This window comes from Anoplopoma fimbria, chromosome 8 (assembly GCF_027596085.1).
Source record: "Anoplopoma fimbria isolate UVic2021 breed Golden Eagle Sablefish chromosome 8, Afim_UVic_2022, whole genome shotgun sequence".
Taxonomy (NCBI): domain Eukaryota; kingdom Metazoa; phylum Chordata; class Actinopteri; order Perciformes; family Anoplopomatidae; genus Anoplopoma; species Anoplopoma fimbria.
In genome coordinates, this window is record NC_072456.1 from 20,968,617 (window position 1) to 21,108,844 (window position 140,228).

Here is a 140,228-nt window from a genome sequence, read left to right on the forward strand (position 1 = left end):
CACTCATCTCTTTGTTGTTGTTCTTTTTTCAGACATGACACAGAGCCATAGAACACATTATAAAACTATTTTCATGTGGATTTTTCATATATTTTCCTGACATAATAATTTTGTTTATTTTCTGATTAATGTGAAAGTATTACTGTTATCTATCTTTCATGTTTTTCTATATTTCTTTGTTATAAGCTTTGTAATAATGCTCAATAAATACATTTTACCCACTTACTAAAAAGAGTTATGATGCTGAACATTAATTCTAATTCACACAGGCTTTGTCCTCAAACAGGCTCTATATGGCTTAAAGGGGCTCATAGCCAGATGCTTGTGCTGCCTGTCGTGACACTAAAGTACAATTCCCAGCAGAATTGACGAGTCAGTGGCACGTAAACCCTATGGAAGATCCACCCGTCTAATCCACACCAACTCAAACCACTAATATGGTCGTCACTGTCCTCATACCAATATATCTATTTAGCATGGTCCTGAAAGAACAGTGGATCGCCAAACTATCTTCACCAGGCTGAGTAACATCAGCAATATTACCAAACCAATCAGTGTATTCAACGGAAAAATTTAGCTTTTAAGGAAGGCTAAGTTTGAAATTTATCTCATTTATCTGTCTCAAATCAATGTATTTTAATGAACATTGAGAAACTGCCTCATCAAAACATTGTATGGTTAACAAATTTACAGCATGTTGGAGGAGGTGGAAGTTTTGTGAAGTTTGAATGGCCGGCAGTTGGCTGAGGGAGGTCACACTTTCATTGTATTCAGTTTTCGTGGCTTCTGATCAGGTAGCTTACATCAGAGGTCCTTCAAAGAGACAATATAGAGGAACCACCTCATGTATATCCCCTGGGAAAATTTGATGTTTTTTTTTACACTTCTACAGTGTGAAAGAAAAGCACAAGAGAAATGTATTAGAAATATGTTAGACATGTATTAAACATATTTGCAGATTCTAGATAAAATAGATTTGTTAGATTAGAACATAATCTATATGTACCATTATGGATTTGAAAATGTTAATATTATTCGTTAAAGCATTGAATCTTTATTAAAACATTTTTTTTTACATCATCATAATTTTAATGAATTTATCTGAAAGCCTTTCACAGACCGCCCCGGCCAAGTGCCACAGTGCCCAATAGGTTCCCAGACCCTACTTTGAGAACCACTGGCTTAAATCACTCTATTATTGGTTGAATTTTGGTTGAATTTTGACAAAACAATCCAAGCTCAAGGTCCACTCAATACCTTGGATGCAGCTGTAAAGTGAGCTCAGTTATGATTTTACCCATAGCACTTTCAGGAGTTTTCATAAAACCTAAGCACCAAAGCTCATACTTGATCTTATAAACAGTAGGTTGGCAAATCAATTACAATTTAAGGTTCTAATTTTACTTAGTTTCAAGAATAAAGGGGACTGTTTTCTCTCAGCCCTATCGTATATCACTGGCCCTTGTTCTCACTAGGCTTCAGGTCACAGTAATGTGTGTAAGCCCTTTACTAGACATTACTAAAATTGTTCTTTAACAAGATCAGTTGAATTTAAAGTTTTGATTTAGCCTTGCATCTCTTGGATTAGCAAAATGCTCAAAAGGATTGGACTGTCAATAATTTCAAAATGAAGGGATTATTCAATTTAAGTGACTTAGAATTTCAATAATAAATCACAGAAGCCATCAAGACACATATTATTTAGCAAGATTCAAACACGTCCTCTCTGTTCTGTCATGAACTCAGTGCCTCTTACAAAATAATTTCACCTAAGAGGTCAAGCAACTTTCCCAATAATATGTTGCAAGGCCTGCTGTACTATCCCGCCGCCCTGTGGCCTTGTTATGCAGCACCAGTTTACAGCGCGTTTTGCGTTTTTCGCACGTTAGTCCCTCGGCGGCACCCGTAGATTTACAGTAAAGTCAGACGTGTATCTATCTGGTACCTAAACGTCAACCCGGAAGTAACCAACCAACCAAACAACATGAATGAATCGTATGAGACGTCGCTCTATCGTAACGTGTTTGTGTGAGACGATTTACTGATGAGTTTTAAAGATGTCAACCGACTTATCGTTATATTTAGAGAGTCATCAACAATATCCCGCGATGGATGAGGAGACAGAAACCATGTCTATCGACCACGGAGGAGAGTGGGGTAAGCATCGGCTAAGACAGGGTGAAACAGATGGAGCTAATGATTGGCTAGCTACTAATGGAGGACACAAACACAATTAAGATTTGTGTAATGTTGCCGTTTCAAAAAAACCCTCAGAGGTTGATCATGTTCTTGTATTTACACATGCTTCAAGTCGTAGCTAAGACTGTTAGCATTAGCTGGTTAGCTGATGTGATGATGTAACATGGTGAGCAAAAGTGTAAATAATAACCAGCACTATGGCTTCACACTTGCTGCACTCTTAGGTAGCTATATTCCAATTTTGCTAAGCAGAATGTCTTTATTTTTCACTCTTTAATGCTCATATTTGAAATTATTTTGAAATTAAAAACAACAACAATTGACTATCTAGAATATTAACAGTTTATTATATTAAACATGAAAAACTGAATTATGTACAAACTGCAAACAGATGCACAACTGTCTCGTTGTAAATAATAACATACAGTACCAGTCAAAAGTTTGGACACACCTTCTCATTCAATGGTTTTTCTTTATTTTATTTTTTTCTACATTGTAGATTAATATTGAATACATCCAAACTATGAAGGAACACATATGGAATTATGTGGTAAAAAAACAAATGCTCAACAAACCAGAATATGTTTTATATTTTAGATTCTTCAAAGTAGTTGAATGAGAAGGTGTGTCCAAACTTTAGACTGGTACTGTATATAAGTTTACAGTAGCTTTTCTCATTCACCAGTTCATATGCAAATCATATTTTTTAAAATCAAAATACAATTCAATTCAGTTTATTTTGTATAGCCCAGAATCACAAATTACAAATTTGCCTCTGAGGGCTTTACAGTCTGTACACATGCGACATCCTCTGTCCTTAGACCCTCACATCGGCACAGGATATTAAATCATTTACAAGTACCCCCTATGGATGACAGAGATCTGATATTTAAGAGTCCACATTTAATTGTCCTGTTTTGTTGCACTGTTGCATCGGTTGCCTTAACTTTTATTAGGTTATTTTGTATAACTCCTCTTCTGTTGACTTTAAATAATTGAAGTGGCCGTGGGGCAGACACTCTAAAGGGTTTTGGGTGGGTAACTGGGTGGGTAACTGCTCTAAAGGAAGCGCAGAGAAGTGTGAAAGACTGCGACTCTGCTTCTGCTTCCTGGTCTTAACTCTGGGTCATGGATTAGGTCCACTAATAAACTGACAATTGACTGCATTCACTTTCTGCTAGGCAAATCTGAAATGTAATATTTAAAAGAAGGATTAGTCTCTTATTTAAAATGTTCAATGGACTGAGAGCAGTTTTACTTGATGTTGTGTGCTGTATACTTGTTGCTACACAGACATCAGCCTGTTCGATGAGCTGAACGACCTGGGAGATGCGGATGAGCTGTTTCAGGCCCTGCTGTATGCCGGCTGTGTGAGTAGCTCACCCTCTCAGTATGCAAATTTATATTGTCAACTGAAACTGGAAGGAATGTGCTTGTTAACTGTGTTTCAGAGGCAGATATGCAGTTGCATGCAGCTAACCATGTTAGCTAATGATGCAACATTACAAACAAACACATTTTTACAGAATGGCTTTAATGTTTCATTTTCACTTGGTCTTAGTATTTTATCTTATATTCGTTTACTATATTTTACCTATTTCACTTGATTTTATTTATTTTGTTCGTTTATTTGATTGTCACTTGTTATTTCATTTTGTTTCTTTGTTTAGCTTTATCCTAACGATTGTTCTTAATGTTTCTTCTATTGCACTGTTTTGCTGGCTTGTCTGTCGAAGCACTTTGTAAACCTTGTTTTTAAAAGGTGCTATATAAATAAAGTTATTATTATTATTATGTAGGACAGTATGTTATGCAAGATGCATGAACAGCAACAATTCCCACACACTGTGTAGGTGTTAGGTAAAATGTAGGCAATAACAGGAATTTTTATAGGAGTTTTATTGCTATGCTGTTTTCTGCACGTGGCATAAATGCTTGGCTCAGAACAAAATGATAGAGTGATTATATGCACATTGCTTAGACTGTTGATCAGACATTTCCTTTGTTTCCAATGTGGATTCTTATGAAGTCCATTGTTTAAAAAGTGTTTGTTTGGTTTCTCAGGCCAGTGAGGGTCCAGACCTGGACTTTGATATCAACATACCACCGTGGAGTGGATTGGACACGAGCAGCACCTGCACAGGTACAGCAACCCATGTTGACATCTGTGTAAACATGGCTATCACATTTCAGCTTAGTATATGGTGAATGTGAACTGAACTAAAAATAGTCTGAAATCCATCTGTTTGATATTTAAATTATGTAATGTGATATATTGAGGCAATTTGATAGAATATTCTCAGGTACACCTTTGGTGTATTTGTTGGGCATTTTAAAGTGTAATGTACCATTGATGAAGGAAATATTTTATTTTTTACCAAATATTATCATTTTTTTCTGAAGTCACCTCCTTTTCAGATTGTTTGAAATATTTCTTGAAAAATGAAGTAAATTATGAGTAACTATAAATACTTAAGTTTGTTCATGTAATGATTTCATTGGTACTTTATGATTGATATGAAGAAACATTAATGAGGTGTATGTGTATGGGGGAAAAAAGGTGGTTAATGCTAAATGAATTAAGGATGCAGAAAGGGAGTTTATGTGAGGAAATACACATGGATAAGCAAATCAAATCCTTCTATGCTGATAAGCCTACATTTATCACACATTTCTCTGACGCATTTGTCCTTGTGTATCCAGATGGTGAGGTGAGCGTGGACTCTCTGTCACCTGCCCACACTCTGAGCTCCGTCCCTTCTCCTTCCCCTGTGGAAGCCCTGTCCCCATACTACTTACAAGTAAGTCACTGTCTACAACTCTTTGTCCTTTTCAGCTCTTCGGCATTTGACTTGTATTTCCAATGCAAATCTTTCACGATTGGCACTGGTTGAGAGTATTTACATACGTATCTCTCTCGGTGCACGGTTGGAGCAGGTAAAAGCTTCATCCAGATGGTGTCCAAACATTAACAGCTGCTCTTTACTTTTGGATACACCACACCTACACACTTTAGACACTTTATTAACAAAAGCCTTAAACACCTTGTCAAACTAATAATTTGCCGCCAGCCTGAGCTGTGCTCCGCTTCCTCGTTAAATAGAAGGTGCTGACAACTTCAGCCATATTAGCATAATTTAGCAGGCAGATGTTTTCACAGTGTGTCAAAACAAGGACAAGGGTTACATCTTCTTCTAACCCCAACGCAGTCTGCACACGTTTGTCTGCTAACTGAATCACCCTGACAGAATCCAAGGACACGTTTGTCCACTTGTCTTTGAATATTGACAAGGACACTTTATTCATATTTTAGCTGATGTGATAACAATCATATTCCGTCAGACGGTTTTCTCTACTTTCTCGTGAAGTTTGTTGATGACTGGAAGGCAAGCATCATGATCCTACAGCTGCTCTGACGTAATGTCTGTTTGGATGATAAAAAACAGGCAGCTTGGAGCTGTGCATAGTTAAGTGATGAGCAGCAGAGTTAAAAAATAATGAAACCTTTTGTAGAAGTTACCTTTATTTATAATTCAGGTTTTAGCAGTCACTAAACTCCGGTATCAGTATCTAATAGACCCAAGTCTTCTCTGCTTCCCCATTCAGGACGAGGCCCTGTCTCCACAGTCTCAGCCCTCTCCTGTTTCAGTCTGCTCAGAGTCCAGTGGCGTTTCGGTAATCTCTCCCCCAGCTAAGAATGCTCCAAAGAGGACCAACCAGAACGCCCGAGGTGAGGCAGCCTCTCCCACCGCACATCTGCTCGTTCAGCTGTCATCTATATTTGTACGCTTTGTCCCAAAAAAAAAAAAAAAATAGCTTTGAAAAATATCCTGTAACGATAAATGCTAATTTCATCCCCTTAGCTTTTCCTTGCTTTGACATAAATCCTGTTTTCTTATCAAACACACCAGCCAGACAAGCTCAGCCAATCAAGAGGCCGATTCAGATTGGCCCGAAGGTTTCCATCCAACCGAAACCTCTGATGACAGCTGTGCCCCTGGCTCATGCAGCAGCTCCCCTGCAGGCCAAGACAATCATCATCCAGCCCCTGCAGACCGCTGTGCTGCCTGTGGTCAAACAAGCTCCAATCAACATCCAACCAGCGCCCCCTCCAGGTGAGAACTCACACTGCCACACATTGAGACACGTTGCCTCACGTCACACTGTATTGCATCAGACCAGTGCACTGGATTTATTTGAGAGTAGTGCTGTGTTCCTTACTTTAGAGCTATTATTTTTAAATTGAGATATCACATTGTATTTCTATTGTACAGTTTGACGTTTCTGATGAATTTGGTTCCTGCTTGGACAATAATTGAATTGTTGTGTCTTGTCCAGCAGATGGTGGTATAACCTTAGTTTGTGCCCATCTTTAGTCCTCACTGTCCCATGTTACTCTGCTTGATGGTCAAATAATGATAAGTAATTCAAACATTAAGATGTTTGAATCGTCCTTTTTGTATCCACAATATGCCCAAATTTAGTTACATTTGAGGGGAAAAAAAACAATGCTGGGAATCATCCTTCAGAAAATATACAATCAGGAAAGTTTGTTTATAACCCCACATGTAAACCAAATATTATTTATGGGCTGCTGTGTGATTTTTGTGTGTTTCATGCATTAAAATCATTATTATTTTTGTTTCGTGGTTTAGCCCGCCTGGGTTACCAGTCTGGTTATTTTGGCAGCACATAGGCCAATGTAAATACTTATGTCATTGTCTGGGACCCAAGTGGGTGGAGTAACTGACCTCTCTCCACTTTGAGTTTGAACTTGGCTCTCAGTCGGCTTGGTAAATGGCAATCATTGCAGATGACTAAAGCCAAGACATCCAAGTTTAGGACCCCAGATGGAAGTCAAGTAAAGCCTGCTCAGTGTTACAAGTCTCTCTAGTTTAAGATCTCTACAATATTCACAGCTGAGTTCACATTTTATAGAGTATGACCTGTATTTCCAAAGAACAAACAGGCTGACAGGTGTTCCCAAGGCTTTTTATTCCTTTTTACTTTCATCCTCATGAATTCTTCTTACAGATGGTGAGCCTGGGCACAAGACACAGCGTTGGCACCACACACATTCATTAGTAACACTTCTCCACAATTAGCACTGGCAGGTTGTTCAGTATTAAAGGTGAAGGTTGCTGGGTCAGTTTGAGTAATGGTTCCTGGCACAGTCTTACTTGGAAGGGTGGGCTTCACTCTGGGAGGCTCCTACTTTAACAGGACTTTTTATAAACATGGACAATATCGTGTTTTGCTAGATTCTTTCTTTCTGGCCATAAGACATTATGAATGTGGGCCAACATGCAGGTTTATGTGCGTTCATGCACATAAAACTCGCACACCTCCCAGTTTGGAATGTGGAAGTTTAAGACCACAGGTCGAGATGGTAAACATCTTTTCCACCTGTACTTTAAACTCAGAGAGTCCCGTTAAAGACAAGAGGTTAATGCAGGTCAGCAGCGTTGAGGGGAGTTTAAGGAGCCGGACTGTGCCATCTGCTGCAGGAGGCTGACTTCATCAGCAGACGGATGCATCTTCCAGATTGTATAGAATATCAGGTTGAATTTTACATGCAAGGCAAATGTGGGATAAGAACATAAGCACAAACATAGGAACAAACTGGCAATCAGAGTCAACGTTTATTATTGTTAATCACACAGTGAAAAATATGATTATAGTACAGCTAAGACCCGTAATTTGATGTGTTGTGCACTCTTTCTCAGGACGTCCCATAGTGCTGTCTCAGCCCAGCCAGGTGCTACACATCCAGGCACCACAGGCTGTCACCGCCAATGTGGTCACCATGCCAACGCTCAGCCAGGACAGGCACATCCCAGTCCCTGCTTCTCCAGCGTTCTCCGTCACGCTGCTATCCCCGTCCTCGGATGATGATGTGAGTCCCGTCCGCACTCTTTTATCACTCAAGTCTACATACTTGTTAAATTTTTTGAACTGCGCTGAGATATTAACACAGAGGGGTTTAAATGAGAAGGAGCCCAGATTAGTGCTGCTGCCCTCTTTCAAAAGGTTAATGGTACATTTCCTCTTTTGTATAACTAGTCATGCAAGAGAATTTAACATTACTTTGCCACATTTGCGTCTCAAAACCTTAAATTTGCTGTCATTTATACATAAAAGTAAACATGTTATTTGATCAGGGGTCTGAAAATGTTTTCAGGCCACTCAGTTTGCCTAAATCGGTTACACCCAACATGGTCCCGAGGGGGACTCCACCTGTTTTTTCTCTGGTTGTACAAAAACAGGAGGTTGTTCACTGAGAAATCAAATCGGTGAAGTAGTGTCATGTTCCTGAACCGTATGGGTCTATATTGACATCTGAATGCTCAAACAAAATGGCAAACACAGAATCCTTGTCGACTATTTTGTTTTGTTTTATTTCTTACTCTCATCTAACATGGATTTTTGCTCTTAAGCTCTACTGAAGGTCACCCCCTTTTAATTTTGGCTTCCTATCTGAGAATGTCTCCAAGCAATTTATTCCACCGAAGCCTCTTCATGGGACTTAATAGTACCTTTTAAGAGTTGTTTATGTGTGCATGGACGTGGGAAGACCTGCCTGAGTGCACCTGCATGCAGCTGCATGCTTACAAGCAGCACCCCAGGCGTGCATGCACTTGCCCACCATGTTACTATGATGTTGTGGTTGCCATGTTCACACTGGAACCCTGTCCAACATCTTACCCTATTTTTAGTGTTTATTTCAATTTCACAAACCATTAACTTTAATTTCGGCGTGAAATATGAAAATAAAGCGATGAAGGAAAATGTTAATACCTTTTTTTTGTATGATGAATGCTTTTTTCCACACTGAAGGAAAAGTTGTTATGCTGTATGGACAACGTCAGTCTGCATATATGCAAATGACTCCAAAATCAATCAGATTTTTCTTTTTGAATGGATTTAGTTATAACTCTTCAAATATATTTACTTATTAAATTATGTTGATGGTCATCACAATAACTCATGAGCCTCCAGGGCTTTATGGAGCCATAAACACTTCGCGGACCATCATCGTTGACCTTTGTTTTGTTTGGGCCTGTGGGGTTTCTTTGGAAAGAAGACCTTTCTGTAATTGTAGTTCAGACGGTGTGAATGGTGTCTTAGAGGGATATTGGGCTTCTCTCCATTTGGATGACAGAGGGTGGGATCTTTCCATGTGTTGCATTCAGGGGTGATGTCAGGACAGCTGCAGTGAACAGGAGACGCTCACAAACAAGCAAAGCTAACACACAGCCTCCTGATCGTCAGTATTTCTCCCCAGTGCAGTCATTTCTCTTGGGTCTGTGTAATGACAGCACAGAGCTGTTATGGAATTCTTATAAGGTGCAGCAATTTCTGACCCTGAGCTTTAAAAGTTAAAAAAGAAAACTCAATTATAGTGTGTTTTGTTTGTTGTGCAAAGTTGTGGTCTCTCAATGTGCATGCTTGTCTTATTTTGGGTGGAAGAATGTTGTTCTTTTAAAGATCAGGGGCGAGTTTGTAGGCTTGTGTTCTTTTCTCTTTGTTACTTGAATATACACAAAATGCCTCTTTCTGAATTGTCAGCCTCCAAGTCAGGGAGATGCCGTGACTTCAGTGTTGTTTCAACAATTCCTGATGGCTCGCTGATGTCGGACCTTTTAGTGAGTTGAGAAACATGTTCTCGCTCTCTCTTCTTCTCTTGTTCTTCGTGTCTTCTTCTTTTTTTTCCCTGTGAGAATTTTTTCACACTCAGCGTTTCTATTTTGCCGTCCCGCTCAAACTGACGTGGCAATGAAGTTGCAAAAAATGCATCATTGTTTTAATCAGGAGGAACCATGTGTGTCACATTTGTGTAATGTCTCCAACTTTAAATCATTTGCAGGGATTTCTGAAGTGACACTAATACGACCACAGAAAATGGATCCAATTATCGGCTATTATCTTCTTATAGGAATAATCATTGTGTGGTACTGATGCTTATTACCCATGGACCCGAAAAAACATTAGTCATAACCCAATGTCACATGTCACAACGTTTTATTTTACCAGTCTGCTCAATTTATCTTGACGTTAACTGTGTTTTTTTTTATCAGGCTTTTTTAATGATTAACCTCAACCGAAGTTTCGCAAGTGGTTGTTGTTTTATGAATGGTAACTGCTGACCTCTGGCTGTAAAAACAGTCGGCCCCTAAAAGGACCTGGGAGGAACTTGTCCAATTATCACGGGGATAATCGAGTCTGCAGAAGCACTTTTTCGCACCAGACCTTGAGAACAATGTCGAGGAATTCCCAACCTCAGAGGCCAAAACAAATACGCCTCTCGGCCATTTGTAAAGCAAACCAAGTCAATAAAGTTTACAATAGGTGATTAAAGGGGAGGGACTCCACATTAATCGTGAGGGGGGGATTAAGTGTTTTTTTGGAGCCGAGACCTCCAATAATTTCTCAAGAGGGAGTGGTGAAAGTTTTTATAGATATTTTAGTGAAGGTAGGAAAAATATATTCATATTGCAGAATCTGGGTGTCGAATAATGATTTAAAGGGAGACTGTATGTATGTATGTATGTATGTATGTATGTATGTATGTATGTATGTATGTGTGTGTGTGTGTGTATATATATATATATATATATATATATGTATGTATGTATGTATGTATATATATATGTATGTATGTGTATATATGTATGTATGTATATATATGTATATATGTATGTATGTATATATATGTATGTATGTATGTATATATATATATGTATGTATGTATATATATATATGTATATATGTATATATATATATATATATATATATATATGTGTATGGCCATATATATATATATATATATATATATATATATATATATATATATATACGGCTACACAACGTCTCTAACAGCAGCATCTATCTTAAGTTCTCTAACATTAGCCACCAAAAGCTACTGGTCATACCAGACCAAGTGAGGCAGAATCAGCAAAACCCTTTAGTGTGTTTAAGGTAGTAAGGGTTTGTTTGTGCTTATGAATATACATATAGAAATTTACCTTTTCATTTGAAAAATAATGTATTTTTTCATCTTTTTAAACATGCATCGCTGTAGTCTCGCTGTGAATGGACTTTAGAGTCGTTTCCGGGGCCCACCAAGAAGCTTTTGAGCCGTGTGTGTGTGAGTGTGTGAGTGTGTGAGTGTGTGAGTGTGAGTGTGAGAGTGTGAGTGTGTATGCCCGTGTTCAGACCCGCTGCAGCTGTGTTCACTTTATAACCTCACTGTCATTTGGCCAAAGCACAGCGGTGGACTTGGTGGGTCGGGGGATGTGTAAAATGCCTGTTAAAGATGACATGCTTGTGCCAGGTGTTACTGCATGTTGTATCTACAGTGTGTCCGTATCACTGTTCATGTTGTTTACATTACTGTATTTTGGACTATAGTTGGCTTATATAAGCCCCGGTGTGAAACGGCTGCTAACGATTACATGCGTCAGACAGGTGTTGTGCAGGACGAAGCGTTTGCGGCAGCTGTAAACAGCCATCAGGGATTGGGTCACTGTAATGTAATGAGCTCCTATGCAGCATACAGGGATTTAGCAACGTGAGTAGAGGTCTCAGCTGTGTGAGTGTGTGTGTGTGTGTGTGTGTGTGTGTGTGTGTGTGTGTGTGAGAAACAGACTAGCCTGTAATTGCAGGCTTCATCAAATCCTTCCATAAGCAGGACGGAACGTAGTCCCCTTCCTCCAACACAGAAGATAACGCTATGAGTCTTTCATTTTCTTTAGTTTAGTGTCTAGTTTCACTTTGGCAAAATTCCGGATGGTGCTACAATGGAGCTTGATTATTATTCATTACATTACATTACAGTCATTCAGCAGAGTACAGAGTATTCAACACTCATACAGTGAGAATACATAGCATAGATGTTAAATGCCCTCTGTTGCATCTGTTTAACATTCTAGCTCCCTGTCCCTGGACTTTGAGCTCATGCTTTTGTTTTCATATGTGATTTTTTATTTTTTTTTGACACAATGTGTACTCAGACTGTAAAGAAATCACACAAAACAACATTTGTTCGTTACAAAGTGAGAAATTATATACTTTTATTGAAGTCCCAGTGAAACAGAAGTTAGAGTGTCTTTAGCTTCTGTACTGGGTGTATTCCCCAGTGAAACAGAATTATTGTCTAGTGTACAGTTACAAGAGGGATTTAAATCAAAATTTGATTGGACCACTAAGAAGTGGGCGACCTTAGAATGTAGAGCGATCGGAGCTACAGAGGACTGTGGCTCAACAAACCTCCCTTGTCCTAAAAAGTTTCAGATGGATGGATGGATGCCGTGAAATTATTGGTTTAAATAGTTTGGTACTAGTTTAGTTAAGCGCACATCATATTTTGTTTTACACGCAGAAAATGTGATGCGATTTTGTTATGAAATACTAAGAAATTGTTTAGTTTTTTTGCATATATTGTTAATTAGGTGCACAATATGACCAGCTAAAAGGGTTATCAGTACATTTTTCATTTCATCCTGACGTTAAGTTGCATTTCTTTAGATAGGATATGCAGGCAGGGAAGTGAGAATTTTATGCTTCGGCACACACCTTAAAAAATACCAGTTTCTCCACTAACGGCCGCCTAAAGACATTCAACTGGAACAACATACTTTTTTCACTTTTGCTCTGCACCTACATGTTTAACCCAAAGCACAGTAAGTTAAGTACCGTGTGGGTGTTAAAGTGGATATTAACGGAAATGGGGCACCTAAACAGTGATTTGCAACACAAACTAGCTCTTAGGAAGAATTTACCTTCACAGGTTGACAGTTATGTTACACTTCCTCCTGGAGTAACCCTTTGGATGCTGAATGAAAAGAGTCGCACCTCAACAGCAGCGTGACAGTTCAGCATGCTGAGATCTGTCGGATTGTCAACTCTTGTTTTCTTTCTCTTCACCTGCAATCATCCATTGATGATTGCAGGTGATCAATGGATGAGCCCTGAGCCATTCAGCCGGCCACTGTGCAGTTCTGCAGGAGCAGCTGGAAGAAAAGTGCCCTGCTCATGAGCACCTTGGCATTTTATTTATTTTTTTCCCCTTGTTGACTTTTCCCACAGATGCTTTACTTTGAGTTTAAACCAGTGTCTACGCTCTCAGTCATTCCAGAGAGGTTCAATGAGAAATGCCGTCTGCCCCACATTTTCCTCTTCAGCGTCATTCTGGTGGCGCTGAGAAGTTCCCCCTTTTCTCTGCACTCCCTGGTAACTGCTTACTTGCAGCGTTCCCAGGCTCGGGCTAGTGGCACGGCTCCCAGATATGGGCTGGGAGAGAGAGAGAGGGGTTTCTCAGGAGACAGAACACAAATACAGGGATCCAAATAACTTAATCACCAGCGGGGCTTCTAGGCCCAGGGTCTTTAGAGGCTTACCCTAGGGAGGGTGTTTGTGTTTGGAGAGGGGTAGCTGGGGACTGGATGGTCAATGAAGGTGTTTGGGTAACACCACAGCCATGGGTCATGTTCATTTGAGCTAGGTCATGTTACGTTTCCAGCTATTTGGGTTACATTCAGTCCTTACATTACTTTCCTTGATTGGAAGGAATCCCGTTGGTTATCCTTACTGGAAACATGTTGTAAAACTATTCATACATTGTAATTTATTTATTCATTCATTTATTTATTTGTATCACATTTTTTGTTATGCTCGACTTTTCGGAGGTTTAGGCAACCTAAACTGTAATAAAGCATTAAATAAACAAAAAAAACCTAATAGAAAGATGCTGATTGCTGTCGATTTTATTACAAAAGGACTTGAGTGTGTAAGATGCTAATTAAGGCAATTTTTTATACATCCAGACCTGTAAAATATATATATATATATATATATATAGCCTCTGTGTTTATGTGTCTCGGATGTGAACCCATTTCTCAAAGAGTGACACACTCCCTAAACACATTTTCCTTCACATATAGAACAGAGGCATTGCATGTGACCTCTCAGAGGATTTTGGTGTAAATATTTTCCCAGCGGAAGCTTGATCGTGTGCACTTAAGGGCTCTTTTGGGCCATGTTAAAGCCATGATTTGTTGCAGAGGTGCCATTAAGCTCAAGACACATCTTGAACATGTCTGTATGATTCTGTCACCGTAGTAAACCGGACCATCAGCTCTCTCAGTAAGAATAACAAAGTTGCCCCAGGCTTTCAAGTCGTCTTCCACTACCCCTCTTCCAGTTAGTTTCTCACGATATGTTCTGTCTTTGTCTTGGTGGTTTCTCTCTCATGCCAGGGTCGGCCCTTTTCAAAACTTTTCCTACTTTCTCACACTTGTTCTTGAAAGGAGGTTGTCGGTGTTGTTCAATTTACCATATACATCATCCTCTTCAGTATTAACAAATGGGTGAAAAGCATATGGAAAATAAGGCTAATCATCTCTACCACTGACTGTACTATTGTATTAATAAATGTGTATGATTCCAATTTTATGCCTTCACACTATGGCAGGCATTATGTTTTTGAATTGTCCGTCCGTCCGTCCGTATGTCAGTTAATTTGGAAGTCTGCCTGTCTGTACCTACGTCCCATTCTCTTAACCGCAATATCGGGAACCATTGGTTGAGGCATACAAGAACGAGGCAGTCATTTTAGTTTCCAATTATCCCCTAGACACTTGTATGGGTGGTTTCACTGAAAGATATGGCTCATATGAATAAAAAGTCATTTTTAACCAATTGCCCTCGAGAGCATTGACAAACATACTGTGCGTTCCAATGCCCATACGAGCATACTATTTAGTGAGCCAGAAAAAGATTTACTAAGCCCTAACGCATAGTATGTCAAATACACTATGTCATATCTGGTCGCATTATGATCTACAACCTAACAGGTGGCTCAGGCAGGCATTTCATCGTGTTCTAACAATAACCATCCCTCTTTCCTGTTTGGATAGATGTGGAGTGGATAAATCCACAATGGGATGAAATTCTCCACTTGACATGAATAATAACCTATTTCAAATGTGTGTTGCTGTTTCTGTCTTTGTCGCCCATCTCCCTCCAGTCGAAGTTGTCCCAAAGGCAGCAGCGCATGATTAAGAACCGCGAGTCGGCATCCCTGTCCAGGAAAAAGAAGAAAGACTACCTGCTCTCGCTGGAGGCCCGTCTGAATGTGGCGCTGTCTGAGAACGAGTTGCTCAAGAGTGAGAATGGCAACCTCAAGAGGCAGCTGGAGGGCCTGCTGAGTGAGGTGAGAGGCACAGCTCTGCCAATACTTCCACTCAGCCTGCACTCATAAAGATGCCTGTGCACAATAACAAAAGCTCAGAAAATCCACAACGAGTCTTGTGAGAAACAAACATCTATACAATCTCTGATTTGAAGTTTGTAATTCAACACGATGTGTTAATTTTCCTGCAGAACACAGGGCTAAAGGTTAGCGCCCCGAAGAGGAGAGCTGTGTGTCTCATGGTGGTAGTGATGTTCGTCATGCTCAACGTTGGACCAATGAGGTGAGCCTACGATGCATACAGTGCAATTTCTGTCTGTATGTCTTCTCAGCAATCTGATTTAGTTTCTAAAAGCTTGAATTCAGTTCGAAACAAAAGGATGCCAATGGTTGCATGCTGTTGCTCAGGATACGTGAAGATTAACAGTTAACTGCAACTAACTGCACATGAGTTTGATTACCGGAGGAAAACAAATGGGAAGCCCCATGAGTCATTGTCGGAATCACGCCTTCCAAGACATTACGCAAAATGTTTTTTATTGAAAACAGAGCAGAACATTTCCCGATGGAGTAACATGTTGACACAAACCCATTTCTCCCGTTTTTCAGTTGACAAAGTTAATCAACACTTTCTAATAACAATAAAAGTTGACCAATTATAAATCAATCATCTCAGTATATTTTGCTAACCGTTTAGATAATACTTGTTTATGTGATTATTAATAAAAAAATGAATTGTCTCCCTTGTACGCACGCATTTGGGTATCTGAAGTACCTACCAACTCACAAACTGAAACAAGACAACCCAGTCAGTTTTTTGTCGGCTGCCTTGAGCAGAAAACATGTGATTAAACAAGCCATTCAGATTTTGCTCCCTTTTCTATGTCACATGGAGGCTCATTAGACTAAAAGCTCCTCATTGAGAACTACCTTTGCAAAGGTGCACCCCCCTTTTTTGCTCACAAGCCAATCAAATCATATTAAAAAGAGAGGCGCTAAAACAGAGCGTTTCAGACAGAGCGTGAATATAGTTATTTGTAGTATGAACCTGAAAATGAGCATGATGTGTTCCCTTTAATATTAACATTGTGGTACAATCCACAGTTACGTAATGAACATACTTTAACAGTCTTATCTTGAATGAAACCGATGTACTGGTAATTTGTAAAGAAACCGACGACTAATAGTTTATTCTTTCCTAATGGTTTCTTGTGTGTGCAATAACTTTCCTTCCTCTTTTGTTGTTGCCAGACTTTGAGGTCTTTGTGACTAACATGTGAATCAGCATCAAAACACCATGCTGGGTTGTGAGGAAAGTAAACACACAAGAAAATCATTTCAGGCTACAAAAGAAGTGTAAAACATTTGTTTATTGAGGCATTTATCTTTGCTCGTAATGTAAACAGTCGTGACAAATTAAGATGAGTTATGTAAAACTACACTGGGGAAAAGCGTTTATTCCACCCAGCTAGCAGATGGAGAGATTGCGTAATCCCACAAACTCAACTCAAGTCCACCTCCAACTATAACGATGATTCCTCTGTTCTCATGTTATAAAAATGTTTGTTTTCTCCTGGGAATAACTTGCTCCACAACGATGCGAGGATGACCTTGTTGGACTGGCTTGCTTTGATAATCTGCCTGCTCTCTCTGTTCTGGGAATCTGTCCTTTCAGTTGTTCTCTAGAGCTTCAACACGAAAAAGTTTCTTTGGGCTACTGAATGAGTTTGCTTTTGCGACTTGAGAGGTATTCACGGTAGCTGAAGAATGTGTGTGTGTGTGTGTGTGTGTGCGTGTGTGTGTGTGTGTGTGTGTGTGTGTGTGTGTGTGTGTGTGTGTGTGTGTGTGTGTGTGTGTGTGTGTGTGTGTGTGCCTGTACCTGTGCTCTGATAAAGTGGGTTTCGATAAAGTGGGTTTTGTGTTTGGGCTCTCCTTTGGAATGTAAAATATGCCCGCTTTTGAGGTCGGATCCCTTTGAAATGAAAATGCCACCCAGTGCAGTAATACTGTTGAAAGACACTGTGTGTATTTTTGCTTGTGTGCGCTCCAAGCATGCTTTGGGTTATACAGTCTAGATCAGAGTTCAGATTCTGCTTGTGGCTAAAAACAAAAAAAACCCCTCCTGTGCAGAGGATGTGAGCCGCATGGAACTTGGCGGTTATTTCAGTCCCGTATCAACTTTGTCTCAGTTTGTTTCCTCCATCCCAACTGTCCTGATTTTGCCTCACCTGTCTCCTTTCCTCACCTCGCCTGTCCTCTGTCCCTTCAGTCTGTTTCAGGGCGGCCCCGGCTCCAAGCTCGGAGTCATCTCCACGCAGCCCAGCGGCAGACACCTGTTGGGTTTCTCCTCCGAGGCAGAAACTGAGGTTGTGATGGGCCCCGATCCCCTCCGCAGTGGCCCCTCTGAGATGGCCGACAGGTAATGAGCTCAACCCGCCCCGCCAACACCTTTCACAACTCAGCGGCATGTCAGCAGACCCGGATGCACCTGTGCCTGGGCCCAGTCTGAATCGGTACAGCTCATTACAGCATGTGTAAACACGCGCGCCAGCCGATTACCAACTCTGCAAAAACGTCTGCTTTTCAAAGGCCCCTGGCTAGTTGGCCCGCAGTTGTGCTTTGAGTAACAAGGTGGGAAATTGGGGTCCTGCCTTGTTTGACATCCAGCTTTATATTGCCAGTAACAGTTTATTTTTCTAAAGGGGTTATATATTTTTCTTTCTTTTTGCAAAATGCGATAGAGGCCCAGCAGACTCATTTGTGAATTGCATAAATAACATTCTTGTTTGGTTCATTACCTGCACCCCCATGTCCTGAAATGTTGGTGCAAGGTGGTCAGAGCGCCTAACGTCTGCATGGCATCGCCAGCCTGTGTTTTGTCAGATCTCTGCATCGGGGTATGTTACATGTTAATGCGAACCATTCAGCTGTAGTATCGGCTTTCCCGGCAGCATTAAACCAGTGCTGGCAGGAAGGAACACATTAGCCTTTACAAAAGGGGGTGACAGCACCAAACGCACCAGGGAGGAGGATGACGGGGGAGACATGCAACCTAATCTCGGGGTCCCACTGAACAGGAAGGTGTGTGTGCGTGCGGGAAGGTTAATGCGGGCCCCTCGGTTAGAGTTATGATCAAGCCTCCGTTGGCTGACATGTTGTCTTGCGTAGCCATTTCCAGAGCGTTTAGAGTCGGGGACGCGAGTCGTAGTCGACGGGTTGGCTCGGATCAAGGAGGCCTGGGGGAGGTATTACGTCGGTGGCAGGAGTTTGGGTAACAAGCCCCCTGCAGGTGGGAATTGACTGTGGACGGTATACATCATCACCTCAAGCAAGATAATCATTCATTCACAGAGTTATAACAGTTGTAATTAAAGTCACAGTAACGTCTGAGGAGGAACGTTATGTCACGCAATGCAGTTTGCTGTTAATCCATAATATATTTAAACCCACTGTAATAACCCGGATTGTTAAACGGTTGTTTTTGTCATTGTCCGTGTTCAGATCTGATGTGACCTGTAGGCTGGTGGCTCGTGTTAGTGATCATCCTCTTAACAGCACGTGCACGCAGCGTTTCAGAATCTACCATTCATCTCTCCACATTAGCCACTGAAGCTGTGCCACCTCTGCACATGTCAAGTATTAAGAATCTGAATGAATCTCATTTCAAACCAATGAAATTCAATAAGAGTATAATTGTCCCCATATTGAAGCCAAGCTACTCGATCCACTCTGGGTGTTTCATCTCCGTCAGAGGGGCAAGCAGCCATGTTGGCTCTCAGTTTGCACTCAAAGCATATTCTCAACATGTGGGAAATATTTTCCTACAGATTCTTATTTGGAAAAGCATAGGAATGTGTCTTGTTATCACTTTTCTCTTCATTTAAACAGCCTTTATCTGCTTTTTTCTTCTGCGTTGCAGCTCTGAGGATAAGGCCCTGATGGTGGTGAAGGATCCGATCTTCCTCAGACCACCTCCCCCCTGCCAGCCTCCCGTAAACAGGACAAAGTGCTTAGAGTAAGTTATGAGCTATTTGCATGGCCTCCTTTTGTCCTTTCACATACGTCACAAAAATGCTCAAATTTGGCCTAAAATGTAAAAAAAACTAATCTAATACACTTTGATGGGCAGGTTGGCCCATGAGTTGAGGGGTTGGGTCCACCGCCATGAAGTGCACCAGACCAAATCCAGGCGCATGAGTAACAGCAATCACAAACCCACCAGGACCATTCTGGTAAGTCGTGTTTTGGAAAACAAGAAAACGCATCTAATGGGCCCTGCAAGAACTTCCAGGATGTTCAGTGTTTGCAATAAAGCTTACAAACTAAACTCCACTTGTAATTTAGGCCATATAAAGGTTGATTTTTTTTTTTTGCTTTTGGCAAACTAAAACATCTCTTTCACCACTGTTTCACCTCCCCTCACACCTTCCCCTTTTTCCGCCTCTCAATTCTCTTTATTGGGCAGAGTTTAATCCGGCAGCCCTGAGAAAGTAAACACAACACTTAGAGCCGAGCTGTGGGATTAGTGCCCCCTGCTCCTTTTTTCCATAATTTTTTTGAGAATCATGAAAGTAGGACTTATCCATTAGCAGCTGCCTTGTTCGTATAAACCCATTCTTCATTTTACTTTAAAAAGAAATGTAGACGTATTTATTTCTCACCTGCATTAAGCTGTTCTACCCTGACACACACACACACACACGCTGTAAGTTTTCACAGCATTTCAACCTATGCATCTTTTATATTAATAAAATAAAACTCTTTAATTGTATTTCTGATCATTTGAATAGTTTTTCATACAAGTTTAAATCTTAAGATTCCCTAACGAGAAGTGATTTTTCAGGATAAACCTTGGGACTAGAATGTGTGTGTTAATCTGTTTTGAAATGATGGTCAGTTATGACAGAGTCTGTATTTATGTGTTTGACAGTGTTGCCAACAGTTTATCCTGCTTTCTCTCTCTAAAGGTTAGCTGATATGAATACAAAGAGATTGTATCTCATTTTATGTTTTTCTTTTCTAACAGAAAACCGAGAATAAGGAGAGTGCCCAGATTTTGACGGTCCAATACACAGAAACTACTGAGGAAAAGTGAGTAAAGGCCTGTTGCAATTTAATTGCGTCAGATTCATACAATCATTTTTCAGGCTTTCTCTTACAAGCAATTCCTATTTGATTTTAAAGCAGCGTTAAGGTGGTAGAATATACTGTAGATATACAGTAACTACTGCTTGTGTGGTAAACCAACAGTGTGGTAAAGTAAAACAATGCCGTATTGTTTACTGTCGGCGGGATACTCATAAACAGATCATGGAAAGCAACTGTAGACAAAACGAAGTGGTTTGTTTAATTGTTTTGCAGTTGTATTTGCCCATAGTGGCTCTTTTCAATGGAACTGTAATGACACGTTATCTCTGCCTCTATTTCCACATTTCTGGCTTTTGTACGCTTTTCAGTTTTTTACAATATGTCAGATTTATGATACAGTGATTTGGAAGTATGACTCCCTGAGGAGCAAAAACCTTTTGTGCCTGACCGCACTGTGTAGTTAAGATCAGGCAGATGGAGACAATCGTTTTTTGGCCACCCACAGGTTTTTTTCCCCAGTTGTAAGTTGGCTATGAAACATCCAAATCAGTTTCAGCAGTTAACCTCTGCAGGGACACTGGTTAGCCAAGGCGATAATAGAAAAAATGCAGAAGAAAGATTCCCATTTTGAACATGACATGTTGTACCCAGGTCCCAGAAGAATTTGATTCACTGTCCTGCTGTTTAGATAGTATGCATAAACAGGCCACAGCAGTAGAGTCTGCAGAAGCTTTTATTCACCTGGTGGGTTGAGAAACAATTGAAGCATAATACTGTAGAGGTGAAACTAATGATTACGATTTCTGTTGATTTTCTGCTGTTTATTTTCTTGATAAACCTGATTAATTGCTTGGTTACAAAACTGAATATTGTGTAAAATAACCATCACATGTTCTCAAGGTGATGTCATTGAATGTTTTGTTTTGTCTGACCAACAGTCTAAAACACAGAGAGAATGAGTGCACTTAAATGTTAAACAAGAAAAAGCAGCAAATTCTCATATTTGAGAACCTGGAACTAAATAATTTACGGAATTTGTGCTTGAAAAATTCCATAAACAATGAATCAATTATGAAAACAGTTGCAGATTAATTTCATTTTGAATAACTAACTGTGTCATTGACTTATAGTTGCAGCACTTGATAACTGAGATGCAAACTGACTGTGTGCTCCACTGTAATATGTTGGATTATTTGATGATTGAATGATCTTACACTAAGGTAGAAAGTGTGTCTCTATTGGGATAAACAGACAGAAATATCAAATAATGTTTGATATACGAGGGTTGATAGAAATCTGATGTTAAAATAGTTTAATTTTATCTGCATTCTTGCCAAATATAATATATTTATCTGATTATTAGCATTTAAACTATGGTATATGTGTTTTTCCAGTGTTGCTCATATTTTTCTGTTGTTCTTCATCAACAGGAATCCTGGCAATGAGCTGCAGGTTTACTATGCACCTCATCACACCTACAGTGACTTCTTTGATGAGATCAATCGTCGTGGCGACACTTTCTATGTCGTGTCTTTCCGCAGGGTAAGTTTCAACATGTTTGGTCCATTACGCTGATTTGAGAGGAGAGACGGGAGCTGGCCTCCACTCAAAGTCTGACACAATGGTTTAAGTCAAATTTAAAACAGATTTCAACGGCTGTTTTCATAGATCAACACTAATCAACCTTTGAACTTTTCAAATTTGTGTCCCAAACTGGACCTGAAAAGCGAGAAATGAATTCTAGACGGAGTTACTTATGAATCATAAATAATATGCAATGGATCGGTTCCTCAACAGAGAGGTTTGATTTGAGAGAAAAGTGGAGGGTGGGGGAGAGGGGTGAAATACACACGCCCAAGGGTGTAATTACCCCTTTCAAGTCCAGTTTCCTCGATCCATTTACAATCATCAAGACCATGTTGTAGATTTTAAGGCATGGCCATATGTCACAGTTAATCTTCTTGGTCTTTATTCATCTGACCCTTTTTCCACATTTGAGACTCTGAACCTGTTTTTCATTTTCCTTGTTGATATGATACATCTTGGACATCATATTCAGAAAGTGATTTGATTTGTATGGGTGTGTTTCTTTTACTTAAAAAAATATAATCATAGAGCGCCAAACTTAAATCCTTTTATTATCAGGAAAAAGAAAACAAATGGGGGGGAAATATTTTTCCTTCGAGTTTTATCCATTCTAGTTTGTGTTTCATTATCTTAACTGTGCCTAAAAAAGCATGTTTACTTACAATTTTGCCCAAAAAGTAACATTAAGAAAATAGTAAAAGAAGTATTTCTTACCCAAAACACATTTGGTCACTGTTCCAAAGAGCTCGTATGACACTCAACACCTCTGGGTGATGTTAAGTCCTTAAATCCTCAGGATTACTCAGTGGGGCGGGAGTTTTGAAGCATGGGGTCAAAGATCACGAGCCCCTTGTCACCAAGAAAGTCACATAGGTTTGGCTCTTAGTTGGCATGGTGACAGCGGGGACAATGGTAACAATGGTGTACCCGAGTTGAGGGGCCTCTACAGGTCAAGTGGCTGTCGGTCACTTTCTAGCAGCTCTGTGTTGCATGAGGAGAGAGGGTGTTATAGCTCAGAAAGTTCAACTTTACAGATCAAAAACCTCTCAGATACTTATACAATTAATCAACAGTTAAATAAAATTAAAAAAAAATATTTTTAATAATGAATCATCCAGATTTATTCACTCTTCCAAATGAAATTCTTGAATGTGGAAACATGAAAAATTGGTTATACTAACACTTGACAGAGTGAGCATAGAAATACCAGAACTTAAAATTAAATAAAGTTTTTGTTTAAAAGACTGATAGATAACCTGTTTTTATCACATCTGAAAACAAGAAAAATAGAGGAAAAATGGCTTTCAATTATTCAAATCTTTGATTATTTTGATACGTGGATGAGGCTGCAGCTAACTATTTTTTTCTTGGGTAATTGATTTACTGTTTGGTCTGAAAATGTGAATGAAAATAGAGAAAAATGACGATCACAGTGCATTAAGCCCGAAGCAATGTCTTTGTATTGTTTTGTCCGACAGTCTAAAACCAAAGATATTCAGTTTACGATCACTAAAGAAAATGAAAGTCAGGCAACCTTCACATTTGAGAAACTGGAACCACAGAAGGTTGTTAATGAATTATAAAAACAGTTGCTGATTCAGTTTTTGCAGTTGATTAATCGATTGATTGTTCCAGTTCTAGGAACCTTTGTTAATTTTTCTGGAATCAAAAATGTTTTATTTGGGTATGACAACAAGCACTGAAATAATAAAAGACAGATCATAGATTACAGGCTGTTCTCCAGCCCGACCTTTTGTAATTCTAACAGACCTTTATTAGCTTTTCTCAGTCAGTGTACTCAGCCTGTATTTTGTTTCCTGGGTTTCAGTGACTGTGTGTGTCGGCAAAAACAGGTGTGCTTTTGTTTTTATGTTCGAGTAGGTATGATGTTATTTCAAAATTGCTTAAGCTCTGGATCACATTTGGAATCTTGTTTGGATTTCAAACCCAAACACTACCAATTTTCATTTTTGTCCCTTGGGGCATCTCGTCAGGTTCATCATGGCCTGTTCTTGCCCTCACCAGAGGTTGATGTCACTCTCTACATTATGTTGCAAGCTCAGAGATGGCTATACTTAGGTCAAGGTTATTTTATCCTCGATAGATAAATTACCACCACCTGTGGCTTTGTTTAAGTGTGAAATGAGGTGAGGTGATGGAAAACATAACTCCCAGCAAGACCAAAACATGGAACTGCCGTTTTGCGGTCTTGTTCCCTTCTGGTGTTGTTTCAGCACCTGTGGCTTTATGTAAGTGAGCGTTGAGGTGAGGTGGTGGAAACTCTGGCTGCTTTCACCGTGGACCGTATCCCATGGGGGTTTAAGGAAAATTCACCTGTTGTCATGGCAGCTGCAAGCTGTTATGTCAGCTTGACAAACTCGCCTGTCACCTGATGATGAGCAGTAATGTGGTTGTTTTTTTTTTTGCTGCCATCCTCCAAGCACAGTCAAGGCACCCTCGCGGTCATTTTTAGAATTTAATACTCATTTTGGTGGCTTACAGTTTATCCTTTATTCTTTGGAGTGCCAAGATCGTGTATCACACCCAATCTTTTATTATGAAGAAACACTACCAATGAAGCTACACAAGATCATTTATTAAGCTGAGTGCAACATCTTTGTGTAACTTGGCATTTTGAAGAACACATTCCTATTTACAACAACGACATACAAAAGCCTCCCACATGTGCTCTTTTTTCTGAACATTCTCTTTATTCCCATATACACACATCTCATATTCTTCCCACACATCGATATGTCTCCTAACATTGTACATATTCTACATTGCTCTTTTCTATTTTCTCACTGTAATCCCTTACCCAACCTCAGACCATTGCTCCCTGTCATCACCTCATCACCCCTCATTTTTCAGTTCACCCAGGCTGAGTTTTGCAAGACAAGTGTGATCAAGTAAACGTGTTCTCAGTTGGTCTGTTGAAAGTCCTCTTAAAGGGGCACTCCACTGACTTCATACATGAAGTAGAGTATTAATACTGTTTGCATTATGGCTCTGGAAGGATTATCTCAAATTGTGATTCAGCAATATATAAGAGGTAGCTTGCGTTACTAACTGGAGGTGTGGAGTTTGAAAGAAGTCAATATTTAGGATGCAGGGGTGTTTTAATGAAAGGTACTATTGAGTTGTGTTATGGTAAAAAGTAGGATCCAGTAATTCTTTGGAGATTGACCCATACGACCTATAAGTCAAGATACTACTGCTTTGATTTTTACCATTATTTTTTTAAGTCTCAGTCACACAACTTTATGGAAGTGAAATACTGAATTAATGGATTAACCCTTTAACTGTGCTCACATCAGCAAGTGTGTGTGTGTGTGTGTGTGTGTGTGTGTGTGTGTGTGTGTGTGTGTGTGTGTGTGTGTGTGTGTGTGTGTGTGTGTGTGTGTGTGTGTGTGTGTGTGTGTGTGTGTGTGTGTGTGTGTGTGTGCTTGTGTGTGTGAGTCACATGTGTGTTCGCACATTAGCATTCCTCTCTCCACCACAACTCCTTCTGAGATTATGTGCTCAGATTAAAATCTTCCCACTCATTGTCTAATGAATTGCTCAAAAGCTATTTTTAATGGCTTTGAAACTGAAGAACTTTTCTGGTTAGGGCCATTTTTATCTCAGACTTCTAGTAGAATAATAAATGCAAGAAGTGCTCTAATGGCCTAAAGTAACTGTATTTTAAATAGACTAATATTAACTGTTTAAATGAAGGGGCCAAGCATTAAAAAGAGTGCTCAATTTGAAGGATTTTGTGATTAGAAAAAGCCTTCATGGAAATTGTTGCCTTCTGCCAGGAGCCTTGGACCTCCCAGATGACTATTGCATCATTGATCACCTCAAGATGTTAATGAGAATCGTCCAGAAGATCTTCTCCTCAAACGCAACTCCAAATCTTGATCAACTGACCGATTTATTCGCTTCCAAATGAGTTCTACTTTGCTCTCCGTGACCTTCTCCTCTTTGTTCTCAGGATCATCTTCTACTTCCTGCCACCAGCCACAACAAAGGAAGTCGACCCAAGATGTCTGTGGTGTTGCCAGCCATGAACATAAACGGTACGTACTGCAGCACAGACACAGCAGTTGGGGAGTTTGGTCAATCCACTCACTGTAACACATGAAAGGCGAGCTGGGAGTCAATTCAGAAACACGTCTACCTACAGGAATGCATTACTTGTGCTGTACGACACTTGACACTCCTATGACCAAAATAGAGCACTTTTGCTTTTTAAGCCTGTTAAGGTGATTCTGATCCCCTTTTTCATCTGTGCTGGTATGTTGTTTTTCTAAAATATGCCTTCTTGGATGTAGAGTTTGTTTTGCCAGTTCAACTTAAATCAAATTTTCTTTAAAGATTTTCTTTGCCAAAAAGTTTCTTTGACATCTGGTGCCTTGTTAGTTGAAGCTCTTTGCTCCCTATCTCCCGCTGCGCCCTTGTGTTTTCTGTTATGTCCTTCAGCATCTGATTATGCTTTCTGTTGCATTTAGCAACGCTGTCAGGTGTATGAACAGCTACTGACAGAGACGTAAAAAAAAAAAAAAAAAAAAAAAGCCATTTTCTTTTTGGTCTGGCTTTGATTTTTTTTTTTTCCTTTTTTGTGATGAAAATAATGAAGTCAAGGCCTGCGATTTGTGAATTTCGTTAGATTTACCAAAGTAATATTACAAATATTTTTTTAAACAATATTATCATATTGTTAAGAATAAAACATTTTATTGCCTTCATGCTGGCAACTAATGTGACCACATCTTTGCAATCACTAAATACATTGCTTAAGCAGTTTGCTTTTTATCCATCACTTATGTAACTGTATTTATTAACAAAGACAAGAAGTTTGTACAAAGCACTAGAAACCCGTGGTTCTCGTCAAAACTGTGCCATCTACAGGAAAAGAAACAAAGAATGCACCACCTGACTTTTCCAGTCCCGGTACCTATACCTTGGCTTCGGGCATCTGCAGATACGGACTACCGATCCGATGCCAGTGTTTAATTCATTAATTCAAGCTGTATGCATTACTATCTGAAATGACTTAGTTCATTCTTTTATGTGTAAGGCAACATCAGGCTTCAGGTTAAAGAGCAAGGACAACGCTCATCTAGACTGCTTCAATTCTTCTTAAATAGAACAGTTGCTGTCTACTTCTTGTTATAGTGGGTGGCAATCAGAGCGAAATTGGTTGCGGTTTGGGGGGAAGGTGGTTTCCAGCAGCTCATCTGAGATGCAATCAGCCGTTTATTTGACCGCCTGCCCTGAGAAACAAAAACCCTTCGTCAACATTTTACCAATGGTATCAATGAGGTACGCCTCAGTATCTGAATACTCAGTCTACTAAAACTTTGGTCTTAGATTGGTGCATTTGTCGCCACATTATTATAATTTTTTTTATGAATCATTAAAGTATACAGAGGTTTTTGATTTCCATGACTTCATCACAGCTTTTTCTCCATGGTCCTTAGATCTGCTGGAATATCAACACGGTATGTCAAAGTCCGGTCATCAGAGATTTCAGTGGGGGAAAAAAAGTCTTCTTTGTCCAAATGCTGCAGTTAATTATCAGGTGGCTTGACTTTCACCAAGCCTGTAGGACTGAAATGAAACCTGCTCAAGAGGGATTGTGTTTATGTAGGGTGTGAGCAATTAGGACGATGGCCTGTTGTTGTTGGGTACTCGCCTGGTATTCTTATCAGAAAAATCCTCTGCTTCCTCTGATATCTCCCCTTCTTGTCTGTGGCAAAGCACTAGCACAAGATTTGATTAGTCAACCAGCTCTGAGAGCAGTGAGTCAGTGGAATATGAGCCTCTAACTCAGTCAGGAAGACACGGCCAATGGGACAAAAAAAAAAAAAAATCATCCTAGGAGGGGGGTGTTTGAGATGAAGATTGATGAAGGTAAACATTGTTCTTGGTTGGTCTTGTCAGAGAGGAATGTTACGGTTCGTGCTGGTCTGAAACAGCAGTAAATAGTGAAATCCAAGACCTCCTTTTCAGCTAATTGTTGAAATGGCCAAACAAAGGTGGCATTCAGGGAGAGATATCAAGTCTGGAAAAGGGCCCTTCGATTTGCATGATTTGTCATGGAGGGCTACAGTTGGCCGCAGATGCAAAACATTGTGTACCAAAAGTCTTCTCCTGAGGGTTTGCATCTAATGTTCTGACTAGATTCATGCGGTATCTTTTAGAGAGAGGACTGACAGCAGGTTTATTTCAGCACAGATGGACGTACGGTAGCTTCACTTTCAGGCGCCACAACTGCATGCAGGACTTCAGTTGAAGAGCAAGCCAACAGATGGCCGACATGGACACGGTGGTGGTTCTCAAACACCCGCGTGGTCCTCGCTCCTTCAACATATGAAGCCACACGTGTCACACAGATGACAGCCTTCAAGGCCCATTTCATATTGACGTTGTCTTTGAAAATTTGAAGTGATTAAGTGTGAATGTACACATTTAGCTGGGCGAGACCCCCTTAGAAAAGCATAAACACTGTCCTCTCTGGAGCGTGATTGCTCCACAGTGGAGGATAATTCTTTCCAGCTCCCTGTTGCTGCTCTCCTCTAGGAATGCCTTCCTTCTCCAGTCACTAAATGGTTTTCATCTGGAGGAGGTGGATAGGCTTCGCTAATCTGGAGTCGAGCGTTTTTTGTTCTGTCGTGGTCAATAACTGAACGTGGAAGATCGAGACTTTGATGTTAGCCGTCGCTCGGTTCTGTCTGGCTGCGTGTCCACGGTTCAAGGGCTTTGTTAGAGTTATTTGACCTCGACCGCCTTTTGGTTTTTCTCTGAAAGCGTGTCTGGCTGAGCAGCGGCTCCTCATAAGGGCCGGAGGGTGTGTTTATTTAACCATCCCGTGAGTTTGAAAGTAGCTCAATCAAGTGGAAGCTACATGTTTTGAGGGGAGGAATGTTTTGGAGGTGACATCATATACAGGTGGATCGGCCGTGGGAGACGCACTGCAGTCTATTTTTTCTTCTCTGAGATTGTGCATGTGCACTGTAGCTAACGGGGCAGCTTTCACTGGGGAGGTTCAAGATGGAGCTCTGCACCACTGAAGAAGATGGGGGTCACATTTTCCTACTCCTCTAATCTAAACAAACATCCAGTGCTTTGAAAAGGAGTGCACTCTTAGCAACCCAAATGTTTAACCCTTGCCACGCTTGCAAAATAAAGTTGTGCAAGTGATTCTTTCCCTCAGCAACTAAATTCTCTATCAGTAAAGCTAAATATTAGCCATGCTAGCTATGTGAGATTAATTATCTTATGGTAAAACATTGCTTTATTGTTATACATTAGCTTGTTCAACCATTGTATAACCTCCCAATCATTTATTAAATAAAAGATGAACATATTTGCAGACATTTCAGACTCAAAAGGATCTGAAAGGTTGCCTTATTACCATCCGATTAGACCCGCATTTATTTTTATTGGCCCTGTAATTTTTTGATTATACTTGGTGATGAATTGCTTCCTTTCCAACATTAAAAGAAGCTTCCCTCATGAACATGTCCTCAGTGTTTGTGCCAGTCTGGCAGCCCTCTTTTCCCCCCCGAGATGCGCTCTTGGGTTTCATCAGATGCGTCGTTGCCAGACATCAGGGTTTTATCAGCTCACTGTGTCGCTATAATCTTTCTGGAACATCTCCAGATGGCACCAGTAAACAGGGGGGGAAGGAGACCACGCAGAGCAGGACGGTCGATTTGGCAGCTTCTTGAAAGAGCTGCTGTTTGAAGTTGGGCTGTTTCCCGTTTCACTGTTCAGGCTTCGCAAGCAGACGGCTGAATAGAAGTTAGACACTTTGGTTAGTTTGGTGAAAGGTGGATACAAACGGTGTGGAGAATTAAATGGGAATCCTCAATTTGGATAATGGCTAAGATTATGGCCCACAAATTACATTGTAATTCTTTTTCAAATTATAGGGGAACTTACATCATCACACATAATGTGTTAGCAAGAATTAGCCTGTGTACACTTAAGCATTTACAGAGCAACATCAACATTCCTTTGAAGTCCAATATTCACTTGGATTCACATTTCTCTCATGCTTGCAGTTATTTTACATCTCATTATTTTATACATCCATCAGAATTTGCAGGATTTTCCATTTTATTCGTCCTCCTCGTGTGTTGTGCATTTGGATAATGAGTGTGACACTTTCCCACTTTGGCTTCCCATCTATTAGACTTCAGTTTAATATTGGCTTTAAATGAGCTAAATGAAACTAATGTCAGAGCAGTTTATTGTAAGCAATGAAAGGACCATGAACCAGTATAGCTATATAGAGATACACAGAGAGTCACTTTTCTAGCTCTGCTTCAGAGGCATAATATGAGCCGGACGTAGCGTGACCAGATCCAGAGGATGGTTTCCAGAGATGTCTGTTGAAACACTGAAGCCATTTGAAAAGTTCCAGTTTCACCGCAGGTGCATAAGAGGAAGCTCGGCAGCAGATGAAGTCATACTTTAGCATTACGTCCACTAACCATTTTAATGATATGAACATCCGTGGAGTCTTCTGGCTCCAGGAGGGGCTATTGTATAGTCACTGTACGATCTGATAAACTCTCTAAAGTATACGTCTGTGGGAATCCAGCCGAGAGGCAGAAGAGGCTGATGTCTTGCACAGGTGTCTGGAAACAGACTGCAGATTTTCAACAACTTGCAGCGCTCTCTGGCATTTTAAGGACGCCTACAGCTCCGGCTCTGAGTCGTATAAGAGTGCACTAAAAGTGACCGAGATGTGTTTGTCTTGTGTGATCCATATGGGCAATGTTACTATCATCTTGTCTCTCTTGCTAACATGCAAAGGACGCCACACGTTTTTTTTGAGTTGCCAATAGCTTTTTATAGCAAAGAATCTTTCAGAAAAAATGTGATGTTCTTCCCCCAAGATTTTGGAGACCACAGAGCATGAACCAAACCGTTGTCTCAAGTCCAGAATCTTTTCCCGAACTTGTATTTCCCAAGATAAAGTCAGAGCAGTAACATTGTTTGCAGGTCACACATCCGGGTGCCCTTTTCTCAAATGTATTTATGTTTAATAACACGTTTTGTGTTCATCATGGACGGCAGTGTGTTGCACTCTCTGGGTTTTTCCAAACACAATAGCCTGACTCATCACCATCGATCTCTTTCTCGCCAGAGTTTCTTCTTTTCTTCTCTGAACACAAAAAGAAGCCTAAAGGATCCTGACTCAACATCAGTGATCGCTCTCTCTCTTTCTCTCTCCCACAATAGTTCAATAGTTTCCTCTCAAATGTGCATGTCCTTGCCTTGTTATGGGCTGTTTTGTTTATCTCCACGATGGAGAAATCCAGAATGTGACTCACCTCTGGAGTCCATGTGCGACCGGGCCTCTACCCATCTCCCGCTGAGGTTCGAGGGCCCTCCCAACTGCCTCAGAATAATACTCCTTTACACTCCCAAAAATATCTTATCATGTCTTTCTGTGTGACAGAAAACCTTCCAGTAATTATGACGACAAATACAGTTAGGCCAGCACGACTCGTGTCTTGAGTTGATTAAATCCTTTGCCGTGATATAAATTCACTGCTGATGGAGCAAATACACAAATTAGCCAACCATAACTAATAACAACCTTCTGCTTCCTCTAATGCCGTTACAGACAGCATAATAAGAGACAAGGACAACGAGGTGATGATGCAGATCGACTGTGAAGTGACGAACACCAGGATCCTCCACATCAGGTCTTCCACCATCCCACCTCTGCTCCGGGTCAACCGCACACAGGCGTTTTACCAGCACTCCCCGACTGACAGCCAGGCCCCGCCTCCTGTCGGTGTGCTAATGGGGTCGGCTTAAGATCCCCTCAACGACACTTGTTATTATTTATAACTCCTCAACAAAATCCGTGAAGAGAAACATCAGATAAGACCTCAGTTGACTTGATTTAGATTCTAGGTAATACAAAGGTAGCTCACATTGTCAGCACTAGTCAGCTGCATTCTTTATTAGCGCTGATATCCGGAGGTAAGTCTGTAATGGGGTCCAAGCAGACGCTTGCTCCTTGTGTGGCAACACTGACTTCTCCCTGTAACCCCAAATGCCCCACATAAGGGTAATTGCTTAACGGCAGGGGGCTGAGCATTGAACCCTGAGTCACCCCGTCATAACAAAAATACTTTCGCCCCATAGCAGCTCTCTTCAAGTCTGCCCTTTTCTTTTTGGGTCCTTAATTTCGGGATCAAGCTGCAAAGCCGGAGGAGAAAAAAAGAAAAAGAATTATACACAGAAGATTGATCTCACTAGGAAGGCATTTGTCTTCTTATTGTGGCTCCAAAATGGAGTGCTGTAATGGTATCTCATTTGTAGTCTGTTGGCCTCTCTAAATAAAAAATAATTGCGAAAACGGTGAAACAGTAGGAGATGCCAGATTAATTAGACGCAGCAATTAGAGGCATTCAGTAAGCTCAGGAAGTCAGGTGATCTGTGAAAGCTAGCAGGCTAACCACTATGTTGATGGCTGGTTTCCATTCATTCAAGGATTCAGGTGCTCTGTTTTTTTTTCCAGTTTTGGGGTCTTTGCACTGTGCTTGTCTTCAGATTCAGATACTATACATATTTATTTCTATTATCATGTAACAGTAAAGCCAACTCCTGCAATGTGATGCAATTCACCCTTTTCGGTCAAAATGTATTTAGTCAAGATTTATTGACTTAAAATTTTCTGATTATGCTTTGTGGGAACTTTTTATTCTAGTCGACTACAGAAAACAAAATGACTATTGTATATAAAATGACAAATAGTGGATTGGAAGGAAATGTACTGTGAAATGGGGTATTTTTTCACAGGCTGGACAAAAAGGATCTGCATCAAATTTTAAACCCAATGGCTTTACAGTTGAGCTAAAAATGGCAATGTTTGACATATAACCACTAGTGAAAAACATAGTTTGAGTCCTGACTTCTCCGTCCATGGGCTAAATTGCACTTTTATTTGGTGCACTTGAGCCTATATTTAAATTGCAACCTACCAGAAACTGTTGCATTATCTGAGTTTAAGTTTTGTTGTAAAGATTTGCACTTTTAATGCAGAACCTGGGAAGATCAACTCTGGCTTTACCTGCCTCTTATTATTGTTTTTGCTAAATTGATATTATATAAGAAATTATACATGATCAGAATTTGTACTTTTTTGTATATAGTATGTTGATAAAGCAACATACTCTACTTGTACCTGGAAGTGTATTTTGTGGTTTGTTTAATAATTTTTCCCTTTTTGGTTTCAAAAACATATTTTGTTCACTGAATTGTTTTTACTGCATTCAAACAGTACTATGTGACAAAACAAAAGTACAATTAAAAATGTGTGTTTTTTTTCACGTATTCTATTATGTGTATAAACCAAAATAAACACTGGATTTTACAATACCTTTGTGTTTGTCCTTTGGGCTATTGGGGGAATTGTTTTCAACAAGTACAATAGAACGACTGTTCTGAAGTATTTTCTTCCACAATACCTCAATTTGCATCCAGTAACTGAAAACTACAGGCTGGAACAATCGTTGTCTGTCTGTTTGTATTTGTTTTTTCTCTCTGCCCTTCTTTCTGCCGGGTTGTCTTTTATTCCCAGTTGAATCAACACACACAAGCTATAATTAAAGCCACTTTGACTTTAATGTAATTATCCAGACAAAGAAGACAATTTCTGTGAGTATTTACCAACTTTATTGCAGTCTCTTCAAAAACTGATATGGAGGGAGGGTAAGTGCTTTCCCAAGACAAAGGTCAACAGCAACACCTGCGACAGTACCACACAGACGACCTGCGGCATATCATGCAAAGAACAATGAAATACAAAATCATGTGTATAAAACAGAAACATGGAATTTCTCCACATAATTTGGGGATTTGTTCAAAGAGTAGCTTTTCTATGAATTGCTTTGTTTATGTGAATTGTTAAAGCGATATTTGACCCAAGACGTGAGCTGGTTCTGACACCTTTCTACATTCATTTATCTCACAGGGCTTTCTTTTTTTTTTTTTTTTTTTTTTACAGTAATACAACGTATACAGTACTACTTGATGTGTTGACTGAGGAATCGGGCTCATCATTTCATATCAAAATTTAAAACAGAACAAAAGAACAAAACAATTTAGTCACAATAAACTTCAGATTATTTGTACATTTGGCTCTCATTTGTCTCCATACTGAAGGCCATGTGGACTGATCTACAATCCATTCAAACCATACAATTAACTTTTAAAAATAACTACTATCAGCCCTTTACTACGGGTCTACGTAGGCAAACTTAATGTTGTATGTGACTTGGTGTCCGTTGTCCCACGCATACAAAACGCCCTCTTTGGGATTGTAGTCAATCTGCGTGGTGTAGGTGTAGTTGTTGGTGAAGGGCATTCTGGGAGTCATCTGAGTGTTCGTGTGCGTGTCGAAGGCGTATTCCAGTTTGGCGTCCCTTTGGTTGTAGCTGTCAACAGCGTACAGGACGCCGCACACGATGAAGCAGTTCCCGTAGTAGTTTCTCCTGAGCCCGGTTCTCCAGGTGGTCTCCCTCTGTATGCTGAGGTCTGAGGGGTCCAGTCGACTCAGAACAATCACTTCCTGTAAGAAGCCCTCATCGTCGAGGGCCGGGTAGATGATCCACAGGCCGCTCTCGTCCACAGCAAAGACGACGTCCGAGTGGCGCCGCCACTCCCACAGCGATGCCGACTCTTCGATCAGAGCGTCGTGCAGCATGGTCCAGGCGGCCACGTTACGCCGACGCAGGTCAAACTTGATGATGTCACGGGAGAAGGCACGGTTATAGAAGAAAGCCCCTTCGTAGACCACGTGCCCGGTGCCAATCCAGTTGTAAGGAAGCTTGTATGCGTTGGTAAAACGGCCTAGAACGGAGAAAGAAGAGTTGAGAAGCATGAGAGTCCTCAGAGTAACAGAAAAACAAAAAGTGATCGAGTGAAAGCTTTGACTTCTGGCTCTCACCTCCTTTGAAAACCTCCAGGTTGCGGAACTCCAGTAGATTATTTCCGTAGTAGAAGTTTGTGACATAAATCTTGTCACTATCAGACATTGGATCCTTCATCCATGCTCCTTCAGTCCTCCCATAAGTGTTGTGAGTTACTGGCTCCGAAATTGTTGCCAACGTGTCCTTGCACTCCCCTGTGAAAGAGTTACAGAGCCATGAGTGAGGATTTAGAGGCTGTTTATCCAGACCTAGCTCTGAAAATAATTAGAAGCTTTTATTTTAACCAGCTTGTATCCCTGGAAAGGATGAGGATGCCACAAAGGACTGAGCACTGATTTACAAAGTTTAGAGATTCACAGAACAATATATTTTAGTAGTTTATTCAGTCTTTCATGAGAATAGGAAAAGTGTTAATGATGTCAGTCCTTTCTATTTGGTATTTCAAACAAAATACAGCAACAAGGAAATTCACAAGATATTTTTCATTTTTGGCAATATCTTTTGTGATAAACTCTTATAAGGACTTGCCAAGATGTTTTTGGCAAACTATTAGTTATTTGGTTAGTTGATCCACCCCTTTGGTCCTGACTGAATTTCTCAACAACCAGTGGATGGAAAGCCATGACATTAAGTTCATGAACGACATTCACGGTTCCCATGGAGGGTGAAGCTCACTTTCATAATCCCTTCACTTTTCCTCTGGCGCCATGAGGCCGTCATTTGTGGTTTTGAATGGTTTCCCATGAAATTTGGTACAGATATCCAATGTGCCAGGAATATGAAACCTACTGACTCTTTTTTTTATCTTTTTAACAGCGCCAATAATTAAATTATCCAATACATTCATATATGACCGAATACTGACAAAGGTAACGACATTCCCAAGAGGGTGAACATGGTAAACATTGTACCTGCTTAACAACAGCATGATAGCATTGTCATTGTGAGCATGTTAGCATGCCGACATTAGAATTGAGCGTAAAGAGCCACTGTACATAGCAAGTACAGTCTCACAGCTTGCAGTTTCGACTCATTGGACCTTCCTTCCCTTTTGCCAATCAACATGTCTTGCACTGTAACATGTTTTTTGTAGTGTTTCTGGCGGTTTTCTTTAAACGCATGAATGAAAACAAAACAGACATTTGTTTTATAAAACCTGATTTGACAAACATACGATTGATCGTCCCCTCATTCGACATAAAAATTCAACTTACCAGTTTTTCTCGAGGGAGATTCCTCCTGCCTTTGCATCGGCTCGTCTAATTCTGGTTTTCCCTCCTCCCCCTCTTCCTCCTCCCAGCTGATTTTGTATTTATGTTTGACTTGGGCGGCCTGTCTGGTGGTGGTGGTGGTGGCGGCGGTGGTGGTGGTGGGTGGTGGTGGTGGTGGGTGGTGGTGGTGGTGTGGTGGTGGTGGTGGTGGTGGTGGTGGTGGCAGCGGTGGTGGTGGTGGTGGTGGCAGCTGTCGAAGGGGTAGTCACAGGTGTGGTGAGAGGCAGAGAAGTGTGGGGAGACGTAGTGATCAGTCTCTGTGTGGTAGGAGGCAAAGTGGAGCCTGATAAGACGGTGGATTCAGTTTCTTCATCTGGTGTTGTGGCAGCAGCCGGTGTGGAGGTAGCCGGTGCGAAGGCTGTTGTGGGGTGTATTGGTGCTGAGGTCAGGGGAGCATGGGTTGTGATGGTTGTAGTAGAAGTCGGAATGGTAGTCGAAGCCTCTGTGGCTGTATTTGGCGTATGTGTGCTTGAAAGAGCTGCAGTGGTGCCCAACATGGTTTGCATTTGTTCCTTCACCTCCTGGGTTGAGGTTTCCACCATGATGGATGGTATGTTTGTTGTTGTGAATGCTGGTAGGACTTCTTTTGTGGCCGTGTTTTCGGATGGTTTGGGTGTGTTCATTGTAGTTTTGGTTGTTTCCTTGGCAGTGATGCTTAAATAAGTGCCAGATGGTTCAGTCATCAAAGGCAATGGCCACTTAGTGAATCCAGCAGTGACTCTCTGAGTAGTTTGAGGTCCAGTGTCTGTGATCATGGTTCTCTTTGTGATAGTGGTTGGTCCAAACGTGACGCTTCTCGTTGTGGATGCGTCACTCTGCACAACTGTAGACACATCCATCAATGTGGTTCCAGCGGTACTGACAAACTCGTAATGAGTTTTTGAGGTGGGCTCAGTTTCTTTAGGTTTTGCTGATTGGCTGATCTTTGTGGAACTTTGCGAAGGTCGAAATGATCTTGGTCCCATCCTCGTCTTGGGGCGAGCGACTTTGTGTTGTATTAGATCCTCCTCAATGTAGAGGCTAACTGGTCCTTCACCACTGAATCCATGATACTCAAAAACTAAAAGAAGAGAAAGAAAGGATTTGGTGATATATTCTGGGTGGGATCAGAAAATGTGGAATTATGTATTTTAAATCATCCAATTCCATTTAAATTGTATATAAATTTGTGTATAAAATCATTAGTTAAGTGCATGCAAACAGCAGAAGCTTTACTTTTAAATCATAGCTATGATTTGGATGATCACTTGATTATCACTGTACTCTTAATGTGCAGAAAAAAAAAGAATTGAGAGCATTATTTTACTTATTTGTTTATTTTTCTCCTCTGCTTTAAACTCATAACCTTAAAGCTGACTGAGGGTTCACACTCACAGTTCTCTCCAGGCTCCCCGTCGTCTGCCACCATCGGATCTGGCTCCGATTTATAAAAAGTCATTCCTCTTATGATCATTCCGTTGCTGCCGGTCTTCGTCACCTGAGAAGCCTCCTTGTTAGGCACGTTTCTGGGAGTCATCTGAGGTTTGACCTCAGTGATCTGAGCAGAGCCATCTGTCTTTAGGAAGGACGAATTTCCCCCAGTAAACTTCTCCTCATGCTGTTTCTGTTAGTGGACAGATGGGCACACAGAACTTCTATGAGGAAAGAACATAAACTAGTGCAACCAAATGCAGTAGGATGAGACCAATACATCTGTTTGATTACATACTGGGCCAATGGGACAGATATTTAACAAAGGAGTTGTATGTGAATGTTGTTTCAGATGCACTTTCATCATACCAAGAAAAGAACAAAAGGGAATTATGAAACCACTGCACTGATGGATAACAAGTAAATTTGGCAACACTTAGAGAAACCTACAAAGTACAATGTTTTGTTCCAGGGACACATTACTTTCTCTTTTGTTTAGTGAGCTTCTGATTACATTGTGACATCACTACAACAAACGAGCAGTCAGACAATCAAATAGACTTTAAATAAACCAACAGTTTAGCCAGATTATCTGATAAACTTTATCTGTAAGTAAATTGGCAACACCTAAAATGTAGGTATTAACTCCTCATTGCAGTGTTCAAGACTGCGGCAAGAACAATTAGGTCAAAGCTGAACCAGGAAGTCAGTCTGTAAACTGTGATGTTTGAAATTGACATTTTGGGTAATACTTTAACTGTTAACCTTCATTTCCTTCAAAATAAATTTGGTAAACCTTCGATTTGTTTGAAACAAGTATGACAATCTGAATTTGTCGTACACTGTAGCCACATTCACAGACCTCAGCAATTAAATTTGTGAGTGCAATGTTATTTTTACTGATAAATGATGACCAAAACTACAAGGTGCAACCCAAGTTGCAGTAAATCTGAATTATCTTTTAATGAAGAGGAATGTTTTTTTTGTCATTATTAAGCTTGTTTAATGTTTTTTCAAGTGCTCTAGTGAAGCATATTCAACTTGTGAATCACTTGCATGTGAAGCCCAGGTCCACCCAACACTGCTGGACAGGATCTCCAGCTCATAGCTGTCATGGATCAGGCCCCAGTGGTTCATTCACTGGTCTGAGGTCTGCTATCGTCCACACGGTCTGCCAAACCCTCCAATTACCTCAATAACTTTTACACATTTTTATCATGGAGACGATGATTTTATGAGGGACTTTGTGGAAAGAACACATAATTGCTGCTTTTGTTTTGAAGTATGCAAGGCGTAATAATGTTTTCGCAGTTTGAGCAGCAACATATGAATCCAATCACTTCTTTTATACGTGTTTCTCTCCTGAATTCAGTTAATTAACTCACAGCCTTTAAGACTGATTTGAAGACAGATTACTGTAAATCAGGATCCTATTGATGCATGAAACCCAATATGAGAGTTTTATAGTCTTACCATGGGTAAGTTTATTAACTTTATTAAATTGTTACTAAGTTATTAAAGAATAACATCACAGGGAGTTACACACTGACTGTAATGTGCGAAACGAAAATAGTTGTAGCACTTCAATTTACAGCTCAATATTAATTTAGTAATTAGATGTTCAGGAAGTTCTGGTGGAGTTATTGGTTCACAACATTAGTTACCTGGTACTAAGCAACATTGTAGTAACAGGTACAGTAATTATCTAGTATTTATAAGTTAATAGGCTGTAATAACAGCTGCTTAAAGGAACAGTATGTAGGATTAAGTGACTTCTAGGTATGGTTGCAGATGGCAACCAACTGAACTCAAGCTAAATTATATTATACACTTATGAAAACATAATTTCATTGTTGCTACTAAATCCCCCCAAATGATGCACACTGGCCCTTTACAGGTTTGAAACCTTCTCTGAATTGTATGAATTTATTAATATAATTTTTTTATTGAGCCTTTATTTATTCAGGATATTCTCACTGAGATTTGAATCTCTTTTACCTAGGGGGTCCTGCTAGAAATAGATGTAGTAGGAAATATCATAAGAAATACGTATGTACTAGGTAGGTGTACTATAATAGTTACTAACAACAGGTTATTATTTACAGGTAGGACTCCATGTACTTTGCTGTATAAGTAATTGTGTATAATTATCTGATAATTACTAGAAATGACTGTATCATTTTGTATCTTTTTTAATGGTACTAGAAAAGTTAGGTTCTTAATGTGACAGTAATGTGTAAGGCATAAATAACAAGTGAATACTTAATATTTACAGTATGTTTACATTACTTGGCAATTAAAGACAATCACCGTTTTGCATCAATTATTACCAAAATACAAATGTAGTAATTACTGTGTTGTTATAGTACAGTAAAAATAAACCTTTACCTCTTCATCATCTGTTATATTAAGATCTGTGTCTTGATATGCTGCGGTCCTGCTGACCTCACTTGGTCTCTTCTGGTCCTGATGTCGGTGCGGAGGAGGGGTGGTTGGGCTCTTAGTCGCATCTGCCTGGATTGAAGGGCTCCCCTGGGGCTTCACCTCAACCCTGGTGTGGTTCAAAGCTACTGCCTTCATGCAGTCATAGACAAATCGACATATTAACAGAAATACTCTGCATGTTTTTTGGGGAAAATTGGCTGCAATCATCAGCAGTCATAATCACTAATAGAAGGAAATCTCAAGTCATAAATGAGCTGTTATCCCTGCAGACATTTTGACTTGTCATAGTAAGAAAAGCACATTAGAGATCCCTCCGCTCTATTCAAGTGTCCCAGTAAATCATGAGAGTGTGAAAGTGATCCAGCATGAACAAAACCAGGACCCTGAAGTTGAAGCAGCCATATGGAATTCAGCTATACGTCATTTCATTATTTACACCTGTTCTTTTATTATTGTGACGGGCAAAAAAAGGTATTCTGTCTCCCTTCTACTTCCCAGAATGCATTGTAAAAAATAATTAGAGTGATCCCACAACAAGTCCACTTCTCTTTAACCAACCTTTTCGAATGTCATACCAGGACAGCCACACCTGAAACTAATAAAAGTAATAATGGACACGCTTGATCTATCCATTCATTTTATGACCCGCAGCTGTTTTCCATGCCAAGACAACTCTGTAAAAGATGTTTCATTCAGAAGCAAATGCAGCTATTGCCCTGATAGTTTTATGTACCTTAGCTTTCTTAACATCTGGCAGGAACCATATGTTGCATACGACTCTATGAAATGTTTTGAATTATACCACAGTCTAATTCACTCAGTGATTCAGTACCCATAGAGTGACGCATGCAAAACCTTTCTTGGATTAATTATACATTTGATTTAGAAAAATCTTCATTGTTCAAATCCAGTCAACAAAAGTGTTTCCAATCATAACTAATTTGAACTTTTTTGGTGAATAATATCACTCATGGTAAAAAAATACCAAAGAAGGTATTTTGTTGGTCCATTATAATCAGGTCAGTCAACTATTAAGAAGTGTTCAATACTCAGTGAGATAAACTTCCACGTGTGATGGAAAGTCTGTACACTCCTTCCAGGTCCAGCCCCTAATGAATCTGAAAACTGGCCCAAAGAGTGTGTTTTACTCGACACACTGAAGCCAGAAGCCACCAAAATAAAACACACCAGTTTGCTGTACCAACATATTTGTACTCATATGAGCACAATAAAAAAAGTACACTGTTGCTGTACCTTTTCCATGTTATCCATGCGATCCAGCAGCCTATTGGTAATGGAGTGCAGCTTCAGTAGATCCATCCCATAGAAGGAGCCCTCCAGCAGCTCGAGGATGGTGGAAAGCTGGAATGATCAAGTGGATTCCGTCAAAAGGGTTTACCAACTGAAGACATGCCATTGCGTAAAATATGTAGCTTTTCCCCCTGCTTATCCAAACTCAGCGTCTCAGGTTATGGATCAAATGTGGGACTATCCTTTCCTGAATTTGGTAACTGGTGATATCCATATACCCCAGTGATCCAGGCTTATCTAAAGAGCAATAGGATTAACAGCCTTTATTGGCACTGGAGCATGTTCTTTCCTATGTGTATAGTAGGACACTTCACCTTGACATTCTCCTTTCCAGCTTCTCTAAGTCTTTTCAGCCTGAACTCCCCCTCGCATGGGTTGACTGCTGACGGAGGAGCGATGCAGGCGCACTTGCACTGCGGTCCAGATGTGATCGTCTCCACGCTGTAGAAGTCCTGCGCAGCGGCGCTCCCTTCTTCTATCCGCCGGCAGGCGCTCCTGCTCAGGGGTCTGACAACACATTTACAGCGACAGTCAGAGCCTTCCGAGAGGGCTTTCACTTTGTCATAATCACCCAGCAGCTACAAAGAGAAGAGGACGGAGGTATTTTGCACCAGGCTCAATAAAAAAAAAACGTTTGCATTTTTACGCACGAAATGATTGAAATGTCCATAAAACATGTGAAGAAGGGATGTTTCCTCCTACCTTAGAGAGGATGCTCTCATGACCATCCACCTCCTCCTGCAGCCCGTCATGTCCCTCTGCCTTGCGCTCAGACTCGGACCAGGGATCCGCAGCCCGGGTCTTTGGCGCTGCAGAGCACCATGGAAGAAACGCGCAGCACAGGACGACGGCGGTGCATAACTTATACATGTTGAGGCTCACGGAGCACCGGGGAAGAGGAATAATGTTGCCAGCGTGCAAGCAGGCACAGCCTGTCACAAATCACTTTAGCTGCCAAGAAAATATCATAGCCTGCTTCTGGCTCCAAAATAAGAGAGGTGAATAAAGAGGAGCCATCAGCTGGCGAGATTAAGCAGTCAGTGAGGAGCAGTCAGTCAGTGAGGAGCAGTCATGAGGAGCAGTCAGTCAGTGAGGAGCAGTCAGTGAGGAGAGTCAGTCAGTGTCATGAGGAGCAGTCAGTCAGTGAGGGAGCAGTCAGTGAGGGAGCAGTCCGGCATCTGCTGCTGGAGCCGCACTGACAGGAGGCGGACCTGATCTCAGGCGAGGAGGAGCTGAACTGATTCAAAGGACTTCTGGTGCAGCACAATTATTATTATTATTATTATTATTATTAGTGAGTAAAGAAAATGCATTGAGAGCTTCAGCCTGATCTTGATCTCTCCTTTAGATTAAACTTGGCATTTAATGTTCTAAAGCAGTGGTTCTCAACCTTTTTTCAGACATGTACCCCCTGTGAAATACTTTTTCAGCCAAGTACCCCCTAACCAGCTCAAAGCATTTTTGGTTGAAAAAAAAGATGTAATACTAAGCACCATCAGTGTCTGATTTATTAAACTGTCAACACTGAAGATTGCATTGTTGCATTAAATTCAGTTTATGAACTTACACTTATATTTTATTGAATATTTATTATTTTAAAGGATTTTTGAATGGATGCTAATTTTAAATATATATTTTTTTAAATCTCACGTACCCCCATTTGAGAACCACTGTTCTAAAGGATACAAAGTAGCCTGTTGCATATTGATTTGATGCTTCTCAGGCTCCATACAGCAGCCCAGTGGTTGTGCTGCCCCCTAGCCGCAAAAAGAGTTCACTACAATGACTGGAGGAGCCAAAAGGACAAGTTCAATTCCTTAAAGCAGTGGTTCTCAACCTTTTTTCAGACATGTACCCCCTGTGAAATATTTTTTCAGCCAAGTACCCCCTAACCAGCGCAAAGCATTTTTGGTTGAAAAAAATATTTAATACACAGTGCTCTGCCATCAGTGTCTGATTTATTAAACTGTCAACACTGAAGATTGCATTGTTGCATTGAATTCAGTTTATGAACTTACACTTATATTTTATTTAATATTTATTAAATAACTATTTTTAAAGGATTTTTGAATGGATGCTAATTTTAAATATATTTTTTAAAAATCTCACGTACCCCCTGGAGTGCCTTCACGTACCCCCATTTGAGAACCACTGCCTTAAAGCATGCTGTTGGACTGTGGTTGGTATTTGCGCCCCCGTGTGGCCAACTGTTGCATTGCATTGTTGATAAATTGGCACCTGTTGATTACGTCAGTCATTAGTACCAGCTGTGCACGTTGCATGCAGCTTCAGGAACCGAAATTGTTTTTTTTATAACGGGTTTTAAAAAGCTTACAAGTTAATTTGACAAAATGAAAGTTGAAGTTTGTCGTCTTTCTTTACTTTGAGTTACTTCGGCATGTCCTATGGTGTTATGACGTAGTTTCACGCACAGACACGTTGCTCTGCGTAACTTCAGTTTGTTGTGCACGTTTCTGGGCTAAAGAAATACGGCTTAAAGGACATTAAGAAGGAAGCCATAACAACAACAACAAAGTACTTTAAATTACCTGTTTATTTGCACTTTAAGGCACATCCAATTCCTGCTCTTATTTTCATCAGACTCCATGTAGTGTGATCATATACATATCTTATCAGTGTGGTACATGTTTATGTGGATATAAAAAGGAACATAGGAAGTTCGGTTAAGGCACTTGGTGCCATATAGGTTTGAGCATCAGAAAATGATATTTGTCATAAAAATAATAAACCCTGTGTTGTGACACCAAAAGAATAGCTCTGTCTTTTGGAGCCTTGTTATGTAAAATCCACAAAGACCCCAGTTGAACCATCTTGCATCTTATCTATAATTACATTTGATCATAGTACTACAAGAAGAAAGCACCACCATGAATGTCCAGAGATTTTTTTTTTTTTTTACAAACATCCCAAAGCATAATCTTTACAATATTAAGTGTCTCATTTATAATTGATGCCTTAATCTGAAGTGAGTTTAATTATAGCAATTGTAAGAAACCTTTGAGTGTTTAAAACCACTGTTGGTAGCCTCAGAATGACTCGAGTCACCCAGTAAGAAAATCTGATAGATAGGCGGTAGTTAAGTGCTTGGACTAAAAGTTGAAGAGTGACTATTTATGTCCCCTAGCACCCTTCATGTTCTATCCTTTCCTCTGCTGCCACAGGCAGGATGAGGTGAGAAATACGACTCCACAGTCCACTGTACTTGTCAAGGTCCATCCTGTCAAAAGATAGAGGATGGCCATCGGAGAGGAACTTCTTCTGAAGATGGTCGTCCACCATCTCTTCCACAGTACTCAGACGTGTCTCAGCAGGAATGTCCTCTTCTTCCCCCAGCAGCACCGTGAAGATCAGACAAGTCTTCTTGTAGGCAGCGTTCTCGTGGTCGCAGTACCGATAAAAAATAAGAGTGGAGCCTGGAGGCAGCTCCTCGAAGCGGTTAATGACAGCCACGGGTTTGTCGCCCTCGAAAGCTCCCTGCAGCTTGCTGTCGATGTCCAGTTTGACCTGGTCGCTGTCCTGGCTGGCCTTGCTGGCTCCGTCGATGTGGAGGACGGAGGCGTTGAGAGAGGTAGAGAAGGCAGAGGCCAGGCTCCGAGCCAGGCAGCGCAGTGTCCTCTCACCTCTGTGGCCTGCAGTCAGGATCAGACTGACAGGCTCGGTGGGCTGGGCTGTCTCGAGGTGCCTCAGCAGGTGGATCTTGCTCCTATTCCAGAGCTCCTTACGCTGATTAGGGAACTGAGTCTTTACTTTTTCCAACTGCCTGAGGAAGATGTCTATTTGCCGCACTTCATATTTCTGAGATGGAGACGTGGGTTGGAAGAGATGCTGTAGCAGGAGGCTAGTTACCAACCCCACTAAACCAACTGCTATTAGCAATGTCATTACTGTGGAGAGAAGGCATATGTGTTGTCTCAACTAGTACTTAGTAAGTCATTTATAAGTTGTTTATTATTGTGTGTCAAGAAATACACAATATACAAAGTTAGAGAATTATTTAAATGACATTAAAGAGAAACGAGAATATAAACATAAGGATATTAACAAGATTACCTCCACGATTTCCAATAACTGCTGGAGCTACAGGTTCAGCATCAGCAGTGTCCGGAGGGGCAGGACCAATGGTTTCAACATCCTCTGTCTGTGGGGACAATATGCTCTCCTGTCTATCCTCTTCTTCCTTCTCCGGGCAGCTCTCATCATCTGACGGATGGTGGGAAAAAAAAACTGGTTAGCACACTTGTGAAGCTAAATGTTCATGCTCCCTCACCGGCTTCCCACCAGTGAACACGTTCTCTAATTACTGAAAATTTCCAGTAATTGGTTCTTCAGAAAAAGTCCCACTCACCCTCTCTAGGGTCAGTGATTGTGGTGTTATAGTCTGGGGTTTCCTCATCAGGTCCATCTACTTCGTCTTCCTTTTTGCCACCCAGGGTTGGTGGTGTGGTTGTTTCTGGTGCATTCATCACTCCAGGGTCGTTTTCTCCTGATTACATTAGAAAAGCTTAACGTCAGAAAGCAGCTAAACAATAGAGTCTCTGCATTTACATTTTAAGAAGGATTTATTTAAAAAAGGGGGGTTCAATGAGAGTTGCCTTTTTATATTCACAGTATTAAAGGATAGGTCATCCATCTTAAATCAATACTCCGATGCCGACATTTATGATGAAACAGTTGTTAGTCACTGTAAATGTTCCTACAGTCTATACTAGTAGCCCACTGCTCCTCCGGGATGGGTTAAATGCAGAGAATTGTAATTTCCCCATTGTGGGACTAATAAAGGCTTAATTATTATTATTATTATTATTATTATTACTAGCCATGGAGAGATCCTTTCAAACATGATTTCAGTAGAAGCAATGGGGGTCAAAATCCAGTCCTGGATCTCTGTAAAAATCATGTCTAGCTACAATGAGGCTTCAGCAGTTTTGAGCTTTTTTATGTTTAAACAGACTGTGATTCTTTGCTGATCTGCCGTGGAGGATTAGCAACACTCAAGAGGGAATTTCACACTAAAAAGGGCACGTCAGTTTCATTTTAAGATGGACGTGAAAAAATGAGCACCAACCTTTTGAGGCTGGAAAATGTAATATAGCAAGGCCATAAACATTGCTAAACCGCTACTGAGTACAGCTTTGCAAGCAAATGCCAATACCTTACTATGACTGAAGGTCAGTTTGTTTAATGACCTCCACCTGCAAGTTGATCTAGGAACACCATAAAAAGACACTAAAAGAGCAGCTGTATCAAAGCTACCAAGTCCATGACATGGGTGGTAAAATGCAGGATACAAATGTGCTTGCCTGTGCACACTGCAGTGATTTGCTTTGGGCATAAAGCTGTAATTTTGCATCGACAAACATCCACACAGAACTTACAACTTCACTAACCAATTAACAATGAATAAATGAATGTGAATGCAAAACATTTGAAAGTTCATAAATGGTGAGCTAGGCAAAAAGGATTTCTGCAACCGACCAATATTTGTGGTCTTCGTTGCAAGATCAATATTTCCATATGGAGAAGATGTTAAATTTGAATGTAATGACATGGTGGAAACCTCACCTGAACACACTACGACAAACGACACAGGTCTGTAGCAGGCTTTTCCAAAGTAAGTAAATATACGTGCCCTGGCTCTTTGACAATGTGAAAACTATGGATAATAATCTCTAAATCACTTGTATAACATTTAGACACAAACACTCACTGGCAATCTCCTCCGCTGTCGCGGTCAGTTGTTCATTTCTTGTTGTCTCTCTCTCGTAATCACCATGACTTCCTTCTTCAGCCGGAAGTCGGGTGCTGTTCTCCTTCACTTTCAGCGTTGTGTCGTCATCTGGAGGCGAAGATCCTTCTGTGAGAGGCACTATCCTCTTTTGAACTGGACCATGCCCCCCGTTAGAGAGAACAGTTAGAAAACTGGGACAAAATGACACAGGTCTGTAGCAAGCTTATCCAAAGTGAGCTAATATACGTGCCCTGGCTCGTGAATACCTTGTAAAATAATGTTAAAATCACTTGTTATAACACTTAAGACACAAACACTCACTTGAAATCTCCTCAGCTGTCCTGGTCTGTTGCTCATTTCTTGGTGTCTCTCTCTTGTCATCACCATAAATTCCTTCTACAGTCCGTGAGGTGCTTTTATCCTTCACTTTCACTGTCTGTAATAAAAAGGGGAAGATCCTTCTGTAAGAGGAACGTTCCTCTCTTCAGCTGAATCAACTGAATGGCTAATGTTTCATTTTAAATTAAGAATCCTATTTTAAGTTGTATTACAGATCTGGTATATGGTCACAACCATTTTCTTCAAGAAAGCTTTAGCCTTAGAAATTAATTTACAATAACTTTATGTGAATAGTTGTATGACACATTACGTACAGATAACAAGGCTTAGGTTGAAAACAGATACAAGAATGAACATGAACACGCTACAAATGTCTTCTTGGCCGTGATTGTTCGTCTATTAAAGACTATTTGATGGAAATGCCACACTGTTGTAATATTATATACTTACTTTCAACGTGAGGCTCACCATTGTCGCCGTTAGTCCCTCTGTTTGTGGATGCAGATGTTGAAGCTGAATCTTGGTTGAGGAGAGACCATATTTGATTAGAACAGTAGATGCAGAAAAAGCATTTGGTAAAGACCAACTGAATGGACTATTATTGACTATTATTAGTTACCTTTCAACAGTTGCTGCTTCACAACATCAGTCTCATCTTGTTTGCACTCATCTGATGCCGAGACATGATCCATATTTGTGGACTGAGCTTCTTTTCCCGTGTCATCTGATTAAAAATAAATAAATGACATTACACATGATGCAAATTTAAACCACTGTCTGCTGTAAATGTTTAGTAAACATACTAGTCCAACATAACCAATATCTGTCCTTTTACCTGCTGTGTGGTGGTGATCTGTTCCTTGCTCTGCCATGTCTTTGGATAGGGACACTTCACTACAGAAATGGTCCAAAGCTGCATGAAACAAATCGTTATAAAGCACTTGTTTTTAATGCCAACACCCGAGCACATCAGCGTTATCCGTGTTGGGACAGATCCTCGTCACATTTCCACAGTCCTGAAGTAAAGCATGCACGGCTTCCTGACCTCACAGCTGGACATATTACACTGTCTGTTTTCAAGGTTAGCTGATCATTTCTGGCTGGCTAGTTTACTGAATTATCCTTAACTAGCACACATTGTTAGCAACCTGAAAACAGTGGTTAAATCTGTTCTGCCTTCGTGCAACTTAAATAAGATACATATGTGTTGAATAGTTACTTATTATTACTAATTCTTACCACACGTACGCTCGATCACATCGCCTTGGAATATGACAGGTATATACGCTTCCTTGTCTTTTTCTTTTTTAGCTTGCGTTACGTCACAGATATTCAAACGGAACGTTCGACAGAGCTCGTGTTTCCACGGGGACGACTAAACGCGGGTACCGCTCTGACTTCCGGACGTCCTGTCACAAAATGGTTCCCCTAACAACCACAAGGAAGTCAGCGGAGCTTGTTTATGCGTGAGCACGATGTTTCTTCTTGTGGATTAGGTTTATGTTTCTGGTGAGTAGTGGTCGTCATGGATGCCAGGGTGTCTGAAGAGGAGGTGACCCGCCCGTTGAGGCGATCCACCAGACAGTCGACGGGTAACGTTAAAGGTGAGCTAGCTAGTTAGCTTAGCCACCGAAGCTAAACAGCACTGGAAGTTTAGAGACAAAACCCCTCTGATTGTACAGTAGCAGTCAGAAGTTTGGACACACCTTCTCATACAATGGTTTGACAATGGCTTCACACTTGCTAAGCAGAATGTCTTTATTTTTCACTCTTTAATGCTCATATTTGAAATTATTTTGAAATTTAAAAAACAACAACAATTGACTATCTAGAATATTAACAGTTTATTATATTAAACATGAAAAACTGAATTATGTACTAACGGATGCACAACTGTCTCGTTGTAAATAATAACATACAGTACCAGTCAAATGTTTGGACACACCTTCTCATTCAATGGTTTTTCTTTATTTTTATTTTTTTTCTACATTGTAGATTAATATTGAAGACATCCAAACTATGAAGGAACACATATGGAATTATGTGGTAAACAAACAAATGCTCAACAAACCAGAATATGTTTTATATTTTACATTCTTCAAAGTAGTTGAATGAGAAGGTGTGTCCAAACTTTTGACTGGTACTGTAGATACAATACTATTAATTAAGTGGTATACTGTTATCCTTCAGTCTGCATCTAATTAAAAGTAGAAATGCAAAAAATATGCAGTATAAAGTTTAGTAAAACGTTTAGTATTTAAAGTAGAAGTCAAAGTATTCAAAAAAGTAAAAGTAGTCATGTTATGCAGCAAAAGAGTTCCTGTCAGTGTTATACAGTACCAGTCAAAAGTTTGAACACACCTTCTCATTCAATGGTTTTTATTTTTTTCTACATTGTAGATTAATATTGAAGACTATGAAGGAACACATATGGAATTATGTGGTAAACAAACAAATGCTCAACAAACCAGAATATGTTTTATATTTTAGATTCTTCAAAGCAGTTGAATGAGAAGGTGTGTCCAAAACTTTTGACTGGTACTGTATGCCTAAACTAAGTTTACCTGACTGTATTTATTCCAGATGATCCCCATACTAGGTAATTGCTACCAGATGAACTTTACGTTAACGTGTAGCAGTCCTTTGAAACTTTAATCTCCAGTGATTTGGGGACACGTCCTTCTGCTCCTTCTTTAGAGTTGACTTTTGGACCGACTCCCAGGGGTCCTCTCAAGAGGACCAGAAAAGAGCTCAAAATCAAAGCTCCTGTTCCAGCTGTCAACGGTTCTGGAAATGGGGAGAATGACTCAGAAGATGAAGGTGGGATACTCGAGTCAAAACTATGTGGAAATGTGTGAAAGTGTGGAAAACTGAGACTTTTATGTCCCTCTCAACAGAGTCCCCCAGCAAGAAGAGCCGGGCAGAGACTGAAAGACCAGAGGATGGCAGGGGGGATGAGAACGAGATGGATGTCCAGGAATCGGTTGAAGATCCGGAGGAAAATGAAGACCAGGAGATGGATGTTATACAGGATTCCTTACACGGCACTCATCAACCCAGAGCATTCCAAGGTTAGGGCTGCAACTAATGAAATATTTTCATTATTGATCTTCATATTGTTTAATTTATGTAACAAATAGTTCACAATTTCTATGTTTATCATGAGCAAGTGTAACCGGTGTTGTCTGCGTTGTGTTGTGTTGGAGAAGGAAGAGACCTGAGACTGGATACCCTTTGGAGGCGGTCTCCGTTTATTGTCTTTATGCCACACTGGCAGATCTGACAGAAATAAAAATGTAAAACCCTCCGGTCAGTAGCTGTAAACGGCACTTGAGCTCCTCTCCAATGCATTATATCAACAAAAGGGGAGAGGTGAGGGCAGGGGACAGCATATATAGGGAGGACCAAAGAAACTGGGGGAATAACACTGGAGTCTCAACCGTTCCACTTATTAAATCTGGAGGTATAACATGTCAGATTGTGACTATTTACATATATTTTGTGTAATTATAATACAACATTTTAACAGTAAAATTGACTCTGTTACACAATTATATAAAACTTAGAAAGGCAGCACAATTATCACACTTGATAAGCTGTATTCAGCAAGTTAGGCATTTTGCTTAGGCAAAATTCATCCTTAATCCAATTTTTTTTAATACTTTTTTTTACAATCAACTAACAAGTTAATTGTTTCAGCACGAGCCAAAGTTGCTTAGTGATATTTGTATATCATTTTATAATGTTATTACAATACAGTTGTCTTCTTTGCCACCAAAGCAGATGTTATTAAATTAATAATTACTTACTTGGATATTAATAAGCTATGCATGCAGGCGCTATCAAATGACAAATGTGGCATCTTGGGGTACTCTGATTGTTTACCTATGGCATTATAAATATCTGATTCATAAGACTTCTTGCCACTTTAAAATCTAATAACAAGCAGTTTATTGGTTTTTTATCTAAATCAATGTTTTCTCTCTATAAATCAGGCGATCCTGGAGATATGAATTTATCCCCATGTGTTATGCTCGGTGAACGCCACAGATCCAGTGTTGCTGTAAATGAAGAATCCGACTGGATAATAACCAAGAGAGGTAAGAGAAGGCTATAGATTGATTCTTCATGGGAATGATTACATCAAGGGAGGATAAAGCAGTCATCCTAATCTATCTTGTTTGTTTTCAGTAAAACCATCATCAAAGGAACCTGAAGCCCCCACAAAGTCTGCAGCACAAACCAGACCACCAGCAAACAGACACAATGTGTCGGTCACCAGCATGGCCGACTACAAGAAGACGATGGAGGCCAAGAGCACCGGTATTGTAGACGTTCTTATTTAGACAGATTTTATGTAAAAAAATTACTTGTCCAATGGATTTACATCTCCAAAAAATTATGATATTTTACATTGATAAACTCTGCCTCACCTTTAGGTATACCAACAGTTAACCATCACATCCCTAGTGTGTATCCAGCCTCAGGAAAATCCTACACAACGCGAAAACGTGTGAATAACATTCCGACACAAAAAGAAACTGCTCAGTTCAAAAAACAAGGTATTGCAGATCAACTGAATATTTCAGTCATTAGCAACATCGAATGTTGTTATTACATGTTTGAAATTAATTTAAGGAGTTTTTCCTTTTTTTCAAGGTATAAAGAAAACTGCTGTTATCAAGAAAAGCTCTGGATATTCCTGTAGAGGTAAGCTATTGTCATTTTAATTGTTTTATCTTCACACCAAAAGATACTTGTTCTACATTAATTGCAATAATACATTTGAATATGGCCTTTTGTCCTTCTAGGATTCATGTGGTGTTTATGGCGTTTGTTTCTCCTGGTGCTGCTCTGTTCGGCCCTCCTGCTGGCATACAAGCTCATCCCTGTACTCAAAAAGACTGCAGACGACGGAACTCATCCATCCAGGGCCGTAAAGCCAGAAATGTTTGCTGATCATTTGTCTCTTCTTGAGACTCAGTTCCCTAGTCAGCGGTCGGAGTTGTGGAGGTTGAGCAAGATCCACCTGGAGAAGCACCTCAAAACAGCCCATCCTACAGAGCCAGTCAGTCTGATCTTTACGGCAGGCCGCAGGGCTGAGAGGACTGTGCACTGCCTGGCTCAGCGGCTGGCCTCCTCCTTCTCATCGGCCATCAACTCCTCCGTCCTTCACATCGATGGCGCCAGTAAAGCCAGCCAGGACAGCGATGTGGTGAAGCTGGACATTGACAGCCAGTTGCGAGCTGCCTTTGGAGGAGACAAGCAAGTGGCTGTCATTCATCGCTTCGAAGAGCTGCCTCCAGGCTCCACCCTCATTTTTTATCGCTACTGCGACCACGAGAACGCTGCATACAAGCGGGTGTTCTTGTTGTTTACTGTGCTTCTTCCTCAAGATGAGGTCAAGGGTGACCAGAGTCTGAAATATTTGGAGGAGCTGGTGCACGACTATGTCAAGGAAAGGCTGGTAGACTCCAGCAACCAAGCCGGCTTCAATGACATGGACAATGACAAGTACGGGGGACTGTGGAGCCGCATCTCCCATCTGATCTTACCTGTGGTGTCTGAGAAGGAAGTAGAGCAGAAAGGGTGCTGAGGAACCAAGCTAGTCATCAATGAGGGTTGTCAGAATACCACTTTGGACCAGCCTGATCCTCCTTGGCACCGTACTGGAGCTATGAACCAGAGAAGTAACCTATAAATATAACGCGTGTGCTTTTACATTTGGGTGTAAGGTTGTATAAATCTCACTTTGTTGGAGATGAAGTTATACTTGTGCTGCAATCCAATGTTGACGCTTCTGTTTACCTGCTCTCAAGATGTCCAGCACTGAATTTTTACCCATGCATACATGTAGAGGCTTTTGCATAAGGATGTCACAGTGGCACCACCATTCCACTTCCAAAGTGTGGTATGAAATGCATATTCTCATGCAGATTTAACATTCAATATACAATGTACATTATATAGTTTGATGATTTATTCTCCTTGTTCTGTATTGACCGCACTATGTTCAACAGCTTTTTCACCCTTCTAAGAAGAGTTTTTGGGGAACGATCAGCACGGATTACACTGGGTCCTTCTTAGGAACTAACGGGAAATAAGCCTGACATCTGTGTTTCTGGAGGAAATGTGTATTTCCTGTTCTGCATCAGTTCTCTCAGACACCAGATGGCTTGCTTCATACTTCTGTTTAATGTCCCCATGGAGATGTGTGTCCCATTGCTCATTTAATTCTCTTGTGTACACAATTGGATTTGCACTAACAATTTTGCTTTACCTTCTCTTCTTATCAAGAGTGCTGGCTTTTATTAAGATAAATATTTTATATTTTTAGTTTTTTTCTGAATGTCTATATTTCTGATATGTTGTCTCTTTCCTAAATTGGAATATTTTTCGATAGCTGTATATATGTATTGAATATGAAAGGCTTTGTTCTTTGCAACTGTTGAAATGTCAACTTTGAAACATACAGGTTCTCACTCAAGTGATTTGAATTTGTTATAATCAAATATTACTTAATATTAGTGAACAAGTCACAAAATGTGCCTTAAACACTCATATGGAGAAGATTGGACTATATTTGAAACACTTATGAATCATTTGATAGTGTATCTTGACAAACTCTTGCAGAAAATCTCTTTTTGTGCAAGAAATTTGCACAAAAGTAAATTCACAAATAAAAAAAGTGTTCCTTCCTGTGATCCCACTCATTCCTCTTATGTTATCATTCTGAGATGAATTTAGTTTTTCTGGCGTGAACATATATATTTTCAATAAAGATTATTTTGAATACTAGGAAAGTTAATAATTGATTGTCACTGTTGTGTTTACTATCTGTGCACTTAGTTTCTGGAACAGAGGTAGTACAAGTGTCAAAGAAAGACAATCCTCCTGAGTTAACATTTAAACCACTGGCAACTTTGATAAACAGTTTTTACTTTTAAAAATAAGGAAAATTATAACAGTTATATATATTATTATATTACTCTCCAGATGATAACGATTTAATTTATGATGAGCAGGATTTCCCCTGTGTATGAAATGTGCAGTATCTATAAAAATTAACTTAACATTATCCGTGTTCTGTTAAGAAACAAAAACATTTACAGCAAGTTTGATCAAAAGCTAAGTGATTGATAGGTGTGCCTCAATATCTTGGCACTTAGGCAGAAGTTTAATAATCAGGTGAGTCATGGAGCTGAATGTGGACACAGCTGGTAGTTTCCCCCTTCAAGAGAACCATAAAAATGAGTAGTCATGTATGAATCACGCTTTGCTGTATGACTATAGATACCAATATTGGGCCAAATGACTTTGAAAATCACAGTACATAAACATTTGTTTACATATTAAACAATTGTGATTTACACATTACAATTAACAATATAGTCCCAACCGATCACATAGGGTTGACTTGTTTATGGATATTTGTGTATTTCTCTTTTTGGACTATGTGTAGATTTGCAAGGATTGCTATTGCAATTATGTTAATTCTTCCCTCCTTGTTGAAAGGTTTTAGATTCTCCTGGCATAAACAACAGGAGTCATGAGGTCAGCAGACTGAATTCATGATCCATATCATGTACTCAAGTTTCCTTGAGTACACAAGGGGAGATTTATGCCATGAGTGAGTGTTCAACATATATTTGTTTTTCTTATGAGAAGCATATTCCACATAGTTTCTAGCTGAGGGCGTGATCCACCTGGTAGAAGGAGATAATTAACTATGAGCAAATATAACTACAGCAAATATTTGCAGTTTGACCTTTATGACAGGTGTAACTCTGATAAGAAATGAGGTGATCTATTTTATTTACCTTCCTTGGAAAATGTTTAGAGATGTTATATGTAACCACTGAAATGTTGTCTAGTATATTTAGTCTAAGTGGTTTATACTGGTAGACAGCGTTTTCAACTTAGGTTGCTCTATTGTTAATTTTCCAACCAGGAAAACACAAATTCACATAAGCAACACACTATTTCATAACCTTTACAAAAGATACTATTTAGATAGAAAGATGTTTTTTTTATGTGCAGGTCACAGCAGCAGTATACAAACAAGGTACAGAGAATAGTGGAAAATAAATATCATACACAAGTACTAACGTACAATAAAAAAGGAATGCCATTTTAAACATTAGCATGCATACAAAGTGTGCAAATGGCAGTAAGGAATATGGGATTTTAAATAAATTTGTATGCATGAATAACTGCAACAAAATACATACAACCAGAAAACAAGTGGGAATTACATTCAAACAAAGTAGCAGCACACCGTCATGCACAGGCTTACGCTTCCTGACATCCAGACATCCCAACAGCGACAACGACAGCTACAGCGAAACACAAGCTCCCAATGATGAAGATGACTGAGACAACAGTCACAATCACTTGGGCTCCACTTAGCTTCATCTGGAATTCAGAGGTTAAAAAAAGAAATGAACTTGCATCTTTACTGTAATGCATCATTTGTTATAGTAGACAGTTGTTAAGACAATACAGCATGTCATCAAAACATATAGTCATTTCAGGCTCTCACCTCTTTTTTGTCCTCACTGTTTTGTTGATTCCCTGTAACAGAAAATAATAAAAAATATAATGTTCTTCATGAGAATCCATATTGTATTAAATGTCTATCATTATTAATATTCAGACAGCACTATAGTACAAGTCATTCACCTATTTTGCTTCTCCCCAGTATTGCTTTTCTCTGAGTACTGCTTACGAAAACCCAAATTACAAACAGGAGAATCCACACTGTGTAGGCCACCATCACTTTCAGGAGCCAAAAGTCTGTCCTGTTCTTTCTGCAGTTGTGAATCTCCAAAACACCGACAAAGATGACAGCCACTGTGGGTAAAACATATTTGGAAATAAAATCAGCGCAATAACAAGGCAGTGGCAAATAAGAGGCCATGATAGCTGTGACATTGGTAAGCAAGAATGCCAAATATTTCCAAAAATGTCAAACTACTAAATTACATACATTAAACATGTTTTCTCACAGAGAGAAATGAATGCAGTTAAGTTTACTACTTCATAGATCAAAATCAGGTGAATCTCCTCACTTGTAAAAATCAGATGGATGACAGAACACACTTTGACAGCATAGTCACAGATCTCCTTTCTTGAACAGAACAAAAGAGAAACAAAAACAGCAGTGAGCAAAGTGTCGATGTGGGGTTTGTGGTCAAACATTCAGGCAGAAGAAGAGGAAGTTGAACTTACAGTTCATGACTTTGGCCGATTGGCAGACAGACGATTACCAGCTCTATGAAATTAATCACCAACGCCACACACACAAGAGCAACGAGAGCGACCTAAACTTTCCCACACAGACACACATACAGACATAAACACACAGTTTATATAACCTCATACAACTAAGACATTTTGATACAGATGTAGATATAGAGAAATGTTGTACACCTCTTATTATGACTTACTTTAATAGCATCACCCATACAAAACAAGACAACAGCCGATATCTCAACTGCCGCACACAGCACACCGCAAGATATGTTCAACACCTACATAAGAAATAAAATGCACTTTCACTTATTTCAATAAACCTGCATAATTAGTATTCATTATATGTTTGTACACACAAGCACAGAGTACGAACTGAGCCTACAAATGCCATATAACATTTATAGGATGTGCAGATTTGCAATACTATAGATTTGAATTTACATTTTCAAAAACACAAAAATGTTTCAGAGAAAAATGCACTTATACAAAATGCAAACAATAAGCAGAACATGCAAATGACTACCACCAAGAACATAACATCTACTATTAAAGTTCCTTAAGACTTAATGAAATCAAACTCTTTTTTTGGTTGGCATTCTGAAAAAGTAATTCAATGCCTTTAAACTCTGTAATTACGTCTCTAAATAGTTTTGACTCTAGAGTATGGGATGACAGTTACTGACACAACACCCCAACTCATGCCTTACCTTATCTAGACGACGAGAAAAGAAGCTGTTGGGGAGGGTGGTAATGACTATATTAGACAGTTCCTGAGGAGAGATAGACATTTTATTTTAATTTTTTTATATAATTTTCTGTAGCAGGACTATTTTGTAAATGGCATTCACTGGGTGTCTTGATTTATAAATACCATACCATTTTGAGTACCACGAAGAAACTGACGACATTCATCACCACAATACCTGCTCTCTGAAGACAAATCAAGAGACGCACAGAGGAGCTGTGTAAATGAAAATGTTGACATTTATATATTATAAGGGCCAGTGTGTCGCATTTCAAGGGATCTATTTGCAGAAAGGGAATATAATATTCATAACTATATTTTATAGTGTATTATCACCTGAAACTAAGAATTGTTGTGTTTTCGTCAGCTTAGAATGAACCCCTCATATCTACATAGGGAGCTGCTCTTCTTCACGGAGTCTACCATGCTGCACCGCCATGCTTCTACAGTAGCCCAGAACGGACAAACCAAACACTGGCTCAAGCAGCATCTTTTCTTATTTTTACATTATGTGAAGGCCACCGTAGTTCTCTGACAGGGTTGTGAAACTTCAAAAACATGGTACCGCCAGCCACCGTCTGAATTTTGTTAATAAGTCATGGTGAGGATGGCCTCAGAGCAAGGTGAATGGTGTTACCACGGTTTCCCACACACTGTCCCTTTAATGTATAGATTTTTGCACAATGTCGACAAAACTCAATCAAATCCACCGCTGTGCCGATTCTTACCTCCAATGGGATTAAATGAACGGGCTCTTGCTGAGTGGTCATGCTTGCCTCTGAAGTATTTGACTTTGTAGTACTTATTGTAGTACTTGGCTCAGTACTTGAAGTAGTACTTGGCTCAGTACTTGAAGTAGTACTTGGTTGAGTACTGGGTGTTGGTGTGGTGCTTGGAGGGAAAATGAGATCCACATCCACTGATTCCCAGAATATATCATATTTCTCAACAATTGTGGCTCTGAAACAGATCAGACAGGCACATGTTGATGACAATCGTTTTGTTTCCCATTGTTATATTTACTTTTGGAGGTCAGTCAAAGTTTACGAATACCTGAAAGTTACGTCTACTTCTGCACCCTGTGCCGTCCAGTTAACTTGAAACAAACTCTTTCTTTGATTATTACGTTGACTAACAGCTGTGTCCTGAGGAGAAAGACAAAAGTAAAGCAAGTGTCACATCAATAAGAAAGCTTAAAAAGGCTTTGACCTTGAATTTCCTCTTTAAAGTATTCAATTAATCAATGTAATGCATTTAATACCTCTAATAATAACAAATTGCGGATGGCTACTTACTGCTGAACCACCGCAAGACAAGAGTCGAGTTGTACCATCCTCAAGCACGATGAATTTTCCAACAGGAGGGCCTCCGTTTATGTCTGTCTGTCGAGCCTCCAACATAAAACCCAGGAACTCTTTGTTATTATTGCCCTGGAGAGAAACTGGAAAGCGGTGTGAAGATTCATTGGGGAGAAGGTGGAGGGACAGAAAATGAAGACAGCGTTAGGAGTGAAAACCACAAAGCGAATGACAACTGTAACACATATTGATATTAATGAACAAGTTTCCAGGCAAATGGATCCGATAGTTCCTGTACCTGTGATAGGTTCTCCTTTCTTTTTGGGTAAGTTGTAAGTAATCTTAAAGGGGGGTTCAGTGTTCTGAGGAGGAAAAGGTATACCACCTTCTCCTTTATGCAAAGGTGACATTGATTCACACGACTCCGGGAAGTTACCACTTGAATGCCCATGCACCTTTGCGATAATGTTAAGTCCAATCAAAATCCACAACCACATCTGTAAAACAAAATGACTTCTCTATAAACATGCAGTCACTGGGGATTAATAATCATGACCTAAAACATTGTCAATGTGACATTTAGCTGATGCATTGGCACCACTATTTTCTCTTACCTTAGAATATTTGCATGAACTGTCCCATGAAACTTTAAGTGAAGATGTCACACTAAAACCTTACACACTTCGACAATAGAACCTGTTCAAGTTTCTGGATGAAATAAAAAATGAAACCTCAGAAATGGATCCTCCTTCCTCAACAGTTATGCTTGCAGTGTGTGCTAGAGCACAACGCAACAACTCTACAGACCGAAGGAGGAAGTTAGAAAGGGCGATTTAAGTGCACGGCTGATCCCACCCACGCACACAGCTAATGATTAAGAAAGTACAGTTTCCCTTTACTGCAGATTACACCTATGTCTGAGATTGTTCTCACAGTTTGTTGGTTTCAAAACTGGTTCCTTAATTTCTAACTATTTCAAACAGAGTTAGCTCCTTCCCTTGGAAAGTGATAAATATGTATCTGTTCTTAGTTTAAATGACCAGACATCTGCTTCCTTAACATACATTTTTGTTTTTTTCAAGATTTTAACATAATTTGGCAGTATGTAAAGAAGGTATAACACATGTGAAAACACCATCAGTCTTTATTTTGCAGTGAAACATGAGGGTAAGTAGAGGGCCCTGGCAAAATGTAATGCTATTCCAATGTATACTTGTTGACAGTATTATATCAGTATGATCCTCTCTGGCTATTTTAAAATGTTTTCAAGGCTAGTGCTGGTAACAATGATTTAGCAAAGCCAAGCCTAAGCCTAATAATGAACACTCCGATCACCGGAGAACTTGTTTTGGAAGGTTGTGTCCGGATTGAGTTGCAATGCCACCTGTAGAGGGCCCATTCACTAAAAAAATCGATGAGCAGGTCTGACTTTTTTTTAGAAAGGCTGGACTGCACATTGAATGACTTTGCATTATTTTTATGACCTGAAGCTCAATTTTTTAATTGTTTTTTAATATGTTTATTATTATCCAGGTTGTACACGTTGGTCTTGAAATAAAATGTATTTTTGTTTCTATTTACAGAGGTTGCCATTAATCAGAAGATAATCGAAAAACCCTTCGGGAGCAGAGACACAAGGACACTTATTCTCAGATTAGAGGAAGACCCAGTCTTCCTCCTGAGCCACAGCCGCCCGGTCCATTAGTGGACCTTTACTTTGGCAGAGATGCACTTTTACCATTAATTGACATCTCAACCGATTTTTAGAGACTCATAATAAAAAACAGCATGTGGTCAGTCGCAAATAGCCAATGTGTTTTTTATTGCACAGAGGGATAAAAAATTGCAAATATCTGTACAAATTTATAATACAAGCGTATTTAGTAGCATTACAACATAAAGGCAGTGAGCAAACCACATCCTTTTAAAATATGAAATACCAACATTTAGCTGTTTTATGAATTGACACATTGTATTAAATTTACACAATAAATCATAATTAAACTGATGAGTGAAATCATCCACACAAAAGCGAGAGTTGGTTTAATTTAAAATTAACATAATAATAATTAATTTGCACAGGAAGAAAATATATTTTCTATGTAATTGCTTCATTTCCACTGTGATTAATTCATAATATTATATTAATATCTTTTTCAAGTGCCAGTAAATATATGTATGTAACAATTCAAGATGCATGGTCCCATACAAACTTTATACTCTGATGTTTAACACAGACACAATGAATAGAAAAAGTCAGATTTAAATATTGAGTGCAGCTTTCTACGAACTGAAATATATGAACCCTGTAATCCTATATTTCGATACAATGGATTATATCATGCACACACTGGACTTAAGCAAATGCAGAAGTAAATGCAAATAAATTATACTTAAAGAGCAACTATAACATTGATGCACGTGAGAAGTTCTGCATTTTAACCTGCTGCCCTTCAGCCGGACTTCGAATGAACAGTCGGAGCAGCAACGACTTCAAATGACTCCTAAACTTCACACCAACAAACGCATAAAAGACGGGGTTCAGGCAGCAGTGGGAGAAAGCAATGAACCGGCACACACAGAATGCATAGTCAAGCTTGATACTTGCGTCACAGTTATCAAATGGTTCGACAACATTGTCAGCCAAAACCCTCAGAAAGATGACCACATTGTACGGCACCCATCCGAGGACGAACACTGCCACGATGCAGAAGACTAACTTTACTGCTCTGTTTTTTGTGTGAGATCTTGTTCTTGTGATTTTCCATAGTAATCGAATGTAGCAGAAAGTCATCACTGCAAAAGCGACCAAGAAGAAAATGTTCTGTTGGAAGACACCAATGCTTTTCCACAGAGGGTCTATGTACTCACAGCCCAGGGAGTGTTCACCTTTGTGGGGGATGGAGACGAGGGAGCTGTAGAGCAGGGAGGGAATGGCTGCTCCAATGCTGATTAACCAAAGTACGAACGACCCATAAACCCCGGTGCTGATTTTCAGTATGCTCATGTTAGACAGAGGGTGGACCACTGCCAGATACCTGTAGATTGTCATGATGGTCAGGAAGAGGATGCTGCTGTAAAACCCAGTGAAGAAGACAAAAGTCACTATTTTGCAAAGGGCATCTGAAAACAACCATCCCCAGATGTGGTAAATTGCCCAAAAAGGCAGACCGGTGGTGAAGACGAGGTCAGAGATAGCCAGGTTCAGGATGAAAATGTTGGTGAGAGACTTGAGGTTTTCGTACATAGCCAGGATTACAAGGACGAGGATGTTTCCTGTGAGGCTCAGTGTGATCACAACGGAGAAGAACACAGGAATGGCAATGGATCCAAACTTGACCACAGCACCTTTTTCACAGACTTCATCACCATAGTCATCGTCATAATTGCTTCCATTGATAGAGTCATTCATTCCTGTTCAACTGGATCCTAGAAAAAAAAAGATAGGATTAGTTTGTGAATTACTCTAGGTTGTTCTAAGTCATGCCATTGTTAAATGAAAATAAGAGTAATAAGAGTAATAATAAGAAAAGGTATTTTTACATTAACTCTGAGAGTTATTTAGGTGGGTGCACTGTAACTCCATGTTACACTGGAACTCCTTGTGTAATTTTACTATCTTTAGTGTGTAAAGAAAACAAAGGACCTACCTCTTGCTTGATGGGACTGATACGTTGTAGGGTATGAAGCCTTCTGTATACTCAGAGAGCTCAAAGCGGGGTAGCTATTATAATCTCGTGACAGGCAGTGTTTTCTGTTCCTAGTTCCTTTCTAGTATCGTGCTCTGTTTTTATCAAAGTGTATGTCCTCAGCTCAGCTGGATTTGTGGTTGTTTATTTGTTTATTTTATCTCAGAGAAAGAAAAAAAGATAATTTTATCATAAAACAACAAACAAACAATCAGTGCAATATATGAAAACTATGAGATGTGTGTGTGATTGAGATATCCCTGTCAAATATTTCCTGTGCAAACACAATGGTGATAGGATGATTTGTTTCATGATGCTCACACCTTAGAACAATTATAAAATTGAATAGCAACATACAATTCCATGAGCACTGTCTTTGTTTCTCTTGATAATCCACAGCACATGCTGTGAACAGTTTTATGGGGACTATTTATATAATACAATATTAGAAATCTCAAATCTAGGCAGGTTAAATTGGGAAAACTAAGTAAACTCAACCAAGTAACAAGCACTTTAAGCCAATACATACTGAGAAATTAAATGAGGTATGAGATTTTAAATGGGTACTCTCATAACGCTTGGGTACTTGTGGGAAACTGATTTTTTTTTTTTTTTAAATAAGGGTAAAAATGTATGGAGCAGAAGCAGAGTTTCCCTGACTTTTAGTCTATAGTTTGGGTCCCCTTAAGCAAAGAGATCTAGGTGTCATATTAAATGTAAGGCTATTTTACTAGTATATGCTACACAAAGGCTTTGCAAGACTTAAAGGCTAATCATTTGTTGTTGTTGTTGTTGTTGTTGTTGCTTGTAAAAAAATGAATGGTGGGGTTCAATTGCGTTAAATATACTAGAGAAGTGGGACACGCATTTATGAATGTCATTGAGATCACATGACAGCTCTGTTTACTCTGTTACGACAACCAAACTATGCAGCTTTGGGGTCCCGCCTACCAACGTCCTGTCATTGGTCCGATGGCTACATGTCGCTCTGTGATTGGACGGCGCGATGTCGCTCACGACCCTTTCAGCAGACTGTCTGCTCACATAGCATATCTGGTTTGTTATGGACTTTTGTCATATCTGTGAAAGTACGTCAAAGTTATTTGTATTTTTCTTATTCTTTCACCTGCAAATATAAGCAATAGTCTGTATGAATCGTTTGTTGTTGATGTCACGTTTGTTTAAAAAATGTCTTGTGAAAGGTTCACTAGTTAAATATGCGTTAACTTAACAACAACCTTCTGTAAATGCTAAGTAGTCAGCTATGTATTCTTGTCCGTCGTTCCTCCATGTTAGATAACAATACTAGAGCTGTAGGAGCTCATAGTTAGGTTTGTAACACTGTTTTCAAACTGTTGAAACCCAACTTAACCTAGTTAGCAACAGTGTGTTAGGGTTATTACTCTGTTCATGCTTGTGTATAAAATGTGGTTTGTGCCTGTAACTTTAAAAACATTGCCACAGTAAAACCACTTTTATAACGTTACAGTCAGATGGCTTACAACATTTTTTCATGCTTTGTTTAATTCAATTCAGTTTATTTTGTATAGCCCAGAATCACAAATTACAAATGTGCCTCAGAGGGCTTTTACAGTCTGTACACATGGGACATCCTCTGTCCCATAACCCTCACATTCACAGGAAAAACTCCCCTAAAAAAAACTCCTTTAACAGGGAGAAAAAAAGAAGAAACCTATGGGAGAGCGACAGAGGAGGGATCCTTCTCCCAGGATGGACAGAATGCAATAGATGTCATGTGTACAGAATGAACAGCATAACAGAGATACAACACTACATTCAATGTATATGACATGAATGATTCATATAATAAGAGTGGTAAGCAGATTAACGAAGGAAAAAATATATAACAGCAGCAATGACTATAGTAATATTATAATTATGAAATAGGGAATAGTAATATTAATGTGACTAGTAATAATAATGGAAGTAGCAGTGGGTGTCAGCCGGGTCACAGCAGGCGGCACGACTACGGTCCAGGTATCGCAACGATTCATGGAAACCTGCAAAGCGAGAAAGCAAAAAGGCCTTCAGGGTGGAAGCAAAGCTAATATGCGTAATGGTACAGGTAATAGTAATAGACATGTGACTAATAATAATAATGGTAGTGGCAGTTTACTCCCTCCTAGCTTACTAACAGGAGTTTACAGGAGGATGACACCATAACAATAGCTACTACAAACTATCCAGTTACCAAAAATTCCTACAATAAGAACTTCCTCTGTGAATGTTAGGTTTTTCAGTAATCTAATAAACCTATAGTGACATTTATTTGAAAGCATTGACACAGTCTGGGTTTAGCTATGTGTGACAAACCCACAGACTTCATGGATCAAACAAAGACAGTGTCCTCACTGTTCCAAAGTTCATCAGGACGCAGGACACTCGACTCTCTCGTTGTTCTTACAGTGATCAAGTTGTTGTGCAAAAACCCTCCTTTGGGATAAGTGTTCTTCAGTAACCCTGGAATTTGCATCCCTGTTCATATTTCCTCCATAAATATTAATGTTCCATGTATATTAGAATGTAATTACGCTTTTAGTTTTTCTGGGGTGTGTCATTGAATGTTATAAAAACAAAAATGCGTACTTTGACAGATGTAAAATAAAACAGAGGACTAGTGTTGGAAGTCAGAAGATCAGTATCTGTAAAGTGACATTTATTATAAAAATCAAACACTATCAGATGCAATGTACCCATCATGAGAGCTCTCATTTCTGTGTATCAAGTGTGCCACGAGAGAGTACAGTATGTTGGAGCATTCAAGTCCATCTTTTGTTCCTGACTGCTTCTGATTCTCTGACTCAGCAGACTGGATGTGACCCTGTGACCCCTGGTTGCCAGGGAGAGAGCGGTGGGGCCATGGCTGCTGGGGCTACAGTCGGGGAGAGCCAACTCCAGAGGATTATCCGAGATCTGCATGGTACGCCAGCTTTATGCGTGTGCGCCTGTTCGTGTGAATGTGTTTGATTAGATTGGCTGCAGGCAGTTTTTGGCTGACATGGTGTTACTGAACAGAGGAGAAAGAAGAGACACGATGTGATGTCATGACCTGAGTCTCAGCTTCAAGTCTAAGTACAATCTTTTCACCTGGACCTATCTGACCTTTCCTGGTTATCAAATAATTTGGGAAAACGTGCACCTGACCTCATGTCCCTGTAGAAAGGGTGTGGTTGAAGCCTCTGTCAGCATGCAGCAAGACAGAGAGTACGTACTGAGGATTCACCCATCACGGGTTTCCTTCCAGTTTTTGCGATGGATACGAGGCAAGTTGTTGATTTACAGACTAGCTGTGCTTTAAGAGGATAGAAATGGAAAAAAAAAAAAAGATTTAAGATTTAGACACCAGGAGTGTATGGGTGTGAGTGTGTAACCAGAATGCAGCAAGAGGTGAAAATATATCGACAATGTCATTTTTAAATATCTTTTTATTTTGTTCTGCCTTTTTTCACTTTGATGCTTCGTCCCCAATATATTTTCTGACTGAAGACTTGCTCTTCCTTTCTTTTTAGCCTGAACAAATATTGTTATATATTATTTAAGTATCTGTAAGAAGCATGTGTCTTTTGTCATTTATGTGTTTAGGTAAGTCGACATGTCGCCTGTTTGTATGAACCCTGTGCCATTATTATAGTCCTTGATCTTTTTTAATTTTTGAACCATGTGAATTTCAGAGGCTGTTGCAGAGCTTGCAAAGGAGTACAAGGAAAGTGGGGAGCCAATCACAGATGACAGTACCAACCTGCACAAGTTCTCCTACAAACTGGAGTACCTGCTGCAGGTGTGATTTATCTTATATTGTCACACCTGACCCAGTGAATCCCAAATACTCAAGGGAGATGTGAATAAATAGATGATTAATGACGTGTCTCAAAAATAATCCATATTCAACAGTTTTCTGTTCCAACTGTATCATAAATCTATCCATCTTTCAGTTTGACCAGAAGGAGAAGACCACATTTCTTGGTACAAAAAAGGATTATTGGGAATACTTCACTGAGTGTCTGGCTAAAATCAAAGGAGCCAATGATGGGATCCGCTTTGTCAAATCCATCACTGAGGTATGAAGATTTGTTTGTTGTTAACAATGACTCTGCTAATATAGCACTGCTTACATACTGATCATTAACTCATTAAACTATTAGGATGTTTTTCCCTCGACTCACAATGTCTCAAAAGGGTTTTTACTCCATTTTCTCTCTCATCTCTTATAGTACATGACACAAGTTAAAAGGATAGTTTGGATTATTTGAAGTTCGGTTGTTTAAGACTCATCCATAGATAGCATAAAACCTATAGTAGGCAGTGGATGGCACGCCCCCAGTATGGAAAAACAGAGTACTAGCATGGGAGCAGATCTTTATACTGCTTTGGTCTGGGGCAGCAGGGAAATGTATTTTAGCCACCTACAAGAAAGGCCCAACTAAAGTAAATGAATACCAGTTAAAGTATGTTATATTTAGAATATTTTCTAAAGAGGAATTGAAGTGAAAGTGAAAGTTATCCATTCTGTTTTTCTCAATGGAGTCTTGTTGCTTTGAAAAGAGCATAGATAAGGTAATAAACAAAATAACCTAACTATCTGTGCTCTTGTACGTCTATTACATTTACAAAAGATGCAATAAAAATTGTTGAATTTAAAATAGCCTGCAAGCGTTACATCTTGAACAGATGCCAATTATCATTCACTTTCTAGTTTTTGATGTCCCTGCAGTTTGAGTATGAAGTAAACACTGACTAAAGGCTCTGAATAAAACAATGTCTTCTTTTGCCTTGATAGCTGAAGACATCTATGGGGAAAGGACGAGCGTTCATCCGATACTCCCTCGTACATCAGCGACTGGCTGACACCCTGCAGCAGTGCCTGATGAACCAGAGAGTCACCAGGTAAAACTTTCAGAGCACAACAAGTCTCTTTTTCAATGTTTTTTTGTCATGTAGATATGAAAAATGATGGGCTTTTGTTGAAGTGCAAGTAAACTGAATAGAAAAATTAAACTGTGTATGTTTTTCAATCACAAGGAAACACTTTCACAGAAATTACAGTCATTTGATTTCCTTATTTACACTGAACTGAATGTTGTTCTGTTTTACTTCACCATTTTCCCTCTTTGTTAAAGTAGCAGTCATTAGCATCAGCTGTAGTTAAATATGAAGTGCAGTCTAACAAAAAACAATTGAGTTTCCGTTTTGATTGATTTCCCCAAGGTCAAAATGGGTGAGTGTAGAGCACTACAGTGGTTTGTAAGAAACAAAGAAATAAAGAATTACAAGGGAAAGTCTTTATTTTAAGGAGGTATACAGTTGTCATGTGGTGACATAGACATTATTGACACCTGGTTTAGATGTCAATTTCTTCTTATGAGTGTCAAAATATGGATAAAACTTTTTTAGCCACCATTATTGTTTGATGTTGTCACGCCATGTTCTAATGTGACCTCTTTACATTACATTACAGTCATTTAGCAGATGCTTTTATCCAAAGCGACTTACAATCAGCAGTATATTACATATCATTCACCCATTCACACACTGATGACAGGCTACCATACAAGGCGCCACCATCAGACTCTAACTAACATTCATGCAACATCCAGTCCACACCTTCGGGAGCAATTTGGGGTTAAGTGTCTTGCCCAAGGACACATCGACTGCCGAAGCCGGGTATTGAACCACTGACCCTCTGATTGGAGAACTACCTTGCTCTCCACTACGCCACAGCTGACCTCTTCCTCATATCTTTTCCCGCAGTGACTGGTACTATGCAAGAAGCCCTTTCTTGAAGCCCCACCTTAGTGTTGACATAATCAATCACCTGTATGAACTCAATGAGATCCAGTTTGATGTGGCCTCCCGGGGTCATGATCTTGATGCTTCCTGGCCCACCTTTGCAAGGTAACCAACAAAGCGAATCATGAAAAATGTAGACTAGATAAATGCTACTAAATTATCACTGAAAGTATTACAGAAAGATTTGTGTCTAAATACAGCTAGTCTTTTGCACCTACTTTGGAGTACAGTATCAGTTTTCTTTTCTGATCAACAGGAGAACACTGGGAAGTGCCAACTCTCCTGGCCACATGTGGAAAGCACCAAGTCGCAGTTCCAGTATTAACAGTCTGGCCAGCACCTACTCCCAGGTAACACACGATAACAAGCAATCATTTTATCATAATAGTAAAATGATTGCATGATATTCATCACTCTTCCTCCCTTCCTTCCCTTCTCCTCTGGTTTTCATTGCAACCATCTAGCAAGCACATGAGTTCCCCTCCAGCCCTGACTTTGGTCAAGGTCTGCTCAATGACCTGAACGAGTCTCTGCCTGTCTGCAACGAGGATGTCAGCACAGTTGAAGATCTTCGCCTTGAGCTAGACCAGTCAGAGCTGAAGCAGCGAGAGCTCCTAGATAAGGTGCGGCAGCTGGGTGAGGAGGCCGATGAGCTCAGGGGTGTAGTCGTGCAACTCCAGAGTCAGCTGGATGTGTCCCTTACCGCCCAAGAGGAGCAACAAGGCTTGCAGGGAGATCTCAAAGCTCTGCAGGGAAGAGAAGAGGCCCTGTCCAGAGAGGTGGATGCACTCAGGATTGGGGAAAAAGCCAAGGAGGCTGAACAACAACTGCTCCAGGAAAAGTTGGCAGCTGCTGAGGGGAAGAACATAGAGCTCATGGCCAAGTTGGATGGGGTTCTGAATGAGAAGGGCCAGCAGGCAACCAGCTACTTTGATTCAGCTCAGAAGATACACGAGTTGCTGGACAGATTAAAAGAGGCAGATAGAGGAAAGATGGAAGCTGTAGCTGAGGTAGAGGAGAAGAAGAGACTGGCAGAAAGGCTAGAGGATGAGCTGAGAATCAAGGATGCAGCTGCAAAGCAAGCTGAAACAAAACTCGGAGCTTTAGTTACATCCGTGTCTGAGGAGAAGACCAAGTTGGAGGCGAAAGTGGAGAAACAGTGCGGAGCCATTGATAAGCTGCAGGGGGACCTGACAGTGAGAGAGAAGGAGGCGAGCAACCTCCAGATGCAACTGCAGGACCTTCAAAGATCTCTAGAGGAGAAGGAGAAAGATGTGCAGGAGGTGAAGATGAAGGCACACAAAGATAAAGATGAAATGCAGAAGAATGCTAGTGGTTTAAAAGAGTCTTTAGAAGCAGACGTCACTGCCCTTAAGGAGCAGCTAAAGAGGAAAGAGGCAGAGTTTACCTCCAGCTGCAAGACACTACAGCAGCTAGAAGCCAAAAACCAAAGCCTGATCAAAGAGAGGGACAAACTGACCACTAACATTGTTGAGCTGGAGGGTAACGTCAAAGAACAAGTCATGAAGACAGAAGAATACAAGACGCAGTGCGGCAATCTAATGGAATTAAATAAGAAACTGATGACCACGGCGAAGAGAAACGAGGAGCTGAAGAAGGAGATGGCGGAAAACCGAACAGCGCTTGAAGCCGAATTAGCTGCTCTAAGAGCTTCTGAGAAACAGCTTCGCGGCCAGCTGGATGACACCAAGATGACAGTGGATGAAAAAGAGAAGTGCTTGCGTGAGGAGAACCGCAAGCTGGATGAGAGTCTGCAGCGAGCCACGATGGCCTTAAAGCTCTCTGAGACCACGTCAAAGCGGCTGGAGCATGAGAACCAGAGTGTGAGAGAGGAGCAGGAAACTGTGAAAGCAGCTCTTAACCGCATGCAAGCCGACCTGAGAAGTGTTAACGGGCAGATTGGAGATTTGGAGAAGAACTTAGGATCGTCACGCAAGAACGAAGCAAGACTTCAAGAACAGCTTCAAGCCAAAGAGGCCCAGCTAGAGGGTAAAGAGAAGAACCTTGTTGAGCTGCTGTCCAGCCTAACATCTCTAGAGGCCAGGGAGAAGGAGCTTGAGATTGCTAAAGCTGATGCAGAGGCAACTTGCGCTAAACAGACAGAGTTGATTGAAAGAGTTACCTCTGACAAGCGGGCGATGGAGAAATCTCAGCTGGAGAGGAGCGCAGTCCAATCCAAAGAGAACCAGGAAGTGACAGGCAAACTTGAAGGCCAATTGGAGGTGTGCATGAAAGAAGTGTCAAGGCTCCAGGCAGAGATCCTGGACCTCAGGGTGCGGGCACAGAGGTCTGAGGAGGAAAGGATAAAATCACAAGCGCAGCTGGAGGTGACGGAGGCCCAAAGAGATGAGCTCAGGACTCTGACGGAGCATCTTAAAGCCCAGACAGAGGCGCTGAATCAAAGGCATGTAGCGGAGCTTATGGAGTGCAAAAAGAAAGAGGAGGCTCTGATTGAACAGCGTGATAGTGAAGTAGCCGCCCATGCCGAGTTGTCCATCTCTTCGGCTGCCATCCGAGAAGAGCTGTCCAACCTCAAGGCAGAAAATCGCAAGCTAGCATCAGAGAACAGCGAGACACGTGACGGTCTACACAGGGCAAACACAGAGATGGCGGAGCTTGGGATGACAATCTGTAAGCTAAGTGCAGAAAAGGAGGAGGTTACAGAGCATTGGGCAGGGGATGCCGCCAGGATTGAAGAACTGAAGACAGAGGTGGAGCGACTGGAAGAGAGCCTGTCAGAACTACAGCTGGAGAACACCAAACTAAAAGAAGAGCTGACAGAGAAGGTGAAACTCCCAGAGACCATCATGGCGCTCCAGGAGCAGCTGAACAAGACCAGGAACCAAATGCAGAGCGTCAAGGACTCTAACCGAGAGGAGGTGGAGGCCACCAAGTTCCAAATGAGCTCGGAGAGCATGAATCATCAGGTCCAGATGAAGGTGAGTCAGTCAGAACCTGTTAATCATCAAATGCATCGTTTATATCTCAATGCAAATTAAGGGTCTTGCTAGCCAATGCTACTCATTGTAGCTTTTCATTAGCTTGTTTAATCCAACAGAAAGAAGTGTCCTTTCAATTTGCTGGGCAAGAACTTGGTAACACTATACGGATTGCATTCAAACCTGGCTAAGATCGGATCTCAATGCCAGCTTGACGAGCTCCATATGTGGTCTGACTGATTTGGATCACATTCTAATACCATGCATGCATTTACACCTGGCCTTAACATGAATTTCCCCTCTCCAGGTAACACATTCAGATACCGATTGCAATTTAACTCTGATCCATAGCAGTTGGCAGTTCTGGTGAAACTATGAAGTTGACATTGTTGGTTCTGATTGAGTTGTCTCAACAACTGTTGGATGCCAGTTTGGCAAAATATATTTTCTCAGGAAAAATTGGAATAACTTCATCATCAGGCCAAAATTTTGATTTGCCCAAGTCTTAACTTATACTTTGGTTTATGACCAGCAAAATCCAATTAATTTCCATTAGCCTCAGCTTTAAGTATAGTGTAAATGATCAAATATAAGCATGCCATCGTATTGTGGAAAAACAGTTTATTTGATTAGCAGCACCATCATTGTAGCATATTAGCATTTAGCTCAAAGCACCGCTTTGCCTTTACAGCCTCACAGAGCCGCTAGCATGGCTGTGGACTCTTCCTGTTGACTCTTCCTGTTTTCCCTGTTTTTTAACTTATATCTCATATTTCAGAGTGTAAATGAGCAGCTGGACAAGATGAAAGCCCAGCTGCAGGAGGAGTCGAAGAATGTGTCCAGCTTGCGGGCCAAAGTGTCTGAACTAGAGGTCTGTTTCTTTCAATTATCAAATACAGTGATCGATGATACATAATAAGTAAATACGTGCTGCTGGAAGAATGTGTTCTATAATCTTTGGAGAGAGAGATAATTGTGTTTTATAAAAAAGAAGTCTTAGGAAAACCATATGTGATTTAGAGAAGACTATAGATAGATTGAAGTCAAAAGTGCAACACCCTATACATAGTCACAACAGCACCTTTATCATTAGTGGAATTGCAGAGAAAAAGAAGCGACACACCACAGGGGACATAATAACAAGAGGGTTGTTTGTTTAGTACTCATTAACAGTGGGTGATTCTCAGGTCTCTGTTTTTTATAATGTGAGACCTTGATTGCTTCAGTTGTTTTCTTTGATTGCAGAAGGTATTACAATCACTGCAATGTAATTGTCCTCATCAAATTGATAGCTCAATTAAATAACTTTTAAATCATAATCCGTACCCTCTGGTTTGATGTGTTTATGGATGGATAGGGATGGTATTGGATTTTACTGAATTACATGTTTCTACATGTCCTCTAATGCTGAGGTTCTAAACCTGGGGAAATGTTTTTTAACATTCAATCACCTATACCAGTGATATAATTTGCCTCAGAATAGATTTTATGAAGTGTATTTGTGAGAGTCAAAGTGATCTTGCACATGAGTTTCGGACGGGGGATTTCCAGCGGGTCAGGGGGAGAGAAAAAAGTCACAGAACGCATCAAAAAGCCACAGTACCTGGAGAACATTTGCAAACGCCTAGGCGTCAACACACCAATTATTTATGGGGGTCACAATTTGAAAAGGTTGAGAACCACTCAAGTTCCCAGTTCATGACGCATCAGCAGAAATAGTAAAATACTTAAAGTGTGTTCAACAGAACTGAGACCAATGTCAGAACAAACATGGAACAATTGTTTAAATTATTGATTTTTTTTTTTCAAAAATGATTTTACTAATGTGTATTTTCATGCATTATTCTTATTCTGTCTAATAAAGGCTGTTAATGAGAAGTACCTGCAGCTAACTGGTGAGAAAGATGCTCTCATCTCAAAGACAGAAACATCCATTTGTGAGAGTGAGAGCGAGATTCAGCAACTGAGAAATGCAGTAACCAGGTGCGTTTTTGACCAGTGATACCTGTAAATATCATCCTGATGAATGAAAAGAGTGACTGACTCATTATTCTTGCACTTACTTCTCTTTAGTGCTGAAGAAGCCCACTCGGCTCTGCAAAAGGTCTGCGAGGATTTGAAGCAGAAACTTGACATAGAAGAAGCTGACAAACAAAGCCAGTGCCTGAAGATGTCTGCAGAGATCGATGACCTCAACAGAACCAAGGTCAACCTCGAAGAGCGGCTCATCGAGCTTATAAGGTATGACCTTTCTTTATTAGAGCTGTCAGCAGCGTCAAGGGTGTAGAGTTTCTTTCTGAAGAAAAGGTTAAAGTGAATGTTCTTGTTAGATGTCTTCCACCTTTTGATGTTATGGTTGGTGCCGGCTCTTTTATTAGACCCGCTGGGGAACGTGTGAGAACAGAGAAGAGAGCAGGTGATGCTAAGAGGCCAACATGACAGGTGAAGTTTAGTAGAGAACTAAATAGAAAGACAGCCCTGGATTCAGGAACTACTATTTCCTCAAAAGGCATGTTTCATAATCTGTAATGATGAAACACATATACAATGATTCAGTCAACTCCTTTGAGGTTGTGCCCACATAATTTCAGTCTTTTCTTCTTTTGTATTATATAAGCCTTCATTGTTCTTCTCAGCTGCATCATTTGGGGTAATGAGTCTACTCCCGGTGTCAAGTATATCCAACATGGCAGTATAAAATTACAGTTAATTACAAGGACATGACATGATCAGTTTGTTCAGTCTTCAAAGATCATAAAGACATCACACGGTTAATGAAGTTTATTTTACAGCTAGCTACCATCTGCCTCTGAGCAGATTTGACATATGAGCATTAAATATTCCAACAGAACACAATTAATTACTGTACTACGAGCAAACTGGTTGTGTAACAGTCTCAAGGTAATACTGATGTGACATACATAAATAAATGAAACCACCAGCGAGAAGAATGGTTGATAAAGTTATTCTTAGTGCTGCCACTGGTGCCCTCAGGTCCGATTGAGGCAAAATGAGACAAAAACATGTAGGTTCACCAGAAACTCCTCCAGCTCAGTCTCCAGCGGGAGGCCCATGGTTTATTTCTGGGCCTGCTGAAGGGAAGAGAGGCACGGGACAACCAGAACCAGGACTGAGCGGGGCAGACTGTCACACTAAAAGGACTCTGGTGCTCTGAAACACAACCACTTGTGTCCACACAGAACACCAAATCGGCACAGAATGGAAGTTCCTCGTAGTAAAGTTAACTTTAATTCATCCATGTGAAAACAACATTATTAAACATATCTTTGATCCCGGGGCCAAGATTTGTTGAGACAGCACTGAATGACTCGAAACTTGAATGCATTTGTCTTTTTCGTGCATTACATCAGGGACAAAGATGCTCTTTGGCAGAAGTCAGACGCTCTGGAGTTTGAGCAGAGACTACGAGCAGAGGAACGCTGGTGGTTGGTCGATAAGGATGCCACGAACTGCCTCGGCTGCCAGGGCCAGTTCACCTGGTGGCTGCGCAGACATCACTGCAGGTGGGCTTTCCATGGATGACGGGGACACTCTGTTTGATTTTCAGACTACATACAGTATAAAAAAGTTTTAGTAACAACATTATCGGCCTAATATGGATGAAACCCCCCTCCTACATTTTATATTTTTAGGCTTTGTGGTCGCATCTTCTGCTACTACTGCAGCAACAACTTTGTGATGACCAAGCACAGTGGGAAGAAGGAGCGCTGCTGCAGGGACTGTTACACTCAGCACAGCGTGGTGGTGGAGAGGTTCACAGAGGCAGAGCTGAGTCCCTCAGACGTTCAGCCTCCTCCACCTGGAGCTGGACCTCAGCCACCACCAGAACCGGCCCCGTATAAACCCATTCCAAGGGTAACAGGTGAGAGGCAAGCTGAGAAGAGAAAAACACATGCTAACTACTAAATGCTAAATGCACACTTGGCACAAATGTTGATTGTTGTACTTCTCCCACCCTGTACTGTAAGGTAACTGGGAGCTTTTAAGCAGAAGTGAAAAGGTTAACTTCACTATATTGAGGAACAAGGACAGAGACCTTTGCTGCAGAATTCTTGTTTAATAGACAAAAGGGGAAGAGGGTGACATTTACCTTCAGAGGAGAAACTACTTTATTTTTATCGTAAAGAAAGTAACTCTGCATAATGTTACAGTAGGTCTCTTTTCTAGAATGTTTTTTCTTCTCTACTGTACATGCAATACGTTTTATGCACACTGTGCAATCAGAAGACTATACCATGAGTATATGTAGTCCAATAGTTTAACTTATAAATTCTTGTTCCTACCAGTTTCAGAACCCAGCAACAGATCTGAAGATGGAGCTTATGACATAATTACAGAGGAGGAAGTGAACGGCGTCTACGACAGTGACACCGTCTCCCAGACCACAGGTGGCTCCCTAGAGGGAGAACAAGACAGACCGCCTCCAGGAGCTCTAGATATGTGAGTGTAATATATATATACAGCGGGTAAAATAAGTATTGAACACGTCACCATTTTTCTCAGTAAATATATTTCTAAAGGTGCTATTGACATGAAATCTTCACCAGATGTCGGTAACAACCAAAGTAATCCATACCTACAAACAAAACAAAACAAATAAGTTCAGAAATTAAGTTATGTGTAATAAAATGGAATGACACAGGGAAAAAGTATTGAACACATGAAGAAAGGGAGGTGCAAAAAGGCATGGAAAGCCAAGACACCAGCTGAAATCTATCAGTAATTAGAAAAGCAATCCTGCCCCTTGTCAGTGCAAATTAATATCAGCTGGTTCAGTCCCAACTGATGGCCTATAAAAAGGTGTCTCATTACCAAGGTGTCACACAAGAAACATCTCATGATGGGTAAAAGCAAAGAGCTCTCTCAAGACCTTCGCAACCTTATTGTTGCAAAACATACTGATGGCATTGGTTACAGAAGGATTTCTAAACTTCTGAATGTTCCGGTGAGCACTGTTGGGGCCATAATCCGGAAGTGGAAAGAACATCATTTCACCATAAACCGGCCACAACCAGGTGCTCCTCGCAAGACTTCTGACAGAGGAGTGAAAAGAATTATCAGAAGAGTTGTCCAAGAGCCAAGGACCACTTGTGGAGAGCTTCAGAAAGACCTGGAATTAGCAGGTACAATTGTTTCAAAGAAAACAATAAGTAATGCACTGAACCGCTGTGGCCTGTATGCACACTCACCACGCAAGACTCCATTGCTGAAGAAAAAGCATGTTGAAGGTCGTTTAAAGTTTGCTGCACAACATTTAGACAAGCCTGTGAAATACTGGGAGAATATAGTCTGGTCAGATGAGACCAAAATTGAACTCTTTGGATGCCATAATACACACCATGTTTGGAGGTCAAATGGCACTGCACATCACCCCAAAAACACCATACCAACAGTGAAGTTTGGAGGTGGGAACATCATGGTGTGGGGCTGTTTTTCAGCATACAGCACTGGCAAACTTCATATAATTGAAGGAAGGATGAATGGAAAAATGTGCCAAGACATTCTTGATAAAAATCTGCTGCCATCTACCAGGATGATGAAGATGAAACGAGGGTGGACATTTCAGCAAGACAATGATCCCAAACACACAGCCAAGGAAACTCTCAATTGGTTTCAGAGAAAGAAAATAAAGCTGCTAGAATGACCCAGCCAATCACCTGACTTGAATCCAATAGAAAATCTATGGAAAGAACTAAAGATCAGAGTTCATAGAAGAGGCCCACGGAACCTTCAAGATTTGAAGACTGTTTGTGTGGAAGAATGGGCCAAAATCACACCTGAGCAATGCATGCGACTAGTTTCTCCATACAGGAGGCGTCTTGAAGCTGTCATTACGGTTAAATAACTTTCAGTAAGCGTGTTCAATACTTTTCCCCTATGTCATTCCATTTTATTACACATAACTTAATTTCTGAACTTATTTGTTTGGTTTTCTTTGTATGTATGGATTACTTGGGTTGTTACCAAAATCTGGTGAAAATTTCATGTCAATAGCACCTTTAGAAATATATTTACTGAGAAAAATGGTGACGTGTTCAATACTTATTTTACCTGCTGTATATATATATATAAATAAATTAAATCAATTATAGCTCTAAGAAGAGTGACAACTACGTACACTATATTTATAAGGGTGCAATCAGAGCTTTCAAGTCAAAAGTAAATTACTGATGAAGGTCTGTATGGTAGGGTGCTGGATGCATTTAAATAAAAACAATTGCCCAACATGACTGCCTCCATCAAATTTCCTGAGATATTGTGTTCATGAGACTGGGACGTACGTATATACCAACAGACGAACAAAACAAAAAACATAATGCAAGGAGGAATAAAACACAACAATTTTATGATAAATGTACAACTGTTTCAAATCTTGTTTTGCCCTAAAAGCAGACAAGCTTGGAGGCTTTTCTTCCGGGTTTTCACAACATGGTGGGAAGCTGGATTAAGGAAGTGAACTAGTTCTGTATTATTAATAATGCGGAAATGAAAAATAGACAATTGTGTCTAAAAGTGTCCATTCTGATACTCATCAAGGCCCATTGTCCTAGCAACCCATTCCATCTCCAACATGTAGCACCATGAGGGAACTCAGCACACATATTTCTGCCCTTTACCAGGTGGCAACCAGTCATTAGGGAAGTATTTCTTCTCAGTTTCATTGATAAGCGAAAAACCAAATTGCAAGAATAAAGAAGTGCCAGTTTCATGCTACTGAAAGCGACAGGGTAGTAGAGAGAGGCTGAAGCGTTCATGTGTAACGTTTATGTTGTAAATTGTATGGAAAAGTTTTCAACACCTTTATGTGCAGAATTACTCTCTTGTTGCTGTCATGCTAGAATTAATCCACCAAAATACACAATGTACAAAGATTTACCTCAATGATTACTGGGGGAAGATGAGTTGAAATAAGTTCTGCTTAGAATGAACTTAATGTCATAAATAATGTTCGTCATAATGTATTGGGGATGAAGAAAATGGGATAAATCCTGCAAAATGCATCGATAAAATCCATTTTCCACCTTAAATCATCATTAGCATTAAAGAGTTTTATGCATTTAAAACACAATATTACTGTTTGTGTCTTGTGTCTTGCAGAGGAACAAGAGATATGACCCCTGATGACCCTGAAGAGCATGTTGCCACTGTTCAGGATTCAGAAATCAACCTTCTCAAATCAGGAGAAGTCACGTAAGTCTTGATATATAACAATATATAATAATAACGTTTTCCATAATGTTGTCAGACACTAATGATAACAGTCTGAGTCTGTCAGTGGCAAAAAACAAGCACTTTTAGTGGATGTAAATGGACTGGGAGTGACGACATTGCAGCCTGTTTAGCGTTTGCCGTCTATAGCATTCCCCCTTAATACTGGACCAGTTTAAAAAATACGTCACTTAGACACAAAAACATGGGAAAATAGCATCCAGGTTGAGAAAATAACAAAGATACCCTTTAATGTGATGAGTCACCTCTTATTTATACCAATCCTAAAATGAATTTGTTCTCATTGCAGAATGGCTGTCCCTCTCACCATTGAAGACATTTCTCAGTTTGGCGACGGTTCCAGGGAAATTTTTATCAAGTCCAGCTGTTACAGTGTGATAACTGTTGCCGTGGGTGACTGCGGGCCAACCATCAGCTGGATGTTTTCCTCAGAACCTAAGAGCATCTCCTTTAGTGTGGTCTACAGGGAATCTACTGACACTCATGTGGAACAGTCAAAGGTAGATGAGCTTGTGGAAGACAAATGTGACAAATGTGAATTGAGACTCAGTCCTCGTACTTCTGCCACAGGAAAAGTCCAAAAGCACATAACCTACTGCAATTTTCATACATAATTTGAAATTAAAGTACATCATGAAGCTGGAGGCATTGCTTTTCATTTGTTAGAAAGGGCAGCCATTTTAAAACTGATGATGACTCAAAAGCAGAAGTTATTACTGGACACAATGGACTGACCTTATGCATGCTTACATGGGCGCCCCCTACAGTGGTAATGATAATAATGTTATACTTGCTTAACCGCAAAAGCAATTGTGTAACCTAACATAAATGTCATAAAAACAAAAGCTTTATAGCTATTTTAGCAACCAAGGAGAGGTTTGTTGGACCACTAGAGGAAGAATCTTTCATCTGTACATTGAGTTTAACTTCATGTTTCTGTTCTCCTCTCAGGTCCTGATTCCTCTGACTCGCTGCAATTCCAGTAAAGAGACAATTCAGGGACAGCTGAAAGTCCGAAACCCCGGCCTCTACACGCTCATCTTTGACAACTCCTTCTCACGGTAAGGAACTCCTGACACCCAGCGTCTTAAACCGGCTCCTCAGCATCTCGTTTCAATTCATCTGATTGCAGTCTTTTGATCAAAAACCCTTTTCCAACAGGTTTATCTCCAAGAAAGTCTTCTACCATCTGACCATGGAGAGGCCCATAATCTATGATGGAAGCGACTTTCCCTGAAGCTGGATAACTCCCACTGAGGCATCATCATGAAGTCGGCGGCTAAAGGGAGACAAATAAGTGATAAGATTGCAAATTCAATGATTGAATGGAATTACTCCAAGTATTTTATGTTTTCTGTACTATTTAAGTGTGAGGTGTTAATGTTTTGAGGCGTGCTAATGTCGCCTAAGTGAGGTGTTGTCAACAGTATGAAAACAGTTTTAGAAGAAACAGAAAGACAAATGTTTATGCAAGTTTTATCGTGTTTTTCAAATATAAACCAAGTAAGGTATGTACTTTTAGTTCAGCTAGGTTTAAATTAGTAAGTTGTTAAGTTTAAGAAATAGTGTGATTTTGTTATCTTTTCCTTTAATTTTTGTTGTTCTTTTGTCATTTTGACCTTTTTTCCCCCCAAAATATGCTGTTACGTTAGGGAATGCAGATCACTGCTAGTAACACCAGGGGTATGAAATATGATAAGAGACTTTTGTCCGACAACAAGTATTTATTTACAGAAGAAGTCTATGAAGACCCAGGAAAGATTTTTAAAATTTTCAAAATCTTGGTCAGTTGTGCAATTTTTTAAGTCAAAGCCTCAAAGCAGAAGAGTGCAGACAAGTGGTTTTGCTCCTAGCTTGTTTATTAATTGAATTGTCTGAACACTAAGTTTGCACTTTGCCATTGCAAAAAGGAAAAAAAGTACCTGAAAAATGGAAAAATACTGTTGCTTTTTTATCACAAAGCATATGAATTGTTTGCAAATCTCAGGAGTTGGACATAAAATTGTCCTGCAGTGGAAGCATGTCCATAATTTATGTTTTTTTGGAAAACAAACCAAAAAAACTGCCTTTTTACTTTCTGTGTAAGGAGACTACAAACAAGCTTTTAGGATCTAATTAAGCCAAGTGCATGTTCTTACACAGACTGACATTTGTCGTTACAATGACCTTCACTATAAGTAAATGAATGACTGTCAGCTAATGAGATACAATACTTTCAAAGTGCCTTTTAACTCTGATTGCCAGAGATTAGTTTTCTTTTATATCTGTATATTTTACTATTTGTTATCTGCACAAAACATGACACCTGGTATGAGTTGATACTATTCTGTAAATACTTAATTCCAGTTACATTTAAATCACAATATGCACAATATCATGTGTTTCAGTTTTATCATTTGGAATGATTTGTTTTTTCAGTTTGGATTTCATTTGAATCGCTGGAATCTTTTTGTGATATGTTTAGATAACCATCCTGCGCTGATCTCTCAGTGATCAGAGGGGCTTCAGTATTGTGTGCTGTTAATTGTTTCTTTTATGGCAAAGCAATAAGGAAAAAACGGGCTTGCTCACTTTTTGACAGAACCATACACTACTTAATGAAGCAAGGGCATATCTACTTGCTGCTTTTATAGAGATTTGTTTGCACTTCACGGACAGATCTCTTATATTTTCTATGGGTGTAAATTGGTTTCTATGCAAAGGCTCATATTTTCTCTGCAGAGCTGCACTTTGTTATAATGATTTTATAAATTGTTACAAACATTATTAAATCTGTTAAGTTTACATTATCTTTGTCAATTGAACACGCAGGGACGGATTTTTCTACTTTCTGATTTTGAAGGATCATTTTAGAGGAATATATAATGTGCATGAATCATCGCTACAAGCACTCAGTGTAACTGGTAATAAACCTGTCAAAGACCAGATCATGAATAAAACGTGAGAGTGAGGATGCCTCCGACATCCACTAATCTGTGTCTTGTTTAGTGTTTGACAGCTTGGAACGACAGAAACAACATGATTAACTAACTGTGTGTGTGCTGCTTCAATCATTCAGAAATCTGACATAAACAAAAGACGGCAACACCCAAACATTCTTTTTTAACAAGACCTCTCATCTAAAGATATCTAGAGATGTGGGTTTTTCTTTAATCCCAAAAAATGGACAGTTCAATACAGACCAAGATGTTATGTAAAAAGTCTTAGTAATAAAATAATCCATAAACAGTTTTCCATGAAATAAACCAAATTAACTAATTGATCAATGAACAATCTGACAAGAATAGAAGTCTCAGAGAGAACAAAACACAATTTCCCATCACAGCATGGTCTGTGACTCATATCTCTTTATTTTCTTTTAGTTCGAGTTTAAAGTGGGAGTCCAGCCTGATGTTTTTCTAAAACATAACACAAGACCAACTGTTGTGTGTGTTTGGCGACACTCTCAGGCTCAGGAAAGCAGAGGGATGAATTTTGAGTATCTCTTCTGTGACAAACACCCGCTCAGCAGCAGCTGTAAAGCTCTCCGGCCAAAGTAGGAGCTTTTGCCTTCAAAATAAAAGACGAACATGTCTCTTCACAATCTAGAAACCTCTATTTAATTCGACTTTAATCCTTCATCGAATAATTGGAGGCAGTTCTATGCAATGCTATGGAAATCAATGGAAAATATTTTTTTCAGAGCTATTTCTGACCAATAGTTTGTGAGTGTGGTTTTTATTCTGAAAATATACACAAGACATGCTGCGTTTTGATTGCTGTGTGCTTGACAGATGTTGTATTTCACACCTGGAAAGAGAGAAAGTCTCAGCATCCTTCCAGCAGGAGTGTTTGTAGCAGTCCCACATTGGACTGAACGTTGGAACCGACGACATGTCCTTTCTCCACATCAGAGGGATTTTACTCACTATGTCTTTGGCTTCAACTGTGAGTGATTTACTATAATTTGACTTTTGTGGATGAAAAAAAAAAAGATAAAATATCATTTTTGCCAAAACTTCAAGCTCTCTTTTGCAGGAGATTAACAGTTGTTTCAAAAACCATAAATATTTATGAAAGAAGATGAATGAAAAAACCTTTAACTATATATTTGAGAAAAAACTAAAATAATCAAATTAATTTAATGAAAACAAGCCTGCGTGTGTGCGTGCGTCTGGATGATTGTGTGCGCGCCCTGCATCAGTCTGCAGGCACCTGATGTTGTTTGGTTCTTTACAGGTCTGCAGGAGTGTATCAGCACACGGATTAGAATTAGATCTATAGGCTTCTGAATGAGTGTGAATAACTATAAAGTGAGTGTGTGTAAAATGTTTAGTGCAGCCCCAAACACCATATAATTGTTCTGTGTGTTAAATTAATCTTGATCTTTTATCATATTAAATTAAAATCTGTTTTTATATCCTAAATGTATATTAATATATTTGGCAAAATGCCCTAGATTAACTGGGTTTAGCTTGCTTTTACAAAATATGATGATTTACTGGTTTTGTTGGTCTCCTAATATAATAAACTGAATATCTTTTAATTTTCAGTTTTTCTGACAAAACAAGAGCTTAGAATTTAGTCACCTTTGGTTCTGGGTAACTGTGATGGACATTTTCAGTATTTTTATAGACATTTTATGACAATGGATTTTTTTAATTAGATATTTTGCAGGGACAAGGCACATTGACTGAGCACTGTAAATGTGTCAGTGTAAGCCAAAATGGTAATTTCCAACTTTTCTCCGTTAGCCATCTGTTAAATTAGCCATTTAAACAACAATAAAATACACCACATGGAAAATTAGAAACAGAGCGAGCTCAACAGCTGAACAGGATCTAAAATCGTAGAGGAGTAGGGCAAGCATCATGCAATGTATGAAATGTAATCAAAATAGTCAACAGAATAATCAGTTATAAATAAAATAATCATTATTTGCAGACCTAATGCACTGCTACTGATAAGTGACCTGGTATTATTTTATCATTACTTTGTACTCAGTAATTTACATTTTGGAGATAGGTGTGTATGTGTGGAATTTGATACAAATAAAAGATAGTCTGCTAGTACAGATTAGATGCAAATATATGAGTATGTTTAGATTAGTTAATTGTATTTTTGCATTCAAATGTAAATTGTCTAACAGGCCTATCAGAAAATGTATGCTCGTGGGATGGGATATTAATAATGGGAATGTTAGGTTTATTTAATTTTCCATTAGACTACCACACAAACACACACACATACACACAAATTGGAATATGTTACCTGAATTCCCTTTATTTAAATCACAAAGTGAAAACTGCTGTATGACTTTCGTTTGCTGATATTACCACTTTGTTTACTATCTGCAGTGTGTTTACAATTCGTCTTGGCAAATCAACCGTGAAGAACCAAGACAGGCAACAAAACCACACACACATAGGCTTTGCACATCCACACACCGACAGCCTTTTTTTTTCTTTTTTTATTTTTTTACCAACAGCTTCATAAGGTTATTATTACACTGCCACCTCGCTAATTTCCATAATAGAATATAAATATGAGAAGCAGGCAAACAGCTGGTATGATGATCAGCGTGACATGGAGAGAATGGGAACAGGGCAGACCCATCACTGTGTTCCACTTCAGTCTATTCACTGTCAATGCTCAGGACTGCAGAGAATTATAATGAACTGTGTCTATAAACACACACACAATCACACACTTCAAAAGAAAATACAGTCACTGCAAGCAAGGCAAATAGTACATTGTCTCTTTTTAATGTTCAGGTATGACTGAATTTTTGCACCTAAAGAAGCAGCAGAGAGAGAAAAAAATAGGAAAGATGAAAGTTGTCTTGTAAATACACATGTTCTTATGAACTAAACCTAAATTTTTAGCACATTTTCATACAGTTGTCAGGTAACATTTTTTTCACATTTTGAAGAGTTAGATCAACACCAGTCTACACTAACACTTGTTTGTACAACTAAATATTTGACTAATTTTACTTTCAGCATGCGGTTAGCTTAGCCTAGCATAAAGACTGAAGGAAACTGCTGCTAATTGACAAGTTATGATTTGGCCAAGAAATAGTTTCTCATGAAACCCCCTCGTTTGTCCTTTTTACACTTCTACTCTAGATTTTGTTAGCTTTGTACAGAGCCATGCTAGATTTTTCCCTGCTTCCAGTCTTTATCTAGGTCAAGCTAACCAGTTGCTAATTCAAGCTTTATATTTAGCATACAGGAATGAATATAAAATCAATGTTTTCATCTAGCAAGTAACCTAATAATCATATTTTCCAAAAGTGATTCTTGTGTCTGTGATCTCTTTCTGATATCTGATTGTTTTCATATTTTTATCCCGTGCCACAGTACCATGGCTGCAGCTTTAAAGTGCACCTCATTTGCTGTTAAAAATAAGGCAACATCTGCAAAGTGAGCCCAGTTTGATGGACACTTTTTGGGTAGTGGATAATGGGCTTCACCCCTCAGAGAACATTTTTACAGCAGACTGCACACAAACCTGCCAGTGTGAAGCGGCCTTTGGGGTTGCATTTAGTTTCATGGCTCATAGTACCCAGACTTAGGCTACCTTATGCAGACCCACACCTCTCACCTTATGTCTGTTTCTGTTTCTTAAACGCATGCTAGTGTCTTCCCTTATCATATCATGCACTTTAAATGCATCAGCATGTCATCAGTCACCCGGTCTCTTGCTTTGTTCTTCATCCCCTGCTACTCAAAGCTTTGCTCTCAAATGCACACCATTCTTAGAATAACATTACATTACAGTCATTTAGCAGACGCTTTTATCCGAAGCGACTTACAGTCAGTAGTATATTACATATCATTCACCCATTCACACACTGATGACAGGCTACCATGCAAGGTGCCACCATCAGACTCTAACTAACATTCATGCAACATCCAGTCCACACCGATGGCAAGCCTTCGGGAGCAACTTGGGGTTAAGTATCTTGCCCAAGGACACATCGACTGCCGAAGCCGGGTATCGAACCACCAACCCTCTGACAATGCCACAGCCTCCCCTTAACATGTCTTCACAGTATCCTCTTACATATAAATAGGGAAGCCATGTGTAGTACATTGCATGAGCCCCGTCCGACACACGGTGTACCTTTTAGCTGATGCTTTGGTGTAGTGCGCTTCATTGTGACAATGCATGCATAAGTGTTTCTGCTTTGAATGTAACTCACTCTGGTGCAGTTCATCTCATGCTTGCTCAAACAATTAATTTTAATTAGACAGCCACAGTTTAGCAGAGAACAATATACAGCACCAGTCAAAAGTTTGGACACACCTTCTCATTCAACTACTTTGAAGAATCTAAAATATAAAACATATTCTGGTTTGTTGAGCATTTGTTTGTTTACCACATAATTATATATGTGTTCCTTCATAGTTTGGATGTCTTCAATATTAATCTACAATGTAGAAAAAAAATAAAAAAATAAAGAAAGAAAAACCATTGAATGAGAAGGTGTGTCCAAACTTTTGACTGGTACTGTACCTTTACATCTGTATAAGTGTCCCACCTTAAAGCACACTTGCTGCAAACTCTGGCTTCTCTGCAGGAGGCAAGGTAAACCATTTTTTTCACGAGTCGCTTGGCTTCTTTTGAAGAGGCGGAGCAGCAATTGCTTCTTAAATTGCGCAATGACACCTCTCATTAAATTATTAGCATTGCATTAAGCATTCGACACCTGTGGTCCTCATTGATGGAGGGAGAGATGGTGCTGAGAGGTTGTATGTTTGTTACTTCTTATTTAAAGTTACTGTGATAATACTTATGCCTCTATATGACTTATATAAGTAAACACCGTCAGTGAGAAGATTGCCTATTTCTATATAGATTTTCTTAATGCATGTTATCATTGGCAGCGGGTCGTATTCTGCGCCAAATCAGAAACAATCATCCAGGGTCACCAGAAACTCGGGCAGCGACCAGCGCAGAACCAAGACTGCTGGGAAAACTGTTCGACCCTGCTGTAGTATGAGTTGACATGACTATTCTAAAGATACTCTGGTGCTCAGAAACTATCACTATCACTTTTGTCCAGAGGGATGGCCAAAGTCAAAGTCAATACACAATGAAAGTTCCTTACAGCAGCTTTAAAGAAAATTTCACCTATGGTTATCTATTTTCACAGCATCGGTCTTGATTGAATATGCAGCATTTTTGGTTTAAATCCTTCAAACGCCTTGACTTTGCCTCTGATGTGAATCTCAAAGACAGACTGTCTGTTTTAAGACGCATCGGTTCAACAATAGCTTGATTTAATTAGAAGATTAGATTGCTTTACCGAGACTTTATGGAGATATTAATCAAAGTGTCAAAGAAATTCGCATGTTTTATCAAAATCTGTATCCCGTTTTGAAACTCGCAAATCTAGTTCTTCTTCTTAATTATTCAAAATGTGTAAACTGCCATTACACGTTTGGCATTTTGTTCTCAACTTCCCAAGCATTTTAGTTTTTTCAGTAACAACAAACCCTCACTCAGTTAAAATGATGTGCACAACATTATGATAATAAAAGCTATATCTATGCAAGGCGTATTCAGTCATGTAATTTCATGAAATGGCTCCAGGTGGGTTTGCAGATGTTGCTGTTTCCCCCTCAGAGAAACTCATAGATCTTTTTAATGGAAATGTGTATAACACACCATGGGCACATCCTATTGAATGACACTCAGATGGCTGTTTAGTGGGGGAAACTCTCCAGAGTGTCTGTGGTCCCAGAGGAATTTAGTGTCTGAAGCTTCTTTCATTATGACTTCCCTCAAGTGTTTCAAAATGGGATGCTGAATCCAACACAAACAGCTGTGGAATATGCCTATCAATAAGAAAGGTGACTTCATTACAGCTTTTTTTGCGGCCTGTTGTGTGGTCCTCTATGTTTTATTCATCTTTATACTGAAGTAGCCGCCTCAAAATTACTCAGCATGGGAAAAACTAAATGCTAAGCATTTTGTAAATCCAAGTAATTTTGGAAATGGTAGGGCATGGTGTTTACTTATCTGCCTTTAAGCACATCCTTTTTCTACTTATGTCTCGCTTTTGTCTGCATTTGCTTTCTTTTAACACACACACACACACACACACACACACACACACACACACACACACACACACACACACACACACACACACACACACACACACACACACACACACACACACACACACACACAGCCCCTAATCCCAAACCTAACCTTAAACCACGTCACCCTGAAATGTATTGGTTTTGAGATATTTTTCTTTTTCATATTAAATTCTAGGGCTGCACGGTGGTGTAGTGATTAGCACTGTCGCCTCACAGCAAGAGGGGCCCGGGTTCAATTCCCGGGCCGGACAACCTTCTGTGTGGAGTTTGCATGTTCTCCCTGTGTCAGCGTGGGTTCTCTCCGGGTTCTCCGGCTTCCTCCCACAGTCCAAAGACATGCAGCTTAGGTGCATTGAAGACTCTAAATTGCCCGTAGGTGTGGATGTGAGTGTGAATGGTTGTTTGTCTCTATGTCTCTTGTCTATCTCCTTCACCCATTGACAGCTGAGATAGGCTCCAGCACCCCTGCGACCCTTAACTGGATAAGCAGGTTACGGAAAATGGAATGGATATTAAATTCTGCACCAGCATGGCTGCGTAACTGAAGTCAAATTGTTATGTTTTTCAATAACTCAAGTCTGCAAAGAGCATTTAACATAAATTAATATTTTCTAAAGTGCAAGCAAATCTCATGTATTTATCTTGCCTAAATATTAAACATCCAAAATCACAGTACAGAATGAAAGCAGATATTTTATGATGCCAAAATGTGGAGGTGAATTAAAAGTAAGCAAAGAGATTCAGTAGCAATACCACGGAAGACTTTTATCAGGAAAAACCCATTGTTAGGATGTATGCTGTCAAAGCTAACTAAAGAGGCACCTGCCTGCTGCTCTGACCTTTACATTGAAGACCACCCACGTTCACCAGCAGCATGAGATAAAATTAAATGATGCTTTAATTTAACCCAGATAAGCAAAGCCCATTTCTACAAGATACTCAACTGACACTATGACAACCAGTTCTCAGTGAGCACAGGGAAATGATCTGTTTTATAGAAGGTTACCATCAATTTTCCATCTTAGATTTGTTATGTAGATTCACTTCTGGCCTTTCTTTTCTTTGGCATTCCTATCATCTGGAAACCTGTCATCACCAATGCTAATTATCAATTCTGACAAACACAAGCGTTCTATATTTATATCCATACTGTGCTTCGTAACCTTAGTAAGTAATGAGTCCCTCTCTTAAAGCATGGCCCTCGTTCTCTCTCTACAGCTCTCATTGTCATCAACAACATCTGAAGTAACAGCAGCAGTGTTCAAAAATACATTACATTCATATCGAACTCAAGTGGAAGGACTGTCGGCCCTTCGATTTTCTTGACAATCGTTCATTCGATCTAGTTCACACTTGATTGGTGTATTGCTAAGGACCCAAGGAAGTGCAGTGCAGAGTGTGAGCTCTTGAGATCTAGGGTTCTGTTTATTAGTAGTGTGTAAACCTTGTAGTGTATTGAGAGGGGATCTCTATTAACCGTTCACCGGCGAAATGGCCTGCTGGGTACAGCTTACTTTCCGTGGCTCCCTACATTATTTACTGTTGCACCGCCGTACAGCATGCTGGGTACAGCTCGCTAAGGAGGCGAAGTGTTGATTGGGAAGTTGTTTTGACTGTCTTGTCAACTTTCGGTGCATACTTCCTCCATCCACCTTGTTCCCTGCGTTACACTACCAACACCCACCTTACATCAGTCTCTATAAAAACAATGTGTTCTTAGTGTCTTCAATGTCAGTCAAATGCAAATGCAGTTATTTTGTTTTTATTTGGCATCAGGAAACGAAGGGATGAGCAGGGGAAATAACAGAAGGACCTCTGAGCGGCACTAAATGGATGGAGCGCACAGTTGTTGGAGGCCAAGACTGTGTCTGTGTCCTTAGGGACAAACTAATTTGATGAATTTTCTGAGCTTCCCCTCTTCGTATGCTATTGTGAAAGACCATTTTGCTTAATGCCACAGACGGAAATAGATTGAAAGGTTACTGATTCAGTCGGAAAGCATTTCCTGCTGAAGGCAAAATTACTCACTACCCTTTAGAGATTGACATACACATGACATGGAATGCCTTTTTCATGGAATTACAGAGTGAGTGGCGACTGTGTCCTCCGCTTGAATGTCTGTTTGTATCTAATCGAGCATCCCTTCCTTCCTTTCTTCCCTCTTTCCAACCTCTAGGCGTTGTCGAGCCTGCACCCTGAATGCGAGTTCATATTTCAGCTGGAGAAGGAGAAGCGTCACTGCCTTCAGTACATCGCAGAGCAGGGCAACAGAAGCACAGAAGGTGTGTTTTCCATTTTCAAAATCACTCTGCAGCAGTAGATCATCTTAATCCGGGCGTGGCTGAATTTGGGATTTAAAATATATTGCAGTACAATATTCGACAGGAGTCTAAGCACGAATAAATGCTTCACAGAGCATCATCAGTTGTTTGGTTGTCCCCAACTGCAGAATGAAAATGCACTGGGTTATCTGTCACTGGGATGCATCGGTAGAGAAGACCATTAAGGATAGTTACACAAGATTATGTGCATGTAATCTATCTCAAGATAAAGGCTTGGGTTGGAGATCTACAGTACTTCCTCATTGTTGTCTTAACACAATTTACACAGAGGCGTTATGATGTTATGGCTTTGAGGTAAGTCGGGGTATTGTGCATGATACACCCCATTTACCTCCACTGTATCTCCATGGCTATATATTTAAACAGAGTGCATTTACTGGGGGCGGTGTATGACATTGCATATAAATGTTCGTTAATGTAATCTCTTTTCTGATTAACGAACCCGACACACACACACACACACGCCAACCCTATTTTAACCTTCTTTTTTCTTCTACAAAAAAAGGTTGTGGGCCATTCTGGGAGGCAGTCGCCTGCTGGCCTCATGCAGCCGTTGGGGAAACAGTCCAAAGAGGTTGTCCTGCCGTCTTTTCCCTCTTCAAAAACAACACAGGTGACTAAAGGATCACATGGTGAAAGAGGGGGTGGGTAGGGTGTTTGGGCTCAGATAATGATGAGAGCAGCGTTTTCACCTGCGAGGCAAAAAGATAAATTTGTTCTGTAATGAAAGCAAAGGGCGTTTTTTTATCTTATTTTTTTTTCTCATAAAGTATGTCTGTTTATTTATTTGTTCATGCATTTATATACTGATACGGTTTCTTAGCCTAATGGCGGCTCTCAGGGATCAGATTGTCATAGGAATCCTAAATCAAAGTAGTTTTTCTTAATAGGTAGCAGAATAGATTGTAAGACACATATAAATGTTTAACTAATAGGCTACAGCCACACTATTGGCCCTGTAAGACTGTATTTAGGCACAGTGGTGCTTTGAGCTAAATGCTGCATTCATGTCGTAACGGATCGATGGTAGAGAAAGATTCTCATGTTAACAACAAGCGAGCGGTCACGAATATCTGAGAATTCAATGAGGTACGATCACAAAGTTGGCTGTGTAAGGGACAGAATTTCCATATCATTTACATTTGGGTGTAATTACAAAACCCTGAATGGCTTAAATCACCAAACATTCTATTTCTCTCTCTTGACAAGTTTGTGAATATATTCTGGCGATAAAGAAAAAATATGAACTTTTGATATCTTTCACCTCAGGTTCAGTGAGCCGTAACTGCACCAGCGGAGGTTGGTCCAGACCTTTCCCAGCATATCACATCGCCTGCAGTGTTGACGATGACATACCCGAGGTGAGAGCGTCCAGCCTCAGACTGTAATGAAAATAAACTACTGCCCGTATACCTTTTTGTTTCTTTTTGGAGTCGTATTATAAAGAAATAGTATGAAGAAAATGTATTCAAGCATAAATGTGCCTCATATGAAAATACTTTTGCAAGGTAGAAAGTGAATTGAATGTCACCCATATCAGGTAATAGCTGAAATTATCTTTTTTCACAAAGAGAGAATGATGCTTAATCGTGCTGAACAGTATTTTTGGAGGATCATTTTCAGAAAATCACTTTTGGCGCTATACAAAACTACTTCTACTGATCTTTTGTCTTGAGTTAAAAAATACTTTCTTCATATAGCAGGGTTGAAAGTCACAAATTACAAGTTTTGATGTAATTAAGAAGCTCTTATGTACTTTTGTGAGTCGATTCAGTCGTCTGCTTAGTCCAGTCATTCTGCTATTTGACTCAGCTTCAAGATATGGAGAAAGCTTTCTTGCTCTAATTCCACCGTCATCTCTTCAGTGCAGCTGAGTCCTGAGCTTGTCTGCAATTTGGTGTCATTTTGAGACATTAAATTCATTGAAGGCCTCACAGCATTTCAAAAAGCCTCGACACTGGAGTACAATGTCCATTTTTTTTTACAAAATCTTCCTTCTCATTTTGCTTTCAGACGGAGCAGTCATACTTTGCCACAGTGAAGCTGATATACACCGTCGGCTACAGCATCTCTCTAGCGGTGCTGGCTGTGGCTGTGTTGATCCTGTTGCTCTTCAGGTAAAAATAGATGGCATTAAAATAAATCTTGGTTGATCAGATGGAAGACAGAAAGACTTTCATTTCATTTTTCATCATGTGGTAAGCAGGTGATCAGCTTAGCTGGAACATCTAGCCTGGCTCTGCCCAAAAAACAAAAACACCTCTAAATTTTTACTAATAAACAATATTTTTGTTTGTTTAATATGTACCCAAACGGAAATGTGAAAACGCTAAGTTGTGTTTGCAGACATAAATTATTCATATAGCGTACACATGGACATAGCTTTTTAGTCTTCTTCTTTAACTCTTGGCAAGAAAGCAAATAAGCATATTTCCAAAAATGTTGTACTTTTCTTTTAAGGAAAAGGACTAATGGCGTTAATGGAGCCACCAAGTTTGAAACCTAAAGTAAAAAAAAAAACATTACTGAAATAAAAGCAGCTGTCATGTGTATGATGCAAGGAAATGACCATTATTTTCCCTCTCATGATCCCTGAAGTGCTTCTCCTTTATCTGTGTAGTCCTCCTCAGTTCCAATTAGTTCTGTCATGGATTTGGATCCTCATTGACTGGCTCAACAGCTGCTATAAGTCCACTGGTAACTGGTTGTAACAACGTCAATGATCTCGTCACCTGCCCGCATCACTCATCTCTATGGTTCACTGGATTAAAAGATGTAGGAGCGTGTAGAACATAAAACCTATCAATAATGGTTTCTTTTTTTATCTCTGTGCAGCTTGTGTGCAGTTCTTATACATCTGTTTCTCCCGAAATCTCTATGAAATTCCTTTCGTAACTTCCATCTCTTTTCACATTTTTATTTTATTTTTTCATCCTCATACTATACTTTTTTATTGTTTTATTTTGTTGCTAACAAGTAGGGTTTTTCATTTTTCTGTCTCACTCTGTGGCCCTAAACTGACATCATACTGTGACAGCTGCCTATCAAAGACCTTGTACACCAAGGCAATATAGGTATCATTTAGGGTGTAACAATGTAGTTACACAGTGTGTTGTAATGCAGAGTATTTAGACCATCAGGCTGACTTGTAATAATTTTGCTATGATAGGCCATTATGTGCATTAACCAACACTACAGTACATTTATAACCTGCCTGACCTTTCAACAGGAGGCTGCGTTGTGCCAGGAACTTTATCCACATCCAGCTTTTCATCACATTCATCCTGAAAGCTGGGGCTGTGTTCATAAAGGATGCAACTCTGTTCTCAAGTGATGACATCAACCACTGCACCCTTTCCACAGTAAGAACAAAACACTCTTGGTTGTGTGAAGGAATTTCCCTGGGCAGAATTCCTCATGGCTCTTATCGCATAACAACTGTGCACCTCTCTCTTACTAATCCACCCTTACAATTCACCCTATGTCCTTCTTTTCCTTCTTGTTTTTTTCTTTCCAGTTTGCCTGTAAGGCCTCTGTGGTCTTCTGTCACTACTGTGTAATGTCCAATTTTTTCTGGCTGCTGGTGGAGGCGCTTTACCTCAATTCCCTGCTGCTTTCGTCCTTTTATCACAGCCTACGATGCCTCTGGGGCTTCAGCCTGCTGGGATGGGGTAAGAGATCTTGACATGCGATTTCCTCGACATTTGTTATGCAGAGCATCTTCCTTTATAGTTCCAATATAAGATGTCCTAAACTACAGTACGCTGCATGATACTATTATACTCTTACAAAAAGGCTGATAAATAAAGTAGGATATTAAACATTGGTGGGTGATAGATGCAAGGATTAAAAAAAAAGAGAGACACGAAAAGACTGGATGATTGATATTTTACAGATTTTGTATCTAATCTATGTTGGCTCAAGTTTAGTTGCACTCATAAATTAGAGAAGAGAAAGGAAATTAACAAACAGTTATCAATGCAAATTGCCTGAAAGGTTTTGAAAGTGCATGCAAGTCCACATTGGTTCGTGTGGGCCAAACCACTGCTGTTTATTCTGCATCTAATACATTATGTGCATAATGAGTTTGTACTTGTTTGATCTTAGAAAATAGATGTGTTTTTATTAGTATTCCTATTATTTCACGCTCCAGATTGTTATTCATCTTAGAGTGCAGAAATTCAAAGATGACAATGTGAGGGACAAAGAGAAGTATACTTCAGTCTCCAAAATCAGATAACTAATTTCAAACCTATTGAGCTCAAGAGTTTTATATTTATTGCATTTATATTCTGTGATTCAAAATAGATTCACTGCTGCCTTTAGGGACAACAAGAAGCAGACAGAGTGCCATCGGCCAATCTCCTCAACCTAATAATGTAAAACAGCCAGAAACTCTCCTGGCTCGGTTTCATCAGCGGTAATTACCAAACAAAGTGAATTAAAGTTTACGTCCCTGTGGCAGTAACTACTAATGTATTTGATTATGTTTGTGGGTTGGATGTTTCTGCCTCTTAACTTGCCACAAGTACAATGAATATACAGGAATTTGTCCCAGCCGTGGCAAGGCATGACATTGTTACTGTGGCGTAGTGGAGAGCAAGGTAGTTCTCCAATCAGAGGGTCGGTGGTTCGATACCCGGCTTCGGCAGTCGATGTGTCCTTGGGCAAGACACTTCACCCCAAGTTGCTCCCGAAGGCTTGCCATCGGTGTGGACTGGATGTTGCATGAATGTTAGTTAGATTCTGATGGTGGCACCTTGCATGGTAGCCTGTCATCAGTGTGTGAATGGGTGAATGATATGTAATATACTACTGATTGTAAGTCGCTTTGGATAAAAGCGTCTGCTAAATGACTGTAATGTAATATAATGTACTGTAGATGTGCAGTGCATAAAGCCTCTAAAATATTCCATTTACAGATCAATACAGATATAAGAAACGTTTTCAATCAACAGGTTCACACATTGATAACCATCTAATTAAGATTCAACCAACACAGTGTGTATTCTTTGCATTTCACTGACATTAGTTTTGCTATTCTGCCTTTCCACAGGTGTACCTGTGCTCTTCATCGCCCTGTGGATTGGGTCCAGGGTGTACTTTGAGGACACAGAGTTTGTATAAACTTCTAGTACCACTTCTTTCTCCACAAGCACAGTTATTTCTTATATATATATTTAAAGCACACTACAACAGACGTAATGACCAACAGAGCCACAGTGTATAGAAGTTTCCTAAAATGTAATGACATACAGTATAGCTTTTTGATGAAGAAACACAATCTTAAGAGGGGAGGTGAGATACTTAACCATTTACAACTTTAACTATTTTTTATTTTTATTATTTGCACTCACTTTGTTCTTATTGTACGGCAATTTGAAGTCATTGTACATCAAACCTACAAAGGACTTCTGCCGTGCGACGAAAGAGCACATGTCAAAATTGTCTTCCTATATAGATGTTGGGACATCTACGAGGACTCACCCTATTGGTGGATCATCAAGGGACCAATTGTTGTGTCTATTGCGGTAAATACTCCCATTGTGCCGAAACAAACAAAACTGTTAGCTATGTACCGAACAGATTGTGAGGCAGATGTCTTGTTTACTTTCTTTTTAGAGATGGTTTCAGAGAAATTGTTTGGAAAAAAATGTATTTTGTGCTTATTTGAATAGAAAGTCAAAAACTGCCCTCACACCTGTCGTAGTCAATCACACACTGGGCTGCTCATATTGTTGCCATGACATTCAGTAATTGCCTTGTTGTGCATGACATTTGACATTTAATCTCATTAAAGCTTAACTTTTTTTTTTTCATTCTTGATTTTTCAATCAACAGGTGAATTTCATTCTCTTCATGAACATCATCAGAATCCTGATACAGAAGCTCAATCCTCGGCTGATCCACTTCAATAACTCCTCTCAGTACAGGTAATGCTTCGGCTGCAGACACATGTGGACGCAGTATGAGTGGCTGAACTCAGCAGTGAAACAGTTTCTCCTACTTTAGTCATTACAGCGTTTATTGCTTTTATCAGATTTTGCTTTCATCTTTTTTGCGTTGCGTCCAGGTGACTTTATTTATCTTGAACCGTTAAGCTTTTGCAGTCTGATGGACACATCTTCAAATATGTTTTCACTGTGTTTGATACTCTGATAAGTAGACACTTTGATTTAGGGAAAGATGCGAGTTGTATGAAAACTTTTGATGCTCCACAGTTGGCGATGTAAAATTCATTCGGTCACTGCTGAGCCTCAAACTAGTCAGTCTGGCCACGTCTAGCTTCCCACTTCCCAGTATTAGAATTTCTAATTGAAATAGGCTCATAAATTGTCTGAAAGTGTTTAGGAACATGATGCAATATCCGGATCTTATAAAAGAAATACCAAAGGCACCGAAGTTGAGTAATGCTTGACTTAATTGCACCAGGTAGCTGGATTTGTTCCACCGCACATCAAAAAGAAAACATTACCTCTGCACTCATTTTTTTCGATATCCTCACTTTGAATCATGCACCTGCTACTACCTTTCCCCTCATAAACAAAATCTACATACAGACTGACGCACACACACAACCATCCTCTTGATTGCCATCTGATGATTAGCATGGCTGCAGGCATGATGCTATTCGGAGGAGTATTTAGATTAGAAGTGCACTAAATGATTCCCTTGGGTAGCTTCACCTCCTGCACCTTGTCTCTTTCCTTCTGTGCAACAGACGCCTGACTAAATCCACTCTCCTCCTCATCCCTTTGTTTGGGACTCATTACATGGTCTTCAACTTTCTGCCTGACTACTTCAATGTAAACCTGCGCCTCTGCATGGAGCTGTGCATTGGATCCTTCCAGGTACACACACACTACATTCTGATGCATTATACATGCTCTAATACAATTGTAGAAGCTTACCCTGCTAAATTTGTTTACATGTTTTTTCTTTGATATGTATTTACATTAACTAATTTGGTTCAATTAGCGCTGGTGTGAAATAACTGTTGTGTTACTATGGAGAAATACTGTATATAATACCTAAGATGTTGAAATGTCCTCTGTTATGACTAGCCTTTGAACCTCTCTGGTCCTTTTTCTTCTTTGTGCATAGAGAGCGATGTCCCGCCCCTTCTGGTTGACCACCATGGGAGCATAAAAAAATATGTATTGTAGTTAATGGCGAGAGACTAATCATTTTTTGATTTAGTGGGAAGAGAGGCGGTGGACTCTGTGTTCACATCAATGATGCTTGGTGTTCAGCCATAGTCAAAGTTGATTGACAATGTTTCCTTGGTGTACATTTTTTTATGTTAAGATTTTGACAATATTGCCAAGAGAATTGTTTTGTTGCTGTTGTTTACAGTCCCCTGTCCTCTCCTGATGGAAATGCTAAAAAAAAACCACTTCCAGAATGGACATTTGTTTTTGTTTTTGCCCTGTTTTCTTGTTTAGCAAATGGGCTACAAGAACATTTTGTGAGTCCTTGGATCACCAAAGTGATAACAATTCATCCCGAAGGGGACATGAATGAGTGTGCCTAATTGTTGTTGAGATATTAAGATCTGGACCAACATGGCTAAAAATATTATTTTTAATACCAAATTCCTATTTGATAAAATGCTTTAGAAGAGCAATAGTTATATGCTTGAGAAGCAGTATTAAAGAATAAGTGAATTAGTGGAAAAGAGCTTATCAGGGCTATGTTGCTGAGAGTGTTTGCATCTGCTGAGGACATGCAACCACGAAAAAGAAAAATGGCTTCCTCCACTTCATGGCACACGTGACTCAGGCTGGTTTGTTTGCCAACTCTCCAGATTGGATTTAGCCCCTGCCACCCTTCCTGAATTCAAATTAATCAATTAGGCCCAGAAGTGTCATATAAGTTTGGAATATACTGTAAACAAAAGAGCCCATATCGCTGTAACCCAGGCTTTTTATTTATAAAAGAGGTGTAACAAGTATGTCCAATTTTATTATGAATGTTGTAGTATAAAGATAAGAAGTAAGGTAGCAGAGTTTACAGCCTCCTCCTTTAAATAATACAGCCATCTATCATTGAGATATAAATCCAAACGATTCATCATTCCTCTCTTGTTTTCTGGCTGTGTGAGAGAAACATAATAGATTTTCCTGACCTATGTTTTTTTATTTCTATAGCTTGTCAGCTCTCATTTGTCATCTAATATTAAAGCTTTTTTCACATGAGCCACCTAATGGTGCGGACTTGTCCTACATGTTAATAATCAAAACCATCTCTCTTACAGGGGCTTCTTGTAGCGATTCTCTACTGCTTCCTCAATCAAGAGGTCAGTACGAGCCGCAGCACTCTCAAGCGTTTACTATAACAAATTCAACAAAGCACTCAGATAATTTCCTGCTGTGTTGCATAATAAGCCTGTGTACCAAGACCACATACCAGGGAGGGTTGAGTGGTTCATAGATGTCAAAGCGTAAAAGCAAAATAATTAGCACCTCTCTTACCTTCTATTGCGTAATTGCCCTAATGTAACCACCAAGATTAATATGAGGACTTTCCAACAGTGTTTAATATTCAGTACACAATTAAATCTAAACCCATGTTTATCTGATTTGTGCTTTAGGGCCTCATGGGTAGTACTTGGAAGTCACTCAATCCTCATATAGACTAATGGAATGGCTAATTGAATTTACATCTATGTCCTCTTGTAGATTAAGAGCTAAAATAATACAACAGTGGATTATCCATAATTAATATCCTGATGCCACAGGAAATTTATATCTAATGCTTCATAAATGTCACGGTACCCCAATAACAAAATGTCAAATATATACATTAGACTACTTAATATCCAATAAAAGGACCTCTGTGATGGAAGGGGAATTAAATATTGAATTTAATGTTAAAGTTCTATTGAAGTGTTTTTAAGATAACCTGGCTCTGTCCAAGGGTAACAATCTTTACCTATCTGCAACTCTAAAAGACGGTAGTATACATTATATCTATTTTATTTTTTTATCCATACAAACAACAAGGTGTAAAATCAACAATTGTGCAGGGGGGGTTAAGTATTGGACTATATTTTTGCCAGGTAACCAGTGTTGACTCTCAAGAAGCACTGCTCCTGGCTGAGAAACTTTCCTGGACATAACCCCCTTTTAGAGCGATATGTCATTCTGACACTTGAATACTTTATAAAGGATGTTTAGCGGTGCTGGTATGCGGATTTGGTTACCGTTGGACTGAGCCAGGTCACCTGTTTCCCCAAGTCTGTGTGCTAAACCAGGGGTTCTCAACCTTTCGTCACTTAACGCACACTTCCGTTTGGTAAAATAAATTCTGAGGACCACCTTTCCAAATAAATAAGTAACAAAAACAACATAACATGACCAAAAAAGTAGAAAAAAATACACTGGGCTGTAAATGTGCTGTGCCTTTGTTAGTTGTAATGACCAAAATAAATATTTTGCTTCCCATCACCCTTCACTGTTGCCTTTATGAATACAAATTCAATGTATTCAATTTGCATCACCACACACTTTGGAGCTTTTACAGGCATAGGGTTGTCTCCCACATCACCTTTTCGTTTCAAAAAGCATTTTGTGTCACTGCATCCATGGGAACATAAGCTAACAGTGGCAAAAACCCAATTTTCTCTACCTAATGATGTATCGTGATTGCAGTGGTGATATTCAAACGTAACTGGTCATTAAAATTGGTGCATTTTAATTTGACATTTTTATATTCATAAACTAAGCTAACCATATTTAACAGTAAAATATGAGATGGGTATCATTACACTACATTACATTACAGTCATTTAGCAGACGCTTTTATCCAAAGCGACTTACAGGAAGTATCAAATGTATTCCCCGAAATGTGGAACAATTGCTAAGTATATTCTAAGTATATTGCAGTGTTGCATACACATATTGATTTGGTTAAAAGAAAATCATAAACCAATTACAATTTACAATTTAAATAAATACATGTGGCATGTAAATTGCAACAGAATAATCTTTCTAGTTGGAAAACAGCCTCATTCTGCATTTTCTGTATTTGTTTGTGTGTGTTTGACAGGTCCAAAAAGAGGTCCACATGCAGTGGCTGAGGTGGCAGGAGCGGAGCTATGGTGTGGTGTCACCCGCTGCAAAATGCAGCCAGATGGACACACCCTTCTAGTGGTAGCCTTCACCATCATCCTATAGGTCTTCTGCTAACTGGACTTTCACTGAGGACATGCTTATGGGCATGTGATTGTCTGCAAAGGGTTGGACATTACACACCATACCAGTGATTGTCGGCCATGTCTGTACGTTTTCATTCCATACCCGATGATAGACTTTTTTTACTGGCTGCGCTCCTTCTGCAAGAATAGAGGAACCGGTGTGAACTTTCCAACGGGGAATGATACTGAGATCTCATGACATTTAGCACATTTTAATACAGATCATGCAAACTTCATATGCATTTCCCATAAGACACTGTGACAACAATTTTAGGAGGATCAGCTCACTGGTCAAAGTAAATAATGCGAATTTTGCTGAGCTGAGAGTTTAGCCTGAAGATGAAAGAACCCTCACTTAGAAGTAAATAGTTGAGCCGTATATCGGTTTTAACCGACAAACAGATATGCTATTTTGATAAGTGTACATTTTTATGTACTCACTATATAGTGCAGATGCTAAATAATTATACAGTATATTGAAATTTGATTCCATTTATCACCTATGCTGCTGTAAAGCCTGTTAAACATGTGATATCTAGACATTTTCTTATGATATATGATATAGCCTACCGCCGAGTGACATACAAAATGATTCATCACTAGCTAGCAGCTCACAGGACGATTAAAAGGATTATTTTTAATGACTTTCATTTTATGTATTGGTATTATAACATTGTATTAAATAATTTGTATAATATTATTCATATTATCTCAGAGTGTGGGAAGCACTGATGGATTGTGATGAGTTGTTTTCTTTTGGTTTTTATACTTGTTTTTATACTTATTGTTTTTATGTAGTACTTATGTTTGTTTATTTATTTATTCATTCACAGTGAGGATCAATGCAAAAATTGTATTACTTGAGGTATTAAAGACTACTCATACAAGCTATGACATTAGCTGCAAGTGTTATTTTGCGAGGGGAGTGAAAAACTGCACACTCTTGAACTTTGATGGCACACTGTTGTGAGCGACTGTAAACTTGTAAACAGTTGTATTCTGTCACGTCATGTGGGCAAAAGAGATCTCCACTGCCATCTGCGAATCAGTAGAGCACTATTAAATATCAATGTCTTAAATATCAATATATGTGATGCTAATCTATTGTACAGTGTTATGAACTGCATTGTTATGTAAATAATGATAAATCAGGATATATCATTTCCATAAGCACTACATTTGTGATTGCTTGTATTCTTTAAACGTTATAAGCTGAACTTTTTTGGACCAGAAAACAACTAATGCAAAATATTTCATCACCGCCCACTTTCACACCATCCATAATTATCTTGTTACAATAATGTATTTTATTTAAACAAAACGTTTAACTTAAACTGAATGTATAAACTAAGTGTTATTTCATCGTCACCTTTCTCTGTTGTTGTATTTGGATTGTTGCTGCTTTTCTTGAGCCTCTCTCTGTGATGTTTTTAATGGTTCCTGTAAGTTAAAGCATAAAAATGTTTACTCAGCTTTATAATGGCTCTCTTTCACAAAATGAAGATATCAGCTGGCAGCTACAACATGTTAAAGCTGTGATTAAAGCTAAAGACATCAAAGTCATTGTGGCTGCATGTAAAAGACATTTAACAATATTAATAGTTTTATAGTCTATATGTTATATTTTCTAAATGTTATTGTTGTGCTTATTTAGTTAGCTGTTAAACTATCGAGTAGTGTGCGGGTGATCCTGGTGGTGGAGAGGAGAAATAAAAAATATAAAACAAAGCAAATAAAACCATCATAACCCACTAGATCCTTGACATTATACTCTGTATTGAAATCTGCATAAAAATTATTACAGACATTTAAAAAAGTCTGTTCTAGCATACATATAATAAACACATATTTCTTTACACTTGGCTTTTGTTTGCTGTAATTGTAATGAAGCTTCCATCACTGTTCAGTGTGCATCCATCCATCTCATGGGCAGAATTTTGATTTCAAAGTTCGGGGACACATTTTGTACAGGCACAAATCCTCAAAAGGGCTTTGGATTTTCAGATACTCCTAGAACGGGTAAAACAAAACATGAGAATAATGGTTTTTCATAATTTGGTGATGGTTGTAACAAAAATATTTTTTTTAGATATAAATATATAGAAATGTTATTAAAACCTCATAGTGTAGTATGCAATTCAAGTGTATTATACAATTATCATGGTATAAAATGCCATAAAAACTTCATACAGTAAGTCATAAAAAGGCATAGTATAGTATTCCATGAAATGTCATATCAATGGTCATTAAAGTATTATAGTAGTGTGCCATAAGAGTCATAAAACAATCATAGTATAGTGTCATTAAAAAATAATTGTATATTATGCCATGAAAATTCTCCTAACATAATTGATATAGTTATTGTAGTATCTGTTGAAGTGATTGTATGAGATGTTGCTGTAGACACCTTTGTCATAGTAGTTGTTGCAGTAGTAGAAGTTGGCACATGTGTGTGAATGTGTTGGTAGTTTTATGTAGTCCCTTTCTTCTTTTCTCCCCAGATGAGTGTAGCATTAAACACCAAAACTGAAGACGACAGAGTTTCTTCACTTCGTCCTCCATCTTTTACTGTATCAACTTAACCTAATGTCGGGTTGGCACTGAGCTTATAATGCCTTATTTTCAATTAAAAATATGGTAATATTTTTTTCCTTCCATAATACCCTTCTCCTGAACCACTTATCTGGTCAGAAATTTGGTGTTCAATGTTGTTCTTGTTCATATTAATGAAAACCGACATACTGACAGCTTTGAGGAGTGGAAGGCAGGATTATATCCTTCAGTTTCACATCCGTATTATTTTCTTAGATTAAGCCACTGACCTTTTCTCCTACCTTTCAGCAATTTGTTTTCCCAAAAACAACCGTTAAGATAAACTGAGAGTGAACCACTTCTCATTCACAACGTGAGTGCCTGGGCCAGCGCAGAAGTCCAGTTTAACTGTAGCTGTCTCCGGCTAAAACTCAACTATGAAAGATGTAATTCATCCTCTGAATAACAGTTTGCATTTGTTCCTACTGCTGGACGGATATATCCTTCCTACCTATGGACAAACAAGTGCAAAATTAACATTACATTACTATATTGAGAGACAAAACTTACTACAGCTGCTGGTCAAAAATGATTCCAAAAGTGAAATGAATCAAATTTTTTGAACGTTTGTTTAACCTCTGTAAATTGTAGCGACAAAAAAATGTCCTATGTTATACTCATAGTCATTTCACAATTCAATCACAGTGAACATTTTCTGCACTTTTCTGACCTTTCCCTTTTTTTCTTTTATTGATCATCAACTGCATTTAAGATCAATTAGTTACTCACTACAAATGAATTAAACACTAAAGATATTTTATATTTGATTTAGCAGATGCAACCGAAAATGGCAACTCAGTATATCTGGTCACATATTTGATACGTTTCATTAAGACTAGTGAAATATTGTGACCATAGTTTAGATGGTCATTCATTTCGTGCTGGTTATGTTTTCTTTTGCTGTAAACAGCTGAGGAGAATCTGAAATGAAGCCAGTGCTGGCCCATCCTTACATACAACTTTTGTTATCACTCCAGTCTAACTGAATTCAAAAAAATTACCCTACAACTACTCAAAGTACAAATATTGAAATATTTTTTACTAACGCTGTTGTTATAAATTTAATTACCGCTGTTTCTATAAATAATACTAATAATAATCAACTTTATTTCTGAAGTACTCTTCGAAACAAAAGTTACAAAGTGTTTTACGTGGCTGAACCAAGATTTAAACGTTTATTTAATTATTATTATTGTTATTCCTGTGGATGCTTTCTTACATACAGTCTAACATTTCACTTCTACCACCTTTACTTACTGCTATCATCAGCTATCATTGCAAACTATTAACTTCTAATAAAGTTGATAGTCAATGTCATGGTATTGTTTATGCACAGCTAATCATGTGTTCATGTTGCAAACTGGTAACAATAACTAAATAATATCATCAATCTCATATAATATTGATACAACAATGAGCATTGGTTCTATTACAACAAAATAACAAAAATATTTCTCACAAGTACTGGTAAACTACTACTACAGCTGGAACTTAAAAGCGTTTACTGCTGTTGACTCTTTGACCTCCAGTGTCAGCCCGGGTCTGCATGCTTTATGACCCCAGAGTCAGGGTTCAGAGCAGGGCCGCGTCCCGGAGCAGCCTGCGGGCCTGACTGCTGCTGCTGCTGCTGCTGCTGCTCTTCAGCGGTGATTCGGGATTCTTGGAATGGGAAGTGCAGAGCTTCGTGGACAGGATGTGGAGCCCCCCCACACTGACACAGAGAGCTGGCTTGCGTCTGCACCATTACGCATCTGGAGAAGATAAGAGGGAACATTTTTGACATCTGGGATAACTCGGCTGTCTCTCCGTCTGTCTCAAAGCCGTTCATAAGTGCGGATACATCTGTAAGTTAAGTTTGTTTCACTTTTACTCAGTTTGTGTGTCGCTGCATCACTGCCCTGTAAGTTAGTCCCACAGACGTGTTTAATGGTTTTCAGAGTCTATTGTTGCAAATGTTTTCCATAAACACCGCTGCTTTTCATATTTTCAATTTGAACTGACTTTATGTAAAACGTGTATTCCAGCTGCTGTACGTTTCTTTTGTTCTTTGTAGACAGCCCAGGTGTTTGATGTTAAACTTAATAACAGGGTACTCTTACCCCTATGTTGTTATGCCTGCCTGGACATGCACTATATGGCTGCTGTGTGTGACTGCTGCACACAATTCATATCAGAAGGCATAGAGTTTCACAAACTCATTCACATTTATTGTACTTGTCACATGCTCTATACTGTTATTTTCTGCATTATTAAACACTTTTTGAGCTGTTTTTTTTACTTTGGCCGGCACACCTCCTCATCTCCACACAGGGATTCGGGTGATGATGACTCACCTCAGGACTCTCCTGGCAGCCCTGCTGCTGGGTTTGGTTCTGGTTCTGTCTGTGTCGGAGCCTCTGAGCAGCCCTGGGGAAAATGAAAATGAAGTCCTGAAACACACAGAGACGGAGCTCACCAAGAGCCAGGTCAGTGACCGAGGAGACCCTCCACGCTATTAAAGACATGAATAAGAAAAGAGAGATAAGTCCTTGTTGGATGATGTTATGTGGATGGTTACACTCGGTTTGTTTGTCCTGTTTTTTAAACAGGTGACTGAAAATGCCATCGGAAATCTCAGTGAGACTACACCGAGCCCCCTACCTACCCCAGGTTTTTATTTCTCCTGTCTTTCTTTTAGCTGTTTCAGTTTCTCCTTCGGTTGCTATCTTATTTTTCTTTTACATTAACAGCTCCTTCCACTGCCACAGTTTCCCGAGCCCCATACCTACCACATGTGAGTTTGTTTTTACCTGTGTTTCTTTTCACTGTTTCAGTTTCTCCTTCGGTTGCTATCTTATTTTTCTTTTACATTAACAGCTCCTTCCACTGCCACAGTTTCCACGAGCCCCATACCTACCACATGTGAGTTTTTTTTATTTCTCCTGTCTTTCTTTTCACTGTTTCAGTTTCTTCTTCAGTTGCTATCTTATTTTTCTTTTACATTAACAGCTCCTTCCACTGCCACAGTTTCCACGAGCCCCATACATGAAACAGGTGAGTTTTTTTCCTGTGTTTCTTTTCACTGTTTCAGTTTCTCCTTCAGTTGCTATCTTATTTTTCTTTTACATTAACAGCTCCTTCCACTGCCACAGTTTCTCCAAGCCCCATACCTACCACATGTGAGTTTGTTTTACCTGTGTTTCTTTTCACTGTTTCAGTTTCTTCTTCAGTTGCCATCTTATTTTTCTTTTACATTAGCAGCTCCTTTGACCACCACAGTTTCCCGAGCCCCATACCTACAACAGGTGAGTTTTTTTCCTGTCTTTCTTTTTTCACTGTTTCAGTTTCTCCTTCAGTTGCTATCTTATTTTTCTTATTTTTTACATTAACAGCTCCTTTGACCACCACAGTTTTTCTACAACAGGTGAGTTTTTTCCTGCCCTTTCACTGTTTCAGTTTCTCCTTCTATCTTATTTTTCTTTTACATTAACAGTGAGTTTTCCGAGCCCCATACCTACAACAGGTGAGTTTTTTCTGTCTTTCCTTTCACTGTTTCAATTTCTCCTTCAGTTGCCATCTTATTTTTCTTTTACATTAACAGCTCCTTCCACTGCCACAGTTTTCCGAGCCCCATACCTACCACATGTGAGTTTATTTTTTCCTGTGTTTCTTTTCACTGTTTCAGTTTCTCCTTCAGTTGCTATCTTATTTTTCTTTTACATTAACAGCTCCTTCCACTGCCACAGTTTCCCCGAGCCCCATACCTACAACAGGTGAGTTTTTTTCCTGTGTTTCTTTTCACTGTTTCAGTTTCTCCTTCAGTTGCTATCTTATTTTTCTTTTACATTAACAGCTCCTTCGACTACCACAGTTTCCCCGAGCCCCATACCTACCACATGTGAGTTTATTTTTACCTGTGTTTCTTTTCACTGTTTCAGTTTCTTCTTCAGTTGCCATCTTATTTTTCATTTACATTAACAGCTCCTTCGACTACCACAGTTTCCCCGAGCCCCATACCTACAACAGGTGAGTTTTTTTCCTGTCTTTCCTTTCACTGTTTCAGTTTCTCCTTCAGTTGCTATCTTATTTTTCTTTTACATTAACAGCTCCTTCGACTACCACAGTTTCCCGAGCCCCATACATGAAACAGGTGAGTTTTTTTCCTGTGTTTCTTTTCACTGTTTCAGTTTCTCCTTCGGTTGCTATCTTATTTTTCTTTTACATTAACAGCTCCTTCCACTGCCACAGTTTCTCCAAGCCCCATACCTACCACATGTGAGTTTGTTTTTACCTGTGTTTCTTTTCACTGTTTCAGTTTCTCCTTCAGTTGCTATCTTATTTTTCTTTTACATTAGCAGCTCCTTCGACTACCACAGTTTCCCCCAGCACCAGTCTTGCTCCTCAGTGTCTGGGAAACCAGGTGATGCTGGAGAACAGCACAGCCTGCGGTTGTCCATCTGGAATGGTGAAGGATGGTGACAACTGTTCCTGCCCTGTGGGCTTCACTGTGGAGGGGGCAACAGGGTGCAAAGGTGAGAAGAAGCAGAGTCAGCGACAGAGCAAGTTTTTAAGTGAAGGTGCTGTGTATATCATTGGAACGACAATAAATCAGTTCTGGATATTCAATTTCAAGCGTCATTACTGGACACAAATGAGGCTGCTAAAGAATGGTGGACAGTCTGTTCTCTATTTTTTTTTGCAAGAATTCAGCAATAACACACAGCCAAGCAAAACACAATATTCAAATCAGTGAAACAGAAGATTTCCTTAATGTAGCAGGACCAGTCTTCAGCAAAAAGGCTGCCCCTTGTCTCTACTATAATCCCCTTTCTTTCCAACAATTTTGGACTTGATATTTCAATGCAAAAAAACCTTTTCCATCAGTGTAGTACAAAATAAAGCAACTGTTTTATGTGCTTAGCGGTTGCACACAGTGATGTCAGCTTGTTGCAACATGTTATCTTCTCTCTATACTCCACAGACTTTGATGAGTGTGAAGTAGAGGGGCCAGGGCCATGTGGTCCCCATGCCAGCTGCACTAATAGCCCCGGCTCTTACTCATGTAGCTGTCTCCGTGGTTACCTGATGGGTGCTGGAGGGTGCCAGGGTTTGTCAACATCTGTGTGTGAGAGAGAGAGAGAGAGAGAGAGAGAGAGAGAGAGAGAGAGAGAGAAAGAGAGGCAGAGAAGATGTACGGGTGTATGTGTGGGAGAGCGTGTTGGAAGAAGAGTTGGTTATCTGTACCATTCTAGCCCTATGTTGTACGGTCATAATGCATGTGTACCGTGTGGGTGTTACAGATATAGACGAATGTGCTCTGGCTGCAGTGACGGGCCTGCAGGCCTGTCACGGTGATGCTGAATGCACAAACACCCCTGGCTCCTTCACCTGCTCGTGCCCTTCAGGATATGTAATGGCTCTTAATGGAAAGAGCTGTGTAGGTGAGACTGATGTTAACATCTGGTGTGTGTAACTACAATGACAAATGTATGTTCAGAAGCATTGTAGCATTTAGAGGTAATGTCTTCCCCAAGCAGTAATTGACAGGAAGTTTGGGTGTTGTTGTACCTCCGTAACATCTCCATATCCAAACAAGACTTTCGAAAGATTCTTATTTCTAGTTCTTGGTTTCTCTTCTCTGTAGATGTGGATGAGTGCAGCTTCGAGGAGCTGTGTCGCCGTGAGCTGGGAAACGTGTGCGTGAACACTCCCGGCAGCTTTGTGTGCCAGTGTCAGCCAGGCTTCAGAGCAGAGGCTCCAGCCTGTGTTGGTAAGTCTGACATTAAGCTCCGCCACAGCTGGATGAGATTGATATCCAGATTACTTCTGGTGTTGTGAGTTTTTCATATTTCACTTGAGTTCCTCCAGACTTAATAACTCCTGCTTACAGGAAGGAAGGCTTTGCAGGAATAGAGCACTTTCTTTTAATGACTCATTTCCTCTCTTGTCCACTTTAATCTCCCACATACTTCTTTCTTTTTTGTACATCTCCCTTGTGTTTTTTTTCTGTGTCTCTTCTGCACTTCTGGTCTCAGGTCCTGTGTGTCAAGGTATGATGTGCTTCTTTCCATGCTTAACACATGCTGCTTGCTTTTTAAGGGGTTAAATTGTCAAGGAAAAAAACTAATTAAAAGCAAAGTCTGGAGTAATTGGAAAAGATCATCTTGAAGAGTTTTTTTTGTAATATTACACATTAAATATTTAGCATTATTTCCACAATTACAATTTCTTTATATTGATTTGGGAAAGTAATAAATGTGGTGTTGGACAAAGGGAAAATTAAATATTGTCTTATATTAATACAACAGTTCCCCATAGTGTTGCTGGAACAACATTTTGAAATTACTTCTACCTAATAAAGACTTGATTGGGGTTCAGTGACATGAAAATGATTTAGTAACTCAATTACAGTAAGAGTGCATTGCACAAACAACAGTTGCTTTTTACTCAGCAATAAAACATTTTATTGCAAATGAATGTTACAGCAAGTAAATGAAAAAGTTGTATACTTTATGCAGCATTGTCTTTTTCTGTCCCTTGGCTCTGTTCCAGATGTGGATGAATGTACGGAGAGCCCTGCGGCGTGTGTTGGTCAGGGTGTGTGTGAGAATACGCTTGGGAGCTACAAGTGTGTTTGTCGACCAGGTTACCGGGGAAACGGCACACACTGCGAAGGTAAGCAATTAGTGCTGACGTCCCTCCATGGAAAACTCCTGTTTCCTGTAGACGGGGTCATCTTCCTTGTGTGCCCGTGTTTTAATGCCTGCTGTTATGCCTTCCATTAAAACGATCCCGAATGGCGTAATGATAATTATTGAATGTAAATTAACTGAGGTTTTTTTTTTTATATATCCGTCTGCGCTCTCTTTCCAGATGATAATGAGTGTGCATCAGGTGGTCATGGGTGTGACACCAACGCTCGTTGTGGCAACATCATTGGCTCTTATTTCTGCCAATGCTACCAGGGCTTCAATGGAGATGGACACTCTTGTTTTGGTGGGTTAAGCAGCGGTTGGTGTGTTTTCCACATTAGTGGTGCTCAGTATCACTAAGTGTCCACCAGTGATACTTATGTCATGCAAACAACTACTTGTGTGTGCCAGCAGCCCTTGGGCCTACAGCACTCACCAGACACCTTCAGGATTGTCCTTGTTTACAGACATTGATGAGTGTGCTCTGAACAACGGCCACTGTCAACACAACTGCTCCAACGAACCAGGAGGGTACAGCTGCCAGTGTGACTCAGGCTACCAGCTGGACAAGGATGGACTCAACTGCACAGGTGAAACCGTAGGCTGTATATACAATAACCAATAACAACTATCTAATATTGAATATATCTTTATATACAGTCTTTGGGTAAAACACAGGTCAGGATTGGGGTGTCACTTAATTACACCAACTATGACGTGATAAAGGGAATAGTTAAACATTTTGAGAAATGCAAGCATTAGCTTTCTTTTTTATGCCAAAGAATTTGGCATCGAAAATGTCACCAATGTTATTAGGTAGCTGGTTACGGTAAACAATTTCTGAAAGTTATCCTCTCTGTAGTTATTCAAGTAAACATTAACAATTCCGCCAAAAATGTGGAGGCTCCACTGCTGAGAGTACAATGGTATGAACACCTTCCAAAGAAACATCAGTTAGTCATGGTTTTGTTAACCCTTGGCCTTGTGCAGCTGACCGCATCAAGGTTGGAAAATTGAAATTTCCGACCTCTGTGTCGTCTCGAAAGCAGCGTGAGAGCAGAAGGTCTATACCTCTCTTGCTAAATATGTAGTTAGAACCAGGAGACTTAGCTAAGTGTATCAGAAAGACTGGAATCAGGGGGAAGCAGCTGTTCTGGTTCAGTCTAAAGAGAAAAAAAAACATGATTACACAAGAAAAACTATTTACAATTGCCTCTCATTCTCCCATTTATACACACTCACTGCCACACCAATGACATTACTTTTTAAGCCTTTAAAATATTTTACATTTTGCATACAAAATTAGCTGCAATCCCCAATTTGCAGAAATAGTGGAACAGAGTTCCATGACCAAAAGGATGTTCTCCCTCCAGTTTTTTCATCTACAAAAGTTTTGGTACCTTGATCCAAAAAAACCTTCCCTTTCATTTACTGGTCCTCTTTTGCAAAACCTCACTCACCTGGCCCTCCAAGCTTGTTGAAACAAATGCTAAAATGAATTGCAAATAGTGTTTGACTTGCGTCTGAATGAGCCCTTACAATACGTGGAGCCTTTTTGTGCCATTACAGAAGAGTTAACTAAATGTCTCTGATCTCCCAGATGTGGATGAGTGTCGGACACTAAATGGGACCTGCAAGCATATTTGCATCAACACTCAGGGATCTTTCCGGTGCTCTTGCAGGCCCGGCTACCAGCTGCACATTGATGGCCGCACCTGTGTGGGTCAGTCACTCACCGACACTCTTTCACTCATTTGAGCTGTTTAAACAGGCTGATTTACACAAACTGCCATGAATATATCAATCTCACTTTCTCATTTTGTATTCTCTGTTTGTGTGCATGCATAACTATCTGCCTATATGTAAGTGGATGTCCTAATGGCACATTGTGGAGGGTTCCTGAGATGAGAATGCATGACTCTTTTAGGAATCTGTTGCAATGCAGAGATAAGCGTGTCAAAAAAAAGATGTTGACCTTGTGTCTCTGTGTGTGTGTGTGTGTGTGTGTGTGTGTGTGTGTGTGTGTGTGTGTGTGTGTGTGTGTGTGTGTGTGTGTGTGTGTGTGTGTGTGTGTGTGTGTTTGCGTGTGCTCAGACATTGATGAATGTAAACTCAGCAGTGGTGGCTGCTCTCACATCTGCACCAACTCTCCAGGAGGACACACTTGCCACTGCCCTCCTCCTCTTCTGCTAGACACAGACAACCTCACCTGCAGCAGTATGTTTCGCATTACAGTGTGCACATCACATTATTTTGAGTAAAAAAAAAAGGTATGATTTGCACCTATTTAAAATTGGAACACTTAACCAATAGGGAGTCCAGCTGTTTTTGTTATTACTTACATTTTTGTTATTCATGATCTCATAGTAGCCTAAGATATCACAGTTTTAAAGAATGATCCACACACAGAACTTAAGCACAAAATATATATATATATATTCTAACTCTTACACAACAGCTTCAACTAATTATTTATAGCTATTGCATTTTTGAGAGAAAAATACTTTCTATTTGATGTCTTTTGATATAGTCTGTTACTTTTAAAACCGATAATGTCCAATAATTTGACTGTCGCCCATAATTACGGCTGCAACTAATGATTATTTTTATTCTAAATTACTCTGCATATCAAATGAATCATCTTGTCAATGAAGTTTAAGAGAATAGAGAAAAATACTATAAAATAAGTCATAATTTAGAAACCGGGATCAGGGTCTTCTTTGCATTTTTGGTTGAAAAGTGACAGATTAATTGATTCCATTTTTATTATTATTCTATCGACAAATCAATCTTTTTTTTAGCCCTGCACAAACCATTTTTTTTTTATTATTTTTGAATTGAACAGATGTTACATCCTGCAAGCTGAGAAATGGAGGTTGTGACCACATATGCACAACGAGGGCTGACGGTCAGGTCCAGTGCATCTGTCGGGCAAGCTGGAAGTTGGGCAAGAACCAGAGGAGCTGCGTGGGTGAGACTTGACTTTCACCTTTGCTGTTGAGTTTCTCTGTTTTGATGAAACGCAGGATTCTGATTGAAAATATTTAGTCCTGGAAATTAAGCTTTTAATTTATTAAAAGGCTTTTGGGAACAACTAATGTTATTTAAGGTCAAATCTATGCAGAATAAGTTTAATTGGATTTTTAAAATTTATTTTTAAGTATATATCATTTTTTTAAAAACTCAGTTGAATCCCTTCAGTATCAAAAACAGTATAAAACACAGGAGTGTATACTCGATATTGTTCTGCAACCATGAGAACAAAAGATGAAAGGACATTACTCTATAGATGATCTATTGAAACAACCATACAAAGAGTCCCAGAGCATCATTTTGTAAACCTTTATTGCTGCACTCCTTCAGATAAATACACTAAAGACCTGGAAAGGTTTAAATTGCTACACTCAGCTTCTCATCCATTTATCACTTGCCAGGCGGGAGTTGTTCATTAAAAGCAATCACGGCAGATTAAAAGGGTTAAAAGGAAGGATGGAAATCAGATGACCAGTTCAGCTGTGGCCACATATTCTTGGATGGATGATAAGCTTGTGTGCACCCAACCTTCCATGATGTTTCAGCCCAAAAACATATAAACAGACTGTATAATACAGATTGTTTTGCAGTTTTGAAATGCCTAGCTGTGTAACTGTCCCACTGTCTTTTTGTCATGAGATGTGAATGAGTGTGGGGACTTCACAAACGGAGGTTGTGAGCAGCTCTGTGTGAACCAGCCTGGTGGGTTTAACTGCACCTGCAGGGACGGGTATGAAGTGAGAACTGATGACCTCACCAAGTGCCAGCGTGAGTCAAACATCAAACATCCCCAAAAACTGAGATCACGATGAATCTTGCAGACAACAGTAGTAGCCGAACAGATTAAACTGAAATGATCCTGATTGACTTCTCTGCCCTTCCAGCTGTGTGTAACCCTCACTGTCACAACTATGGAGTGTGTGTGGGCCCAAACACCTGTCACTGTCCTCCAGGCTACCATGGACTGGGCTGTTCAGGTACAAAACCTTTGCTGTTGCACATGGACACCACATATGCCATTGTGATATCACAGTTATTTGCTGTTGCTGTCAGAAATTGATCCATGTTGATGTGTGTATTTCAGCCATGTGCTCCCCACCCTGTGCCCATGGAGGTACCTGTATGCGCTGGAACAAGTGTCTGTGTCCTCCTGGCTGGAGAGGAGCAGGCTGCCACACAGGTACATCACCCTCTGATGATAATGAAGACTGCGACATCTTTGGATAAGCAATCAGTGTAGAGACACTTTCCATAAACACAGGGGGGATGGAAGTTAAATTGAGTAAACAAAGCAGACTGCTCTAAAAATAAAACCGCTGTTGCATAAGCAGTTATGAGATGGTTACATTCTTTCTCTTCTCTCTCTCTCTCTCTCTCTCTCTCTCTCTCTCTCTCTCTCTCAGCGGTGTGTGAGCTGCCCTGCGCTAACGGTGGTCGCTGCGTGGGGCCTGAAACCTGCCAGTGTCCCTCTGACTACACCGGCCCCCAGTGTCTCTTGCGTGAGTAACAAAACCACCAACACATCTGGATTCAGTTACACCAGGCATGCCGGTACTTCTGTGTGGGGAGGGGGGTAGTCATTTCTACCTCCTTGCCTGCATGCTTGTTAGCAGCACTGCCTGGTAAAATATGTCTTATAGCATGAAAGAAAAACATTTTTCAACACAGACCTGCTTCTATCTTTGTGTGTGTGTGTGTGTGTGTGTGTGTGTGTGTGTGTGTGTGTGTGTGTGTGTGTGTGTGTGTGTGTGTGTGTGTGTGTGTGTGTGTGTGTGTGTGTGTGTGTGTGTGTTTTGCAGCATTGTGCACTCCTTCATGCCAAAACGGGGGAAGATGTGTGGATGTCAACAAATGCACTTGTGTCGGTGGATGGCAAGGAGCTCGTTGCCAGATAGGTGAGACAACACTCACTTTTTGTATCTATACGTTGCTATAACATTGAGATAATAGTCAGCATGCATTTTACAAACAGAACACACGTTTAACCGGTGTTTTAATATAGTAAAGTGAGTATCGTAAAAGTCCTGAGAATTGTTCCCCACCTGTTCTAATTTATGCAACCACATGACTTCTAATAGCTTTTACTCTGATTAGCTGCTGAATTTGTTGTCTGCCCCTCGGCACCCTTTTCACTCGCAGCACCTTTTACTCACGGAGTATAATTTGCTTCCATCAGGACACAGGTTTTCTCTTCCTAGAGGAGTCACTCACTGATATATGAGGTTCCATTATTCCAATAGCTATTGGGCTTTTTAAACAAAATGAGATTTGGGTTGTTTCCAGCTGTGGATGTAGCAGAGTTTTTCCGGGTTTCTGGCTTCTTCTTCTCTTTGCTGCTTTCTGTAAAAAAAAAAATCACTCTTCATTTGAACTACTCACAACTACTGTCAAGAAGAGTCAAGTGGAGCTGAAACGATTAGTGGATTAACAGAAAATTAATCGGGAACTATTTTGATAATCGATAAATGATTAACATACTTTTTAAGGTAAGATTCTAAACAAAATTACTGGTTCCAGACTCTTAAATTTAAATATTCCCTGCTTGTCTTTGTCCTATAGTATAGTAAACTTGATATCTTAAGTTTTATAATTGCTGTCCAGACAAAACAAGCATTTTGAAGAAGTCATCTTTGACTTTTAACTATTTTCTGACACTTTATAGGAAACCAATTAATCAAAAAAATATTTGCGCAGATTAATCGGTTATGAACATAGTTAGTTGCAGCCTAGGATCCAGGTAAACATGGCTTTATTTTAAACTGTCACCAATGATGTTGGTCATGCAGTTGTCCAGGCAGCCAGTCGGTGGAGCTGTTCACAGATTCTAGAGCAACACCAGAACCTCTCAAGGCTAAAGTTACTGTTTGTTGATCCTTCTGAAAGCTGCTGGATATATAGATTATATCTTGTATATCGTGTAGTCAGGTGTATCTGGAATAGTCAATAACCAGAGGAAATTGCCTCCCTCCTCAGTGTCATTTTAAAGGTGGATACATTTAAAACAAATGTTATGTACATATAAAACAAAAGAGTCCAGTGTGCAGTCCAGCTTGTCTTGGCAACTGTTACGGGTCACTGTTTGCTCTATGCACTAGGTAATAGGTTTTGGGATTGTGAGTGGCCTACATTGCAGACTCTCTGTCTTGTATTCCTTCATGAGCTCTCAGATCTTATACTGCTTGGTTTTTAAATACACACACTATATGTACCAGAAAACCGTCTGTGCAGCTTTTTATTTTTCAAAAGTAAAGAGAAACCTTTCACATTTATAAACAGTCATAAACCTCTAAATTTACTATCTTTCTTTTTATTTCCGTTTATTGTATAATTGCCCTTGTTTTAATGTGTTGAATTTGTATTTTTAATTGTAAAGCACTCTGAGCTAAATCTCTTGTATGAAAAGTTCTCTATACATAAAGTTTTATATTATGCTGATGTTCAAATAGTAAATAATTTAACCAATTTTCCCTACTCCAATAACAGTAATAGATGTTCTGTGATTTTCTACCATAAACTTGACTGTATGTTGTCTTTTCTGTCTCCCTTTAGAGCCAGTTCAGTGTCAGAAACCTTGTAAGAGCGGTGGAGTGTGTGTGGGCCTCAACAGGTGCCGCTGCGTCAAAGGCTTTACTGGAAGTCTCTGTGAAACCGGTTTGTGTTTGCGTGTGTATGTGTGTGTGTGTGTGTGTTTAAAAGACCTTTCTTTGCCGTCACTTTGCATTAAGACTCTTGGTGTGTCGTGTGTCTACAGCGGTGACCACCCCCTGTGTGCCGCCCTGCCGACACGGGGCCACATGTAGTCCTCACAACACCTGCACCTGTCCAGAGGGCACTGCTGGCCTGCGATGTGAGAGACTGTAAGTGTGACCGACACCAACAACAAAGAGAGAGGCACAAATAACTCCTGTTTCTTTAATCCACGGTCCGTCTACTGCTCATTACTGGTCCGCTCTTTTCAGTGAAAGTTTCTTTTAGTCAAACACATTATATCCACAGTGTACAACTACATTAAGACTGAGGAGATCGATCGTGCCTTTATGCAAACAGACAGGGGAGCACACCTGTTGTTTTCCACATAGATACTGTCAATCTGAAATCCTCCCCATTCAGATTAGAATTTACAGTTAAACGGGCCCTATTATGCTATTTTCCGGCTGCATATTTTTATCTCAAGTTACAGTTACAACATGTTTACATGCGTTAACGCTCATAATCCACCTTGTTTTTCTCATCCTGGCTGTCCTGCAGCACCTCTTCTCACCCTCTCTCTGAAACGCTCCGTTGTAGCGCTTACTCCTCCCTCCAGAAAGCAAAGTCTTCTCTGATTGGTCAGCTAGCCCGCTCTGTTTAGCCGTGGACTTCAGGTTTTACACTCTACGGACCTTTTACATGTACAAAAAGATATATAACACACTAAAGAAGAGGGAAAAAGTGGAAAAGCATAATAGGGCCACTTTAAAGGCAGCTTACAATTAAGCTTGTGCTGTCTTTTTTACTAATGATAAATTGTTGATGAAATGTGTGTAGGTTTGGGAAAGTTATTTAATGGATGTGTGTTTGTGTTGTGTGTGTGTTGTAGGACGTGTCCTGTGGTCACCACGGTGGTCAGTATGGCTCGAGCCGTACGAAAGGCGTTTAGAGAGAGTTACGTGGACCGCTGTGGACCTCTGGGAGTTCGGCTTTGCACTAAATACAGGTTACTTGTTTTCTTCTTTCATTCGATAGATTTGTATTGAGTAGTTTGTGAGGTTATTTGTTTCAAGTAGCAGAAGGGTGGAGTTTTATAGATTGGATTAGATCTGTAAATAGTTATTCAAGTTCAGGATTAAACATTATCGCATAAGCAAATGTGAGAGGTGTACAGTAGCATTTGTTTTTTAAGTGTATGTAAAGGTCAAGTTAGATCAGAGCATAATTATAGTGAATGCTTTGTTCCAGGATAAACCAGGCACGCGTGTACGTGCTGGCCTACAGGGTGGGTTACAAAATCCAGTGTCCAGACAGGAAGGGCAGATGAGTCATGAGGAAACATCAAGAAGGAGGGTGTTGTGGCTTCTCTCAGGGCAATACTCTGCTTGTTTGATCTGACAAAAGTTGACAATTATCTTCTAATAAGTTCTGTACACAATCATGTTTATATTATGTGAGAATTATTCCTCAGTATATAAAATGTGCAATGGTTTCATTATTTGTCATGTTTGTATATGGCAGCTGAAAGTTATTAAACACTTTTATTTGGTCTTTTTATAAAATCGTGTCAAACTTGCAAACTACAATGTGTTTACAGTTGGTTAACTCTTTTCAATGATTGTCTGATAATGACTGTAGGGTGAAAGGTCTTACAGTACTCAAAGAGTTCTCTTAAGAGAATATTCCCACTAAGGATAAAGTGTCACACATACACGTTTTTGAGGTTGATATCTCTGCTATTAAACTAGAATGCCTTCTCTGACGAAGCTTGTGGTCATCTCACTAAACAACTCAAAAAAGTAGTTCTGCGTCTATTTTTGCTACTTGCATAACTGAACTGCAGGGTGTGACTGTGTGTCAACTTCTAATCGCTTTGTAGGACTGATATCTGCCCTCTTACCTAGCACACAGTGGTTTATGACCTTGTTTAAACTGCATTCCTGTTACACATTAATTTATTAGCAAAACCAGATGGCATACAGACAACTACATTGTGTTCTCAAATAAAAACATTTAGCACGCTAAAGATTCAGATGGTTTATTAGGAGTTTCTGGAGACCAAAGCAGTCCTAAAGGGAGACTATATTGGACTTACAGTTGGCAGAGACACGACTCCAAATAATTGCTGAGATTGCTTCATGTACATTAGACTATAGGCAACAGTGTACTAAAACATTAACCAAAACATTTTAAGGGAACACTATCGGGTTGTTGTCGAAGTGGCCCAAAAATATTTCAAAATGAATAATCTGAAATATATTTGGTAAATGTGCAAACGCTTGAGGAGGTGTATCACTCTTTGCGTGGAGTGGCACAGATTTCATAAGGGAGGGGTGTAAGGGTGACTCCAGAAAGGGCCTTGAACACGGGCTCCACACCCGGAGGCATGGAGAAGCTAAAGCGCTGCATGAAGGAGGTGAAGAAGAGGAAGAGCTCCATCCTGGCCAGGTTCTCCCCGAGACACACACGCTTGCCTGCAGCAAAAAACGAAAATCTATTTTGATATCTTTTTTTAAGTGTCAAACCTTAATCCCACAATGTTAGGCGTGCAATACTAAATCAATGCAGTACATTTTTAGATACCACATCTTGGCCCCAGTTATGCCTAAAATCTGCTTTTTATTAAGAAGAGAAACAGTAGGGCAAAATGGGAATGTTTATTAACTACACACAAAATGCTTAACAAAATGAAACATTTCTACCTAACATTCCTCAGGCCATATTTGAACCTAAAATAATGATATATTAAGTCAATCAATGATTACACAAACTTCAACTAAATGTGTCCTTTAATCCATGAAAACCACAACCACCAACCCTTTGCTGCTTGTCGCCCACTCTCTCTGCCTCTTTCCTGTCTATCTTCAGCTGTATCTAAGAAAGGCAATACAAAAGACTTAAAAATCATCAAAAAAAAAAAGTTGTGAAATGGTACTTACCAGCAGAAAAAGGGAGGAAAGCAGCTCGCTTCACAAACTTGCCCTCCTCGTTCAGAAAGTGTCCTGGGTTAAAGGTGTGGGGCGTCTCCCACTCATTCTTTTCCGACAGCACCGAGGTCAGATTGGGGATGATTGTTACTCCCTGTTGATTAGAATATAAATGAAAAGTCATAAAGATGCAACATGGTTGTGTTTGAAACGTAAACATTATATAAGAGAACTGACCTTTGGGATTGTGTAGCCTCCCAGCTGGATGTCCCTGTTGGTAACATGAGGCAGGCTGAGAGGAACTATGTTGGACATCCTCTGGATCTCGTGTATGACAGCGTCCGTGTAGGGAAGGTGTGCTCGATCTTCCATGGACGGCTGTCTGGACTGTCCAATCACTCTGTCTATCTCAGCCTGGACCTTTTCTGTGCAACAGGACAGACTAATTTAGACCAGACTAATTTAAAACCAGACTAATTTAAAACCAGACTAAATTAGTCTGGGACTTCATGAGTGCAATTCAGGTTTGCACTTGTTTCTGCAAAGCAATCTCCTAATGACTTCTTGTCCATATATCTGTGAGCTCTTACCCTGAATCTCTGGGTACTTCACCATGTAGAGCAAAGCCCAGCGCAGGGTGGTGGAGGTGGTCTCAGTGCCAGCCCCAAACAGATCAAAGGTGCACATGACCAGATTGTCCTCATGAAAACCAGCATCTGGTTCATCGTCACTCTTGTCCTGATGCTGAACATTTCAAAAATACACAATGTCATATAGGAATGAATAGAACGAGACCCGAGACCATAATTCATCTAATCAATTCTGCGTTTACCCAAATACATGTCAAGATGGCTGCTGTGAAAAGGGCCTAGTGTTATTGATGTACATTATAAAGTAAAATTAACGTGCAAAATATGATTACCAAACAACTTTTTGTTGTACCTATAGCCAGGGGTTGAAATTGATTATCAAAAAATTATTTATTACAGGACATTCTTTATTGCAATGGGATCCCACCAACCGCAACAACAAATTGGGCCAGGGGTCGTCAAATGAGCAAGGTGAAGGGGTCATTGAACTATAAACTGTAGAGGTATCGGTTGGTATTGAGATGTGTTTGCACATTCACATGGTAAGTCAGGCACATGGATCTGAGTCTTTAAAGTAATGTTACTTTCATTTGAGTGAAATCAAAGCCAATTTACAGTACTTTTATACTTTGTCTTTCCTCAGGAATATGAGCAAAACCTTACAAATTAGGGCTGCAACATCAGCAGTCAAATCCCCAAAGATGTTCCCTTTACTATCATGTAAGACAAAGAAAAGTAGCAAATGTTTCATTTAAATGAATGGCTAATAAAAAATAGTTGCTGATATTTTTTCTTATCCTTTGTCCACCCACCTTCTGAATCTCAGTCAGGTAACAGTCAATGAAGTCTCTGGGATCAGAGGGGTTCCAGTCTTTCTTGTGCTTCTCGATTTCCGTTTTAACGAAGTCCGTCATTTGACCATAGATTTTTTGAAGCGTGCGGTGTCGCCCCGGCAAATGCCTCATCAGCACAGGAAATGCGTTGTACAGCTGTCAATATCAATGAGAAGACTGTGAATAAGACTAACAGCACATTTATGTCAAAGCGCAATACCTAGCAACAATTTAATCTGTGACATGTAAAGATCAATGAACATGGATCAGGTTAAGATAGTATTCCGATGCATTAATCAGGTACAGTACAAAGCATTAAGCTTTCATCAATAACTTTGAAATGCAGTACCTGTGCCCAAATGGAGCTTTCAATCTGGGTCCCTTTGTCCAACAACTTAATCATTTTCTGAAACATCTCATCACTGTACTCAAAGCGATGACCAAAAACCAGGGTGCAGATGATGTTGGAGACAGCGTTGTTCATTATTAAATGTGGATTAAAGAGTTTCCCTGGACAGTTGATCACACGTGAAACATGTAAAAATGAAAAAAGATGTAGTTAGATGAGTAAGAAGCTTTATGTATTTGACTTCAGATTACAGCAGTTTCACATTACAGCCACTATTAGTCGTTTTTTCTGCATCAGATTCTTTACCTTTATGCTTGGAGATTTCTTTGGATATATAAATAAATTCATCCAGTATGGAGGATTCGAGGGATTTCCTGCCAAGGCCAAAGTATTTGAGAGTGATGATGGCAAATCGCCTCTGCTGTTTCCATACATGTCCATTAGAAAAAACAATACCTGTTGAGAATTTTATTTAAAAAGATTAAGAACCAACCCAGAGCAACAGATTGTGATATAAATGAGTTTACAGTGAGTATAAAAGTCTATATGTAGAAGTGGATAAATTACTAATATTATCCTAAATGTGATAAAACACTAGAGGAATACTTGATTATCATGAACATGCACATATACTTGAATATGGTGACAGGCTAAACTCTGGTTCATTAGCAACACTAGTACATCAAATTCATAAAGTCAGTGTCCACTCTGACTTAACTTCACCAATTAAAAAAAATTAAGATAAGATAAAATAATCCTTTATTAGTCCCGCAGCGGAGGAAATTTACAGGATTTACAGCAGCGTAGAGTATAGTGCAAACAAGAGACATAGTAAAAAACAAGATCAAAAACAAGTATTATAAATAAGCAAATAAGCAGTAAAAACAGTAAAGAATATTAAAAAAATACACAATAACTAAAAAAATATATATACAGACAGAATAACTATTATATTACACGTTTCTCTGTCTTTGACATGTCTGGATTCAGATCACATTAGTGAAAGCAACACGGACTATCTCAAGGAACTGAAATTCATCTGAATCCTCAAAAGTGGATACATTTCAGCAGCTCCACATGAGCAAAATATTGTATGTCATTGTTCTTCATTCTCAATGAGCAAAAACTATCCATGAAACCCTGCAGCCCCTCAGTAATGGAGTATAAAATCTTTAGTCAACATGGTTATAAATAAGTCTTTACCCATGGAGGGCAACACATCAGAATGGAGTGGAAACTCTGGACGGTCAGAGAGTTGGTCTCCTTTGCAGAGACCCTCTTGCAGCGCGCTGAGGCCATTCAGCACCACCGCCCAGGAGGGGCCCATTCTCAGACTGTACACGTTCCCATACTTCTCTGCTAACTGCCACAAAGACAACACAAGTGAGTGAGATGAAAAAGCAAACAGGCCACCTTCACCTCGAGTGGTGAAAAAAAATGCTCAAAGAAAATCAGGAGAAAGTTGTAAAATATATTAAATATGTAGATATTTTTTTCTCAACAACCGCATTGCATAATACCCAGTGTTGTTTACGTATTGATTTGAAAATTAGGCTATTTGGGATTTGACAACTTTAGATCTCAAAATGATCTTTGACCCTGTGTAGACTGTTGTTGAATCCTTCACAGCGCTCATTTTTTAAAAATGTTCCTGTTTATTAATCATATCCAACCCAATTATTTTAGAGTGACTGCTTCTTGAGATAATGCCCACAACTTCTATCCTATTAAGATTATTAATAAAATAATAATAATAATTAATAATTACTATTAAGACAGCTATACTGCAATATAAAGACAGTCCTTTACAAGCAAGAGTCCTTTGTCCTGCAATGCCACTTATGTAAAAGTATTATTAGCAAACTATAAACAAGGTGTCAAAAGAAAAAGTTGTCATGAAGCAGAAATGCCCCCATGTGAGCGTTTTATTTATAGAATTATTACTGGTGCATTATCTGTAAATATAATTTGACTGTTGTAGTTGGTAACAAGTTTAGACAGGCTAGTGTTTGTGTAGTTTAATAGGATCGCTATACAGTATGTTGAGTGGCCTTGTGTCCAAATATATTATCTACCTTATTATTATATATATATATATATATATATATATATATATATATATATATATATATATATATATATAATAAGGTATATAATAAGGTATATAATAAGGTAGAATTATTATATACTCTATTATATATATATATATATATTATTGATATAGTAAGTTCATTTAATTCCCTGATTCTGCCGCTAAATGGCTGCATTATCTCAGTCCTACCTCAGTCATGTCTCGATGGGGTTTGCTGGAGTCGATGGAGAACATGTTGCCCACCAGAGGAAAGGCCCGTGGTCCTGGAGGAAAGCTGCTGGGCCGACGGGCCCTTAAATACTCTGCAGTCACCAGGAGGACCAGAGCGAAGAGGAGCAGGCTGCGGGCGTCCAGCCACGGCCACACGGAGGAAACACCGGAGAGTAGATCCATCACGACCGGCTGCTTCTGGAGCCACTGATTCCGGGTTTGTGTTGGCTTCCAGGGATATCACAGAGGCAGTGAGTAGGCTGCACCTCTTCTATCTGACCACCGTGGTGAACAGTACCGCAGGCCTGTGATTGGCTGTTTCCTGGAATCAACTTTGTCTCCAATGAAATAACTTTTCAAGAAGAGTGAAGGCATTCATTTGAGCAAAGCCTTTCTCAAATAGATTACTCATTTATTTAGTTTATAACAGTTATGTAATGTGTAATGTACCAAGATGACTTTAAAAGGTTTTCACATGTCTACGATATTCTTAATTATAAGTTATACGCTTAGAATTATACTCTATTATTGTTGTTTCATTATCAAAACATTTAATTTAAACTTATTTATTAGCACACATACAAACAAAATGTTTGATGCATGCTGCTTATTACGTTGCCGTCTAATCTCAAAGCTGAAAACTCTTCCTTCATCTCCTTGGCTTTACATTACATTACATTACATTACATTACAGTCATTTAGCAGACGCTTTTATCCAAAGCGACTTACAGGAAGTGTATTCAACATAGGTGTTCAAGAGAACTACTAGTCACCAGAAGTCATAAGTGCATCTCCTTTCTTAAACAAGCATCTAAAAGCATAAACCAGAGCAAAAGTATAGTGCAGAGGCAAATTACTACGAAAACAATAATTGGAACAGACTAATACGAATACAATAAGTGCTACAAACTACTACGAATAGGATAAGTGCAGTAAACGAATACGAATGCAATAAGTGCTACAAACTAATACGAATACAATAAGTGCTAAGAGGAAGGCTCAGGGTAGTGCTTCTTGAAGAGGTGAGTTTTCAGCCTGCGCCGAAAGATGGGCAGCGACTCTGCTGTCCTGACGTCAGTGGGGAGTTCATTCCACCTAAATAATAACTATACAGTATCCTTACTTATAGAGATAGTTCTTTTACCCTCTAACCACATAATTTAATGAGTCTCAACGTAAAATTAAATTTGGATTCTGTAGATATTGACCTCCATATCCTCTTGGGAAGGTGTTGGAAATCCAAAATGTTTTTAAAGATCCATCTTCCGTAACCGCTTATCCAGTTAAGGGTCGCGGGGTAGTTTTTAAAGATGTATCATCAAATTCAAAAGAGACTTAATTGCTATGGGATCACAACACTCTGCGACAACATTTCTGCACTTAAGATGGCATTTTGTAATTTTGTTGTTTTGCAGGAAGATGTTTGTTGCACTGAATTAGTCATAAATGTGACGGTCACAAATGATTGCACAATAATTATCATCTTCGGGGAAAAAGTAAAAGTATGCACCTACTTTTAACACATACAAAATTTGTTTAAATATCATCCATATGCACATTTTGTTAATTGAGCCTGGCTAAACTAAACTAGGTTTAAAAATCTGAGTTGATACAGCCATGGTTTGGAGCCCACTGGAAGAACCCCCCCGCAATTAAACAATAAAAAAGTGCAAATAAATATGTGCAACCATCTACATCACAGTTCTGTAGTCCAAAGGAGATATCTGCAGTGGACCTTATGACATGTCATCTATAATTAAAGCCAAATATCAGTTTGATATATTCAACAAACCAGGTCACAGTGACAGTAATCTTGAGTGGTGAGGACAGTTTAAAAAAATATTGCTTTAACATATTTTTTATGTCACATCTACACTCAGCGGGAGGTTACGCAGATGTCATATGGAAGTGGTGACAGAGTGACGCCAAAGCGAAAGTCCATCGCAGGCTTCACCTTCATTGAGAAGGTGAAGTGCTGCATCAGAGAGGTGAAGAAGAGGAAAAGCTCCATCCTGGCCAGGTTCTCCCCGAGACACACCCGCTTACCTGTGACAGGAAAACAAACGTTTTGGCCACTTGATCAAACTTGTTTAAATGAGCCCGATTATGCTATTATCCAGGTGCATATTTTTTATCTCAAGTTACAGTTACAACATGTTTACATGCGTTAATGCTCATAATCCGCCTTGTTTTTCTTGTCCTGCCTGTCCTGCAGCACCTCTTCTCACCCTTTCTCTGAAACACTCCGTTGTAGCGCTTGCTCTGTTGTGATTGGTCAACGTTTCAGCTACGTCTCTCTCTTTTGTTGTTTGAGGGCCAAACTAGCCGGAAGGAGTTTTACGTCACTTCCGTAACATTGTGACCTCAAAGTTACTGAAGTGAAGGAGAGAATTCAATGGAGCTGTTTCAGGCAGCTCAGGAGCTTCTGAGGGGGACACTCTACGGACCTTTTACATGTACAAAAATATATATAACACACTAAAGGAGAGGGAAAAGTGGAAAAGCATAAAAGGGCCACTTTAAGTCAACCGTAGCAGTTATTCTCATAATGCCTTTATAGGAAGAGAGCTTTTAACCGTTCTGGTAACTGTCATAAATTTGGTCCTAATTAAATGTCCAGTGGTTCACAAAAAATAATCCCCATTGTCTGACTAGACGCCGGTGATGCACAACGGGTGAACAGTCAGAGTGACAGCAGGCGAGTAGGTAGACAGGCAAGTAGCCCATCCAACGATTCATCACCAACCATAGCTTGAAGCAAAATGAGTAAAATCAGGAAAATATATTTAAAGTATTAAAAGTACTTAATAAGTAAAATGGCCACAGTGACACATTCACAATTTTTGTTTTGTTGCTTGATCACCTAATCGCTTTATTTACTTATATATATTATAAAGTACGGTAGTTTCCTTTTATTAAGTATAAAGTGGTGTAAAAAAAGTGCTTTACTTTAGTCAGTATACTTAGTTGCATTCCACGACTGGTGACTGGCATTCATCAATCTGCAATCATTAGTGAGGAACACTGTAAGGTCCCAGTGCATGCTGGGACATGCCCCAGTATAAACAAATCAAGACACTAATAAAACAAGTGTTCGTGTTGCTCCTCACCAGCAGAGAAAGGGATGAAAGCAGCTCGCTTCACAAACTTGCCCTCCTCGTTTAGAAAGTGTCCTGGGTTAAAGGTGTCGGGCGTCTCCCACTCATTCTTGTCAAACAGGACTGAGGTCAGATTGGGGATTATAACAACTCCCTGGTGAATGGAATTAAAATTAAAATTCATTAAAGAGCAACATGGTTGTGTATGTGACATAAACAGTGTGTAAGAGAACTGACCTTTGGGATTGTGTAGCCTCCCAGCTGGATGTCCCTGTTGGTAACATGAGGCAGGCTGAGAGGAACTATGTTGCACATCCTCTGGAGCTCGTGTATGACAGCGTCCGTGTAGGGAAGGTTTGCACGATCTTCCATGGACGGCTGTCTGGACTGTCCAATCACTCTGTCTATCTCAGCCTGGACCTTTGCTGTGAAACGGGTGGGGAAAAGAAAAAAGTTATGGTATTTAACAGTAGTAAATATTTTATCAACAGGCTGCAAACTCATAGAGAGATGAAGGACCACCACATTAGTGAAGGGAATGGTTTGTGTCCCTGTTTAACCTTGAAACAGTTATACTACGTGTTGTGTTTTGCAGGAAGATGTTTGTTGCACTGAATTAGTCATAAATGTGACGGTCACAAATGATTGCACAATAATTATCATCTTCGGGGAAAAAGTAAAAGTATGCACCTACTTTTAACACATACAAAATTTGTTTAAATATCATCCATATGCACATTATTGAGTGAGAACAAAGAGCTTCACTGACTTGGTCGGAGCTCTTACCCTGGATCTCTGGGTATTTTACCATGTAGAGGAAAGCCCAGCGCAGGGTGGTGGATGTGGTTTCAGATCCAGCCACAAACAGATCCAAGACACACATAACCAAGTTTTCCTCATCAAAAGTATTCTCAGCCTGCCCCTTACTCTGAGAATATATCCAAATAGATGTGCGAAAACATACACATGTTAAATTATTTCGAAAAACTAAGTTGTTGTTAGAACTTTTACAGCCAGGGTTACAGTAATGTATGATGGTAACTTAAGTTAAAAGCCTTTAATGTGTAATGGACCTTGTATCTTGAAAAAGGCTTTGTTTTGTTAAATTAAAAGGACTGAAAGCTGTGTGAGATAAGGCATGGCAAAAGTACTAATCAGGTCTTTGCCCCGTTCAACACATACCAGCCAGGAGTGAAGCACTTTGACAGCTGATAGTTCTGACATACAACACAGTATAAGGAAAAAAAAGCAACATCTAGTGCCAATCACCATCTGAATCTCATTCAGGTAGCAGTCGATGTAGTCTCTTTTGTCCGAGGGATCCCAGTTCTGTTTGTGCTCCTTAAGCTCTACCCTTATGAAGTCCTTCACATGGTCCCAGATGTGCTGGACTGTCTGATGAGGCCCTGGCAAACGTCTCATCAGCAGAGGGAAGGAGTTGTAAAGCTGCAGAGTAGAGCAGATTGAAACAATAGCGATTGAAAAGGCATTTATTTTCTTTTAATTTTTTTTAATCAAAAACAAATATTGAAATCCCATTTACAAATAGGCTTTTGTGCATCTTACTAAACATGTACCACATATTGCTACTACTAGCATGTATGATTAACTGATTCAAAAAGAAGAATATATGATATACAGCAGTAAGATTTCATCATAGCTTTAAAATGCTGTACCTGTGCCCAAATGGAGGCTTCGATCTCGATACCTTTGTCAAACCACGATATCAGTTTCCTGAACTTCTCATCACCATATTCAAAGCGATGCCCAAAAACCAGGGAGCAGATGACGTTGGAGACAGCGTTGTTGATGATGAGGTGTGGATCGAATGGCTTACCTTCACAATTAAAAGAAAACTAGTTGTAATGTGTGTATTTGTCATTGTGTATAATTCTTAATGTGTTGCTGTGCATCTACTATTTACCTTTATAGCTATTGAAGTCTTTTGCACAATATGTAAATTCTTCCAAGATGACAGGTTCAAGTGACTTCTTCCCAAATCCAAAATATTTGAGGGTTGAAAGTGCAAAATGCCTCTGCTGCTTCCATGTATTCCCATTACTGAAAATTACACCTGATAGAAATCAGGAAAATGCAGGAATATTATTTTACACAAATAGTAAATAATAATGATAATAAGTTAAATATGATCCCCTCAGGTAAAAAAAATATATAATTCTGTGCACAGAGCAAAGCAACTTGTAGTAAGATGCGTTACTGAAGGTCACCTCGGCCGTTCCCAGGAGGTGAATTCCATTCAGGATTCCGAAGCCAAATCCCTATCCCTAACCTACACATTTATTGGTTTTATTTAGCTTTAATTGTTTATCGTTTTTTTGAAGGTATTAAAAAACTGTTTTATAAAAATACACATGTTGTGTGTGAAGCACACCAACAGGAAAGCTAATAGGTTTCTAATGAACTCTGCAACAACCACGCATGAGATGTAGATCAAAAGAAGCATACAAGGATGATCATGAAGGGTCAACAAAGCTGATATTTCCAGTAACAAAAGCACCTCTATCTTTTGTTCATTCAGTGTGTATTAACTAATGCGTTCTCTCACTAACTTGTATTCACTATGACTTTGACTTTTGTGATTTTTAGGTGTGTGTGTGTGTGTGTGTGTGTGTGTGTGTGTGTGTGTGTGTGTGTGTGTGTGTGTGTGTGTGTGTGTGTGTGTGTGTGTGTGTGTGTGTGTGTGTGTGTGTGTCCTCTCACCTAATCCATGGAATGCTTCCTGCACCAGAGGGAGTTCTGGGCGGTCTGCCAGGCTGTCTCCCTGATTTACCAGAGCCTCTTTCAGAACCTCGAGCCTGTTCAACACCACCAGCCATGTCTGACCCATTCGAAGGCTGTACACGTCTCCATATCTCCCAGCTAACTGTGAGTGGAATCGGGAGAGGAGGGAGAGCATGATGCTTAAGATAACAGATAACACAAACAGTCCTCAGTCGACCTGTTGTATTTTCAAAGACATCTGTTGCTTTACCTGTGTCATACTCTCGTGGGTCCTGTTGTAATCCAAGGTGAATATGTTGCCGACAATAGGAAACGCCCGGGGTCCTGGAGGGAAGCTGCCCGGACGACGGTTCTTAATATAATCTGCAGTGAGGAGGAGAACGGCAGTGAAGAGCAGCAGACTTTTGACATCCCAGTTAACATAGGAACCAAATACAGAAAAGATTGACTCCATTCTGCAATCAAGGACTCAAGCCTGTCTAAATAAAGCCGGTGTTTTCTTTGCTTCTCTTGACACATAAAAGGCTGGTGTGAAAATATGATCTAACTCTCCTATGAGGGTGAAGCTTGATGATACTGGCTGTTGGCAGGACAGCAGAGTCCCACTGGTTGCACTGGACTCTGCCCTCCTATATGTGTGTTTGTGTGTGTGTGTGTGTGTGTGTGTGTGTGTGTGTGTGTGTGTGTGTGTGTGTGTGTGTGTGTGTGTGTGTGTGTGTGTGTGTGTGTGTGTGTGTGTGTGTGTAAGGCTTTCGGCCTAGTAATGTCAACATCTCGGTTTTCCCGCTCGATGTGAACTCCGCCTTCAGCCTCTCTCACTGGCAGATGAGCCTTCTGGAAGTTTTGTATTAAAGCTGACTGTTTTAGCCGTCATGAATGTTTTGTTCTATCGACCGTTTTTGCCTCTTTACTACAGGCATTTTAAGCAACCTGTTGCCTTGTCCCTGTAGGCTGGCTAATCTGTTTTGAGGGTACAACAAGTGGCTTGTCCTAGCTAATGCTAGAGAACACGTCATTAGGTGACTTTAACACCTAAAGGAAGAGTGTGTGACATTTAGGGAAGCTTATTGGCAGATATTCAATATAATATGAACAACGTGAATCCTGCAACGCCATGTTTCTATGCAGTAGCCCACAACAGACAAGGGCACGAGCAAGAGCCAATCGCGTTTTAAGTTATATGTAGTGATGCGTTGCGAAACCCGGTATTAAACGGGCCCCAGTGCTAAATAATTAAAGATCGTAGTATAGATAAGCCCCTACGTCACTGGTGCTTTTTAATGTCATTTATAGTCGCTGTGGTGAATCAAGAAGTACTACCCTGAGCCTTCCTCGTAGCACTTATTGTATTGGTATTAGTTGTTGCACTCACTGTATTCGTATCAGTTCGCTGCACTTATTGAATTCGTATTCGTTTACTGCACTTATCCTATTCGTAGTAGTTTGTAGCACTTATTATATTCGTATTAGTCTGTTGCAATTATTGTTTTTCGTAGTAATTTGCCTCTGCACTACACTTTTGCTCTGGTTTATGCTTTAAGATGCTCGTTTAAGAAAGGAGATGCACTTATGACTTCTGGTGACTAGTAGTTCTCTTGAACACCTATGTTGAATACACTTCCTGTAAGTCGCTTTGGATAAAAGCATCTGCTAAATGACTGTAATGTAATGTAATGTAATGTAATGTAACCTGTTGAAGTGAAGGACACCCGAGTTGATGGCAACTTTGCTTGTGACTGTACAAGCAATAAACTATTTGCAAGTAAAAAGCCATTTCTATATCAATACATATGTGAACATGTAATCAAAAGTGAAACCTAATTCAGTCGGCCACCTCCGCTGTGTTTACACGAGCACAGCATGAATCATCGGTCAAAAACTATTTATTATTTTTAGTAAACTTTTCTGCCGGCTGAGAAAAAAGCAGCCAGGTGGACTAACTTCATTCTTTATTAACGTCACTCAGAAATGTTATTTCATTTATTGACATTTTACATTTGTTTCCAGTTAGATATTAATGTATTTCCTTGACTTTGCTGTTGTAAACATAACTCTTGCTGTTCTTTAAACAATATTTAGCTAAATCTAAATAAAAAATAACTTCTTATTCTGTTCAGAATTGTTTTCTTAAATTGTTTTTTCAAAACAAGTATTTAGGGATGTAGAAGAACTAGTTGTACTAAAATCCTAAAGCTACTTATCCCTACCTTTGGGCCACCATTGTTCTCCAATGCGCTTGGAATGTGAGGGGTTGAGCTGAGGGGTATTTAGTTGGTTGCAACCTGCCACAAACCACTAGATGCCACTAAAACTTACACACTGTTCCTTTTTACACTTTTTACATCTACATCGGCAGCTGTTGAGCTGGAGCTTACCCCAGGGAAGGCATCACACAAACTGTTTCCACAAAACTGGAAGCAAATATTATTGTATTATGTGGCATTACGATTTCCCTTAATTCTAACTAAGGGTACTAGATCAGACCATGGAAGAAAGACCAACGGTATAAGTACCAGTCAAAAGTTTGGACACACCTTCTCATTCAACTACTTTGAAGAATCTAAAATATAAAACATATTCTGGTTTGTTGAGCATTTGTTTGTTAACCACATAATTCCATATGTGTTCCTTCATAGTCCGGATGTCTTCAATATTAATCTACAATGTAGAAAAAAAATAAAATAAAGAAAAATCATTGAATGAGAAGGTGTGTCCAAACTTTTGACTGGTACTGTAAGTACAGTGGTGTACTACTTACCAATGATGTTTTGTATGGTAACTAATTGTACTGGTGTAGTACTACCTCTCAACACATGATGGTAGTATAGAGCTCTATCAATTTGGCCGAGGGGAAATGACACAACAAATTTCAAAATAAAACACATTTGTCGCTTCATTCATAAAACAATATATGTATTGTGAAAAAAACGCTACTTAGTGAGTGGCAGGATACATGTTCTGCTATTTGTTCTTTTTAACAAATGCTATTAGAAAACTTTATAGTTATACTGCAGCCTGTCGCAACTCCGCACATCTTAACTAAAAAAAAAAAAAAATAAAAGTTGTTGAGCGGGAGGTTTATTCTGAAAGTGCGATGACCAGAAATGACGTCACTAAGTTGGTCGCTATCCGCTCTGCTAGTGTGACCTGCCTGTCCTCCAACTATCCACATCTGACAGCCGGCCATCTAAGGACAAGAACAGCAATAATCATGGTTTTCGAGGAGAAGATGATCATGAACGGAGAGCCTGAGGATGTGAGTACCTCTGACAGATTAAACATAACTTTGCTAAGCCATTAATGTGTGGTTATTTAAGCTAGCAAGCTAACACAACACGGCTAACTGAGCTATAGCATCACTAGCCTGCGTTAGCATTAGCTGGTTCAGAGACTGCTGGAAGTGAATTCTTGCTTTGGTAATGTAACTTTGTGTCTGTTTCAGGAGGAAGAGGAGGAAGAAGAGGAGGAAGAAGACATGGTGGTATGTTCATTGAAGATCCACACATCAGAACAAAACTATGTTAAATGTTCCTCTGACAGCCTTTTCATTTAAATGTGATTTTTAATTGTCAAGCATGCAAATGAGAAATTGAATAAGCTACAAGACACATTAGTATTAATCTGACAAATATGAGAAACACAAAGGTATGTTATAAATATAAAAGTGGACACGTGACTAATAATAACCACACAAGAGGTCGTTTCAGGTCTTCCCCTTTGCCACCCTCCCTCTGCAAATATATCTATAAACACATGAGACTTTTTCTTTTCCATAATAAAAGAATAGTATAGAAAAAAAAAAATAGTCATAGTATAGTATGTCGAAAAAAAAAAAAGTCATAGTATAGTATGTTAAAAAAAGTCATAGTATAGTATGTTAAAAATAGTCATAGTATAGTATGTTAAAGAAAGTCATAGTATAGTATGTCAAAAATAGTCATAGTCGAAAAAAAGTCATAGTATAGTATGTTTAAAAAAAGTCATAGTATAGTATGTCAAAAATAGTCATAGTCGAAAAAAGTCATAGTATGTCGAAAAATAGTCATAGTATAGTATGTCAAAAAAAGTCATAGTATAGTATGTTTAAAAAAAGTCATAGTATAGTATGTTAAAAAAAGTCATAGTATAGTATGTTTAAAAAAAGTCATAGTATAGTATGTTAAAAATAGTCATAGTATGTCAAAAAAAGTCATAGTATAGTATGTCAAAAATAGTCATAGTTGAAAAAAAGTCATAGTATAGCATGATGGGGGGAAAAAGTAATTAGTATAGCATGTTGAAAAAAAGAATGTACCAGCAGGTCCCCCATTTTTCCTGGTTGATTCCAGACATCTGAATCACACCATTAATGTATTGAACTTCAAAGGAAAAGGAGGTTGGATGTCTCCTGTGGTGTTTTTTTTCTCTCTCTCTTGATAAAGGGAGTTATTCCCTTTTTTAAATCCCCTTCATTCATTAGGTAACACGTTTTTAATTAGATACAACTTCACAGCCATTTTGGGACCTGTCGGTTGTGGTGATGCTGCTAGGATGTTTTCATCATATTTAGTTTATCCTGGTTGATGCCAATGAGGCAAGTGAGTGCAGAGTTGAATCTACCGAATGTGTCTCCCCTTCTGAAGGACACTCGACAAGGTACGTGCTCTGAATGCTGCATTATTTGTTTCAGGATCCCCTTGAAACGATGCGACAGAAGTGTGAAGAGACGGAGCACTGCGTTCACACTCGGGAGCGCCTGGAGCATTGTGAGAGCCGAGTTGGCTCTCGGTCTTCGACAGCGGAGGATTGTACTGAGGAGCTCTTTGACTTCCTTCATGCCCGCGACCACTGCGTAAGTGTTGTCATATGCCAGTTGTATCAAGCAGAAAGATTAAGAATACACCAACAAAGGATTCATGGCTCATGTCTGGGCATTTATTATTCATTTTCAAATAAAATATAAGTAATAATATTCTTTTGTCAAGATAAGTTCAGTTGATAGATGTGGCTTGCAAATATCTCACAGTTGACTCCTGACATTCTAGGAAAACGTCACTAGGTGTAGTTGTTTCACAGTTACAGAATTTTCCACAGCTTTCCTTTAATAAGGTAAAATATGCTCCGCACCACCCCTCCAGTTTGACATAGATTTTTATTGTAAAGATGACTTTTCACTGATTTTGGGATAACCGTATCAAAGAAATAATACATGTTTTTTAAAAACATTTGCAAGTATGAGCTGCATGTTACAAGCAGCAACTTGGTGATATTAAAATGCGTTTGCTTTGCAACATGATTTTAGGCACTTAAGTTTACCTGCACTGTATTTAGTAACATGCATTAATGAACTTCCTCTTGTCGTCTGTAGGTGTCACACAAACTGTTCCATTCAGTCAAATGAAGTCCTCCCTGAAGGTTGCACAACTGGATCGATGACATTCTTCAAAGATAATTAGGAGAACATTGTTTTAAATACATCCATATGTGGATCTGCTGCATGTTGTAACTTTAAATGTATACATTACTGTATCTGCTTGTGTGAAGAAACCTAAGTATTTAACAAGGTAGCCTGAGTCAACATTTCATTAAAGTGGAAGGCTTGAAAACCTTACCTGGTGTCACAAGTTTATTTTATGACTCTATAACAATACAAATTGGTACAAACTCTTGTCATGCTGAACCACTATAAATGGATTCCTGTAGAGATAAAGTTTATGTAAAGTTGTGAGGACCTTTGGGTATGAATGACTCCTCACAAATTAAAGATGGTTTAAAGAAACAAACACTTAATCTGTAAATGTTGTGTATGCGATTATAACGCAAAGAGAAAAAAAATGACAGTTTTCATCTGGAGATGCTTCACTACAAGCGGGAACAAATGATGCAAGGATGTAACTTTAAAAAATAAACACAATTGATCCAAGAGTTGCTGTCTGTTGGCGAAGCAGGGCTAGTTGTCTACTTATTTACATCTGGTTAGACTTTGAAGCTTGACCTTAACATGAACTCCAGAAGCATCTAAAACGTTACTGTGTCATATAAAAATGTGAAATGAGTGACAAAATAAAGCATGGGGTTGTAAAACTACTCACCCCTACCTTCTTTAAAAAGGGATTTAAAAAAATAAGAGAAATCCTCCTGCATACAGTGCCAGTCAAAAGTTTGGACACACCTTCTCATTCAATGTTTTTTCTTTATTTATTTCTACATTGTAGATTAATATTGAAGACATCCAAACTATGAAGGAACACATATGGAATTATGTGGTAAACAAACAAATGCTCAACAAACCAGAATGTTTTATATTTTAGATTGTTCAAAGTAGTTGAATGAGAAGGTGTGTCCAAAACTTTAGACTGGTACTGTATGTAGAACTATAATATCATGTATAATTAAATTGTCTTTGTCTAAAAATGTGTATGCAATTCCCTTAGTATGTGACTGAAACTTATATCCAGTATTTGTTTTATAGAAAGATCATGCGGGTCCATCTAAATCTAATATTTATACAGTACCAGTCGAAAGTTTGGACACACCTTCTCAATCAATGGTTTTTCTTTCTTTATTTTTTTATTTTTTTCTACATTGTAGATTAATATTGAAGACATCCAAACTATGAAGGAACACATATGGAATTATGTGGTCAACAAACAAATGCTCAACACACCAGAATATGTTTTATATTTTAGATTCTTCAAAGTAGTTGAATGAGAAGGTGTGTCCTAACTTTAGACTGGTACTGTACACTGGACTGTCAGCTGAGAAGTTTGGAGCATTTTAAAAATAAAAATAATAAAATCTTTGTTTGACAGTTCAGATAAAATGGCTCACTGGCGCCCTCTACTGTGCAACTGATGAAAACCTGGACTAAAAAAAAGAAGTTAAATCCGGGTTCTTTCGATGGGCGGTAGTTTGTTTCAGCAAACTTCTGACGCCCAAGGTTAGCTCCATGTAGGACGTTTAACCAGCAAACCGCACCCATCTGTTGAGTTTAACCAGTACGACCAGTGATGCATGGTTTAACAACCAGTCTGTTTGATTTAGGGTTCATTGCTGTGCTTTGAGCGAGAACACAAACATGGAAACCGTGAAAGAGTTTCTGCGGGGAGTGGAGGTTGACAGCCGGGCTGCAGCGCTGCTGACGGGCGCTGCTGCTGCGTGCGGACTGGGAGCACTGGTGGTACTGGCGCAGAAGGTCTGCAGGCACCAGGAGGCGAAAGAAAAGATGCAAAAAGCCAGAAACCGCAGAGCCGACAGCCTGCAGAGGGCTGAGCAGGCCGTGCTCCAGTACAGGAAGTCGGTGAGAGTTGAGACATGATTTTATGTTTTTGGGAGAAAAGATATTAAACACTTTTAATCATTATGCTTCTGTTGTTGCATTGTTTATTCTCATCGCAGACATTTTATTTTTTTATTTTTTTTATCTGACATAGCAGATTGAGCTCAACAATAACATGTTGCTATTAATAGATGATGCTTTGCTCCATTTATATTCTCAAATGAGCAAGGTCAAAACTGCAAAAATTGCAAAAACTTCGAAGACAAGTCGAAATGTCTGCTGGGAAAAGAGTCAATTGTTCAACACCCCTGCTTCCACACAAGTATTTTTTTATTCTTGCCGGTCTGGTTAAAGTTTTTCTTTTATTACTTTATTGTCTTGACATTAAAGTAATAAAGTTCTCACTTTTGTCACTTTGTTCCTTTCATCCTGCCACATTTGTACATTTTTACTGAGTGTATAACTAAAGACATAAAAGAAATATGACAAAAACAACACAAAAGAAACAAAATTATTTTAAAATCTTCTTCTAAAACCTGTTTTTCTCTTAGTTTTTTTCCACATTTACCTTTGTTTCCTTGAGGATTTTATACCGTTTTGAGATTTGTCTATTGCTGCACATATGTGCAATAGCGTGTGCGTGTGTGTGTGTGTGTGTGTGTGTGTGTGTGTGTGTGTGTGTGTGTGTGTGTGTGTGTGTGTGTGTGTGTGTGTGTGTCCCCTCCAGCATCCAGGCACCAACTCCACTGTCATCCTGGAGATGTCTCTGTCTGAGTTGACAAAGAACCTGCAGGAAGGCTCGCTGAACCCTGAGGACGTGTTTTACTCTTACATGGAAAAGGTCCAAAACCCAAATTACACCTATACATTTTCACATACCATCGCAGAACAATCATGTGTATAAGAATTCTGTTTCTTTAACCGGTAAAGCCTCTAGAACAGTGTTACAATTTAAGGTTATCTTAAAAAAAAAGAATGAATCATTAACTCTACAAGTGACTTACGTCTCATTGTTCCAAAATAAATATTGATCCACTTGCTTGTACATTACTTATTTAATTTTCATGTAAAGCCAGTCTTTTGAAGAAAGGCATTCATACGAACCGGTTTCTGTTTCTTTTCCCACAGACTCTGGAGGTAAACAAAGATCTGAACTGCTGTACAGGGATCTTGTTGGAGAGCTTTGACCAGCTGAAAACTGTTGATTCCAACAAGGAAGGTCTCTTGTATGGAGTTCCAGTTAGCATCAAAGAAAACTACGCATACAAGGTATTTTGTAGTTGTTTATTGCTTGCATCTTAAGATAGATGGATATATATACATTTGTATTGACCCTAAAGGGTAAATTTGTTTTCATTATAGCATTTAGTGTGCCTCCAGAACGTAGAGATATATTTACATACAAAAACATACATACAATTCAATCAGGAGATACAAGTGAATGAGGAAAAGGGTTAATCCCCGAGCAGCAGCAAGATAAAAGAAATGATGAAGATGAAGAAACTGCGAAAAGTGAGCACTGATTGGGAGGTGGAGGGGGAGCATGAACGTACTACATTAAGGCATATTTTAAAAAGAGTCAGCAGCAAGATGATGGCTTACAATGAAGGTATTTCGCTGTGCTATTGAAAAGATGTGACCAGCTGATGAAAACAGCTGATAACGCGAGTGCATGGTGTGTTAGTGAGCAATGGGATTAATAATTGTTTTGACAGAGGACACAAAACTTTGACCTTCTGGGTTGACCGTATGAATGCCTTTCTATCAAAAGCAGGGTAACTTAACATTGCTCTCTTGGCCTGTGTTTCATTTTCAACACCAGAATCATGACTCTTCTTGCGGCATCATCCTAAATCTGGACCAGCCTGTCCAGGAGGACAGCGTGATAGTGGAAGTTCTGAAGAGACAAGGAGCTATTCCCTTTGTGAAAACCAACTTGCCCCAAGCTCTGTTAAAGTAAATCATTCAATCAATCAACAAGCTATCCCCAACATAAGCTGGAACACAATGTTTGCATGTGCAAAGTCCGTGATGAACTTATCTGTGTTTTATTTTCTTTTATAATTATTAATTTCTTAGTTACGACTGTGGTAACCCCATCTATGGGCAGACCGTGAACCCCCATAACCTCCAGAAGACCCCCGGAGGTTCATCCGGTGGGGAGGGGGCTCTCATCGGGGGAGGAGGCTCCGTGCTTGGTTTTGGCAGTGATATTGCGGGAAGCATCCGTATTCCTGCCTCGTTTTGTGGGATCTGTGGCTTAAAGCCAACATCAGGTCGGCTAAGGTGAGCGTCACTTCGTTAGTCAGTAATTTGGATCGATGCAGAGTCATGAAATTGTGTGCTACATTTTTGTATTGCTTTGTTTTTGATGTATTTCTTTTTGTCTTGTTAGTGCACAGGGTTTGAGATCCATTTACCGAGGGCAGAAATCAGGTAAGTTACAGGTGTATCATCATTGTCTACTCACTACATGTGGTGTCTGAAAAACGTGGATACCTTTTTCTTTTGTTTCTCATGAAATTAGTGCTGTCATCTCCTGGACCCATGGCGAGAGATGTGGACAGTCTGGCTCTGGGTATGCAGGCTCTGCTCTGTGACCACATGTTTTCTCTGGACCCCACTGTTCCACCACTTCCTTTTAATATGCAGGTGTGTCCACTACAAACAAAACTAAATGTTTGAAGGGAGATTATTCACCAGACTGTTTCTTGGAGTCTCCTTGGCCAAGAAAAAGTCTGGCACATTTCCCTCTGTAAAAAGGCCAATTGTGTTTTTTATATATTTATATATCAAAGGTTATATAACGGGTTTATTATTACTTTTAAGAGGTGGTGAAAGGTGAATTTTGTTACCAATTTACAGAGCCAATCTCCTGGCTTCAGCTACTATACATACAGTATTTTCCATTTGCACACACTTGAGAGATATAAATTCTTGCATCTAGCTCTCTGTGAGAAAAATGCAGTTTTCTTTCTGAGATGTTTGTGTGGTTCAGAATATTGTCTCATCTTGCAAAGAGTGAGGAAAGGAAAACTGAAATTTCCCTTGAGGTTTGCTGCCTGTTGTTTGCTAAATGATCACTCTAGGGGGAATGTGCTCTGCTGTGACAATTATGTGTTGGATTCATCCATACAATGTGCAGGGGCAACATAAAGGCACATTATTATCCATGTTTGTTATGATTTTCATCATGATTAAAAAAAAAAAATAATTTGACAGCGAACAAAGCACTGAATTTGTAGACGCACTGACCAGAACAAGGAGAGTTTAAAAGGACCATGAGCAGATAAAGCTCAGGCTGGGCCTTAATTAACATAAATAAAGGGGACTAAGCTAAAGCCTTAAGATAAACAAAAAAGCTTCCTTCCAAGTTATGTACCGAAAATGAACTACTTATGTGTGTTTACACCCCTACTGATCTAACCATATGAAAATGTCTCATCCTCAGGTTTACCAGAGCTCCAAACCTCTCAGGATCGGTTACATGGAAAGCGACGGCTACTCACAACCGTCCCCAAGCATGGCCCGAGGCATCAGAGAGGTCAAAGCTCTGTTAGAGCAAGCAGGGCACACTGTAAGACAACACACACTATATGATCTACAGCCACATAAAATATGAGATATGAGCTGTATGTTTTTGATACAGTTACATTTTTCCCTCTCTGTCATGTGTGCCTGTAGTTGGTGCCCTACAGTCCTCTGAAGATCAGTTACGTCATCGATGAACTTTTTCTAAAGGGTGTCATGGCAGACGGATCTACCAGCCTGATTGAAAAACTGTGAGTTGAAGTTCCTTTTAAGATCCCAGTAATTAAATCAGTGTAGTCATTGTTAATGATCTAATTCCTTTGATAATTGTGTGCAGTTTAAGTTTTTTTTTTTAGAGCTCAAGTGCAAAACATATGAAACTTTGCACACGCAAGTGTTGAGAATTGTATTCTGATACCAGCGCATCAATCAT

The 140,228-nt window shown here is 39.5% G+C and overlaps 13 protein-coding genes across 16 annotated transcripts in view; 7 read left to right on the forward strand and 6 right to left on the reverse strand.

The window, feature by feature from the left end:
• Positions 1–1,944: 1,944 nt before the first annotated feature.
• On the forward strand, positions 1,945–33,450 carry atf6 (activating transcription factor 6). The gene is made up of 16 exons (XM_054602500.1): positions 1,945–2,157; positions 3,493–3,569; positions 4,264–4,342; positions 4,903–5,000; positions 5,806–5,929; positions 6,111–6,314; positions 7,926–8,095; positions 15,227–15,412; positions 15,583–15,674; positions 17,661–17,810; positions 19,311–19,406; positions 19,521–19,623; positions 20,418–20,482; positions 21,910–22,021; positions 26,043–26,127; positions 31,695–33,450. The coding sequence occupies exons 1-16, from the start codon at positions 2,058–2,060 to the stop codon at positions 31,889–31,891; spliced, it is 1,938 nt and encodes a 645-aa protein (XP_054458475.1). The 5' UTR covers positions 1,945–2,057; the 3' UTR covers positions 31,892–33,450.
• Positions 33,451–33,751: 301 nt separating this feature from the next.
• olfml2ba (olfactomedin-like 2Ba) lies at positions 33,752–42,524 on the reverse strand. Its single transcript, XM_054602931.1, has 9 exons — positions 42,153–42,524; positions 41,765–42,028; positions 41,394–41,501; positions 40,083–40,268; positions 37,659–37,887; positions 36,418–37,344; positions 36,228–36,371; positions 35,031–35,207; positions 33,752–34,933 (listed from the first exon to the last, which is right to left on the reverse strand). Exons 1-9 carry the CDS (start codon positions 42,318–42,320, stop codon positions 34,320–34,322), a joined length of 2,817 nt encoding a protein of 938 aa, XP_054458906.1. The 5' UTR covers positions 42,321–42,524; the 3' UTR covers positions 33,752–34,319.
• A 1,480-nt stretch (positions 42,525–44,004) lies between these two features.
• zgc:112962 (uncharacterized protein LOC548348 homolog) lies at positions 44,005–48,888 on the reverse strand. Its single transcript, XM_054603360.1, has 8 exons — positions 48,778–48,888; positions 48,374–48,451; positions 48,158–48,262; positions 47,965–48,057; positions 47,179–47,352; positions 45,817–45,954; positions 45,522–45,671; positions 44,005–45,355 (listed from the first exon to the last, which is right to left on the reverse strand). The coding sequence occupies exons 2-8, from the start codon at positions 48,408–48,410 to the stop codon at positions 44,592–44,594; spliced, it is 1,461 nt and encodes a 486-aa protein (XP_054459335.1). The 5' UTR covers positions 48,411–48,451; positions 48,778–48,888; the 3' UTR covers positions 44,005–44,591.
• Positions 48,889–48,937: 49 nt separating this feature from the next.
• Positions 48,938–54,343, forward strand: si:dkeyp-82a1.6 (torsin-1A-interacting protein 2). 2 transcript variants are annotated; one of them, XM_054603358.1, is made up of 8 exons: positions 48,938–49,142; positions 50,236–50,358; positions 50,436–50,609; positions 51,534–51,638; positions 51,730–51,861; positions 51,978–52,100; positions 52,198–52,248; positions 52,350–54,343. In XM_054603358.1, exons 1-8 carry the CDS (start codon positions 49,064–49,066, stop codon positions 53,132–53,134), a joined length of 1,572 nt encoding a protein of 523 aa, XP_054459333.1. In that variant the 5' UTR covers positions 48,938–49,063; the 3' UTR covers positions 53,135–54,343. The 2 variants fall into 2 exon arrangements, with proteins under 2 accessions (XP_054459333.1, XP_054459334.1); XM_054603359.1 differs by lacking the exon at positions 50,236–50,358.
• A 1,203-nt stretch (positions 54,344–55,546) lies between these two features.
• On the reverse strand, positions 55,547–59,590 carry LOC129094802 (uncharacterized). The gene is made up of 13 exons (XM_054603068.1): positions 59,451–59,590; positions 59,135–59,333; positions 58,834–58,979; positions 58,592–58,683; positions 58,267–58,498; positions 57,670–57,723; positions 57,501–57,563; positions 56,988–57,071; positions 56,770–56,861; positions 56,610–56,668; positions 56,221–56,391; positions 56,081–56,112; positions 55,547–55,953 (listed from the first exon to the last, which is right to left on the reverse strand). Exons 2-13 carry the CDS (start codon positions 59,331–59,333, stop codon positions 55,831–55,833), a joined length of 1,347 nt encoding a protein of 448 aa, XP_054459043.1. The 5' UTR covers positions 59,451–59,590; the 3' UTR covers positions 55,547–55,830.
• Positions 59,591–60,639: 1,049 nt separating this feature from the next.
• Positions 60,640–62,532, reverse strand: xcr1a.1 (chemokine (C motif) receptor 1a, duplicate 1). The gene is made up of 2 exons (XM_054603238.1): positions 62,487–62,532; positions 60,640–62,265 (listed from the first exon to the last, which is right to left on the reverse strand). Exon 2 carries the CDS (start codon positions 62,246–62,248, stop codon positions 61,241–61,243), a length of 1,008 nt encoding a protein of 335 aa, XP_054459213.1. The 5' UTR covers positions 62,249–62,265; positions 62,487–62,532; the 3' UTR covers positions 60,640–61,240.
• Positions 62,533–63,569: 1,037 nt separating this feature from the next.
• On the forward strand, positions 63,570–81,510 carry fyco1a (FYVE and coiled-coil domain autophagy adaptor 1a). Of its 2 annotated transcripts, none has more exons than XM_054602607.1 (18): positions 63,570–63,613; positions 65,352–65,466; positions 66,218–66,324; positions 66,479–66,604; positions 67,324–67,430; positions 68,295–68,438; positions 68,590–68,683; positions 68,798–71,293; positions 72,072–72,164; positions 73,158–73,276; positions 73,367–73,534; positions 74,665–74,817; positions 74,947–75,176; positions 75,601–75,754; positions 78,413–78,505; positions 78,834–79,044; positions 79,496–79,605; positions 79,706–81,510. In XM_054602607.1, exons 2-18 carry the CDS (start codon positions 65,406–65,408, stop codon positions 79,779–79,781), a joined length of 4,542 nt encoding a protein of 1,513 aa, XP_054458582.1. In that variant the 5' UTR covers positions 63,570–63,613; positions 65,352–65,405; the 3' UTR covers positions 79,782–81,510. The 2 variants fall into 2 exon arrangements, with proteins under 2 accessions (XP_054458582.1, XP_054458583.1); XM_054602608.1 differs by having other exon boundaries at positions 63,571–63,613; positions 65,355–65,466.
• Positions 81,511–82,402: 892 nt separating this feature from the next.
• ghrhrl (growth hormone releasing hormone receptor, like) lies at positions 82,403–100,133 on the forward strand. The gene is made up of 13 exons (XM_054603449.1): positions 82,403–82,471; positions 89,816–89,921; positions 90,487–90,594; positions 91,251–91,342; positions 91,995–92,098; positions 93,211–93,343; positions 93,499–93,652; positions 95,038–95,098; positions 95,443–95,512; positions 95,823–95,914; positions 96,703–96,832; positions 98,239–98,280; positions 100,032–100,133. The coding sequence occupies exons 1-13, from the start codon at positions 82,418–82,420 to the stop codon at positions 100,131–100,133; spliced, it is 1,248 nt and encodes a 415-aa protein (XP_054459424.1). The 5' UTR covers positions 82,403–82,417.
• A 5,662-nt stretch (positions 100,134–105,795) lies between these two features.
• On the forward strand, positions 105,796–118,093 carry si:ch211-221n20.8 (latent-transforming growth factor beta-binding protein 4). The gene is made up of 25 exons (XM_054603008.1): positions 105,796–105,804; positions 106,161–106,174; positions 106,479–106,523; positions 106,604–106,648; positions 106,732–106,776; positions 106,857–106,900; positions 107,106–107,282; positions 107,732–107,857; positions 108,051–108,191; positions 108,395–108,520; positions 109,303–109,425; positions 109,624–109,746; positions 109,910–110,032; positions 111,043–111,165; positions 111,537–111,659; positions 112,288–112,413; positions 113,115–113,243; positions 113,360–113,452; positions 113,560–113,655; positions 113,879–113,974; positions 114,275–114,370; positions 116,025–116,126; positions 116,227–116,332; positions 117,055–117,171; positions 117,414–118,093. Exons 1-25 carry the CDS (start codon positions 105,796–105,798, stop codon positions 117,490–117,492), a joined length of 2,427 nt encoding a protein of 808 aa, XP_054458983.1. The 3' UTR covers positions 117,493–118,093.
• Positions 118,094–118,187: 94 nt separating this feature from the next.
• Positions 118,188–123,440, reverse strand: LOC129094187 (cytochrome P450 2J4-like). Its single transcript, XM_054602260.1, has 9 exons — positions 123,146–123,440; positions 122,068–122,227; positions 121,171–121,320; positions 120,865–121,025; positions 120,495–120,671; positions 119,683–119,836; positions 119,330–119,517; positions 119,105–119,246; positions 118,188–118,639 (listed from the first exon to the last, which is right to left on the reverse strand). Exons 1-9 carry the CDS (start codon positions 123,347–123,349, stop codon positions 118,458–118,460), a joined length of 1,518 nt encoding a protein of 505 aa, XP_054458235.1. The 5' UTR covers positions 123,350–123,440; the 3' UTR covers positions 118,188–118,457.
• Positions 123,441–123,551: 111 nt separating this feature from the next.
• On the reverse strand, positions 123,552–129,571 carry LOC129094188 (cytochrome P450 2J2-like). Its single transcript, XM_054602261.1, has 9 exons — positions 129,257–129,571; positions 128,986–129,148; positions 128,189–128,338; positions 127,941–128,101; positions 127,534–127,710; positions 127,051–127,192; positions 126,502–126,689; positions 126,277–126,418; positions 123,552–125,212 (listed from the first exon to the last, which is right to left on the reverse strand). The coding sequence occupies exons 1-9, from the start codon at positions 129,458–129,460 to the stop codon at positions 125,043–125,045; spliced, it is 1,497 nt and encodes a 498-aa protein (XP_054458236.1). The 5' UTR covers positions 129,461–129,571; the 3' UTR covers positions 123,552–125,042.
• Positions 129,572–132,114: 2,543 nt separating this feature from the next.
• LOC129094189 (cytochrome b-c1 complex subunit 6, mitochondrial) lies at positions 132,115–134,896 on the forward strand. The gene is made up of 4 exons (XM_054602262.1): positions 132,115–132,262; positions 132,449–132,487; positions 133,676–133,837; positions 134,354–134,896. The coding sequence occupies exons 1-4, from the start codon at positions 132,218–132,220 to the stop codon at positions 134,384–134,386; spliced, it is 279 nt and encodes a 92-aa protein (XP_054458237.1). The 5' UTR covers positions 132,115–132,217; the 3' UTR covers positions 134,387–134,896.
• Positions 134,897–135,905: 1,009 nt separating this feature from the next.
• Positions 135,906–140,228, forward strand: part of LOC129094186 (vitamin D3 hydroxylase-associated protein) — a 6,791-nt gene continuing 2,468 nt past the window's right edge. The window contains exons 1-10 of one of the 2 annotated variants that reach the window (XM_054602259.1): positions 135,906–135,925; positions 136,030–136,285; positions 136,992–137,105; positions 137,393–137,533; positions 138,087–138,220; positions 138,344–138,550; positions 138,660–138,700; positions 138,792–138,916; positions 139,716–139,841; positions 139,949–140,046. In XM_054602259.1, the coding sequence (XP_054458234.1) occupies positions 136,064–136,285; positions 136,992–137,105; positions 137,393–137,533; positions 138,087–138,220; positions 138,344–138,550; positions 138,660–138,700; positions 138,792–138,916; positions 139,716–139,841; positions 139,949–140,046 (1,208 nt within the window). In that variant the 5' untranslated portion in view covers positions 135,906–135,925; positions 136,030–136,063. The other variant, XM_054602258.1, reaches the window with a different exon arrangement.

Coding starts and splice junctions, on each gene's coding strand:
- LOC129094188 (XM_054602261.1), bottom strand. CDS start 129,460: ATGGAGTCAATCTTTTCTGTATTTGGTTCCTATGTTAACTGGGATGTC. Junction 128,102..128,188: donor AGACTTCAATAGCTATAAAG/GTAAATAGTAGA, acceptor TTAATTGTGAAG/GTAAGCCATTCGATCCACAC. Junction 125,213..126,276: donor TTTCATCCCTTTCTCTGCTG/GTGAGGAGCAAC, acceptor TTCCTGTCACAG/GTAAGCGGGTGTGTCTCGGG.
- olfml2ba (XM_054602931.1), bottom strand. CDS start 42,320: ATGTATAAGTTATGCACCGCCGTCGTCCTGTGCTGCGCGTTTCTTCCA. Junction 42,029..42,152: donor ATGAGAGCATCCTCTCTAAG/GTAGGAGGAAAC, acceptor TTCTCTTTGTAG/CTGCTGGGTGATTATGACAA. Junction 40,269..41,393: donor GCATGGATAACATGGAAAAG/GTACAGCAACAG, acceptor GACTGCATGAAG/GCAGTAGCTTTGAACCACAC.
- ghrhrl (XM_054603449.1), top strand. CDS start 82,418: ATGTCCTTTCTCCACATCAGAGGGATTTTACTCACTATGTCTTTGGCT. Junction 92,099..93,210: donor TTGATCCTGTTGCTCTTCAG/GTAAAAATAGAT, acceptor ACCTTTCAACAG/GAGGCTGCGTTGTGCCAGGA. Junction 96,833..98,238: donor TGTGCATTGGATCCTTCCAG/GTACACACACAC, acceptor TCTCTCTTACAG/GGGCTTCTTGTAGCGATTCT.
- fyco1a (XM_054602607.1), top strand. CDS start 65,406: ATGGCTGCTGGGGCTACAGTCGGGGAGAGCCAACTCCAGAGGATTATC. Junction 65,467..66,217: donor GATTATCCGAGATCTGCATG/GTACGCCAGCTT, acceptor TGTGAATTTCAG/AGGCTGTTGCAGAGCTTGCA. Junction 73,535..74,664: donor CGGCTCATCGAGCTTATAAG/GTATGACCTTTC, acceptor GCATTACATCAG/GGACAAAGATGCTCTTTGGC.
- LOC129094187 (XM_054602260.1), bottom strand. CDS start 123,349: ATGGATCTACTCTCCGGTGTTTCCTCCGTGTGGCCGTGGCTGGACGCC. Junction 121,026..121,170: donor AGAAATCTCCAAGCATAAAG/GTAAAGAATCTG, acceptor TCAACTGTCCAG/GGAAACTCTTTAATCCACAT. Junction 119,518..119,682: donor GAAGTACCCAGAGATTCAGG/GTAAGAGCTCAC, acceptor CCTGTTGCACAG/AAAAGGTCCAGGCTGAGATA.
- xcr1a.1 (XM_054603238.1), bottom strand. CDS start 62,248: ATGAATGACTCTATCAATGGAAGCAATTATGACGATGACTATGGTGAT.
- LOC129094802 (XM_054603068.1), bottom strand. CDS start 59,333: ATGTGGTTGTGGATTTTGATTGGACTTAACATTATCGCAAAGGTGCAT. Junction 58,684..58,833: donor TGTCTTGCGGTGGTTCAGCA/GTAAGTAGCCAT, acceptor CTTTCTCCTCAG/GACACAGCTGTTAGTCAACG. Junction 58,499..58,591: donor GAAGTAGACGTAACTTTCAG/GTATTCGTAAAC, acceptor GATCTGTTTCAG/AGCCACAATTGTTGAGAAAT.
- si:ch211-221n20.8 (XM_054603008.1), top strand. Junction 106,777..106,856: donor GAGCCCCATACCTACAACAG/GTGAGTTTTTTT, acceptor TTACATTAACAG/CTCCTTCGACTACCACAGTT. Junction 113,656..113,878: donor AGGAGCAGGCTGCCACACAG/GTACATCACCCT, acceptor TCTCTCTCTCAG/CGGTGTGTGAGCTGCCCTGC.
- LOC129094189 (XM_054602262.1), top strand. CDS start 132,218: ATGGTTTTCGAGGAGAAGATGATCATGAACGGAGAGCCTGAGGAT. Junction 132,263..132,448: donor TGAACGGAGAGCCTGAGGAT/GTGAGTACCTCT, acceptor TGTCTGTTTCAG/GAGGAAGAGGAGGAAGAAGA. Junction 133,838..134,353: donor TTCATGCCCGCGACCACTGC/GTAAGTGTTGTC, acceptor TGTCGTCTGTAG/GTGTCACACAAACTGTTCCA.
- zgc:112962 (XM_054603360.1), bottom strand. CDS start 48,410: ATGGCAGAGCAAGGAACAGATCACCACCACACAGCAG. Junction 48,263..48,373: donor AGATCACCACCACACAGCAG/GTAAAAGGACAG, acceptor ATTTTTAATCAG/ATGACACGGGAAAAGAAGCT. Junction 45,672..45,816: donor AATCACTGACCCTAGAGAGG/GTGAGTGGGACT, acceptor ACCATCCGTCAG/ATGATGAGAGCTGCCCGGAG.
- si:dkeyp-82a1.6 (XM_054603358.1), top strand. CDS start 49,064: ATGGATGCCAGGGTGTCTGAAGAGGAGGTGACCCGCCCGTTGAGGCGA. Junction 50,610..51,533: donor TCAACCCAGAGCATTCCAAG/GTTAGGGCTGCA, acceptor TCTATAAATCAG/GCGATCCTGGAGATATGAAT. Junction 51,639..51,729: donor CTGGATAATAACCAAGAGAG/GTAAGAGAAGGC, acceptor GTTTGTTTTCAG/TAAAACCATCATCAAAGGAA.
- atf6 (XM_054602500.1), top strand. CDS start 2,058: ATGTCAACCGACTTATCGTTATATTTAGAGAGTCATCAACAATATCCC. Junction 6,315..7,925: donor CCAACCAGCGCCCCCTCCAG/GTGAGAACTCAC, acceptor ACTCTTTCTCAG/GACGTCCCATAGTGCTGTCT. Junction 8,096..15,226: donor CCCCGTCCTCGGATGATGAT/GTGAGTCCCGTC, acceptor ATCTCCCTCCAG/TCGAAGTTGTCCCAAAGGCA.